At 41.5% G+C, this 116,343-nt stretch overlaps 4 protein-coding genes across 6 annotated transcripts; 1 reads left to right on the top strand and 3 right to left on the bottom strand.

Moving 5' to 3' along the window:
- Nucleotides 1-23,652: 23,652 nt before the first annotated feature.
- LOC112222575 (odorant receptor 131-2-like) lies at nucleotides 23,653-24,665 on the bottom strand. Its single transcript, XM_024385319.2, has one exon. The coding sequence runs from the start codon at nucleotides 24,663-24,665 to the stop codon at nucleotides 23,670-23,672; it is 996 nt and encodes a 331-aa protein (XP_024241087.1). The 3' UTR covers nucleotides 23,653-23,669.
- Nucleotides 24,666-27,370: 2,705 nt separating this feature from the next.
- On the bottom strand, nucleotides 27,371-67,293 carry matn4 (matrilin 4). Of its 2 annotated transcripts, XM_024444314.2 has the most exons (13): nucleotides 66,988-67,293; nucleotides 57,017-57,148; nucleotides 56,597-56,772; nucleotides 55,961-56,351; nucleotides 53,936-54,058; nucleotides 53,057-53,179; nucleotides 41,792-41,914; nucleotides 41,567-41,689; nucleotides 40,486-40,602; nucleotides 31,337-31,741; nucleotides 30,848-31,000; nucleotides 30,528-30,632; nucleotides 27,371-28,713 (listed from the first exon to the last, which is right to left on the bottom strand). In XM_024444314.2, exons 2-13 carry the CDS (start codon nucleotides 57,087-57,089, stop codon nucleotides 28,655-28,657), a joined length of 1,971 nt encoding a protein of 656 aa, XP_024300082.1. In that variant the 5' UTR covers nucleotides 57,090-57,148; nucleotides 66,988-67,293; the 3' UTR covers nucleotides 27,371-28,654. The 2 variants fall into 2 exon arrangements, with proteins under 2 accessions (XP_024300082.1, XP_024300092.1); XM_024444324.2 differs by lacking the exon at nucleotides 40,486-40,602.
- Nucleotides 65,047-91,559, top strand: rbpjl (recombination signal binding protein for immunoglobulin kappa J region-like). Of its 2 annotated transcripts, none has more exons than XM_024444349.2 (12): nucleotides 65,047-65,305; nucleotides 66,920-67,037; nucleotides 70,591-70,725; nucleotides 71,079-71,149; nucleotides 71,259-71,374; nucleotides 78,941-79,115; nucleotides 79,594-79,731; nucleotides 80,071-80,183; nucleotides 81,284-81,424; nucleotides 81,819-81,974; nucleotides 82,330-82,433; nucleotides 90,934-91,559. In XM_024444349.2, exons 1-12 carry the CDS (start codon nucleotides 65,257-65,259, stop codon nucleotides 91,205-91,207), a joined length of 1,590 nt encoding a protein of 529 aa, XP_024300117.1. In that variant the 5' UTR covers nucleotides 65,047-65,256; the 3' UTR covers nucleotides 91,208-91,559. The 2 variants fall into 2 exon arrangements, with proteins under 2 accessions (XP_024300117.1, XP_024300110.1); XM_024444342.2 differs by having other exon boundaries at nucleotides 70,588-70,725.
- Nucleotides 91,560-109,030: 17,471 nt separating this feature from the next.
- LOC112266676 (cytochrome c oxidase subunit 6C-1) lies at nucleotides 109,031-112,561 on the bottom strand. The gene is made up of 4 exons (XM_024444361.2): nucleotides 112,344-112,561; nucleotides 111,305-111,419; nucleotides 110,943-111,074; nucleotides 109,031-109,132 (listed from the first exon to the last, which is right to left on the bottom strand). The coding sequence occupies exons 2-3, from the start codon at nucleotides 111,407-111,409 to the stop codon at nucleotides 110,949-110,951; spliced, it is 231 nt and encodes a 76-aa protein (XP_024300129.1). The 5' UTR covers nucleotides 111,410-111,419; nucleotides 112,344-112,561; the 3' UTR covers nucleotides 109,031-109,132; nucleotides 110,943-110,948.
- Between the last annotated feature and the right edge of the window lie 3,782 nt (nucleotides 112,562-116,343).

Raw genomic sequence — 116,343 nt, 5'->3', positions numbered from 1 at the left:
TGCATTCGGAAAGTATTTCAGACCCCTTGACTTTTCCCACATTGTGTTACATTACAGCCTTACTCAAATAGATTACATGTCCCCCCCATCAATGTACACACAATACCCCATAATGACAAAGAAAACTTTTTTAGAAATGTTTGCAAATGTATAATAAAAATCCATTTACATAATGACTCAGACCCTTTACTCAGTACTTTTTTGAAGCACCTTTGGTGGTAGCGCCTTTGGCAGCCTCAAGTCTTCTTGGGTATGATGCTACAAGTTTGGCACACCTTGTATTTGTTGAGTTTCTCCCATTCTTCTCTGAAAATCCTGTCAAGCTCTGTCAGGTTGGATGGGAGCGTCGCTGCACAGCTATTTTCAGGTCTCTCGAGATGTTTGAGGGGGGTCAAGTCCGGGCTCTGGCTAGGCCACTCAAGGATATTAGTCTCCCAACCCCTGCCGCTGAAAAATATCCCCACAGCATGATGCTGCCATCACCATGATTCACTGATGCCAGGTTTCCTCTTTGGCATTCAGGCCAAAGAGTTCAATCTTGGTTTTATCAGCCGAGAGAATCTTGTTTCTCATGGTCTGAGTCCTTTAGGTACCTTTTGGCAAACTCCAATCGGGCGGGCTGTCTTGGTGGTTCCAAACTTCTTCCATTTAAGAATGATGGAGGCCACTGTGTTCTTGGGGACCTTCAATGCGGCAGACATTTTTTGGTACCCTTCCCCGGATCTGTGCCTCGACACAATCCTGTCTCGTAGCTCTACGTACAATTCCTTCTACCTCATGGCTTGGTTTTTGCTCTGACATGCATTGTCAACTGTGGGACCTTATATAGAAAGGTGTGTTCCTTTCCAAACCATGTCCAATCAATTGAATTTACCACAGGTGGTCTCCAATCAAGTTGTAGAAACATCTCAAGGATGATCAATGGAACCAAGATGCACAGGAGCTCAATTTCAAGTCCCACAGCAAATGGTCTGAATACTTACGTAAATAAGGAATATTCTGTTTTTTATTTTTAATACCATTTTCAAAATGTCTAAAAGAACCTGTTTTCGCTTTGTCATTATGGGGCATTGTGTGTAGATTGACGAGGAAATTTATTTAATCCATTCTAGAATAAGGCTGTAACATAACAAAATGTGGAAAAGGGGAAGGGTTCTGAATACTTCCGAATGCACTGCATGGTCTCACATGCCCAAGTTTTATGAACAGTGGCAAGAAAAAAGTATGTGAACCCTTTGGAAATACCTGGATTTCTGCATAAATTGGTCATAAAATTTGATCTGATCTTCTTCTAGGTCACAACAATAGACAAACAGTCTGGTTAAACTAAATAACATGCGAATAAGTATACGTTTTCATGTCTTTATTGAACACACCGTGTAAACATTCACAATGCAGGGTGGGAAAAGTATGTGAAAACTTGGATTTAATAACTGGTTGACCCTCGTTTGGCAGCAATAACCTCAAACATTTTCTGTACTTGCGGCTCAGACCTGCACAACGGTCACAAGGAATTTTGGACCGTTCCTCTTTACAAAACAGTTTCAGTTCAGCAATATTCTTGGGATGTCTGGTGTGAACTGCTCTCTTGAGGTCATGCCACAGCATCTCAAGCGGGTTGAGGTCAGGACTCTGACTCTGACTTCTGTTGAGCTTCAATTGGCGGACAGCCTAACATTCTCCTGCAAAATTTATTGGAAAAATGTATTCCCAAGTTTATCGTTGTCCAGGCCCCGAGGCAGCAAAGCAGCCCCAAACCATGATGCTCCCTCCACTATACTTTACAGTTGGGATGAGGTTTTGATATTGGCATGCGGTGACTTTTTTCTCCCCACATAGTGTCGTATGTTCCTTCCAAATAACTCAACTGTAGTTTCATCTGGCCACAGAATAGCCAGTTGCGCTGTGGAACATCCAGGTGCACTTTCGCAAACTTCAGACGTGCAGCAATGTTTTTATGGACAGCAGTGGCTTCTTTCATGGTGTACTCCCATAAACACCATTCTTGTTTAGTGTTTTGCGTATCATAGACTCATCAACAGAGATGTTAGCATGTTCCAGAGATTTCTGTAAGTCTTTAGCTGACACTCTAGGATTCTTCTTAACCTCATTGAGCATTCTGCACTGTGCTCTTGCAGTCATCTTTGCAGGATGGCCACTCCTAGGGAGAGTAGCAACAGTGCTGAACTTTCTCCATTTATAGACTCGGGAGCTATAACAAGTATCTCTGCTTTGTCTGAGTTTAAAAGTAGAACATTTTCAGCCATCCACTTCCTTATGTCTGAAACACATGCTTCTAGCGAGGGCAATTTTTGGGCTTCACATGTTTCATCGAAATGTACAGCGGTTTGTCATCCGCATAGCCGTGAAAGTTAACATTGTGTTTCTGAATGACATCACCAAGAGCTAAAATATATAGTGAAAACAATAGTGGTCCTAAAACAGAACCTTGAGGAACACCGGAATTTGCAGTTGATTTGTCAGAGGACAAACCATCCAGAGACAAACTGATATCTTTCCGACAGATAAGATCTAAACTAGGCCAGAACCGTGTAGACCAATTTGGGTTTCCAATCTCTCCAAAAGAATGTGGTGATCGATGGTATCAAAAGCAAATCAAATCAAATTTTATTTGTCACATACACATGGTTAGCAGATGTTAATGAGAGTGTAGCGAAATGCTTGTGCTTCTAGTTCCGACAATGCAGTAATAACCAACAAGTAATCTAACTAACAATTCCAAAACTACTGTCTTATACACAGTGTAAGGGGATAAAGAATATGTACATAAAGATATATGAATGAGTGATGGTACAGAGCAGCATAGGCAAGATACAGTAGATGGTATCGAGTACAGTATATACATATGAGATGAGTATGTAAACAAAGTGGCATAGTTAAAGTGGCTAGTGATACATGTATTACATAAGGATGCAGTAGATGATATAGAGTACAGTATATACGTATGCATATGTGATGAATAATGTAGGGTATGTAACATTATATTAGGTAGCATTGTTTAAAGTGGCTAGTGATATATTTTACATCAATTCCCATCAATTCCCATTATTAAAGTGGCTGGAGTTGAGTCAGTGTCAGTGTCAGTGTGTTGGCAGCAGCCACTCAATGTTAGTGGTGGCTGTTTAACAGTCTGATGGCCTTGAGATTGAAAAACAGCTTCTGTCTCTCTGTCCCAGCTTTGATGCACCTGTACTGACCTCGCCTTCTGGATGATAGCGGGGTGAACAGGCAGTGGCTCGGGTGGTTGTTGTCCTTGATGATCTTCATGGCCTTCCTGTAACATCGGGTGGTGTAGGTGTCCTGGAGGGCAGGTAGTTTGCCCCCGGTGATGCGTTGTGCAGACCTCACTACCCTCTGGAGAGCCTTACGGTTGTGGGCGGAGCAGTTGCCGTACCAGGCGGTGATGCAGCCCGCCAGGATGCTCTCGATTGTGCATCTGTAGAAGTTTGTGAGTGCTTTTGGTGACAAGCCGAATTTCTTCAGCCTCCTGAGGTTGAAGAGGCGCTGCTGCGCCTTCTTCACGGTGCTGTCTATGTGAGTGGACCAATTCAGTTTGTCTGTGATGTGTATGCCGAGGAACTTAAAACTTGCTACCCTCTCCACTACTGTTCCATCGATGTGGATAGGGGGGTGTTCCCTCTGCTGTTTCCTGAAGTCCACAATCATCTCCTTAGTTTTGTTGACATTGAGTGTGAGGTTATTTTCCTGACACCACACTCCGAGGGCCCTCACCTCCTCCCTGTAGGCCGTCTCGTCGTTGTTGGTAATCAAGCCTACCACTGTTGTGTCGTCCGCAAACTTGATGATTGAGTTGGAGGCGTGCGTGGCCACGCAGTCGTGGGTGAACAGGGAGTACAGGAGAGGGCTCAGAACGCACCCTTGTGGGGCCCCAGTGTTGAGGATCAGCGGGGTGGAGATGTTGTTGCCTACCCTCACCACCTGGGGGCGGCCCGTCAGGAAGTCCAGTACCCAGTTGCACAGGGCGGGGTCGAGACCGAGGGTCTCGAGCTTGATGACGAGCTTGGAGGGTACTATGGTGTTGAATGCTGAGCTGTAGTCGATGAACAGCATTCTCACATAGGTATTCCTCTTGTCCAGATGGGTTAGGGCAGTGTGGTTGAGATTGCATCGTCTGTGGACCTATTTGGGCGGTAAGCAAATTGGAGTGGGTCTAGGGTGGAGGTGATATGGTCCTTGACTAGTCTCTCAAAGCACTTCATGATGACGGAAGTGAGTGCTACGGGGCGGTAGTCGTTTAGCTCAGTTACCTTAGCTTTCTTGGGAACAGGAACAATGGTGGCCCTCTTGAAGCATGTGGGAACAGCAGACTGGTATAGGGATTGATTGAATATGTCCGTAAACACACCGGCCAGCTGGTCTGCGCATGCTCTGAGGGCGCGGCTGGGGATGCCGTCTGGGCCTGCAGCCTTGCGAGGGTTAACACGTTTAAATGTCTTACTCACCTCGGCTGCAGTGAAGGAGAGTCCGCATGTTTTCGTTGCAGGCCGTGTCAGTGGCACTGTATTGTCCTCAAAGCGGGCAAAAAGTTATTTAGTCTGCCTGGGAGCAAGACATCCTGGTCCGTGACTGGGCTGGTTTTCTTCTTGTAGTCCGTGATTGACTGTAGACCCTGCCACATACCTCTTGTGTCTGAGCCGTTGAATTGAGATTCTACTTTGTCTCTGTACTGACGCTTAGCTTGTTTGATAGCCTTGCGGAGGGAATAGCTGCACTGTTTGTATTCGGTCATGTTACCAGTCACCTTGCCCTGATTAAAAGCAGTGGTTTGCGCTTTCAGTTTCACGCGAATGCTGCCATCAATCCACGGTTTCTGGTTAGGGAATGTTTTAATCGATGCTATGGGAACGACATCTTCAACGCACGTTCTAATGAACTCGCACACCGAATCAGCATATTCATCAATGTTGTTATCTGACGCAATACGAAACATCTCCCAGTCCACGTGATGGAAGCAGTCTTGGAGTGTGGAATCAGCTTGGTCAGACCAGCGTTGAACAGACCTCAGCGTGGGAGCTTCTTTTTTTAGTTTCTGTCTGTAGGCAGGGATCAACAAAATGGAGTCGTGGTCAGCTTTTCCGAAAGGAGGGCGGGGCAGGGCCTTATATGCGTCGCGGAAGTTAGAGTAACAATGATTTTCCACCCCTGGTTGCGCAATCGATATGCTGATAAAATTTAGGGAGTCTTGTTTTCAGATTAGCCTTGTTAAAATCCCCAGCTACAATGAATACAGCCTCCGGATAAATGGATTCCAGTTTGCAAAGAGTCAAATAAAGTTCGTTCAGAGCCATAGATGTGTCTGCTTGGGGGGGATATATACGGCTGTGATTATAATCGAAGAGAATTCTCTTGGTAGATAATGTGGTCGACATTTGATTGTGAGGAATTCTAAATCAGGTGAACAGAAGGATTTGAGTTCCTGTATGTTTCTTTCATCACACCATGTCTCGTTAGCCATAAGGCATACGCCCCCGCCCCTCTTCCTACCAGAAAGATGTTTGTTTCTGTCGGCGCGATGCGTGGAGAAACCCGCTGGCTGCACCGCCTCCGATAGCGTCTCTCCAGTGAGCCATGTTTCCGTGAAGCAAAGAACGTTACAGTCTCTGATGTCTCTCTGGAATGCTACCCTTGCTCAGATTTCATCAACCTTGTTGTCAAGAGACTGGACATTGGCGAGAAGAATGCTAGGGAGTGGTGCACGATGTGCCCGTCTCCGGAGTCTGACCAGAAGACCGCCTCGTTTCCCTCTTTTACGGAGTCGTTTTTTTGGGTCGCCGCATGGGATCCATTCCATTGTCCTGGTTGAAAGGCAGAACACAGGATCCGCTTCGTGAAAATCATATTCTTGGTCGTACTGATGGTGAGTTGACGCTGCTCTTCTGTTCAGTAGTTCTTCTCGACTGTATGTAATGAAACCTAAGATGACCTGGGGTACTAATGTAAGAAATAAAAGAAATAAAACGTAAAAATAAAAAAAAACTGCAAAAACTGCATAGTTTCCTAGGAACGCGAAGCGAGGCGGCCTCTGTCGGCGCCGGAAGCACTAAGGTCTAGGAGCACGAGGACAGATGCAGAGCCTCGGTCTGATGCCATTAAAAGGTCATTTACCACCTTCACAAGTGCAGTCTCAGTGCTATGATGGGGTCTAAAACCAGACTGAAGCGTTTCGTATACATTGTTTGTCTTCAGGAAGGCAGTGAGTTGGCGCGCAACAGCTTTTTCAAACATTTTTGAGAGGAATCGGAGATTCGATATAGGCCGATAGTTTTTTATATTTTCTGGGTAAAGGTTTGACTTTTTCAAGAGAGGCTTCAGTGAGTTTGGTACACATCCAGTGGATAGAGAGCAGTTTATTACAGTTGAAGTCGGAAGTTTACATACACCTCAGCCAAATGCGTTTAAACTCAGTTTCACAATTCCTGACATTTGATCCAAGTAAATATTCCCTGTCTTAGGTCAGTTATGATCACCACTTTATTTTAAGAATGTGAGATGTCAGAATAGAGAGAATTATTTATTTCAGCTTTTATTTCTTTCATCACATTCCCAGTCGGTCAGAAGTTCACACTCAATTAGTATTTGGTAGCATTGCCTTTAATTTTTTTTACTTGGGTCAAATGTTTTGGCATGCCTTCCACAAGCTTCCCACAATAAGTTTGGTGAATTTTGGCCCATTCCTCTTGACAGAGGTGGTGTAACTGAGTCAGGTTTGTAGGCCTCCTTGCTCGCACACATTTTTTCAGTTCTGCCCACAAATGTTCTATTGGATTGAGGTCAGGGCTTTGTGATGGCCACTCCAATACCTTGACTTTGATGTCCTTAAGCTATTTTGCCACAAATTTGGAAGTATGCTTGGGGTCATTGTCCATTTGGAAGACCGATTCGCAACCAAGCTTTAACTTCCTGACTGATGTCTTGAGATGTTGCTTCAATATATACACATCATTTTTTTCCCTCATGGTGCCATCTATTTTGTGAAGTGCACCAGTCCCTCTTGCAGCAAAGCACCGCCACAACATGATGCTGCCACCCCCTGCTTCACGGTTGGGATGGGATTCTTTGGCTTGCAAGCCTCCCCCATTTTCCTCCAAACATAACGATGGTCATTATGGCCAAACATTTCTATTTTTGTTTCATCAGACCAGAGGACATTTCTCCAAAAAGTACGATCTTTGTCCATGTGCAGTCGCTAAGTCTGGCTTTTTTTATGGCAGTTTTGGAGCAGTGTCTTCTTACTTGCTGAGCAGCCTTTCAGGTTATGTCGATATAGGACTCGTTTTACTGTGGATATAGATACTTTTGTGCCTGTTTCCTCCAGCATCTTCACAATGTCCTTTGCTGTTGTTCTGGGATTGGTTTGCACTGTTCATACCTGAGCGGTATGACGGCTGTGTGGTCCCATGGTGTTTCTACTTGCATACTATTGTTTGTACAGATGAATGTGGTACCTTCAGGCATTTGGAAATTGCTCCCAAGGATGATCCAGACTTGTGGAGATCTACAATTTTTTTTCTGAGGTCTTGGCTGATTTCTTTTGATTTTCCCATGATGTCAAGCAAAGAGGCACTGATTTTGAAGGTAGGCCTCGAAATACATCCACAGATACACCCCCAATTGACTCAAATTATGTCAATTAGCCTATCAGAAGCTTCTAAAGCCGTGACATAATTTTATGGATTTTTCCAAGCTGTTTGCCAAAACTATAGTTTGTTTAACAAGAAATTTGTGGAGTGGTTGAAAAACGAGTTTTACCAGTTATGCATTAGGGGGCGCTATTAAACATTTTGGATGAAAAACAAGATTTTAAACAAGATATTTTGTCATGAAAAGATGCTCGACTATGCATATAATTGACAGCTTTGGAAAGAAAACACACTGATGTTACAGGCGAAACCCAGATAAAAATCCAACCAGGAAGTGCCGCATTTTTTGAAACCGCCTCATGCCAATGACTGTGAATGAGCTTACGTTTTCCACGTTTCCCCCAAGGTGTCTACAGCATTGTGACGCCTTTTTAGGCATTTCCATTGAAGAATGGCTGTAAGGGACCATATATAGCATGTGGTCACATGGTGTCTCCCGCAGAAAATCTTGCGTAAAATACTGAGGTAGCCATTTTTCCAATCGCTTCTTATGAGAAACCAATTGCCTCGACGGATATATTATCAAATATATATGTTAAAAACACCTTGAGGATGGATCCTAAACAACATTTGCCGTGTTTCTGTCGATATTATGGAGCAAATTTTGAAAAAAGTTTGGTGTTATAGTTGCAGCATTTTCCGGTCGATTTCTCAGCCAAGCATGATGAAGAAACGGGAGCTATTTCGCCTACAAAAGTAATCTTTTTGGAAAAAAGGAACATTTGCTATCTAACTGGGAGTCTCCTGAGTGAAAGCATCTGAAGTTCTTCAAAGGTAAATGATTTAATTTGGTTGCTTTTCTTATTTCCGTGAAAATGTTGCCTGCTGCCAGCAGAGCCTAGCATAGCATTATGCCATGATAAACTTACACAAATGCTTGTCTAGCGTTGGCTGTAACGCATATTTTGAAAATCTGAGATGACAGTGTTGTTAACAAAAGGCTAAGCTTGTGTTTGAATATATTTATTTCATTTGCGATTTTTTGCGTATTTATGTCCGCTGCGTTATGCTAATGTGTTTGAGGCTATGATTATGCTCCCGGATACGGGTTTGCTCGTCGCAAGAGGTTTTAATGACGCCAACCTAAGTGTATGTAAACTTCCGACTTCAACTGTATGTTCAACATAGGAGGGCCAAGCACAGGAAGCAGCTCTTTAGAAGTTTAGTTGGAATAGGGTCCAGTATGCAGCTTGAAGGTTTAGAGGCCATGATTATTGTCAACATTGTGTCAAGAGATATAGTACTAAAACACTTGTGTCTCCCTTGATCGTAGGTCCTGGCAGAGTTGTGCAGACTCAGGACAACTGAGCTTTGAAGGAATACGCAGATTTAAAGACGAGTCCATAATTTGCTATCTAATGATCATGATCTTTTCCTCAAAGAACTTCATGAATTTATCACTGCTGAATAACACATGTGCCTAGTGAATTATCCTTGGAACTAATAAGCATATGAACTCACCAGCAGCACATAAACACCACAATTGTAGCTGTCTCTTTGCTCGGTGTGTGGTATTGTTGTTGCCTGCCAGGGAACATTGCTGAACACAAGATTGTGTGCCGGTTCTGTGAGTTCGTTCCTCAAACCAGTATCTGTTTGGGTAGGAAAACATAAATGGTTTATACATAGGCTATGACATGCTCTCCTCACAACATTCATGCACCTGCATAGTGTCGCGTAACACATGAATGGCTAGTCATGATTGAGACGGCATGCTTGAACAGAAATCAATAATGCTTCATAATTATCTCTTCATAGACTACAACATTTATAACATGAACACATAGGCTAATTAAGTCATGAATATGCAACTGGACTATAAAATTAACAATAGTGTCAACATTGACAGGTCAACTTAACATTATGAATAGTATGCCGGACATTGGAGAAATGGTTGAAGAATCTTTTTGCCAGACCATACAATAGATGTACCCAGTGGTGGAAAAAGTACCCAATTGTCATACTTGACTACAAGTAAAGATGCATTAATAGAAAATTACTGAAGTAAAAGTGATAGTCACCCAGTAAAATACTACTTGAGTAAATGTCTAAAAGTGTTTGGTTTTAAATATACTTAAGTAGCAAAAGCAAATGTAATAGGCAAAATATAAGTAACAAACATAAAAGTTTAAGGGTAAATCAATTGAAATTCCTTAGATGAAGCAAACCAGAAGGAAAGATTCTTGTTTTTTGAATTTACAGATAGCCAGAAGCACATTCAAACACTCAGACATATTTACAAACAAAGCATGTGTGTAGTGAGTCCCCCAGATCAGAGGCAGTAGGGATGACCAGCAGGCATGTCCTCTTGATAAGTGCATGAATGTTAACATTTCTGTCCTGCTAAGAGCTCAAAATTGAACCACTACTTTTGGGTGTCAAAGAAAATGTATGGAGTAAAAACGACAGGATTTTCTTCAGGAATGTATAAAGTAAAATTAAAAGTTGTCAAAATATAAATAGTAAAGTAATGTACAAATACGCCAAAAAACGACTTTCAAGTATTTTTGCACAACTGGCTAATCAAATCAAATCAAATTTTTATTTGTCACATACACATGGTTAGCAGATGTTAATGCGAGTGTAGCGTTCCAAAAAAACTACTGTCTTATACACAGTGTAAGGGGATAAAGAATATGTACATAAGGATATATGAATGAGTGATGGTACAGAGCAGCATAGGCAAGATACAGTAGATGATATCGAGTACAGTATATACATATGAGATAAGTATGTAAACCAAGTGGCATAGTTAAAGTGGCTAGTGATACATGTATTACATAAGGATGCAGTCGATGATATAGAGTACAGTATCAACGTATGCATATGAGATGAACAATGTAGGGTAAGTAACATTATATAAGGTAGCATTGTTTAAAGTGGCTAGTGATATATTTACATAATTTCCCATCAATTCCCATGATTAAAGTGGCTGGAGTAGAGTCAGTGTCATTGACAGTGTGTTGGCAGTAGCCACTCAATGTTAGTGGTGGCTGTTTAACAGTCTGATGGCCTTGAGATAGAAGCTGTTTTTCAGTCTCTCGGTCCCAGCTTTGATGCACCTGTACTGACCTCGCCTTCTGGATGACAGCGGGGTGAACAGGCAGTGGCTCGGGTGGTTGATGTCCTTGATGATCTTTATGGCCTTCCTGTAGCATCGGGTGTAGGTGTCCTGGAGGGCAGGTAGTTTGCTAAATGGTCTATCTTGTGCAGTTTACCAAGAGTATCCAGTGGTAGTTTGTCACGTTGCAAGCTCCAATCAAGCAACTGTGCTGCTCCAGACTGGTCTACAGGAAGAGGAAGGAAGATACATTTATATGGTGTTGCAGGCCATCTTTTGTCAGGAAGGTGGCAGCTCTCCACACATTGACCCCTCTAGCCTCTTATTTAGAACCATGACACAAAAACAACTGCAGACATGCATTTACCTTTGACAAGGTGCTCTCGCGCATCACCACCGTATCCCCATGCAGGATACTCCCTGCCAGAAGGTGATCCACAATAAAAATATCCCTCTCCACTTGAAGGTCAACCCTCTTCAGATGGAGGTAGAAGTCATTTACCTTAAGCAGAATGGCATATGGTTGGTCAAAGTTGACCTGATTCCCAGGCAATACAGTCTAAATGTACTTTTTACCAACTGCACCCATGGAAATGTCACACAATTCAACCAAAACATGTAGACGACCTGAACATACCTCCCCACTTAGCCACTCATGTGGCTTCAACGTAAGGAAGTCATGGAGGTGCAGGATGGCAATGGATCCCTCCAACAAAATCCTTGCGGTTGCCCTGTCCACGCTATCCAACGACATTGCCCACAGTTTCTTCACCTATACAGATTATGGTAATAAAAATGGTGTCCAAACTGCCTGACTCTACAGATGTGATCAACATGCAGTAGGAAAACATGCAGAATGTAACCAAAACAGTCACATTCCACTTACTCTATTCTCTAATTCGTCGTCCCTGCTGGGGTGTTTCTCAGACAGAGACTGTTGGAATTGGTCACCCTATTGAATAATGGTGACAGTTTGGGACAGGCCTGCATATACATAAAACCCACGAGGATCACATGGCTTAGTAAAATTGTCAACATTTTTGGGACATACCCAAATAAGATCAAATCTGGTGATCAACGGTTGATTGTTCTTCCTGGCGTTTGGCAGTTGTCTGCAAATGCTCCTTGGTGGCACACTTATGGCCATAGCGTTTTGCGCCCAGATGCCTTGTCCTTTATTGGCATAGGACTGTCCACACTTCCGCCAATGGCCAGTACAGCTGCCAGTCGGAAGCTCTGCAGATTTTGTTGTGAGGATACAGAATCAGTAAAGACATGGGTAAATGCCAGAAGGTCCAGACTATATATTATTGGGGTAGGCTGGTAAATAAAGAAATATATACAGTGCATTCGGAAAGTATTCTGACCCCTTCCCCTTTTCCACATTTTGTTACGTTACAGTCTTATAACAAAAATATATATATAATTAAATCCTCAATCTACACACAATACACCATAATGACAAAGCGAAAAAAACGGGTTCTTAGACATTCCTGAAAATGAATAAAAATACATAAACCTTATTTACATAAGTATTCAGACCCTTTTCTATGAGACTTGAAATTCAGCTCAAGTGCATTTCCATTGATAATCCTTGATGTTTCTACAACTTGATTGGAGTCCACCTGTGGTAAATTCAATTGATTGGACATGATTTGGAAAGGCACACATATACACACAGCTGAAGTCAGAATCTTACATACACCTTAGCCAAATATCCTCTGTCAGGAGGAATGGGCCAAAATTCACCCAACTTATTGCGAGAAGCTTGTGGAAGGCTACCCAAAACGTTTTCCCCAAATTAAACAATTTAAAGGCAATTGGTGCCAAATAGTAATTGTGTGTACGTAAACTTCTGACCCACTGGGAATGTGATGAAAGAAATAAAAAACAGAACAATAATTCTCTATTATTCTGACATTTCACATTCTTAAAATAAAGTGGTGATCCTAACTGACCTAAGACATGGCATTTTTACTAGGATTAAATGTGAGGAATTGTGAAAAACTATTTAAATATATTTGGCTGAAGTGTATGTAAACTTCCGACTTCAACTGTAGGTATATGCATACAATCAGAGGTAAAGTGGCTGAGCAGCAGGATACAAAATAAATAAAATAGTAGCAGCAACGTATGGTGCGTTTGTTAGGAGAGAGTAAACTGCTCTGTCTGAACCACGCATGAAAAAATGAATCTACAGTACCAGTCAAAAGTTTGGACACCAACTCATTCAAGGGTTTTTCTTTTCACTATTTTATACATTGTAGAATAAATAGTGAAGACATCAAAATTATGAAATAACACATATGGAATCACGTAGTAACCAAAAAAGTTTAACAAATCAAAATATATTTGAGATTCTTCAAAGTAGCCAGCCTTTGTTTGCCTTGATGACAGCTTTGGACACTCTTGGCATTCTCTCAGCCAGCTTCACTTGGAATGCTAATCCATGCTTATGCAGTACCAGCCAAACTTCACAGAGTCTGTTTCTGTCATGCACTTGACTTTGGTGCAGGGTATCTGATGTCCATAGCCTCTGTTGCAAAGCTCCCTGGTCTTTAAAAAAATATACCTTCGTCTAGCTGTGTTCTGTCCAGGTTGTGCTTGTACAGGCAGACCATCTATGGGAGGAAGGATGTAAGCGTTGCTCAGCAGCTGAAACCTGGTCCCGACTAAGACTGAACGCTCCTTGGTGACAACACCAGGCTCCAGAGCATTGAAGCTGTAAAAGAGGAAATAACAATAGTTGAAGACATTACAACCTTGCATAACATCAATTCACCTCCCAAGTTTAGATAATAAGAATAACCCCATACAATGCAATAAATTATGTTCACCTGAAGTGCTGTTACTGCTGCTTGATGAGGCCGACGCACCAGTCAGGGCAAACTTGCAAACTTGTGTGGCCTGTGATCAGAAAGTGAAGGTCCAGACTGGTGGAGCTTGTGCATGGTCCGCCAGGTACGATACCAGAGCACAAACTTGTTCTTGTTTGGCCACTACAGTTATCACAATTCAGGTCCACATGTTTCCCCAACTCCGTAGTTGGTGAAGAAATGGTGTGTGTACTTGATGAATGCGCTGCTGCCTTTGTTGGATGACATGACTTCATCAATCAAGTAGTTGGCTTGTTGTGGTATTCCTTTACAGCAGACACAAACACGCCACACTTGCGAGGAGTTAAAAAGTAGATGGGACCTGGCTGCATAGAAGGACAGTGCACCTGCAAACAACATTAAGACAATTCATTTTAATTTGTCTCACCCCTGTCAGTCTGTCTTTACACAGCTCAGTGAAAGCCATTTGCCTGCTTCCCATATATTTCTTAATCAGTATAAAAGGAGGAAAAGTTTCTTACGGGTTTAACAAAATCAAAGCTGACTGGTGGAGGAGAGTCAGGCTTGTTCTACTGTTGCTGAAAGACAAATTCCAGATGCATTATTATAGCCGTAATAACTGTCAGACACACCTAGCTGACTTGATGGGTCATGTAGTCATCTGGCGAAGTGGAGTCTTGTTTAGACATAGCTAGCTAGCAAGCTCGCTAAACAATAAACCATAATCCCAAGCCATGGCATACTAGCAATAAACCAATTTTGTCATAGCTAGCTAAAGTTAACCAAATAGGTTCAATGATAGCTAGCTAACTAGCTATAACTTGCAATGAAAACAACTTTCTGACAAATGTAGAAACGTATAATATCTGAAACTATAGCTAGACTCTTACCCATATACAGTGGCTTGCGAAAGTATTCACCCCCTTGGCATTTTCCTATTTTGTTGCCTTACCTGGAATTAAAATATACTTTTTGTGGGTTTGTATCATTTGATTTACACAACACTTTGATGATCGAGAATATTTTCTCTTGTGAAGAAAACAAGAAATAAGACAAAGAAAACTGAACTTGAGCATGCATAACTATTCACCACCCCAAAGTCAATCATTTGTAGAGCCACCTTCTGCAGCAATTACAGCTGCAAATCTCTTGGGGTATGTCTCTAAAAGCTTGGCACATCTAGCCACTGGGATTTTTTGTCCATTTTTCAAGGCAAAACCGCTCCAGCTTCTTCAAATTGAATGGGTTCTACTGGTGTACAGCAACCTTTAAGTCATACCACAGGTTCTCAATTTGATTGAGGTCTGGACATTGACTTGGCCATTCCAAGACATTTAAATGTTTCCCCTTAAACCACTTGAGTGTTGCTTTAGCAGTATGCTTAGGGTCATTATCCTGCTGGAAGGTGAACCTCCGTCCCAGCCTCAAATCTCTGGAACACTGAAAAAGCTTTCCCTCAAGAATTTCCCTGTATTTAGCACCATCCATCATTCCTACCATTCTGACAAGTTTCTCAGTCCCTGCCAATGATGTTCTCGGGGTGATGCGAGGTGTTGGGTTTGCGCCAGACATAGCGTTTTTCTTGATGGCCAAAAACCTACATTTGAGTCTCATCTGACCAGAGACCCTCCTTCCATATGTTTGGAGAGTCTCCCACATGCCTTTTGGTGAACACCAAATGTGTTTGCTCATTTTCTTCTTTAAGCAATGGCTTTTCTTCTGGCCACTCTTCCATAAAGCCAAGCTGTGTACGGCTTAAAGTAGTCCTAAAGACAGATACTCCAATCTCTGCTGTGGCAGAGCAGAGATGCCCTCCTTGCCTGGTCCGGGAGAGCTCCTTGGTCTTCATGATGCCGCTTGCTTGGTGGTGTTGCATACTCTGGGGCCTTTCAGAACAGGTATATATACAGTGGGGAGAACAAGTATTTGATACACTGCCAAATTTGCAGGTTCCTACTTACAAAGCATGTAGAGGTCTGTCATTTTTTATCATAGTTACACTTCAACTGTGAAAGACAAATCCAGAAAATCACATTGTATGATTTTTAAGTAAGTAATTAGCATTTTATTGCATGACATAAGTATTTGATACATCAGAAAAGCAGAACTTAATATTTGGTACAGAAACCTTTGTTTGCAATTACAGAGATCATACCTTTCCGGTTGTTCTTGACCAGGTCTGCACACACTGCAGCAGGGATTTTGGCCCACTCCTCCATACAGACCTTCTCCAGATCCTTCAGGGTTCGGGGCTGTCGCTGTGCAATACGGACTTTCAGCTCCCTCCAAAGATTTTCTATTGGGTTCAGGTCTGGAGACTGGCTAGGCGACTCCAGGACCTTGAGATGCTTCTTACGGAGCCACTCCTTAGTTGCCCTGGCTATGTGTTTCGGGTCGTTGTCATGCTGGAAGACCCAGCCACGACCCATCTTCAATGCTCTTACTGAGGGAAGGAGGTTGTTGGCCAAGATCTCGCGATACCTGGCCCCATCCATTTTCCCCTCAATACGGTGCAGTCGTCCTGTCCCCTTTGCAGAAAAGCATCCCCAAAGAATGATGTTTCCACCTCCATGCTTCACGGTTGGGATGGTGTTCTTGGGGTTGTACTCATCCTTCTTCTTCCTCCAAACATAGCGAGTGGAGTTTAGACCAAAAAGCTCTATTTGTCTCATCAGACCACATGACCTTCTCCCATTCCTCCTCTGGATCATCCAGATGGTCATTGGTAAAATTCAGACGGGCCTGGACATGCGCTGGCTTGAGCAGGGGGACCTTGCATGCGCTGCAGGATTTTAATCCATGACGGCGTAGTGTGTTACTAATGGTTTTCTTTGAGACTGTGGTCCCAACTCTCTTCAGATCATTGACAGGGTCCTGCAGTGTAGTTCTGGGCTGATCCCTCACCTTCCTCATGATCATTGATGCCCCACGAGGTGAGATCTTGCATGGAGCCCCAGACCGAGGGTGATTGACCGTCATCTTGAACTTCTTTCATTTTCTAATAATTGCGCCAACAGTTGTTGCCTTCTCACCAAGCTGCTTGCCTATTGTCCTGTAGCCCATCCCAGCCTTGTGCAGGTCTACAATTTTATCCCTGATGTCCTTACACAGCTCTCTGGTCTTGGCCATTGTGGAGAGGTTGGAGTCTGTTTGATTGAGTGTGTGGACAGGTGTCTTTTATACAGGTAACGAGTTCAAACAGGTGCAGTTAATACAGGTAATGAGTGGAGAACAGGAGGGCTTCTTAAAGAAAAACTAACAGGTCTGTGAGAGCTGGAATTTTACTGGTTGGTAGGTGATCAAATACTTATGTCATGCAATAAAATGCAAATGAATTACTTAAAAAATCATACAATGTGATTTTCTGGATTTTTGTTTTAGATTCCGTCTCACAAAGTTGAAGTGTACCTATGATAAAAATTACTGACCTCTACATGCTTTGTAAGTAGGAAAACCTGCCAAATCAATAGTGTATCAAATACTTGTTCTCCCCACTGTATACTGAGATCATGTGACAGATCATGTTATACTTAGATTGCATACAGGTGGACTTTATTTAACTAATTATGTGACTTCTGAAGGTAATTGGCTGCACCAGATCCTATTTAGGAGCTTCATAGTAAAGGGGTTGAATACATATGCACATTTTTATTTTTTTATTTTAGCATTTTTTGAAACAAGTTTTTTTTCGTCACTTCACCATTTCGACTATTTTGTGTATGTCCCTGGCATGAAATCCAAATATAAATCCATTTAAATTACAGGTTGTAATGCAAAAAAATAGGAAAAACGCCAAGGGGGATGAATACTTTTGCAAGGCACTGTACATGGATGAATGCTTCCCGGCAGACTGCAACCCCTTTCATTAGTCCTGTGTCATTCCATTTTTATTGTTTTGCTTGCTTGGCCCACTGTGTCAAAGTCACTCTGGTTGAGAGCAGTAGCAACGCATTTGCAGTTCTCCATGGCTAACATTATATCTTTAGAAAATACTGCAGTAGAAAGGATTATCTACACATAACGAGCAGCTCCATTTTATAGACAGATGCTTCACAGCAGACCAATCCGAAACTCTTCTCTCGGAATATCCAGCCCATTCATTATCTCAGCCAATCATGGCTATCGGGAAGGTTCCTGACTTTTTCTGTGGCTAAACCAACCAGGCTAGGAATTTAACGACTTTATTCGTATTTACAGATGGCATACAAGTTTGTTATGTAAGCACATGAAAGTTCACATGTTCCAGAAGGCAATTCTGCCAAAAATGTTTTTTTGATAAACAATAATAAATGTTCAAATGCCTAGTTTCCTGAAACGAGTCACAATTTGACAAGCACTTGATAATGCCTTGAATTTCCCAGCGGCAAATACATCATTCACAAGTCATAGGCTAATATTGTCACCATCAGACTATTTTTTATTTAATCTCGTCTTTACATATACTAAATAATATACAGTGCATTCGGAAAGTATTCAGACAGCCTTACTGTTACACCAAAAAATTACATTACAGCCTTATTCTAAAATGTATTAAAGCTTTAAAAACATTTATCTACATACAATACCCCATAATGACAAAGCAAAAAACGTTTTTTTAGAAATATTCAGACCCTTTACTCAGTACTTTGTTGAAGCACCTTTGGAAGCGATTTCAGCCACAAGTCGTCTTGGGTATGACACTACAACCTTGGCACAACTGTATTTGGGCAGTTTCTCCCATTCTTCTCTGCAGATCCTCTCAAGCTCTGTCAGGTTGGATGGAGAGCTTCGCTGCACAGCTATTTTCAGGTTTCTCCAGAGATGTTAGAAAAGTTTCATGTCCGGGCTCTGGCTGGGCCACTCAAGGACATTCAGAGCCACTCCTGCATTGCCTTGGCTGTGTGCTTAGGGTTGTTGTCCTGTTGGAAGGTGAACCTTCTCCCCAGTCTGAGGTCCTGAGTGCTCTGGAGCAGGTTATCATCAAGGATCGCTGTACTTTTCTCTGTTCATCTTTCCCTCAATCCTGACTAGTCTCCCAGTCCCTGCCGCTGAAAAACATTCCCACAGCATAATGCTGCCACCACCATGTTTCACCGTAGGCATGGTGGCAAGTTTCCTCCAGACATGACACTTGCCATTCAGGCCAAATATTTCAATCTTGGTTTCATCCGATCAGAGAATCTTGTTTCATAGCTTTGTTTTTGCTCTGACATGGTCTGTCAACTGTGGGACCGTATAGAAAGGTGTGTGTGCCTTTCCAAATCATGTCCAATCAGTTGAATTTACCACAGCTGGACTCCAATCAGGGTGTAGAAACATCTCAAGGATGATCAATGTAAACAGGATTCACCTGAGTTCAATTTCGAATCTCAGAGCGCAGGGTCTGAATACTTACGTAAATAAGGCATTTCTGTTTTTTATTTGTAATAAATTCACAAATTCACAATTCACAAATTGTTGTTATTGGGTATTGTGTGTAGATTGATGAGAATTTTTATTTATTTAATAATTTTAGAATAAGGCTGTAATGTAACAAATTGTGGAAAGAGTGAAGGGGTCTGAACACTTTCCGAATGCACTGTATGTGTGAAATTTGTTTGGATTTAAAATGGACCATTATCATGCACCTGTCTCCAGGCACAGGAATAAAATGTAATCTATGCACTTAAATATCGACTGGAGGAAGCTATTCCTTTACTTAATTTGCATTGCCCTCCTGTTGTAAAGAGATGCATTGTACTTAATATTAGGAATGTTGAGAAATAAATATAATAGGCCTAGCATATAGAAAGCCGATGGGACCTCTTTTTAATGGAGGCCATCACTCTGTTTTCTCACAATCTTTTATTTAAGCTTTATTTAACTAGTCAAGTCAGTTATGAACAAATTCTTATTTACAATGATGGCCTACCCTGGCCAAGCCCTACCTAGATGACTCTGGGCCAATTGTGCGCTGCCCTATGGGACTCCCAATCACGGCCGGTTGTGAAACAGCCAGGAATCGAACTAGGCTTGTAGTGTCGCCTCTAGCACTGAGATGCAGTGTCTTAGACCGCTGTGCCATATCCTATAGAAATTTTGCGCAACATGGGCTCTCATGAAGTGTTTGATTTAGATTTCCGAAACATTTGCATTGATATCAGAGTGATTAGAGGGACAGTGGAGTGCTGAGTACCAGGCAGTTAGCAAGTTTGGTAGGCTACTAATGACCATCCTCTGCATCAGCGCTTGGAGAAGCCTAATTACCTTGGCTGCCATCATGACTCGTGACCGCTGGTGTGGTGGTCATACGGTCACCCTAACAGCCCTACCCATAACATAATGCAGCCACCACTAAGCTTGAAAATATGGAGAGTGATACTCAGTAATGTGTTCTATTGGATTTGCTCCATACATTGTGCTTTGTATTCAGGATAAAATGTTAATTGCTTAGCCAAAGTTTTGACAGTATTACTTTAGTACCTTGTTGCAAATAGGATGCATGTTTTTGAATATTTTTATTCTGTACGGGCTTCCTTTTCACTCTGTCAATTAGGTTAGTATTGTGTAATAACTAATACTGTTAATCCATCCTCAGCTTTCTCCTATCACAGCCATTAATAACAGGCTATAAGTAACATAAAACAATCCCCATCAAAAACCTGTCAATTTACGGCTGTCCGCATCTGCGTTGGAAGGTCGCCGAGCGACAGTGGTGTTTTTGTCAGACCATGAGATATCCTGAAAATCAGCCTTCTTACGAAAACGTCTGTAGCGTTCGAATCCTTTGGGCTACAAAATAATATGACCCCACGTTGGAAACATGATAATGGTTGGTCTACGACACCAAACAGTGCCACTGGACTCTCTGAATTTAAACCATACAAATGAATGGAAGTATGGAGGTAGTTTTGTGCCAACAAAAATATATACACTGCTCAAAAAATAAAGGGAACACTAAAATAACACATCCTAGATCTGAATGAATGAAATATACTTATTAAATACTTTTTTCTTTACATAGTTGAATGTGCTGACAACAAAATCACACAAAAATTATCAATGGAAATAAAATTTATCAACCAATGGAGGTCTGTATTTGGAGTCACACTCAAAATTAAAGTGGAAAACCACACTACAGGCTGATCCAACTTTGATGTAATGTCCTTAAAACTAGTCAAAATGAGGCTCAGTAGTGTGTGTGGCATCCACGTGCCTGTATGACCTCCCTACAACGCCTGGGCATGCTCCTGATGAGGTGGCGGATGGTCTCCTGAGGGATCTCCTCCCAGACCTGGACTAAAGCATCCGCCAACTCCTGGACAGTCTGTGGTGCAACTTGCCGGGGTGATGGAGCGAGACATGATGTCCCAGATGTGCTTAATTGGATTCAGGTCTGGGGAACGGGCGGGCCAGTCCATAGCATCAATGCCTTCCTCTTGCAGGAACTGCTGACACACTCCAGCCACATGAGGTCTAGCATTAGGAGGAACCCAGGGCCAACCGCACCAGCATATGATCTCACAAGGGGTCTGAGGATCTCATCTCAGTACCTAATGGCAGTCAGGCTACCTCTGGCGAGCACATGGAGGGCTGTGCGGCCCCCCAAAGAAATGCCACCCCACACCATTAATTTTTTTATTTGACCTTTATTTAACTAGGCAAATATAACAAATTCTTATTTTCAATGACAGCCTAGGAACAGTGGGTTAACTGCCTGTTCAGGGGCAGAATGACAGATTTGTACCTTGTCAACTCGGGGGTTTGAACTTGCAACCTTCCGATTACTAGTCCAACGCTCTAACCACTAGGCTACCCTGCCACCCACCGCCAAACTGGTCATGCTGGAGGATGTTGCAGGCAGCAGAACGTTCTCCACGGCGTCTCCAGACTGTCACGTCTGTCACATGTGCTCAGTGTGAACCTGCTTTCATCTGTGAAGAGCACAGGGTGCCAGTGGCAAATTTGCCAATCTTGGTGTTCTCTGGCAAATGCCAAACGTCCTGCACGGTGTTGGGCTGTAAAGCACAACCCCCACCTGTGGACGTCGGGCCTTCATACTACCACCCTCATGGAGTCTGTTTCTGACCGTTTGAGCAGACACATGCACATTTGTGGCCTGCTGGAGGTAATTTTGCAGGGCTCTGGTAGTGCTCCTCCTGCTCCTCCTTGCACAAAGGCGGAGGTAGCGGTCCTGCTGCTGGGTTGTTGCCCTCCTACAGCCTCCTCCACGTCTCCTGATGTACTGGCCTGTCTCCTGGTAGCACCTCCATGCTCTGGACACTACGCTGACAGACACAGCAAACCTTCTTGCCACAGCTCGTATTGATGTGCCATCCTGGATGAGCTGCACTACCTGAGCCACTTGTGTGGGTTGTAGACTCCGTCTCATTCTACCACTAGAGTGAAAGCACCGCCAGCATTCAAAAGTGACCAAAACATCAGCCAGGAAGCATATGAACTGAGAAGTGGTCTGGTCACCACCTGCAGAACCACTCCTTTATGTCTTGCTAAACGCCTATAATTTCCACCTGTTGTCTATTCCATTTGCACAACAGCATGTGAAATGTATTGTCAATCAGTGTTGCTTCCTAAGTGGACAGTTTGATTTCACAGAAGCGTGATTGACTTGGAGTTACATTGTGTTGTTTAAGTGTTCCCTTTATTTTTTTGAGCAGTGTCTTTTCCTGAGCTTTCTTGTATCTCCTAGACATAGGACATGCATTTTAAAACATTATGATTTATTTTGTGAATGTGTTATTCAGTACATTTCTATGGGCTGTAGTAGTAAAGGCCAAATAAAATATTTTATCAAATAACTTTTACATATTTTTGTACACCAAAGGGGTCCTAAAATTCCAAATCAAATAGCTAAATGATCCATGGTATGGCCACCTTAAAACAATTCCATATTTTAGCTTAGTAGAATTTTTACCCATCTACCAATAGGTGCCCTTGGCGAGGCATTGGAAAAGCTCTCTGGTCTTTGTGGTTGAACCTGTGCTTGAAATTCACTGCTTGACTGTGGAACCTTACAATTATCTGTATGTGATGGGTACAAAGATGGTGTAGTCATTCAACAATCCTATTAAACACTATTATTCCATGTCCATGCTTTTTATGTGACTTGTAAAGAATTTTTTTATTCCTGAACTTATTTAGGCTTGCCGTAACATAAGAATACTTATTGACTCAATATATTTCAGCTTTTTATTTTTTACATTTTTATTTTTTTATCAGTGACACAATCAAAACATTTTTAAAGCCATTTTAAATTCAGAATAACACAACAAAATGTGGAAGAAAAAGTCAAGGGGTGTGAACTTTCTGAAGGCACTGGTGTGTATACATACATACATGCTGAGTGTACAAAACATAAGGACACCTTCCTAATGTTGAGTTGCAGCCCCCCTTTTGCCCTCAGAACAGTCTCGATTCGTCAGGGCATAGACTCTATAAGGTGTCAAAAGCATTCTACAGGGATGCCTGCCAATGTTGACTCCAATGCTTCCCACAGTTGTCAAATTGGCTGGATGTCATTTGGGTGGTGGACCATTCTTAATACACACAGGAAACTGTTAAGCATTAAGAACCTAGCAGCATTGCAGTTCTTGACACAAAAAGGTATGCCTGGCACTTACTACCATACCCTGTTCAAAGGCACTTAAATCTTTTGTCGTGCCCATTCACCCTCTGAATGGCACACAGACAATCCATGTCTCAATTGTCTCAAAGCTGACAAATTCTTCTTTAACCGGTTTCCTCCCTTTATCTACAATGAAGGGGATTTAACAAGTGACATCAATAAGGGATCATAGCTTTCATCTGGATTCACCTGGTCAGTCTCATGAAAAGAGCAGGTGTCCTTTAATGTTTTTACACTCAGTGGATAGATAGATATTGAATTACACATTTTTTCTTCCACATTTTCATTACAATTCAGCTTGCTGCCATAATTATTTGGTGAAGAACAATAAAACCCTTTATCTCTCTATATATATCTATATATAGGTGGATGATATATATATATATATACACACACACATATATATATCATGAGAAAATGAATTTAGTTATACACCTTTCAAAATAAACCACTGAAAATATAGAGTATATACACATGGAGAAGAATTATCCTGCTATGTGATCTATAAAGACCTTTTCCCTTGGCTGGTGGTGTTTGAAAGGGACACATTTTGAGGATAAATGCTCATTCACCCGACACATCAGGTACCTCTTCAGATACTTACAAAAGGTCTGATCTCTAAGCCCATAAACTATTGGACTAATAAGCCTGGGCAAAATATGAACAATTACATAGCTAGTAAACCGGATCTCCAGCGCATGTGTGGAAAATATATATAGCATCAGGCTGTCAATCAAAGGGCCTATGTAGGTGAACATGCACATTAACAACTGTACAGCATGAAGCAAGATGGTGTTGCGAGCCTTCCTGGCATCCGCATTAGCTGCCTTGGCAGTGAACATGATCCTGAAATACGTATAGAAAATAATGAACCAAACAACAGTCAGATACACAGCGTGGGAAATGTTTTTCTTCTCTATCAGGTACGGGTTGCGGAAAAGTGAGTCTCGGCTACAGAATATTTTGGAGTGGAAGAACTGAAGTGGTTCTGTGGCCAAGAGAATGAAAAGGTCAGGCAAAATTGGAATGGCGGCCATGATCCAAATGATGCCAATGAGAATGTAGGTCCTGCGCACTGTACATATCTGCGAATGGCGCAGCGGTATACATATAGCTATATAGCGCTCTAAGGCCATGGTAGCCAGGTTCACAGGAGTATTCAGAGTGGTAAAAATGGCGATCATCAAAAGAAAGCAGCAAAAATACACATTGATTGTGAACAGGATGTAGCTTATGACATGCAGGAAGACAGCAATGGTCAATTGGATCATGTCATTGATCACCAGGTGGATGAAGAGGATGTAGCGAGGGTTGACATTGAAGGTCTCGTGTTTCAAGAAGGTGTGGACAAATGTGCCATTGATGTAGTTGATGGAGATCCACAGTGCCACCACAATAATGTTCTTTGTCAAAGCCGTGACAAACGTGTCTCTGACGTTGAGAGAGACGTGTGTGACGTTGCCATCGACTGAGAAATTCATCGCTCAATAGTTGCAACCTGTAATGCAGTAGATTAGCAATATTTGGGCTGAAATATAAGGTAAATCAGAGAGCGCTTTGTCATTTACATCCTCAAAAGTTCAGATATTTACCTCATCATCCATGAGTTTTATCATACTGCTGCTATTTCTAAATCTTGCTGTAATAATGACTTGGTTAGGTACAGTAATGTACCATCTACTCACCTTTCTAGATGTCCTCTAATCTCAAGATCAACCTGACATAATATGTGAGTCTTCATCTCTGGCATGAGTTTATATAGTATAATTTGAGTCCTGGGACTAACTTCTGACAAGGAGGGTCATTCCCTTAACACGGGCCATATTGCTCACACATACAGCTTTGCCACATGAGGGTGTTGGAAAAAAAACATGATTACATGATATGGTTTAAGTGATGTTTAACTCATAATCTAATGTAACACCTTTTTCCCACTTACTTTGGCTGTCATCGATTGCCCAAGACAGATTCTTTTGATATTTTCTAGCTAAATACATTCCTTTAATTGTTTTGTTTTCTGCTGCTTGGGATTTGATAAATGGTTTGATTTAATATTTGTCATTCTCACATTCAATTTCAAATCAGCATCCCTTTGAAAATAATCGGATCCCCAATGGACACATTAGAATAGATCATTCACAGCTTGTGCATAATCAAGGGAAGGCTACAAAGCCCACGCCCAAATACATTTTCATATATTCATGCTTATTGACATAGCCTAAACAAATACACTGTATATATTCAATCTCCAATCTCCACAGTTGGATCTGTGGAGAGCCTATGCCTCTCTTGCTCAGATTTCTGGCTCACAGCCTATGAGTACATTAGATGTACATTATGTACTTATTGACCTCTGAAGAAGTCGAAGTGGGTTTAAGTTGACTCCAAATGCCACTTTAACACTATGGTTTAAACAGGTGTTATCCCTTTTACCACCAAAGTTAATCAAAATCACAATTTACATATGTTGAACATTTTGTTACATTTATTTCACCAGTTTCTTGTGGTTCCTGAATGGGGAAACATCACTGTTAATGTGTTAGTTGCTAAAGGGTGGTAACTCAAATATGAACTGCTGTAATAAAATTGCCAAAGTTGTATATCATCAGTGCTTTAGACTCCGAATACCACTGTGCAAGTCTGTTTACCAACTTAAAGACATTTTGATACTGTAGACCATGCACTGCTTTTATAAAGGTTACACAATATTCAGCTATGTACAACTGCTATTATTTTGTTCAACTGTCTTTCCATACATTGCTGGCATTGTTTACCGAGTGCTTAATTGCAACATGCATGTTTGCCTATGGGTTCTCTTTTCCTATTTCATTTTAAAGAGTGGAATATATTCTGTCCACTCATCTATGATTTATCACTTGATGTGATTATTAAAATGTATTTTTCATCCAAAATTAACCAAAACAAACTCAACCATGATGCACTTAACACCCGGTGAGTATACACTGTTACACTGTTTAGCATTGAAGGTGTAGTGGGCCCCACTTCAGGACCCACAGGAGGGTCATAGGTAGGCTGATATGTGCCTGGGCTTGTGCCATCATGGCCATTGAGGCCAAAATAAATTATTTGATTGGCTGAACATTGTGCTCTTCAGCTCAAATTTCTGTAATCAAACCCAGTAAACCAACACATAAAGCATGGTATGAAGAGCAGCTGAATCAATACAGGTGTCTCAGGAAGTGGTTTTACTTTTAGACAGCTATATGGTATGTGCCAACACTTCCTTGTCTGAGCTCCTCTGCTTCTTCCGTTCACTTGGCAATGTTACACCAGACTGAGAACTTTTTAAAGGCCAATTGTTGTTGAAAAGCAGTTGCATATGTTTTTCCACAGCTCCTTGTGAGAGTTGAAGGCCAGACTACCTATTGGGACAATTAACATGTCTTTTACCAAGGCTTGGGGGACCAGCTGACATTTCACATTCTCCAGTCTTGGCTGGGAGTTGGCAAACATGGCAATGGCAAGGGGAGCTCCGTCCCATTAGCCTAATTAGAAGCTACTGACAAAGGTCACCCAGGGCGGGACACTTGTGGAACGACAACATGGCATCCCAGGGACTGATTAGAACATCTATGGAGATAAGAACTGAAGCTCATCACCATAAAGTATGTCTCTGTTTGCAAACAATAATGAAGCAAGATCCCACTACACATTACTTGTCAATTTAGTCCCTCAGGGGTACACGCAACAACACTTCTCAGCCCAATTACAGGGTGACTGCTCTCTGGTTGCAATGATTCTACGAGCCGGTTCAGAGTTATGAAGAAACAACACCGAGAACAGTTCAGTCTTTATTACCATCTGTGCCAGAATAGAGTCTTCAACCATTACAGAAAAAGGTTATTAGAAAAAATACAGAAAGTACAGGTAACCAAATATAGGAGTATAAATCTTTCCCATCACATGGTCGTTTAATACAAGACTAAAAAAAGAAACAAAAAGGCCCTCTTGTTCATTTACGTCGCTCAGTGATATTCTCTCGGTCTCAAGAAAATGCAGTAAAATGCTTCAAAGATAGGGCAAATCAGTTCAACTGTAAAAGCTCACTCCATTTAAAATAAATTATAAACAGGGTGGTTCGAGCCCTGAACGCTGATTGGCTGACAGCTGTGGTATATCATACCATTTACCATGGGTATGACAAAACATGTAGTTTTACTTCTCTAATTACATTGGCAACCAGTTCATAATAGCAGTAAGGCACCTCGTGGGTTTGTGATATATGGCCAATATACCACGGCTAAGGGCTGTGTCCAGGCACCCCGCGTTGTGTCATGCGTAAGAACATATACCACACCTCCTCGGGGCTTATTTGCTTAAGTAAACCACAGCAAAAGTTGGGCGTAAACTTCCCTTTCTTTGTGGTGGTATTTTGATTTCACATAATATACCAGTATATTCATGACCTCATTCAACTGCATACATAGTTACAAAGTAAGACAATCAATGTGATCTTAATTACTCATTTAGGATGTATTTTTGGAGCTCAAATTCATACAGAACTTTCCCATCCTCTTGACAGTAATGTTTTGCTGTGATCTAGGTAATTTTGTGATGCTTGGTTTCACTTTTGTGAATCCAGGAACCCTCATTTTGTATTCTTTACGACTCTCCTATCATTTATTCCTCTAAAAATATTGGATTATATGACTTTCTATGAGAAAATGCGTCCGAATTTGAAGTGGTAATAATACTTATTAATTATTTTTCCCCCAGTTATTTACTGCTGGTATCAAACTTGCTATAATAAACACATTACATTAACAAACCATATAAAACATATTAAGGATAAATGGAGCACAAATAAAAACCGTCTGGTGTGAGAATGGAAAAATACTGTGTATTTAAGATGCACTATGGAGACATCGCCCCGGCATTTCCTGGTTGCTAAAATTCTAATAGTTTGCCTAATTTAAGTTCATAGTGACATTATAGTGTAGAGCATCATTGTACCATGTAATCCGTTGTGAAATATATTTTCCATAACCAATAATATTTTATTTTCAGCTGTTTGAAGATGTACAAAAATGAAAGTAAAAAGACACAAACAAAACTTTAAAACGGGAAGCATAGAACCGATCTACCAGCTTCTTAGACTTTCAATGACAGATCTATAACTCATATTTCTATGTGAATTTGGTTGGGTGCCCAAAAAGTTACATATTGGAGCTTTAAGTTATAAGCAATGGCTGTACTTTCTAGTTGCCTGTGCTTATGTCTACATTAAGTATGGATGTGCTTGATATGACTCAAGTCCATTGCATGTCCACATTCATGCACTGAAATAAGATATTCCACATAAAATAATAAAATATTGTTTTGGGTCATTTACATCATGGAAAGTCGACATTGATAGGACTTGTGTTTTTACTGTTACATTCTTGACAGGGAAATGATTCTATGCTCAAAGCATCTCCTTATTCTTGTTGGGTTACTTGAATGACATCCCTCATTTTCGTGACAGCAGCTGGTTCTCCATGTCCTCCAATTGTGCAGTCATACCCGCCAGTATAAATGGGTTAAGGAAATAAACACATTGTTCAATTTTATTGTCAAATGGCCTGTATGAAAAAAGTTGGGCTGAGTTTAATGATATTGTGGTGGGTAGTAGTAGAATGGGATGGCATTATCGGATTGATGTTGGGCTGAATCCTAACTTGAAAAGTGTGCACAAGATTTGGACTTTGGTATAAATTATGCATTGATGTCAATGGAAGATCTCTGCAACAACTTGAGTTACAAACACACACACACACACACACACACACACACACACACACACACACACACACACTAGGATTTGGGCCTACAGTATATCACTTATATGAATATTTATAAAGTATCTAAGGTAATGCTAAAAAATATATATACAAGTCAAATATATAAGTCAAAAGTTTGCACACTTACTCATTCAAGGGTTTTTCTTGATATTTACTATTTCCTACATTGTAGAATAATAGTGAAGACATAAAAAATATGAAATAACACATATGGAATCATGTAGTAACCAAAAAAGTGTTCAACGAATCCAAATATATTTTATATTTGAGATTCTTCAAGGCTGCCTTGATGACGGCTTAGCACACTCTTGGGAACTGGGAACTTGGAAAAATACGAGAACTTGGGAAAAATACAAGGTCAAATCATGATGTCAGTGATCTTCAGCTCAGAAAGTCGGGGCTCTAGAAACAGGCCCGAGTTCCTGAGTTGGAATTCCGAGTTCAATGACCGTTCAAAACTATTTTTCCCAGTCATAGCTTGTTTTTTTCCTCCAGAGTTCCCAATTGTTTTGAACGCAGCAATAATCCCAACCCATACTGATTGTCATAGCTATCCACCATGCATGAATCTGCAGTTAGCTAAAGTTAACCAACAAGGCTCAGTGTTAGCTAGCTCGCTAACATTAGGCTATAACTAGCAAGGCAAATTGCTTTCTGAGATACTAATGTTACTACACAGATCAAACACATAACGTTAGCTAGCTAGCTAACCGTACACTTTAATTCGCAATGAAAACAACTTTGACAAAATTATAAACATATCTGAATGTTGCTAGCTAGATTATCTTACCCGTATGCATGGATGAATGCTTCTCCCTCTCTGTCACGGATGCCATGGTTGCCCTTAGTTTGAAGATGGAATCCAGAGACAGGTGTTTTATAAAAACAGCCTTCTGTGTGTTCTCTTTTTGACTTCCTCCACATTTTTGCAATCAAATGCCAGAATTCTTTCCATCTCCTTAGCTATCATACTCTGCTTCCACCGGGTATTTCACTGATTTCAAAACTCAGTCAACTTCTTCCGTGACAACAACACTGTTGATCTCCATTTCAGAAGACTCTATAATGTCTGGTTCATTGAAAATGTTTTTACGTAAATCAGGGATTTTCTCATGTTCTGATTCATTTTCAGTCAGAGAGAGTCAGCATGGCACGATTGTCCTCCAGAAAGTGGAGGGCATTGGCAACACTTTGGCACTTCTTCATGATATCTTTCACAAAAAGCCACGGTAGAAAGGATTACCTGCACATGCTATATGGCAGACAAATTTTAACAATTGTATTCGTATTTACAGATGGCATACAAGTTTGTTATTAAGGCACATGAAAGTTCACATTTTCCGGATGGCATTTCTGCCAAAAACGCATTTTGATCAAAAATAAATGTTTCAGTTAAAATAGTTATCCTGTGAAGTTATGACGTGCGACACGCCTATTTTCCTGAAACGAGTCACATATACAGTAATTGGTCATGCTACAACAGGGAAAAGACAAGCTACAAAGTGCACCTTTAATGAACAAGTGCAGTATATAGAAGGATATGTTTTGTTTTCAGCTGCTCCAGAGTGGACATTGTTGCTTGCTGGAACTCAACCAGACTCTCACAGGCACATGGGTCTTTCACCTCAATCTCTCCCTGGCTCTCCTCTGAAACACACACAATTTTTTTTACTATCTTTGTGGGGTCCACAACAGACAGACAGACAGACAGACAGACAGACAGACAGACAGACAGACAGACAGACAGACAGACAGACAGACAGACAGACAGACAGACATTGCCTGACTGTAGATTGTGTTCTAAAATAACATGTTCTAATGTGTTGTGATTTGTGATTAGCTTTGATCATAGAATACAGTACCTGCACAGACATTGAGCTTGAGGTTCTCGGCTATCTGGTTGATGAAAGTGAAGTCAGTGGTATAGAAGAAGTGCTTGTCTAGTGGCTCTGAGGCAATCTCACGCAGCTCATCCTCCATGGCCTTCCCAACACCAACAGCATACATGGTGATACCTGACAAGGAGGACAACACACTATGTCACAAAAATGTTGGATGAAGTCCTAAATTGTATTTAATTGCAAGAACTGTTTTGTTGAAACAGCCAGTAACACACCAAAGTAGCGAATGACAGCCGATTTGGACACATTTATTGTCTGTAAGTAGTACGTATTACGCTTTAAAGAAAAAGTTTAACTGTTTTCATGTATGAACCAATTGATTCCATATTTCCTAATCATGTTATATGAGCTCTTATCAAAGCAAGATATTCTAATTTTAATGCAATCTTTGTCATTCCCTTGTTTTATGTAAACATTACTGCAGGCGCTTTATAAGTTTATGTCACTGACCTTCTTCTTTGGCCTTCTTGGCCCACTCAGTGATGTCGTCCTGAGAGCGGCCGTCAGTGAAGACCAGGCCCACGCGAGGGATGTTCTTGCGGGCACCCTCGGCCTCCGAGAAGCTGTTCTCCATCATGTGCTTGAGGGCCAGGCCCGTCATGGTGCCCTTCTCCATGTACTCCACGTTCATCACCGCCTTCTTGATGTCATCCGTCTTCTCGTACATTTTGAGGGCGAACTCTGTGCGCACGTGGCTGGAGTACTGCACTAGGCCCACTCGAGTCCCATGGGCGGACACATCCAGGGAGTCCACCACCTGGTTGACAAACTGCTTGACCAGCTCAAAGTTCTGGGGACGCACGCTCTTGGAGCCATCGATGAGGAGGACCAGGTCAATGTTGGCCGATCTGCAGGCTGGGTGGGACATTGGGGTAATCAGGGCCCTTTTCATACAGTAACATGCCCCTTTCATTTACCATGCATGGATTGTAGGTCTTCCATAAAGCACTGTGGGATGTGCAGTTATTATTATGCATTTTACCAGATCGGCATTGTAAAAGAGAATTTGTTCTCAATGACTTACCTGGCTAAATATTTTTATTTTGCAAGAGCTGGATTTATTTGTAGGTTATGTTATTTCAGTTGCAAGGCTCAAGCCACACCCACCTGACAATACAGCTCAGTTCAGCTTTCATTTGATTTTGTTTGAGAAGTGGATTATCGATTTGTCAAGTAATTGTCATGTCACCGATTGAACTGACAATATTCATACGATTACCTGTGCAAACCACATTTTCTCTTGGGCTTTACTATCGTGGAGAAGTGTGTAACTATGTCTCAAAAGGATGGGGGTATTGTCAGAAATCGTAGACATGGGGGTTCTATTTTTACAAAGCTAGCGCAATGATAAATCTTAGCGCTGGCGGTATGGCTATAGGTCCAGGGGTGTATCAAAAATATTTGAGCTATTATCACAGGGAATTGAGTGCAATAGTTGGCAGTGGCGCGAAAGGGTTGGGTTTAACTCATTATAGGTGTGAAGAGGGCTTAAAACTCACAGGGCAATCAATGCTGTTCACTGCTTAATACGGCATGCCGTTGTCTCAAGTTCTGTAGGTTACTGATGGTCTTTGTGTTGTCTTAATTCGGCCGGGGGCACGGAATAGTCTCTTCGTAGTCCATTGTGGATTGATATAGTTTAATAAATAGCAGCATACCACCCTGCATCCCACTGCTGGCTTGCCTCTGAAGCTAAGCAGGGTGGATCTGGGCCAGTCCCTGGATGGAAGACCAGATGCTGCTGGATCTGGTGTTGGAGGACTAGTACGGGGCACTCTTCCCTCCGGTCTAAGGAAATCCCAATTCCCAAGAGCAGTGAAGGGGACATTGCCCTGTGTAGTGTGCTGACTTTCAGATGTGACATTAAACAGGTGTCCCTGACTCTTTGTGATCATTTAAAAATCCCATGGTACTTATTGTAAGATTAGTGGTGTTAACCCTGGTGTCATGTCTAAATTCCCAACCTGGTCCAATTCCATCATGGCCACCTAATCATCCCCCTCATTCCAAATCGGCATATATCACTTCTAAACTGATGTGTGATGAGTGTTCTGGCACAAAAATGGTTGCTGTGCATCACCCAGGTGGGTGCTATACATTGGTACATTGGTTTCCCTCTACTATGCAAAGTGCTTTGAGTACCTCAGTTGGCAGAAAATAGCTATATTAATTATTACAATAACCAGTAACAGCAACAGTGAAAAACATGGTTTTATATGATTGAATATGTTTGGCGTGTATTTGGTAACCGGACAAGAGCCGCTCTTTGGAAATGGGGATGGATACAAGCCGACTGGAGTAGCCTATGCACTGCAGGTATGCCTATGTGAAATGTGAATAATGCAAAAGCCTCAAGAGTAAACCATTTGAGAAACCTTTTATGGATAGGCTACTTGGCTAATGCATGTCCAGGATTAAAAAAAAGACACCAGGCGCATTGCTATTGAACCAGCTTTCGTTATAGTAGGTTAGCATATAGGGGCTTGCTTTTTAATCAAACAAAATGTAAAACAAGCAATTGTTAGACATGTACACATATACAGGTTTAAAATAGCATTTGGCACTGATGAACGCCTAATTTGGAACGCAGTGGCTGTACAGTAACATGCTATACATAACGTCAGACCTCAGGCTATGCGCTTCACAGCGCTCTATGGGTTTTGAATGGAAGCCATTCTGAACATAATTACAGTGCGCTAACAAGATGTTGCCCAATCCCTCCCGCTAATTGGGTAACTTTTGCTAATGTTTTGTTGACTCAGTGACAGAAATGCTATAAATGAAGAGGACTCGCCACGTTCAAAAGGGTTTATGCTGATTGAACTTTCTAGTTTTTCATTTTTTTTCACTTAATATACTTTGCCATATCCCTTGAAGTATGGTGGGCGGCTAGTCTAGCCAGCAATAAAGGCATTCAAGCAAAAAAACAACACTGTCAGAAATAAGTAAATGATGTTGTCACATCGTTGTTCAGTGATGACAGTAATCCGTCTGAAGGTCATAATCCATTTCTTAATGTATTTGATGATGTGTTTTGAATATCTTGGTAAAATAGTGTTATTCTATCATTTATGTATTCAAATAACTACCGTTTTCTTAAACTGAACATTACTAATGTTGTGTGAGATAGAACCTTCCCACTGGTTGAATCAACATTGAATAAAAATATTCCAAAACATGCATCCTGAACTTTATGTCCTGAATACTAAGTGTTATGTTTGGGGCAAATCCAATACAACACATTACCGAGTACCACTCTTCATATTTAAAGTTGCTTACTTTACCACATTCTTTTCAGTATATTTTAGTGTTTTGTAGCAAACAGGATGCACGTTTTGGAATATTTTTGTTCTGTACAGGCTTCCTTCTTTTCACTCTGTCAATTACGTAAGTATTGTGGAGTAACTACAATGTTGTTGATCCATGTTCAGTTCTCTCCCATCACAGCCATAAAATCTGTAACTGTTTAAAAATCCCCATTGGCCTCATGGTGAAATCCCTGAGCAGTTTTCCTACCTTTCCTACCAACTGAGTTAGGAAGACTCCTGTAACTTTGTAGTTAATGGGTGTATTGATCCCATATCCAAAGTGTAATTAATAACTTCACCATGCTCAAAGGGATATTCCATGTCTGCTTTTTTTCATTTTCACCAATAGGTGAAATGAGTTATTTAAAACTTAATTATTCAGTCAATATAATAATAAACATACAATAACAGTCTAAGGTTTGGAAACACCTACTCATTCAAAAGGTTTTTCTTTATTTGGACTATTTTCTACATTGTAGATTAATAGTGAAGACATCAAAACTATGAAATAACACATATGGAATCATGTAGTAATTAAAAAAGTGCTAAACAAGTTTACATACACCTTAGCCAAATATATGTAAACTCAGTTTTTCACCATTCCTGACATTTAATCCTAGTAAATATTCCCTGATTTAGGTCAATTAGGATCACCACTTTATTTTAAGAATGTGAAATGTCAGAATAATAGTAGAGAATGATTTATTTCAGCTTTAATTTATTTCATCACATTCCAAGTGGGTCAGAAGTTCACATACACTCAATTACTATTTGGCAGCATTTCTTTTAAATTGTTTAACTTGGGTCAAACGCTTCCACAAGCTTCCCACAATAAGTTGGGTGAATTTTGGCATTCCTCCTGACAGAGCTGGTGTAACTCAGGTCAGGTTTGTAGGCCTCCTTGCTCGCACACGCTTTTTTCAGTTCTTTAGCTAAATAGCCCAGAATTGTAGCCTACTCCCGACCATCACGTTGTACAGCGCCATATTTTCTGTTCCATCCTAACGGAAACCCAGAGCAAAATTTCTTAATCAGTCCCATATACTATGTTTTTACAAAACAATTTTTTTCTTCTTCTTGTACAGCCACTATTGAAGGCTGTCAAATGCTTCTCAAAGATGCCCTCTGGTGGTCAAACTAGCACTAACTAGCATTCATGTTACCAGTGGGTGGCACTTAAATAACGTGCCATAGAATTATGCGGCACCACGCAAGCTTTGCTGCAGTACGCTGCAACTTTTAAAGGACGAACCACTGTAGTCATCCTTTGCCTTGATGACAGCTTTGCACACTCTTGGCATTCTCTCAACCAGCTTCATGAGGAATGCTTTTCCAACAGTCTTGAAGGAGTTCCCACATATGCTGAGCACTTGTCTGATTATCCTTCACTCTGCGGTCCAACTCATCCCAAACCTCAGGTGTGTTTTGGGTCATTGTCCTGTTTAAAAATAAATGATAGTCCAACTAAGCACAAACCAGATGAGATGGCGTATCGCTGCAGAATGCTGTGGTAGTCATGCTGGTTATGTGTGCCTTGGAGTCTAAATAAATCACTGACAGTGTCAACAGCAAAACACCCCCACACCATCACACTCCTCCTCCATGCATCACAGTGGGAACCACACATGCGGAGATCCTCCGTTCACTGACTCTGCGTCTCACAATGACACGGCGGTTGGAACCAGAAATCTCTCATTTGTACTTATCCGACCAAAGTACAGCTTTCCACCAGTCTAATGTCCATTGATTGTGTTTCTTGGCCCAAGCAAGTCTCTTCTTCTTATTGGTGTCCATTAGTAGTGGGTTTTTTGCAGCAAAATCGACCATGAAGGCCTGATTCATGCCGTCTCCTCTGAACAGTTGATGTTGTTACTTGAACTCTGTGAAGCATTTATTTGGGCTGCAATCTGAGGTACAGTTAACTCTAATGAACTTGTCCTCTGCAGCAGAGGTAACTCTGGGTCTGTCACGACTTCCGCCAAAGTCGGTTCCCCTCCTTGTTCGGGCGGTGTTCAGGGGTCGACGTCGCTGGTCTTCTGCCATCGCTGATCCACCTTTCATTTTCCATTTGTTTTGTCTTGTTTTCCCACACACCTGGTTTACATTCCCTCATTACATGACGGGTATATAACCCTCTGTTTCCCCCATGTCTGTGTGGAATTGTTTGTTGTAAAGTGTATGTGTATTATAGACTGGTTTGCGACGGGTTATTTCAACCTATATTTTGTTTTTCTGGGTGCAGTCGGTTTTGCCTCATTAAACTGCTCCGGTTATTACCCAGTTCTGCTCTCCTGCGCATGACTTCTCAGCAGCCAGTTACGCACCTCTTACAGGGTCTTCCTTTCCTGTGGCGGTCCTCAAGAGATCCAGTTTCATCATAGCGCTTGATGTTTTTTTGTGACTGCACTCAAAGTTCTTGAAATGTTCCAGATTGACTGACCTTCATGTCTTAAAGTAATGATGGACTGTCATTTCTCTTTGCTTATTTGAGTTGTTCTTGCCATAATATGGACTTGGTTTTTTACCACAACGGATTGGCTCAAACGCATTAAGAAAGAAATTCCACAAATTAACTTTAACAAGGCACACCTGTTAACCTCTCTGGGATATGTGGGACGCTAGCTAAATGCAGAGCACCAAATTTAAATAAATTACTGAAATGAATCAGTTGCTATCTGAGCAGCTAACCGATTGCTGCAGCTGTACATAGTCTATCGGTAAATAGCCCACCCATTTTTACCTACCTCATCCCCATACTGTTTTTATTTATTTACTTTTCTGCTCTTTTGCACACCAATATCTCTACCTGTACATGACCATCTGATCATTTATCACTCCAGTGTTAATCTGCAAAATTGTAATCATTCGCCTACCTCCTCATGCCTTTTGCACACAATGTATATAGACTCTTTTTTTTCTACTGTGTTATTTATTGACTTGTTAATTGTTTACTCCATGTGTAACTCTGTGTTGTCTGTTCACACTGCTATGCTTTATCTTGGCCAGGTCGCAGTTGCAAATGAGAACTTGTTCTCAACTAGCCTACCTGGTTAAATAAAGGTGAAATAAAATTAAAATAAAAAATTAATCAAACTTTCATTAAAATCACACATGCAAGATTAAAGCAAATTAAAGCTACACTTGTTGTGAATCCAGCCAACATGTCAGATTTCAAAAAGGCTTTTCGGTGAAAGCAAACAATGCTATTATCTGAGGATAGCACCTCCGTAAACAAAGAAAGAAACCATATTTCATCCTTGCAGGCGCGACACAAAACGCAGAAATAAAAATATAATTAATGCCTTACCTTTGACGAGCTTCTTTTGTTGGCACTCCAATATGACCTATAAACATCACAAATGGTCCTTTTGTTTGCATAATTCCGTCGATATATATCCAAAATGTCCATTTATTTGGCGCGTTTGATAGAGAAAAACACCGTTTCCAACTTGCACAACGTGACTACAAAATATCTCAAAAGTTACCTGTACTTTGCCAAAACATTTCAAACTACTTTTCTAATACAACTGTAGGTATTTTTTAACGTAAATTATCGATAAAATTGAAGACGGGATGATCTGTGTTCAATACAGGAAGAAAACAAACTGTAGCATGCTTTCTGGTCACGCTCCTCCATCTAACAGTACACTTCAAGTGACCCTCGTTCAAGGATGGCCGTACTTCTTCATTACACAAAGGAATAACCTCAACCAATTTCTAAAGACTGTTGACATCCAGTGGAAGCGATAGGAACTGCAAGAAGGTCCCTTAGAAATCTGGATTCCCATTGAAAACCTATTGAAAAGAGAGTGACCCCAAAACAAAACAAAATCTGAATGGTTTTGTCCTCGGGGTTTCGCCTGCTAAATAAGTTCTGTTCTACTCACAGACATGATTCAAACAGTTTCAGAAACTTCAGAGTGTTTTGTCTACTAATTATATGCATAGCTTATCTTCTAGGGATGAGTAGCAGGCAGTTGAATTTGGGCATGCATTTCATCCGGACGTGAAAATACTGCCCCGTCACCAAGAAGTTAATTGAAATGCATTCCAGGTGACTCCCTCATGAAGCTGGTTGAGAGAATGCCAAGAGTGGGCAAAGCTGTCATCAAGGTGGCTACTTTTAAGAATGTCAAATATAAAACATTTTTATTTGTTTAACACTTTTTTGGTTACTACATGATTCTATGTATGTTATTTCTTAGTTTGATGTCTTCACTATTATTCTACAATGTAGAAAACAGTAAAAATAAAGAAAAAGCCTTGAATGAGTAGGTGTCCAAACTTTTGACTGGTACTGTTAAAAGGCCATATGGTTTAAAAACATTTGTATCATTTCAAAGAAGAAACAATTACATTTGACATTCAACTGAATGTCTGAAATCCCACTGAAATATATAGATTCCATAGATTTACTCTCATTATACTATTGTTAATGTGCTATAATACAGTCAAAATTTGAAGGATTATTTAAAATTCAAAACGAGTTGAGTATTTTACTCCATTATGCAGCTGTTACATTTACAGAACTTTATTTTTGACCTTTTATCAATTTTGACGACCTTTGTTAATTTCATTTCTGGAGCACGTTAGATACTGTATCCAAGACATTACAGAGAGTCAACTGAATAGAAGTAGTTGTATAGAGCTATTGCATCCAGGGGTGTATTCATTATGCCAATTTGGTTGCAATACATCTCTTAAATGGAAGCAAATGGAATGAAACCGGACCTAGCTGAATTTGTCCAATAGAAACTCTTGTTTTAGTACACAACTGTTTGAACTAATGATTAAACCTCTGGTGAACCACATGAGATGTACACTCTTCGGAAAAAAAGGTGCTAAGTAGAACCCTTTGCAGAGAGTTCTACGAAGAACCCTTTTATCTTTGAAGGGTTCTTCCTAGAACCCTCTATGAACACTTCCACCAGTCTTATTAGCCTTTAACATTCAACTCTCTTAGTGATGAGTCATTCGCGAATGAACACTGTTTTTGAACAGATCTTTTTGGTGAACGTCGGGAACCGACTCGCATCTGTGAAAGAGCTGTTCATTTGGTTCGCTGATTTGCATACTGCTACTACTGCTTTTTGAGCTCCAGACAACGACTTTCTGTAGATAAGTTCTGTGAAGATGGTAATTCCTCACTGCAGAAACAATAGGCAGTGAGAAGAGAGCCTTATTATGGTCCATGCAACATTTTTGCAAGCTATCTAATTTCACCAGGTAAAATGTATTTGAACACAGATTTCATGATCTGACATGATAGGCAACCTTTTAGGCTTTACACTACAAATGAGTTATTTTTCATGGTTTTTCATACATTTTTAAGCACTACTGAATGACGAGCCGTTTGGGAGCCAAATGAATGCCTCATTTAGGTGAGCAGAGCCAAAAGATCCGGCTTATGGAAAATATTTTGAATGCCCATCAATACTCTTTATGACAATATCTTACATATATCATAAGGTATTTATTTGAGGGCCTTGTTATACCCTAACAGTGGTCAAACTCCTGGTTTAAAACTCCTGGTTTACAACTCACATTACGCTGGCATGTAAAGTGATGAGTAATTCTTATTGGAATCCAGCCAGAGTCAGGATATCCAATAATTGGAACTTTCAATCACCCACAACATGCATTCAGAATGACTGCCAGGGTAGGAAAGACTATCTAAAGCATCTAAACTGGTACAACCATCTAAGTACATCCATCAACCATCTAAGTGCAATACATCAAACTCCTAACAGGTTGGATTAGTTTAGAAAAATGTATGTTATTTATCTTTGTGTAGCATATGATTAAATCAACCAACCAATGTACACTACCATTTAAACTTTTGAACACCCAGAGGCCCATGGGGCGACGCATAATTGGCCCAGCGTCGTCTGGGTTAGGGGAGGGTTTGGCCGGCAGGGACATTCTTGTGTCATCGCGCACCGGCGCACTGCACGCCGACACAATGGTGCGGCTGGCTTCCCGGGTTGGATGGGCATTGTGTTAAGAAGCAGTGCGGCTTGGTTGGGTTGTGTTTCGGAGAACAACCTTCATCTCTCCCGAGTCCGTACGGGAGTTGCAGCGATCAGACAAGACTGTAACCACTACCAATTGGATACCACAAAATTAGGGAGAAAAAAGGGGTGAACAAAAAAAAAAGTTCTAGGTAGAACCCTTTGCCTTAAAAAGAACCCTTGTCTTCCAAAAAGGGTTCTTCAGATGAGGAGAAAGAACCATTTTGGAAGTGAGGGTGTTAACATTATTGTATTTAGTGGGTGTGTGAAGTATACTTACTTCGGCAGCCCTTGCCATCCTCTGCCAGTAGCTGTCCCTCAGGGCAGATGCAGTAGTAGGAGTCTGGTGTACTGATACACTGATGCTCACAGCCATGCTCCACTGTGTTACACAGGTCTGTGGAGGGACAAACACACACGGACACTCTGACAAACTGGGGTGCAGTGGACGAGAAGTGTGTGGTGTCATAGGTCCGGTCCAAGAACGATGGAACGCCGTGATGGACAGCACAAGGATGCCGTTATTGGTACCATTCTAAAAAGCTGATGCTAACAACGTGCACATTTTATACAATGTCTAATGTGGTTACTAAAATCCAATTTGGATATATTTGGCTGTTTTTGCAGCATAATATTTAGATATTGTCCTTTTCGGGTGTAGAAAAATGTTTGCTAAATGCGAATTCCATTTGTAAAAGCTGAAAGCATAGATAGCCAGTAATTGCATTCTGGTTACCAATGCAGTTAAAAAGTAACTAGATAGCATAAAAGCAAGATATGGTTTTTGATTGTGACCAACAGCATAGGTGTTTCTATAATAAACAGACCTTCGTTCAAATAGTATTTGTATTGTTTTGAATACTTTAGCTGCTTTCGAATGAGCTGACTTGGAGCACTTGAACTGACATAGTCCCAAAAGTGCAAATGTCACCCACCTGGCATTCCAATCATGCTCAAAGAAAAAGCATACTATTTGAACTCAGATCAGAAATATGAACAAAGTCTGTTTTGTTAAACGGTAGTGTACATTGGTTGGTTGATTTAATCATATGCTACACAAAGGACCAAAAATAAGACCTTTAATCTTCAAAACCTTTTTTCAAGTGTATGTTAATGCTGGGTCTCAAGCTTGATAAACACGGAATAGTACATACTTTAGGTTTATTGCGCTTGCAATGTTCACCGCAAATCTCACCCAGCAGCTGCCTCAAATATTCTGCCCCTAGCTACAGTAAATACATTCTACTGTTGGGCCTGATGGTGGCCTCACTAACTTGTGCAGGTAATCTTGTCATTGTTGAGCTTAAAGCCAGCTACTGTAAATACATTCTACTGTTGGGCTTGATGATGGCCTCACTAACTTGTGCAGGTCTTCTTGTCATCGTGGAGCTTAAAGCCAGCGCTGCAGTCACAGATGAAGGCTCCAGGGGAGGCGATACAGATCTGCTCACAGTCATGCTTCCCCTCAGCACACAGGTCTATCACTGGGTCATACAAACAGAGACACTGATTATTGCTTGAAAGGAAGGTTGTAGTTTCATATCTGGGCTTCCTCAATGGTTTGGCCTGATGATGGCTTCACTAACTTGTGCAGGTAATCTTGTCATCGTTGAGGGTGTAGCCAGTCTTGCAGTTGCAGGTGAAGGTGCCCAGAGAGGTGATACAGATCTGCTCACAGTCATGCTTCCCCTCAGCACACAGGTCTATCACTGTATTATAAAAAACAGAAACACTGATTACTGCTTGAAGGGAAGGTTGTGGTTAATGCCCAGAGTTCTATTGTTTGAGACCTTCTATACCAACTTGGGCTCTCAAGTATTCCTAAGGAAGACACGATCATTCATCTTGGGGATTTTATTGCCAGTCGGCCAGGACCACAACATTTGGAGAGGAATGATTGGGAAAGAAGGTGTCAGCAAACCAACTCAAATGGAGTTATTCCCCTAACCAAATGTGTAGAACATGATCTTATCACCAACACATTCTTCCATCAGAAAAAAACAAATATCCTGGATTTATCCCCACTCTGGCATATCATTGACCATGTCATTGTCTGAGGCAAGGAACTCTTCAAACCGAAGTACAACCGTTGAGACAGAGATCCTCAACCAAACCCTTCAGCGAATCATAAAGGAAGACCTAGGAAAACCACTTAGGAAGGAGCAGGTACAAAATGCCAGGTAAGAAATAGCAAGGCCACATACCTGAGCCTAAGTGCTCTTTCTTACACCACATACATGCCCTGCTTCTGAAGATGTGGCACAAGTAGAGAATTCCCACAGAACTCAGATTGTTACCATCTTTAAAAAGGGGGACAGGAATATTTGTGGGAACTACATAGGCATCGATGTTGTATCTTCCTACTGTCCACCACTGGGAAAATACTTAAATCACATACTGGCCAACTGACTCCTACCCCTCCCAGAATCACAACGAGGCTTTTTCCCATCCAGAGGCACAACGGACATGATTTCCATAACACAATAACTGCAAGAGAAAAAGCAAACACTTTACTTTACTTTTTTATAGATCTTACAAAAGGATTTGACTATATAAAATATCAGCTGCCCTGAAAAGCTCACCAGGGTACTGTGACTTCTGCATGACAACTTCTGCATGTCGTCAACACTGATCCTTTACAGTGGTGCTAAAATGGAACCCTTCAAGATGGAAACTGGGATGAAACGGCTGCATCACTGCCCCACCCTTTTTGCAATCTTCATTGCTGCCATCCTTCACTTCACATGTAAAATCTGTCTCAGGAAGTCCCAATCCTGTAAAAACATACAGCAGATTCTTCAACCTAATTAAAGTCAAGGCAAACAGCAAATTCACTTCTATTATGGAGCTCAAGTTAAGTGTTATTAGTCGTACAGGATACACATGGTATACACCGTCCACTGACAATACAACAAAATTAAGAAATAACATATTAGAATACGAACAAAGTAAACGGCTCAGTAGAATATTATTTTTTTGCATAAAACGGAAGGCACAATTGGGATTAAAGGGATTTTAAAAAATTGTGCAGCATTGCTTGTAGATAAACTGTCTCTGAGCCTGTTGGTATCAGACCTCATGCTCCGATACTGTCTGCACAGCGATAAGAGAGTGAACAGCTCATTGCTGGGATGTGTGGTCCTTGATGATGGGGGGGGGGGCTTCCTTAGCCACCTTAGGAAGTAGAGATGCTCATGCGCCCTCTTACAAGAGTGTTGGACACAGATGAACTTAAAACTGCTGACTCTGTACTGCAGTCCCGTTGATGTGGATTGGGGCATCATTTGTTTTGCTGACATTGAGGGAGAGGTTGTTGTCCTGGCACCACAATGATAGTTCAATTACCTCCTCCTTATAGGCTCACTTGTCATTGGTTATCAGGCCTACAACCGTGGTGTCGTCAGCCAACTTGATGATGGAGTTGGTGTCAGCCTGGGGTCTGCCCGTCAGGAAGTCAAGGATCCAGTTCCAGAGGGTGGTGTCCAGACCCAGGGCTCTGAGCTTGGTGTTGAGCTTGGAGGGAACAATAGTGGTGAATGATGAACTGTGGTCAATGAAAAGCATTCTCACATAGGTGTTATGGCCGTGTGAATAGCGATGGAAATGGCATCTTTTCTGGTTCTGTTGGAGAGGTAGGCAAATTGGAGTGGGTCTGTTTGTACATGATCCAGCAATAAAGACTGCTTCCGTGCAAGAGGATTTTTGTTGGCTAATGATCTTGTACAGTTTGCCTTGGTGTTTGCTTGTGGCGGTATGTACACAGGTGTGATAACACGTGAATTCCCTCTGCATTTAGTGGGGTCGGCATTTTAGCATCAGGAACTCCAGGTTCGGAGAACGGAAGCTCGAGATATTTTCAACTTTGTTTTACCAGGAATTGTTGATGAAGAAACATACCTCTCCCCCTACTCTTACCAGAAGCCGCAGTTCAAACGATAAAGAAAATGGAAAAGCCATCTGGTTGAATAGCAGTCGAGTGTATCGTCTGTAAGCCAGGTCTCTGTAGAAACACATCCTTCTGTGATTGAAGCCTTGCTCTGAGTTCAAATTATTTTCCAGCGATTGGACATTGGCCATCAGGATACTTGGAAAAGGAGGCTGTGTAGCCCGTCCGACTAGCTTGGAGACCCCTTTCCTTCCTCTTCTTCATCCCCGGTGTTGCCTTTGGTCATCTTGTTTAACAGCAACATGTAAGTCCGCTGTGCAGTGAACAAAGGAGCAAACAAATGATATATATTTTTTTTAAAGCCATAAAAAAAGCAAAGTCGAGCAGGAACCGGGAAGACGCGCACCCTCCTCAGAGCCGCCATATGTCTCCATGACAATACGCACATGACAAAGCAATGCCTGCCCACTTTAGAAGACTTTGCAAAGACGTACACACTCCTGGGTCTGGCCCTGAACAACAACAAAAAAGACACAAATCATCCACTAAGCCCCACCAGACAATACAACACTGGTGACAACAATACTTCTTGACAATACCAGACCACAAAGGTCACAACAATATATGTTGACAATACCACCCTTGTAAATGTGGATCACTTTCGAGACCTTGCCAACTTTCTCTCCTCCAAAGCTGACATAGACGCGAAAATACACCACCTCCTAAAGTGTGTCAGTGGAGCCTTTGACAGACATGGGAAATTTGTCTTTGATGATTGTGATATCTAAACTAAAGTCCTCATTTACCATTTACAAAAGCCGTAGTTCTCTACACCCTACTGTATGGGGAAACCTGCACCAACTCCTGAAACTGCTCTTGTACTCCCAGTTTAGACTATGGAATGGATGCATTAATAGTTACTTTTCTTGAAGTTATATTTAAGGCATGCAGATATACAGAAAGGATCAATTCAGATGTTTTCAGCTACAGTTGTGGTCTGTACCACCACCAAGGACCCTTCTCAGATGATGTAGAGTCTCTGAGAAAACTGTGGGAGACCCCACTAAACCAGGATAATTTTTCCTCACAAGAATCTGACTTTCTGGGCCAGAGATATTGAAACTGTAATTTCTTATTTAATCTTTATTAGGACAGGGATTCAATGCTGGGAGTCAGTAAAAAGGTCCTCCAACAACAATTTGAAATGCCTTAGAGCAGGTATTCCTAAACTGGGGTACCGTGTAATGCCGTTGAGGGTATGGCAAATTAAAATGTGATCCATAAAAAGAAAAAAAATCTTCACATTTTCAAACAGCACATTTATGTTTTCCAACGGGGATATACATTTGGGTGAGTTTTTTCTCTCGCCTGAGTAGCCTTGTTTCACTTCCAAAAATAAAATTAAACCATCTTGTGTTCAGCGAATAACAACACAATGTCAAATACAGGTAGGAGCATATTGTCACATTTTTTTTAATCAAGAGACGAGCTTAGTTTTCTTTTACTGCCCATAATTTTCACTTGTCTGACCGCTTGCATGATGACGAGTTTCTCACACAACTGGACTATTTTGGGTGATGTTTTTTCTCGCCTGAAGGATTTGAATTTAGGATTACAGGGACTCTCCGCAACTATGTTAAATGTGCGTGACAAAATTTGAGGCTATGATTAAGAAGTTGGAGCTCTTTTCTGTCTGCATTAACAAGGACAACACAGGTCTTTCCACCCTGTATGATTTTTTTGTGTGCAAATTAACTCAAGCTTATGGACAATGTCAAATGTGATATAGCGAAGCACCTGAGTGAGTTGGGTGCGCAATTATGCAGGTACTTTCCCGAAACGTACGACACAAACAACTGGATTGGATATACCACGGTATTTGTATGCAGGGACTCGTTCGATTATAGAACCATCCCATGAGTAAAGATTTAATCCATCGGAGACAACTTGAAAACAACATGTATTTAGTTTTATATCCGTAAGGGCTTCCTGCACATCTGCAAAATTGGACTGTAGCCTTGTCACAGCCAGGTCAGCAGCTGGGGCAATTGTGTACATAATAGTATCATCTGTATTTTTTTACAGATCGACCAATAGCATTTATATGAACAGTGAAAAGAACAGGTCCTAGTATCGACCCCTGCGCAACAGCTTATGTATCTTAAGAAATGTGGACTGTCAATCACGATGGCCTGAGTTCTGTCACTAACATAGTCATTCAATCATGAACAGAGCTCAAGCCTATTGAGGGACAACTTATTTCAATAAAATAGCATGATGAACAGTATCAACAGATTTTGACAGGTCCACAAACACATTTTAAATCATTGACAAGATCAAAAAAGGTGGTTGCTATAATAGTGCTATGCGGTTTACATTCAAAATACATTTCTCAGATAAAAAAAGATCAAAGTTGTACATTTACCAAGCCACAGATTCTGAACATATTACTGAAGATAAACAGACTATTTAATCATACAAACATACTTAGAGTATGGAATAAACATATTTATAGGTACTTTTGTCATAATTATCCTTTAAAGTTATGCAAAAACACAGAAAAAGCATATTTCCATATTGTTGGTCAAACATGGACATAAGCTACCAAAAACCTTTCTCCCCTCTAATTACTGACGTTGTAGATCCTCTCAAACTACTCAGAAAGACACTTCTGAACAACAAGCACTTTACCTTGTGAGGATCTGACATTTTGGGCCAGAGATATTCGAACTAAAGTGTAAATGCAGTCAGTCTATTTTTTTTTTAGGTAGATGAAGAACGATTAAAGAAGGATTTTTCAGTCTTGAGACATGGATTGTGTATGTGTGCCATTCAAAGGGTGAATGGGCAAGACAAAATATAAAAATGCCTTTGAACGGGGTATGGTAGTAGGTGCCAGGGGGCACCGGTTTGTGTCAAGAACTGCAATGCTGCTGGGTTTTTCATGCTCAACAGTTTCCGTGTATATCAAGAATGTTCCATCACCAAAGGACATCCAGCCAACTTGACACAACTGTGGGAAGCATTGGAGTCAACATGGGCCAGCATCCCTGTGGAACTCTTTCAACAGCTCATTCCCCCTCAGGAGACTGAAAAGATTTGGCATTGGTCCTCAGATCCTCTACAGCTGCGAGAGCATCCTGACTGGTTGCATCACTGCCTGGTATGGCAACTGCTCAGCCTCTGACCGCAAGGCACTACAGAGGGTAGTGCGTACGGCCCAGTACATCACTGGGGCCAAGCTTCCTGCCATCCAGGATCTCTATACCAGGCAGTGTCAGAGGAAGGCCCTAAAAATTGTCAAAAACTCCACCCCCGTAGTCATAGACTTTTCTCTCTGCTACTGCACGGCAATCGGTACCTGAGCGACAAGTCTAGGTCCAAAAGACTTCTTAAAAGCTTCTACCCCCAAGCCATAAAACTCCTGAACAGCTAATCAAACACCAACCCGACTATTTACATTGACCCCACCCCCCCCTTACACTACTGCTACTCTCTGTTTATCATCAATGCATAGTCATTATAACTCTACATGTACATACTGTATTACTACAACTAACCGGTGCCCCCGCACACTGACTCTGTACTGGTACCCCCTGTATATTGCCTCGCTATTGTTATACTACTGCTGCTCTTTAATTACTTGTTACTTTATTTTTAACTTTAACCAACAATGCAGTTTAGAAAAATAAGTGTAAGTAAATATTTCACTGTAAGGTCTACTACACCTGTTGTAGTAGGTGCATGTGACAAATACAATTGTATATCATTAATTATCCTTATGACACATATATACACATACAGTTGAATGAACCAGACTGTGGAGGTCTACAATTTTTTTCTGAGGTCTTGGCTGATTTCTTTTGATTTTCCCATGATGTCAATCAAAGAGGCACTGAGTTTGAAGGTAGGCATTGAAATACATCCACAGGTACACTTCCAATTGACTCAAATGATGTCAATTAGCCTATCAGAAGCTTCTAAAGCCATGATATAATTTTCTGGAATTTTCCAATCTGTTTAAAGGCACAGTCAACTTGGTGTATGTAAACTTCTGACCCACTGGAATTGTGATACAGTGAATTATAAGTGAAATAATCTGTCTGTAAACAATTGTTGGAAAAATTACTTGTGTCATGCACAAAGTAGATGTTCTAATTGACTTGCCAAAATGACTAAGTGTATGTTATCTTCGACTTCAACTGTACATTTAGAAAGATTATAAGTCATTTCAAGGCTTATTCATACTGTTTTGTTGAATAGGAAATACATCATAAATTATTTCATATTTTTAAAAAAAATAATATTTTTACTGTGTACTTGAGCTTGTGTCCTCAAACGTGACTATACCTCAGCAATTTATTAAATTTTTTACCCGAAAGGTGAGATTTTAACCTTTCTTGGAGTATGCAGCATTACTAGTTATCAGTGGTGGAAGAAATACTCAAGTGTCATACTTGAGGTAAAGTAAAGATACCTTAATAGGAAATGACTCAGGTGAAAGTTACCCAGTAAAATACTACTTGGGTAAATGTCTAAAAGTATTTGGTTTTAAGTATGAAAAGTAAAAGTATAAGTATAAATAATTTCAAATTCCTTATGTTAAGCAAACCTGACGACACCGTTTTCTTGTTTTTTATTTATATACGGATTGCCAGGGGCGCACTCCATAACTCGGACACCATTTACAAACCAAGCATTTGTGTTTAGTGAGTCCGCCAGATCAGAGGCAGTAGGGATGACCAGTGTATGAATTGGACCATTTTCCTGTCAAATTATCAGTACTTTTGGGTGTCAGGGAAAATGTATGGAGTAAAAAGTACATTATTTTATTTAGAAATGTAGTGAAGTAAAAGTAAAAGTTGCCACAAATATAAATAGTAAAGTAAAAAAGAGAGACCCCAAACTACATAAGAAAAATTACTTTAAAGTGCTACTTAAGTACTTTATACCACTGCTAGTTATCCTTTATGGCCCTTTCATGATAAACAATTACTTTTGGGGATTACTTAGTGTGTCCCAGTTATGTGGCCGGGGAAAGCCACTGTTTTGAGTGTCAGCCACGTCCCACAACCCGCAATGTTGGCGGCAGCAAGCTAGGCTACAGGGCTACGACCACACCTGAGGTCACTCTGCCTCGTTAGGCTGCAATGCACCTGGGGAAATTTAAGTGGCTGCTTTAGTTTAGCACAGGGCCTGAATGCCAGAGGCTGAGCTCTATGGACATTTGTTTGAAGCCCTGGACATTGTGTTCTCCACAGGAAGAAGTGACCGGTCTACAAGTGAAGCTGGTAAGCTGGGTAGCAGCCCGGCAGTTAAGGCTATCACTAGGTTCAGTTAAGTGGGAGAGTTTTGTTTTTTGTTAATGTTTGAGAACCAGATTTGTGAACCTTTTATTTTGAATAAATATGCTAGCCTAGGTTAAGCTGTGTCCCTGTCATTGTTCCTCCTCATTGCCTTCCTACCAGTCACCTACCAGCCACGCCTATTGAGTCATTCCAGTAGATTACATTTTCAATTACATTTAGGGTGTATTGAACCAACATGGATTAACTTTTAAACTGGGTTAAATCAAGGTTTATCTATTTCTTGTTGCACCAAATTTTAAACAAATCGTAGTTAAATTAAATCCTTCCTCTAATCTAAGTTTACACCTAGATTAATTTTAAGCCTGTTGCTCAATTAATTAAAAAAATTATATAAACTTAGATTGCCGATTCATTCTAAACTGCCACTTGAGGGGTTTAACTGATCAAATGGCAGCATATCTACTGTGAAGAGACTAAAACGACAGAGTTCCTCAGAGAATAATTAGAAACAGGTTGAATCCTGTAGTGTTTTATGATAATTAACTCATTATTAGTAGGCTATTTACGTGCCCATTTTGTGCAACAATTGAATTGGAGTTTATGATATGCCCAGCCTTGGTATGAATGATGTTATGCAACATGCTATAACGGGCCTGATAATGGTAACATTGTAGTGAAGTAGCATTAACATTAGTTTTAATGTGCATTATAGGCATTGATATTTACCAGTTATTTATGCTTACTAAATATTGTTGGGACAAGTTCTCTGTCGTCATCATAGGGGTTATGGAGAGGGGCAAACTTGCTTGGGAATCATCTCGCATGTCTTCTGGGCGATAGGATTAATTCCCTTGGACGTAGGCCCTCCTCCGGCTCCAGTTTGAAATAGCCCCCCCCCCTCTCCTCTGCCGCATCCTTTTTGGCTTCCGCTTTTAATTTATAAACTAGCGAGCTAAAGTTAGCTAACAAATTCGTTTTCTGTCTAGTACTGGCAAATAATGGATTTTATTTCAAATCAGCCAACCCCTGAGAACCTTTCACGATGGAGTTGCAGTAGTTCTAACATTACATTGTTATTGTTTTATCAAGAAACAGCAACTTTGTGGCCTCATTTGTTTCAACTCACAAAATACCTCATATTGGTGTAACATGTCACTAATCATAGTTTAAAACCGTTATTTATAGATTTACTGATCCAGATTTACAATTAAGTGGTGCAACACAGCTCTGATTAATTATAATCCTAGATTTACAAAACCTAGATTACTTCTAATCGATGTTGGTGCAACCCATTCTTAATTACATTTAACTGGTTTAAGGTACTTGCTGAGACCTGCAGATAGACAACATCACCATAATCCACCACTGATGTAAAAGTGCTTTGAATAAGATCCTTTCTGACTGACATTGAAAAACAAGATTAGTTCCTAAAATAAAAACACATTTCAATTTCAGTTTCTTCAGCATATCAATGTGCTGTTTAAAATTCAGCTTTCATCTAACCAAATCCCAAGAAATGTATAGGAGGTGACCCTATTAATTTGCTGGCCTTTTAGAGTTAAACTCTTCAAGTGACTCCTATCTACTTTCAGAGAAGAGAAAATCATATATTTAGTTTGCGTTAAGCACCAGTTTCAATTCGGAAAGTTGATTTTGAACAGCATCAAAAGCCAACTATCCTGAAAAGCCTTCTCAATATTACATGTGCTAGAATAAATAGTGTCATCAGCATACAGATGGAGATTTGCAAAGTCAACAGTCTTCCATATATAAGTTATATACAGTGTAAAAAGGATCAGACCTAAAATTGAGCCCTGGGGAACTCCTTCCGTAAGCCTTCGAAACGCAGATTTCATTCCCTGCTGTGCTAAACACTGTTCTGCCACAAAAGTAGTGTTAGAACCAATCCAATTCTTCAACACTTAAACCAAAATGTTTTTGTCTACACAACAGCAGGGCAAGGTCAGTGTCGAAAGCCTTTGATAATTCAGTAAAAAGTGAAAGTGATGTTTCTTGTCCTGAGCATCTAGAATATCACCTATAACTTTAGTTACCGCAGTAATGGTACTATGCTTGGCTCTAAAACTGATTGGAATTGAGAACTTATAAAGAAAGTCTTTTCAACTGTCAGTTCACCAGGTTGTCCAAAACCTTTTCCAGTGCAGACAGTTTTGATATGGGACGATAGTTATCCAACTGGGACGGATCTCCAACCTTATGTAAACGTGCGTTCCAGACTTTTGGAATCGTATTATTCACCAATGAAAGATGTTAATATATGAGTGAGAGGGGCAGCAATTTTTTTTAAAATAAGGGTTCAATTCTAGCTACTTAATATCAATAGATTTGAGTGCCTTTACAACTTCTGAAAACTCAATCTCGGTATAATGAAATGGATGAACCGTAGGCCGGCAGGCGGCAGTTTCATTCACAGCCTCATTCGAGATGTTAGGATGGAGTTCATTATCAAATAAATGCCCAGCCTTAGCAAAATGCTTGTAAAAAATATCAAGCAGTTGATTCTTGTCTGTCACTTAATGGTTTTCCATAATTTTGTCAGGTTGTTGAGGTTTGCCTTGGTAGATTCGTAATAGAAGTTAGATTTCCATTTCCGTATTAACAAGGTGTACTTCTTTCTCAGTGCCCTGAATAACTGCCATTCAGCCTGGGAGTTACCCTTTTTGGCTTTAGCCCATTTGTGTATTTTGTTTTTGGATCAAATCAGATAATTCCTCTGTAAACAAGGGATTGTTACCCAGTACTTTTTGAGAGGGGCATGTTTATCACAGATACTAGAAAACATGGAATGAAAATAGGAGAATGCCTCCTCTGTCTGGCAAAAACAGCAATCCTATCCCAGTTGCATGCGTAAAGTTCATGCAGGAATGCCTGCTTACAGAACTGCTTAAAATGTTGTTTGACCATGTACCGAGGGGGCAGTTTAGGGATTTTAGGGTCTCTAATGCAAGCAACTGCATAATAATCTCTTAAATCATTAGGGAAAATGCCAACGGCCAAGTACTTATGTGAATTGTTATTTAGAATAACATCAATAAGTGTTGACTTGGAGATGCATTTTGGATTGGGTCTTGTGACTGCATTTATCAATTAGGTAAAATGCAATGTTTTGCACAGTCCTCTTGTGGCCTCTGAGTTTGGAGAGAACCAGTCCCAGTTTAAAATCGCCCATGAGAACCATTTCTCCCCCCACAACCACGCTGTAGTTTAGCCAGAGAATCCAGAGATTCTTCTTTTGCATATGGAGGTCTATAACATCCTATTAAATCTAAGCTCACAGCTTTCTTTCTCAGCAAGGTGCATTTTTTTGCATTGCAACACAGAAAAGCTGTAGCCAGGAACATTGACTTATGGTTCTCTAGAGCCTGAGCTGAATCAAGACATCTCCTAACTTTCAGTCCTCACTCGGTTGTAAACACATAAATTGCATCCTACAGTACCTAGTGAAAGCTGATGAAATGTCTAATATCTTCTCTGAGTGCTTTAAGTGTGTGTGTGAGAGAGAGTGTGTGCATGTGTGTGTGGGCGGGGGCCAGCCTGTGTGTGAATGCATGTATGTATATTTTGGTCTATATATTTCCATCGGGATGTTGCTTTTAGTGTATTGTATTGTTTGGCCTGCCGATGGCGTCGCTAACTTGTGCAGGTCTTCTTGTCGTCGTTGAGCGTGTAGCCGGTGTTGCAGCCGCAGGTGAAGGTTCCAGGGGAGGGGATACAGATCTGCTCACAGTCATGCTTCCCCCCAGCACACAGGTCTATGGCTGTATCATACAAAGAGACAAAAATCACAGTTGCTGTTAAGTCAGTAACTGCTGAAACTTAACTTGACCTATCCTACATGCTCACGATTTCTGACTCATTTCCCATTGATATATACAAGAACCAGACCCAGTTACAGCTTACCCAGTTACATGCACTTGACTGACATATATACTGAGTATACAAAATATTAAGAACACCTGCTCTTTCCATGACATAGCTTTTACCTGGTCAGTCTATGATACCTTATTGATGTCACTTGTTAAATCCACTTCAAACATTGAAGCTGAAGGGGAGGAGACAGGTTAAAGAAGGATTTTTAAGTCTTGAGACAATTGAGACATGGATTGACTATGTGTGCCATTCAAAGGGTGAATGGGCAAGAGAAAATATTTAAGTGCCATTGAACAGGGTATGGTAGGTGCCAGGCGCACTGGTTTGTGTCAAGAACTGCAATGCTGCTGGGATGCTCAACAGTTTCCCGTGTGTATGAAGAATGGTCCACCACCCAAAGGACATCCAGCCAACTTGACTCAACTGTGAGAAGCATTGGAGTCAACATAGGCCAGAATCCCTGTGGATCACTTTTGACACCTTGTAGAGTCTATGCCCCCAAGAATGTAGGCTGTTCTGAGGGCAAAAGTGTGTGTGTGTGGGAGGAGTGCAACTCAATATTAGGTATATTCAGTGTATAGCTCATTAATAATAATACAAAATGATTAAGTTGGCTCATTTCTAGCCCCATTGACAGCCTATACCTTTACAGGTCTTGCCATCCTCGTTGAGAGTGTACCCTGGCAGACACAGGCAGTGGAAAGAACGAGGGGAGCTCTCACAGAGGTGCTCACAGCCATGGTCAGACTCCAGGCACAGATCCATCCCTGGAACCCCAGCAGACAAGCAACAATTCAACCTTTAATCACTCTCATCATATTGGCATTAGGAAATGCCAAGTTCCCAAAAGCTAGTGATGCTCTTGTGAGAATTAGATGCTTGATATTGTGCTGCCAAGGATACAACTAATAGCAAGAGCTAAAAATCCCACAGAGCCTTATTCTGACTCGAGTATATTTTTTATTTAATTTATTTAACCTTAACAGACTTACCTAGTTAAATAAAGAACAACTTATTTACAATGACGGCCTACCCCAGCCAAACCCTAACAACGCTGGGTCAATTGTGCGCCGCCCTATGGGACTCCCAATCACGGCCAGTTGTGATACAGCCTGGATTCGAACCAGGGTCTGTAGTGACACCTCTAGCACTGAGATGCAATGCCTTAGACTGCTGCGCCACTCGGGAACATTTTACAAGCTTTGAAAGTCTCAAGCACGAATACAAACCTTTGTGGACACTGGCAATCTTGACACACTTCAGCAACAGTAAAGTGGGATTTGTAAAGTGGGATACTACGGTTGGAACAATAACTTTGATTTATCATGGAAACTGAGTAATGTTGATAATTGCTTATTGTGCATATCGCTGAACATACACAGTACCATTCAAAAGTTTGGTCACACCTACTCATTCAAGTTTTATTTTATTTTTTACTATTTTCTACATTATAGAATAATAGTGAAGACATCAAAACAACACATGGAATCATGCAGTAATATCTATTTTTTTAAACAAATCAAAATATATTTTATATTTCAGATTCTTCAAAGTAGCCACCCTTTGCGACAGCATTGCACACTCTTGGCATTTTCTCAACCAGCTTCAGGAGGTAGTCACCTGGAATGCATTTAAATTAACAGGTGTGCCTTGTGGAATTTCTTTCCATCTTAATGCGTTTGAGCCAATCAGATGTGTTGTGACAAGGTAGGGGTGGTATACAGTCTTTTACCAAATAGGGCTACGTCTATATTATTGCAAGAACAGCTCACCTCATATTGCAGCCCAAATTAATTCTTCAGAGTTCAAGTAAAAGACACCGCGTGAATCAGGCCTTCATGGTCGAATTGCTGCAATAAAACCACTACTAAAGGACACCAAGAAGAAGAAGAGACTTGTTTGGGCCAAGAAACACGAGCAATGGAAAATTTGTCCTTTGATCTGATGAGTCCAAATTTGAGATTTTTGGTTCCAACCACCGTGTCTTTGTGAGATGCAGAGTAGGTGAACGGATGATCTCCGCATATGTGGTTCCCACCGTGAAGCATGGAGGAGAAGGTGTGATGGTGTGGGGGTGCTTTGCTGGTGACACTGTCAGTGATTTATTTAGAATTCAAGGCACACTTAACCAGCATGGCTACCACAGCATTCTGCAGCGACACGTCATTCCATCTGGTTTGGACTTAGTCCCACTATCATTTGTTTTTCAACAGGACAATGACCCAACACCCCTCCAGGCTGTGTAAGGGCTATTTGACCAAGACGGAGAGTGATGGAGTGTTGCATCAGATGACCTGGCCTCCACAATCACCTGACCTCAACCCAATTTAGATGGTTTGGGATGAGTTTGACTGTTGAGTGAAGGAAAAGCAGCCAACAAATGCCCAGCATGTGGGAGAGCCTTCAAGACTGTTGGAAAAGCATTCCTCATGAAGCTGGTTGAGAGAATGCCAAGAGTGTGCAAAGCTGTCATCAAGGTAAAGGGTGGCTGCTTTGAAGAATCTATTCTTCAAATCTAAAATATATTTTGATTTATTTCACAGTATTGATTTTTTCACAATTTTTCTACAATGTAGAAAACAGTAAAAAATAAAGAAAAACCCTTGAATGAGTAGGTGTGTCCAAACTTTGACAATAATTCGATAATATCGCTTATCGACCCAACCCACCGCAGAGCTTGTCCTGGAACTGCAGGCCAAACTGGTAGATCAGGTCAAAAGACTCCACCAGGAAGACATGGTCCTCAATGGGCGGCGACGCCATAGCACGCAGCGAGGTCAAATCCGCCCGAGCAACGCCCACAGCATAGATCTCGATTCCCTTGTCTCGAGCCTCGGCTGCTACCTCCACCACGCGGTCCTGGGGCCGCCCGTCCGTTACGATGACGGCCACATTGGGCACCTTGGGTCGGTCGCCCTCGGCTGCCGTGAAGGCATGGTTCATGACGTACTTGATGGCCAGGCCCGTCATGGTGCCCTGCGCCAGGGGGACGATCTCATTGATGCCTTTCACCATGCCCTGCAGCTTGCCATGGGTCTTGAGAGAGAATTCATTCTGGACCTAGAGTCATAGAAATATGCAAAGCATCAGTCACCTCTTCATATGCAGGGTTTGCATGTCTAGCTATCTCTATTTAGGTGCAACTGAGTCTTCACCAGTGGCATTTAGCCTTTACAAGAACTACAACTGGAAAGGGAAGCCAAGCTAAGAATTCATCAAGAATGATCTTCCCTTTCCAAGCGTAGTTCTTCACTAATGTGTATAAACAAAAGGATAAATTGTGAAGTTGATAAGAGGTTGTGGACCTGGCTGGAGTACTGCACCACGCCCACTCGGGTGGCATTCGCCTCCATGTCCAGCGTGTGGATGATGTCAATCATAAACTTGCGCATGGTCTCAAACTCGTGGGGCCGCACACTTCGAGAGCTGTCAATAATGAATATGAGGTCCACTGGGCCAGACTTGCACTTCTGCTCCGGTCCTGGTTTAGGCGAAGTGAGAATGTGTGAAGCCAGAGTGGGAAATCATGAATATCACATTAGCTACGGCATAAGCAGACAATTAAACAGTAGTTTTGTATTAATTTAATTAACTTCCTTGCAACGCCAGTTCTCATTATTATGTATTCTTGGAATAAAATATAAAATGCAAGAAGCAATTGAATGTGGGCTGAACTGCAATCCATTCATGGTCTTTTTATTACTTCACAGTTGGACTCGGCTAACCTTCTTTAGGCCTAGCCACAGCCATGGTGGCCAAGGCTAGCAGGACAGACACACAGACACACAGCTGTCTCATGTTTAGGGTGCTGGTCTGGGAGCCGGACCTCTCGGGGCTGAGTTTAGGCAGGCTTCACACTGCACCGCAACGAGAGAACACAGAACAAAACAGGTCATCGAGAGTACTTTACCACCAGCACATTCCTGCGATAAAAAAGTTGACACCAATCAGATGGCGGAGGTACAGAGGAGTAATTCCTATCCTAATAGACGGCTGCACACAGGACTAATGTGTGAAAGGCATGCTGTCAATTCAAAACAAGCATTATAAAAGAAACTTCTCTTCTTCAGTCCTGAGAGAGGTGTCCAGGTGAAATTTATCGTTATCGCTCAGATAATTGTACCTTGAATAGGAGTCATTCATTGGCCTCATTTTGGTCAATTTGTGAATGCCCAATGGGAACAACTTCCTCAGACAGCGTAGACAGACATCACATCAAAGACAACTGTGCCATGTGCTTTTCCTACTTGGCAGTGAAGTTTGAGTGAAGGAAACATTAAACCAATGCCAATTGACATGAGCCGGCAAGCTCTCTGATATGAAAATGGATGTCAAAGCCAACAGACTAAATTCATAGATAGCAAGAGAGCGATATAAAGAAAGGAGGGATACAGCAGAATAAAGTGAGATGGAAAGTAATCAGGTTTCCATCCTACTCTAATTTTTTCAAATGTCAACAAAACAAAAAGACGCTAGACAAGGTGGGATCTTTTTGTGTCGGTAAAATGAATTATTTGAGAAATGTTGGTGGAAACGCTTTTATGCACAAATATTGATTTTAACCATCATATCGAGTAAACTTGATGATATGTTGTGTGGTCCTCCCACTACGACTTGTCGAGAAAGCATGCAGTTTATTTGGCTACAGATGAGGTGCTGAATATTTGCAAGAAATGTAGAATGTTTACACAAAAATCTGTCACCAATTAACAGTCGTGAAGAGGACCCGACAGAGTACGACAAAGCCTATTCCCCCTCAGGAGACTGAAAAGATTTAGCATGGGTCCTCAAATCCTCAAAAAGTTCTACAGCTGCACCATCGAGAGCATGGTTGCATCACTGCCTTGTATGGCAACTGCTCGGCCTCCGACCACAAGGCTCTACAGAGGGTAGTCCACAGACCCACTCCAAAAGGCTTTCGGAGCCATCATTGACTCAGTGGGTTTTGTCCAACATGTCTCTGGACCTACTCACTGTCACAGTCATACTCTGGACCTAGTTTTGTCCCATGGAATAAATGTTGTGGATCTTAATGTTTTTCCTCATAATCCTGGACTATCGGACCACCATTTTATTACGTTTGCAATTGCAACAAATAATCTGCTCAGACCCCAACCAAGGAACATCCAAAGTCGTGCTATAAATTCACAGACAACACAAAGATTCCTTGATGTCCTTCCAGACTCCCTCTGTCTACCCAAGGACGCCAGAGGACAAAAATCAGTTAACCACCTAACTGAGGAACTCAATTTAACCTTGCACAATACCCTAGATGCAGTTGCACCCCTAAAAACTAAAAACATTTCTCATAAGAAACTAGCTCCCTGGTATACAGAAAATACCCGAGCTCTGAAGCAAGCTTCCAGAAAATTGGAACGGAAATGGTGCCACACCAAACTGGAAGTCTTCCGACTAGCTTGGAAAGACAGTACCGTGCAGTATCGAAGAGCCCTTACTGCTGCTCGGTCATCCTATTTTTCCAACTTAATTGAGGAAAATAAGAACAATCTGAAATTCCCTTTTGATACTGTCGCAAAGCTAACTAAAAAGCAGCATTCCCCAAAGAGAGGATGGCTTTCACTTCAGCAGTAATAAATTCATGAACTTCTTTGAGGAAAAGATCATGATCATTAGAAAGCAAATTACGGACTCCTCTTTAAATCTGCGTATTCCTTCAAAGCTCAGTTGTCCTGAGTCTGCACAACTCTGCCAGGACCTAGGATCAAGAGAGACACTCAAGTGTTTTAGTACTATATCTCTTGACACAATGATGAAAATAATCATGGCCTCTAAACCTTCAAGCTGCATACTGGACCCTATTCCAACTAAACTACTGAAAGAGCTGCTTCCTGTGCTTGGCCCTCCTATGTTGAACATAATAAACGGCTCTCTATCCACCGGATGTGTACCAAACTCACTAAAAGTGGCAGTAATAAAGCCTCTCTTGAAAAAGCCAAACCTTGACCCAGAAAATATTTTAAAAACTAATCGGCCTATATCGAATCTTCCATTCCTCTCAAAAATGTTAGAAAAGGCTGTTGCACAGCAACTCACTGCCTTCCTGAAGACAAACAATGTATACGAAATGCTTCAGTCTGGTTTTAGATCCCATCATAGCACTGAGACTGCACTTGTGAAGGTGGTAAATTACCTTTTAATCACATCAGACCGAGGCTCTGCATCTGTCCTCGCGCTCCTAGACCTTAGTGCTGCTTTTGATACCATCGATCACCACATTCTTTTGGAGAGTTTGGAAACCCAAATTGGTCTACAACGGACAAGTTCTGGCCTGGTTTAGATCTTATCTGTCGGAAAGATATCAGTTTGTCTCTGTGAATGGTTTGTCCTCTGACAAATCAACTGTAAATTTCGGTGTTCCTCAAGGTTCCGTTTTAGGACCACTATTGTTTTCACTATATATTTTACCTCTTGGGGATGTCATTCGAAAACATAATGTTAACTTTCACTGCTATGCGGATGACACACAGCTGTACATTTCAATGAAACATAGTGAAGCCCCAAAATTGCCCTCGCTAGAAGAATGTGTTTCAGACATAAGGAAGTGGATGGCTGCAAACTTTATACTTTTAAACTCGGACAAAACAGAGATGCTTGTTCTAGGTCCCAAGAAACAAAGAGATCTTCTGTTGAATCTGACAATCAATCTTAATGGTTGTAGAGTCATCTCAAATAAAACTGTGAAGGACCTCGGCGTTACTCTGGACCCTGATCTCTCTTTTGAAGAACATATCAAGACTGTTTCAAGGACAGCTTTTTTCCATCTACGTAACATTGCAAAAATCTGAAACTTTCTGTCCAAAAATGATGCAGAAAAATTAATCCATGCTTTTGTCACTTCTAGGTTAGACTACTACAATGCTCTACTTTCCAGCTACCCGGATAAAGCACTAAATAAACTTCAGTTAGTGATAAATACGGCTGCTAGAATCCTGACTAGAACCAAAATATTTGATCATATTACTCCAGTGCTAGCCTGATTTAAAGGTTTTATTGCTAACCTACAAAGCATTACATGGGCTTGCTCCTACCTATCTCTCTGATTTGGTCCTGCCGTACATACCTACACGTACGCTACGGTCACAAGACGCAGGCCTCCTAATTGTCCCTAGAATTTCTAAGCAAACAGCTGGAGGCAGGGCTTTCTCCTATAGAGCTCCATTTTTATGGAATGGTCTGCCTACCCATGTGAGAGACGCAAACTCGGTCCCAACCTTTAAGTCTTTACTGAAGACTCTCTTCAGTGGGTCATATGATTGAGTGTAGTCTGGCCCAGGAGTGTGGAGGTGAACGGAAAGGCTCTGGAGCAACGAACCGCCCTTGCGGTCTCTGCCTGGCCGGTTCACCTCTTTCCACTGGGATTCTCTGCCTCTAACCCTATTACAGGGGCTGAGTCACTGGCTTACTAGGGCTCTTTTATACCATCCCTAGGAGGGGTGCGTCACTTGAGTGGGTTGAGTCACTGATGTGATCTTCCTGTCTGGGTTGGCGCCCCCCCTTGGGTTGTGCCGTGGCGGAGATCTTTGTGGGCTATGCTCAGCCTTGTCTCAGGATGGTAAGTTGGTGGTTGAAGATATCCCTCTAGTGGTGTGGGGGCTGTGCTTTGGCAAAGTGGGTGGGATTATATCCTTCCTGTTTGGCCCTGTCCAGGGGTGTCATCGGATGGGGCCACCGGATGGTGTCTCCTGACCCTCCTGTCTCAGCCTCCAGCATTTATGCTGCAGTAGTTTATGTGTCGGGGTGCTAGTTAAGGTCAGTTTGTTATATCTGGAGTACTTCTCCTGTCCCATCCGGTGTCCTGTGTGAATTTAAGTATGCTCTCTCTAATTCTCTCTTTCTTTCTCTCTCTCTCGGAGGACCTGAGCCCTAGGACCATGCCTCAGGACTACCTGACATGATGACTCCTTGCTGTCCCCAGTCCACCTGGCCGTGCTGCTGTTCCAGTTTCAACTGTTCTGCCTGTGATTATTATTATTTGACCATGCTGGTCATTTATGAACATTTGAACATCTTGGCCATGTTCTGTTATAATCTCCACCCGGCACAGACAGAAGAGGACTGGCCACCCCACATAGCCTGGTTCCTCTCTAGGTTTCTTCCTAGGGTTTGGCCTTTCTAGAGAGTTTTTCCTTGCCACCGTGCTTCTACACCTGCATTGCTTGTTGTTTGGGGTTTTAGGCTGGGTTTCTGTACTGCACTTTGAGATATCAGCTGATGTACGAAGGGCTATATAAATAAAAGGGATTTAGTGCATATGGCCCAGTACATCAATTGGGCCAAGCATCCTGCCATCCAGGATCTCTATACCAAGCGGTGTCAGAGGAAGGCCCTAAAAATTGTCACTGACTCCAGCCAACCTAGTCATAGACTGTTCTCTCTGCTACCGCACGGCAAGCGGTACCGGAGAGCCAAGTCTAGGTCCAAAAGGCTTCTTAACAGCTTCTACCCCGAAGCCATAAGACTCCTGACCAGCTAATCACATGGTGATCAGCTAATCAAATCAAAAAATGTTTTTTTTTTCAAAAACAAGGACATTTCTAAGTGACCCCAAACTTTTGAACAGTAGTGTACATATTATCTTGACGAACCCCCTGTAAATAGCCTCTCTTCTGTTATTTTCTGATGCTCTTTAATTATTTGTTATTTTTCTAATTTTTACTTGACTGCATTGTTGGTTTAGTAAGCATTTCACTGTATGGTCTACACCTGTATTTGGCGCATGTGACAAATAAAATTTGATTTGATTTAGTTCGAGCAAATTAAGGGGTAGACAGAGGTTTATTAAGACAGACACGAAGATGGAGAGATCAGGACCTCGCTAAGAGCCCATATCCAGCTGAGAGAGACCCTTATGCATTGTGATCTTGATCCAGTGATCCAGTGCAGAACTCTAGAAGTGTGTTTCAGTAGCCTCCTTCTGTAAGTGCATGTGTGCAGGTACAAAGATGCCGAAGTGTGCCCCACTACTACCTAACTAACACAGCAGTGCCCATACTACCAGGCCCCCTATTCTCACAGGTCACACCACAACAAATACACTGTAATTATGCATTAAGAAAAACATTCAGTGCACTTTATTATTCCCCTGTTAATCCACTGCACTGAATGGACTGATACAGTGTCTATATGGGTGGTGGAATTCTACATTATATAATGGTATAAGTTGTGAATTGCATATAGTATAATATGTAATTGGATGTTAAATACTGGAGCAGTAATCAAGCAATTATAGCACAATTGACAAAAGAAAAATACCTAGCCTACTATACTGAATGAAAATATGAACGCAACTTGGAACAATTGCAAAGATTTTACTGAGTTACAGTTCATATGAAGAAATCAATCAATTGAAATGAATTAATTAGGCCCGGATCTATGGATTTCATATGACTGGGAATACAGATATGCATCTGTTTAAAAAAAATGTACCTCATAATGGGCTTCAGGATTTCATCATGGTATTTTTGTGCGTTCAAATTGCTATCGAAAAAATGCAATTGTGTGTGTTGTCTGTAGCTTATACCTATCCGTACCATAACCCCACCACCACCATTGGGCACTCTGGTTCACAACGTTGACATCAGCAAACCACTCGCCGACACGACGCCATGCACATGGTCTGCAGGTGTGAGGCCGGTTGGATGTACTGACAAACTCTCTACAATGACGTTGGAGGCGGTTTATGACAGAGAAATGAACATTAAATTATCTGGCAACAGCTCTGGTGGACATTCCTGCAGTCAGCATGCAAATTGCAAGCTCCCTCAATTTGAGACATCCGTGGCATTGTGTTATGTGATAAAACTGCAGATTTGAGATTGTCCATTTATTGTCCCCAGCACAAGGTGCACCTGTGTAATGATCATGCTGTTTATTCAGCTTCTTGATATGCCACACCTGTCAGGTGGATGGATTATCTTGGAAAAAGAGAAATTCTCACTAACAGGGATGTAAACATATTTGTGCACAACATTTGAGAGAAATAAACTTTTGTGCGTATAGAAAGTGTTGTGTTTGTATTTTTGTTCAGTGTAGGTATGAAAATGAACAGATTGCATACGATTCTTCATCACATGGAAGTAGCTAAAGTAGTATGGAAGAAGATATGTACAGTTGAAGTCGGAAGTTTACGTACACCTCAGCCAAATACATTTAAACTCAGTTTTTCACAATTCCACAAGCTTCACACTGTAAATTGGGTGAATATTGGCCCATTCCTCCTGACAAAGCTGATGTAACTGAGTCAGGTTTTGTAGGCCTCCTTGCTCGCAGGGGCTTTTTCAGTTCTGCCCACAAATTTTCTACAGGATTTCCTCCTAACATAACGATGGTCATTTTGGCCAAACAGTTCTATTTTTGTTTCATCAGACCAGAGGACATTTCTCCAAAAAGTAGATCTTTGTCCCCATGTGCAGTTGCAAAAGGTAGTCTGGCTTTTTATGGCGGTTTTGGAGCAGTGACTTCTTCCTTCCTGAGCGGCTTTACAGGTTATGTCGATATAGGACTTGTTTTACTGTGGATATAGAAACTGTTGTACCTGTTTCCTCGCATTGTCACAAGGTCCTTTGCTGTTGTTCTGGGATTGATTTGCACTTTTCACACCAAAGCACGTTCATCTCTAGGAGACAGAACGCGTCTCCTTCCTGAGCGGTATGATGGCTGCGTGGTCCCATGGTGTTTATACTTGCGAACTATTGTTTGTACAGATGAACGTGGTACCTTCAGGCGTTTGGAAATTGTTTCCAAGGATGAACCAGATTTTTTCTGAGGTCTTGGCTTATTTCTTTTGATTTTTCCATGATGCCAAGCAAAGAGGCACTGAGTTTGAAGGTAAGCCTTGAATACATCCACAGGTACACCTCCAATTGACTCAAATTATGTCTATTAACCTATCAGAAGCTTCTAAAGGCCATGATATTGTTTTCTGGACTTTTCCAAGCTGTTTAAAGGCACAGTCAACTTAGTGTATGTAAAATTCTGATCCACTGGGACTGTGATACAGTGAATTATAAGTTAAATAATCTGTCTGTAAACAATTGTTGAAAAAATGACTTGTGTCATGCACAAAGTAGATGTCCTTAACCGACTTGCCAAAACTACAGTTTGTTATCAAGACATTTGTGGAGTAATTGTAAAGTGAGTTTGAATGACTCCAATCTAAGTGTATGTAAACTTCTGACATCAACTGTACATTCTTTCTGCAGCTTTCTACAGCTCTTCTGTGAAACTTTTCAAAAACCATGTGGCATATGTTGCTGACGAGCCCAAAATAACAGGCTTAGATGTCAGTGCTCACCCTTGGGGAGCAATGCCACTAATGCAACTTCCATACTTCCCTTACACCGGCCCCCATATGCCCTGAGTTCACAGTAAACTATCAGTTCTACTGTGTGGGTTGAGGCTCCCTGGAAGTGCACATTACTTTTATTCTGGTTTCCAACTTGATATAAAACACAGGTGTCTTATTCTCTGCCATTTATTTTCAGAGACACACCACTCAACTCTTAATGCAATTTTAAAAGCTACTGCATAGCTGTTAGACAAGCACTCGCTGTCTGGTTGGACGTCACTCTTGTCTTTGGGCAACCTCTTGCTATCTCCTGCAGTGTTTGTGGAAGCAAGAGGGGTGTGAGAACCCTGTACCTGAGAAACAGGTGACTATCTCGCAATACAAACAAACGGAGACACAGACACACTGCCACTGGAATAAGAGATCCGGAATGGAGAAAGGGGTGGGGGTAACAGTAACACACTACCATTAGCGCTAACACACAGTATCCATATTAGTGAGTCACAGTGAATTCACAGGCAGAGCTGTATTGAATGGAGCAGAGTGGCTTCTCCGAGGAAGTAAAGCACAGTAGCAGCAGAACCCCTGTTGTTGGGACATGCATGGTGTAGCTACAAAAGGACTTCCTCTATTCAGGTTTAGCACTGCTACCAGACCATGCAGAGCCTCGCCGGAGAGGCAGAAACTGGGGAAGAGAGGCGAGAAGGTAAGTGAACCAGCTCCAGAATAAGCCACATAGAAGGAGGAATGGATAAGCCAGATGGGTTGCCCAAAAAATAAAACAAATGAAGGTCATTGTTTGCGTTTTCCCTGTAATCATCAAGATCAGGATTTGTGAGGACTGAGCTATCCCTAGATCTGTGCCTAAGAGCAACGTCTACCTGGGGCTAGGGGAGATGAGAGGGGGGAAATAAGGAGGGGGATATGGAGGGAGAGAGTGGGCATGCTGCGAGTAAGCTGTAGGCCCACATTTCTCTATGGGATATCTGTTTATGCTCTACATAGAAAAATCTGCTTAACCTGAAGGATGTCCAAGAGATTAAGTCCTGACAGTTAAAACATTCTTCACAGTTTGAGTTTGACAGGGAGCTCAGGCACAAGGGGGAGGCTGATAGAAAGCAAAGGAGGAAGTGACAAGGTAGAGGGGAGAGAGAGGTGGGAGTGGAATGGGGAGAGAGGGAGGGAGAGGCTGGGAAAGTGAGCGACACCTTCGGGAATGAGTGAAGAGAGCAGTTATGTGGCTGATAGGGAGTTGAGTGACAGCTTGAGCCCATATTCAGATTAAGACACAGCAGCTTCTTGTTCTTTCTCGATTGGAAGCAGATGTGGACTTTGCTACTGTTAGCAGTTTCTCCTGCCTCCTAACCTCCTCACCTCCAGGCAGCCACTGTGCACCAAGCAAATACAGCCAGTCAGCACCCTCCACATAGTCTCACTCTACAGTACACAATGTTGAGTTGGTTACCAGATGGTAAAGAAGGCATTTTTTGAGATGTTGGTTTGTTGTATATTATCCTGTTTGATGGTCGTTTTGAAATATTGCATTCCTACTAAATAATATAGTGTAAGCCAAGTGTTGTTTAAGGTATATGTTTCAATTTAATAATAGCATTTCATCAAATTAGATTGGCAAATACAGATTTTTCTAATTCCTCAACATCCCCAGGAACTCTCCAAAAGACAACCATCTAGTCCAGCATAAACAGATATAGTCTACCAACAACTACTGCTACTATTTCTACTAACTATAAAACATGTCATATCAATTAAGTCCTTGACTTTCATAATACACTCTTAGAAAAAAGGGTTCCAAAGGGGTTCTTCAGCTGTCTCATAGGAGAACCCTTTTGGGTTCCAAGTAGAACTACTTTGCGTTCCAAGTAGAACCTTCTGTGGAAAGGGTTCTACCTGGAACAGAAAGGGTTCTTCAAAGGTGTGGGGGACAGCCAAAGAACCACCTTAGGTTCTATATAGCACATTTTTTTCTAAGAGTGTATGGCTCTGTATAAATGAGCTACACCTCAGGTCTAGACTGCATTTTGGCAACTCTTATTACTACCCTATGGTGGCAAAATCAGAAACGACATTAGAACACCTAAAAAAAAAATCCCACAGCGGCACTAATGAAGGATCAGACAGGCATTTCCTCACTGGGTCATGTTGCCTGGTTAACCAAACTATTTATAAGCCTAATAGATGAGTATCAAAACAAAACACGTTTGTTTTCTTATTTTAAATATACACTGACCTATAGAGACGGAGTCAGACTCAGTGAATACTGACAAATGACACAAATGCACTCTCTCCATTACATTTTCAGCATCATTGCAGATAACGGATTCCTTGGACACCCCCCACACGTACCAACCCTGGGATTCGCTAACTCACCAGGCGACGGTGCTGGGTAGGACAGAACCTCGGCCGTCGGAATGGAACAGGTACTGCGGTAAATGCGACTTCCACACACACAAAACTCCCGCTGTGACTCACAAAATGTCTGTGCAAAAGCAGTGGTATCCAAGCCTCTTCAAAGTCACCAAGCAGGGAAAAATGGGATCGTCCTTTTATGTTGTGCTATTGTTAAGCCTGGTCTCAACAATTATTTTGTCAAAAAATGAAGGAGCGGAGGCTCGTGCAGGTATTAAAAACCAGGGAATGAGAGTTGAAATGTAGACCCCACCCACCTTTGAAATAGGAACAGCTGGGGACGCATGCCAGGACTGGGATGCTCTTGTGCCTTTTGTACAGTGTAGAATAGGCTACAATAAATTCGAGCTTATTACGTTAGTAAATAAAAGTCGGGTACATTTAGCCAGTGTTGGAAAAAGTACCAAATTGACATAAAGATACGTTAATAGAAAATGACCCAAGTAAAAGTGAATTTAACCCAGTAAAATACTACTTTTGATTTAAAATATACTTAAGTATCAAAAGTAAACGTAATTGATAAAATGTACTGAAATAACAAAAGTAAAAGTATAAATAAGTGCTTTTAGGTGTCAGGGAAAATGCATGGAGTAAAAAGTACATTATTTTCTTTATGAATGTAGTGAAAAGTAAAAGTAGTCAAAAAAAAAAGTAAAGTAAAGTACAGATACCAAACAAAACTTCTTAAGTAGTACTTGAAAGTATTTTTACTTAAGTACTTTACACCACTGCATTTAGCATTAATAAAATGTGTAGCATTTATGGCAAGTTGTAATAATAGGCTACCCACTGTGCTTTTTCTAATCAACAACTTAACAATAACAACAATAAAATTACTTTTGCATAGATTTGGCTTAGTTTGTGTAACTGCTGGGGTGTAATTAAGTCCTTATGTGAGCATGGTGGGAAATACCAGTACGTCTGTGCTCCTGACACTGTGGAGAATGTCTCATTTTAAACCCCTGACACAGTGAAACCAGGGTCAAATAAGAGCCCCGGTCACCTCTTATAGGGGTTATCCGCTGTTGAAACAATAACAAAGCATACCCCCACTGTTTCGGTAAAAAGCTGAAGGATGAGGCTGGAGAAAAGTAACCACTCAAATTCATATATATGGATGCCAAAACTGACCATCTATGATATCAAAAGTATAATTTTCACCATGTTTTGAGGCTATACAGTGTTTACATTTACTTTTATTTTGGATTCTGATTACCGAATGACAGTTATGTATAGGTTTTATAGGTTATATTAATAGAATCAATGGGTACAAATGATTAATGAATGTCCAAAAATGGATATCGCAACTGCAGATTGGCCGTTTTAAAGTCTATACGAAGGGGGAAATGACAGTGAAGTTATAGTGTCAATTCTATGAGACATTTTAACATCAATAGCTATGTCTATAGAAACTGAAGCCAGCATATAAAACTGAACATATTCCACTGGTACATAAAGTCAGTGGGAAAACTTGGGTGTTTTTAATTGTATTGTTGTGATGTGTTTGGCTTATGGGTTTGCCAGTGATTGACAGTTGTTATCCAGTGTGTTCATGTCCCAATTGTATTATACTGATCTGCTATCTAAGCACTCATCTTAGATTTTCTCACAGTGTCTTTGATTGTCTAGTTTGACCTCTGGGAATTTACGAGGAACTCTTTCACTTAGGTCGTCTGCACAATAGCCTCAGCAAGAGTGTGTCAGTACCAATTATGCGTCCTCCATCTTCACAACCGGTATCCTTGGTTTATTTTCCCTCTTATCCGTCTCTATGTCCACCCTACCACTCGTATCAGATAACCTTTTCAACACACCAAATTATAAGGGCACACTCTATGGCCCTAACCCTGTGGTTAATAAGAAAAATAAAAATCTCTCTCTCTCTCTCTCTGAATATTTTTATTTTATTGTTTATTTAACCCTTATTTTACCAGGTAAATTAACTGAGAACACATACTCATTCACAGCAACGACCTGGGGAATAGTTACAGAATAGAGGAGGGGGAATGAATGAGCCAATTGGAAGCTGGCGATGATTATTGAAAAGAGAATTCTCAAATCTTTGTTCAGAGAGCTGTGCAGTGCTATTTAGTTAGTCTTTGTTCTGATGGCAGCATGTTGTTAATTAGTTAATTAAGCAAGAACATTTTGGAAATGTTGTAAAAATAAGTGTTTTCTATCTCGTCACCTTATGGGTGAAGGAAGATTTAATGTGTCTTTCATAAGAACAGAATATATTGCAGATGATTTCTATTCTGGTTAGAGACAGTTTGCTCTGTTCTGTGAATGGAGTAGTACACAGCGTTGTACGAGCTCTTCAGTTTCTTGGCAATTTCTCGCATGGAATAGCCTTCATTTCTCAGAACAAGAATAGACTGAAAGACTTTGTTTCTGGACATTTTGAGCCTGTAATCGAACCCACAAATGCTGACGCTCCAGATACTCAACTAGTCTAAAGAAGGACAGTTTTATTGCTTCTTTAATCAGGACAACAGTTTTCAGTTGTGCTAACATAATTGCAAAAGGGTTTTCTTATGATCAATTAGCCTTTTAAAATGACAAAATGGATTAGCTAACACAAACGTGCCATTGGAACACAGGAGTGAGGGTTGCTGATAATGGGCCTCTGTACGCCTATCTAGATATTCCAGTAAAAATCAGCCGTTTCCAGCTACAATAGTTATTTACGACATTAACAATGTCTACACTGTATTTCTGATCAACTTCATGTTATTTTAATGGACAAAAAAAAGGCTTTTCTTTCAAAAACAAGGACATTTCTAAGTGATCCCAAACTTTTGAACGGTACTGTACATATTACCTCGACTAACAGATGCCCCCGCACATTGACTCTGTACCGGTACCCCCTGTATATATCCTTACTATTGTAATTTTACTGCTGCTCTTTAATTATTTGTTACTGTTATTTTGTATTTTTTCTTAACACTTAATTTTTTCTTAACTGCATTTTTGGTTAAGGGCTTGTAAGTAAGCATTTCACGGTTGTATTCGGCGCATGTGACAAATAAAATGTTATTTGATTTGATCACTCCATGGACTGTGTAGTGAAAGGAATGCAATTATGTCTGTTAGCAAGAGGATTGTGTGTGTGTGTGTGTGTGTGTGTGTGTGTGTGTGTGTGTGTGTGTGTGTGTGTGTGTGTGTGTGTGTGTGTGTGTGTGTGTGCGTGCGTGCGTGCAAGAGAGAGAGTAAGAGAAAGTGAGAGCTTTTACTGTATCCCGTAGTCTAGTAGAGAAGAGGTTTCCTGCCACTGCATTGTTCAGGAATTAAAACATCCACTTTCTCTCTTCTACCCGTATGCACACCTAACATCATAGTGGAAACTATCTTCAGCATTTTGTTGTATACATTGTAACCTTCTTCCTTTGCCAGGTAACTGTATTACTCCTTTGGGAATATGCTTAATAGCATAGTGGGTTCAGAATATCTCGGAGTGAAGGCATGTCAATTAAAGGGATAGTGTAACTATATGTCACTCTTCTAAAAGAGGAACAACAATGGAGAGTTTGTCTCTTTTTAATTGATTTTCTATTCATTCAGCAGATTGGACCAAAGTTTCTCTCCACTGCCCAGAGTGACCAGGGAGTCAGTGAGGCAGTATCTGCAGTTTCCCCCTGACCAATCTGTGCGAATACTCCATGCAAAGGTCGCCCAGAAATCATACGGCAACGAGAAACGGTAAGTCGACAAGGCCCAATAGACTTAACATGGTCATGTCATCATCACACATGTGTAATGGAGTTAAGAATGTAATGTAACCTCACTCCACAGCTAGATTGAAATGTCACCAATGGAGCAATCCGCACGTTGAAAAGCGGGTGGTCACGTGTGTTTTACGAGGTAGAGGACCCTTGTTCAAGCTCAGTCAGAGGAATGTTCAGGGAGGCAGCGCTATATGCTAAGCTAGCACACTGATGTCGGTGATACATGCAGGGAGTTTATTGGGTTAGATTGTCGGCAAACTAGCCTTAGCCAGATTGCAGTTGCTTTTTGTATGGTATGAAGGAATATTGTGTGTCTACATACAATAGGTTCTTCTGCCCTCCTCCTTGTGTTTACATCAGTGGCTCAGGATGGAAACTGAAACAAGACGTTTTGAATGGTGAGCCCGAGGATACATGTTCCCCCACACATTTGGCATTTATTTATCCAGTAAAGCAATTAAAGTACTGTACTACATGATCTGATTTAAGCTCTGTAATCCTACCCAGCCACTGGTGCAGGGGACTCCTGCTACAGACTCTATGGTTATATGGGCCTGGATAGCTCCTGTGTGACCCAGGCAGACACCTCCAAACTAGCCTTCGAGGACCAGCCTGATGCCAGGGTGAGAGGGGGAATCGAAATCAAAATATATCAAGGTGAAAGGGGTCTCCCATTTTATGACAAACACATGGCCTCCTGTGTTTCCAGCCAAACCTCAAGACTGACCGCTATACAGGGCTGGGGAGTAACTGATTACATGTAATCTGATTACAAAAACCCTGTAACTGTAATCAGTACATAATTGGATTTGTTTAAAAAATGTTTGGTTACTACATGATTCCATATGTGTTATTTCATCGTTTTGAAGTCTTCATTATTATTATACAATGTAGAAAATAGTATAAATAAATGAAAAACCTAAAGGAATCAAATCAAATTTTATTTGTCACATACACATGGTTAGCAGATGTTAATGCGAGTGTAGCGAAATGCTTGTGCTTCTAGTTCCGACAATGCAGTAATAACCAACAAGTAATCTAGCTAACAATTCCAAAACTACTACCTTCTAGTAGTAGGGGATAAAGAATATGTACATAAAGATATATGAATGAGTGATGGTACAGAGCGGCATAGGCAAGATACAGTAGATGGTATTGAGTACAGAATATACATATGAGATGAGTATGTAAACAAAGTGGCATAGTTAAAGTGGCTAGTGATACATGTATTACATAAAGATGCAGTAGATGATATAGAGTACAGTATATACGTATACATATGAGATGAATAATGTAGGGTATGTAAACATTATATTAGGTAGCATTGTTTAAAGTGTCTAGTGATATATTTTACATCATTTCCCATCAATTCCCATTATTAAAGTGGCTGGAGTTGAGTCAGTGTGTTGGCAGCAGCCACTCAATGTTAGTGGTGGCTGTTTAACAGTCTGATGGCCTTGAGATAGAAGCTGTTTTTCAGTCTCTCTGTCCCAGCTTTGATGCACCTGTACTGACCTCGCCTTCTGGATGATAGCGGGGTGAACAGGCAGTGGTTCGTGTGGTTGTTGTCCTTGATGATCTTTATGGCCTTCCTGTGACATCGGGTGGTGTAGGTGTCCTGGAGGGCAGGTAGTTTGCCCCCGGTGATGCGTTGTGCAGACCTCACTACCCTCTGGAGAGCCTTACGGTTGTGGGCGGAGCAGTTGCCGTACCAGGCAGTAATACAGCCCAACAGGATGCTCTCGATTGTGCATCTGTAGAAGTTTGTGAGTGCTTTTGGTGACAAGCCAAATTTCTTCAGCCTCCTGAGGTTGAAGAGGCGCTGCTGCGCCTTCTTCACGATGCTGTCTGTGTGGGTGGACCAATTCAGTTTGTCTGTGATGTGTACACCGAGGAACTTAAAACTTACTACCCTCTCCACTACTGTTCCATCGATGTGGATAGGGGGTGTTCCCTCTGCTGTTTCCTGAAGTCCACAATCATCTCCTTAGTTTTGTTGATGTTGAGTGTGAGGTTATTTTCCTGACACCACACTCCGAGGGCCTTCACCTCCTCCCTGTAGGCCGTCTCGTCGTTGTTGGTAATCAAGCCTACCACTGTTGTGTCGTCCGCAAACTTGATGATTGAGTTGGAGGCGTGCGTGGCCACGCAGTCGTGGGTGAACAGGGAGTACAGGGGAGGGCTCAGAACGCACCCTTGTGGGGCCCCAGTGTTGAGGATCAGCGGGGTGGAGATGTTGTTGCCTACCCTCACCACCTGGGGGCCAGTCCAGTACCCAGTTGCACAGGGCGGGGTCGAGACCCAGGGTCTCAAGCTTGATGACGAGCTTGGAGGGCACTATGGTGTTAAATGCCGAGCTGTAGTCGATGAACAGCATTCTCACATAGGTATTCCTCTTGTCCAGATGGGTTAGGGCAGTGTGCAGTGTGGTTGAAATTGCATCGTCTGTGGACCTATTTGGGCGGTAAGCAAATTGGAGTGGGTCTAGGGTGTCAGGTAGGGTGGAGGTGATATGGTCCTTGACTAGTCTCTCAAAGCACTTCATGATGAAGGAAGTGAGTGCTACGGGGCGGTAGTCGTTTAGCTCAGTTACCTTAGCTTTCTTGGGAACAGGAACAATGGTAGCCCTCTTGAAGCATGTGGGAACAACAGACTGGGATAGGGATTGATTGAATATGTCCGTAAACACACCAGCCAGCTGGTCTGCGCATGCTCTGAGGGCGCGGCTGGGGATGCCGTCTGGGCCTGCAGCCTTGTGAGGGTTGACACGTTTAAATGTTTTCCTCACGTCGGCTGCAGTGAAGGAGAGTCCGCATGTTTTGGTTGCGGGCCGTGTCAGTGGCACTGTATTGTCCTCAAAGCGGGCAAAAAAGTTATTTAGTCTGCCTGGGAGCAAGACATCTTGGTAGGTGTGTCCAAACTTTTGACTGGTACTGGTGTGTATATACAGTTGAAGTCTGAAGTTTACATACACTTATGTTGGAGTCATTAAAACTTGTTTTTGAACCACTCCACAAATTTCTTGTTAACAAACTATACTTTTGGCAAGTTGGTTAGGACATCTACTTTGTGCATGACACAAGTCATTTTTCCAACAATTGTTTACAGACAGATTATTTCACTTATAATTCACTGTATCACAATCCCAGTGGGTCAGACGTTTACATACACTAAGTTGACTGCATTTTAAACAGCTTGGAAAATTCCTGAAAACGATAATGGGAAAATCAAAAATCAGCCAAGACATCAGAAAAAAATGTGTAGATCTCCACAAGTCTGGTTCATCCTTGGGAGCAATTTCCAAATGCCTGAAGGTGCCACATTAATCTGTACAAACAATAGTGCGCAAGTATAAACACCATGGGACCACGCAGCCGTCATACCGCTCAGGAAGGAGACGCGTTCTGTCTCCTAGAGATGAACGTACTTTGGTGCGAAAAGTGCAAATCAATCCCAGAACAACAGCAAAGGACCTTGTGAAGATGCTGTAGGAAACAGGTACAAAAGTATATTTTTCCACAGTAAAATGAGTCCTATATCAACACAAACTGAAAGGCCAAATCAAATCAAATGTATTTATATAGCCCTTCATACATCAGCTGATATCTCAAAGTGCTGTACAGAAACCCAGCCTAAAACCCCAAACAGCAAGCAATGCAGGTGTAGAAGCACGGTGGCTAGGAAAAACTCCCTAGAAAACTCAGGAAGGAAGATGTCACTGCTCCAAAACCGCCATAAAAAAAACAGACTACCGTTTGCAACTGCACATGGGGACAAAGATCTACTTTTTGGAGAAATGTCCTCTGGTCTGATGAAACAAAAATAGAACTGTTTGGTCATAATGACCATCGTTATGTTTGGAGGGAAAAGGGGGAGGCTTGCAACCCGAAGAACAACTTCCCAACTGTGAAGCACGGGGGTGGCAGCATCATGTTGTGGGGGTGATATGCTGCAGGAGGGACTGGTGCACTTCACAAAATAGATGGCATCATGAGGAAGGAAAATTATGTGGATATATTGAAGCAACATCTCAAGACATCAGTCAGGAAGTTAAAGTTTGGTTGCAAATGGGTCTTCCAAATGGACCATGACCCCAAGAATACTTCTAAAGTTGTGGCAAAATGGTTTAAGGACAACAAAAGCAAGGTATTGGAGTGGCCATCACAAAGCCCTGACCTCAATCCCATAGAAAATGTGTGGGCAGAACCGAAAAAGCGTGTGCGAGCAAGGAGGCCTACAAACCTGACTCAGTTACACCAGCTATGTCAAGAGGAATGGGCCAAAATTCACCCAATTTATTGTTGGAAGTTTGTGGAAGGCTACTTGAAACCTTTGACCCAAGTTAAACCATTTAAAGGTAATGCTGCCAAATACTAATTGAGTCTATGTAAACTTCTGACCCACTGGGAATGTGATGAAAGAAATAAAAGCTGAAATAAATCATTCTCTCTACTATTATTCTGACATTTCACATTCTTAAAATAAAGTGGTGATCCTAGCTGAGCTAAAACAGGGATTTTTTACTAGGATTAAATGTCAGGAATTGTGAAACACCTCAACCAAATTTATTTAAACTCAGTTTATGTAAACTTCCGACTTCAACTCTGTGTGTGTGTGTGTGTGTGTGTGTGTGTGTGTGTATATATATAGATATAGATATGAGTGAGAGAGAAATTATTTAAAAATCTCTCTCTCTCTCTCTCTCTCTCTCTCTCTCTATATATATATATATATATATATACACACTTCAGTTCAAAAGTTTGGGGTCCCTTAGAAATGTCGTTGATTTTGAAAGGAAAGCAGATTTTTTTGTCCATTATAACAACATAAAATTGATCAGAAATAGGGTGTAGATGTTGACTGTTTTTTATGGAATATCTACTTAGGCGTACAGAGGCCCGTTATCAGCAACCATCACTCCTGTGTTCCAATGGCACGTTGTGTTAGCTAATCCAAGTTCATCATTTTGAAAGGATAATTAGGCTAATCATTAGAAACCCCTTTTGCAATTATGTTAACACAACTGAAAACTGTTGATTTAAAGAAGCAATAAAACTTGAGTATCTGGAGCATCAGCATTTGTGAGTTCGATTACAGGCTCAAAATGGCCAGAAACAAATAACTTTCTTCTGAAACTCGTCAGTCTATTCTTGTTCTGAGAAATTATGGCTATTCCATGCTAGAAATTGTCAAGAAACTAAAGATCTCGTACAGCGCTGTGTACTACTCCCTTCACAGAACAGCGCAAACTGTCTCTAACCAGAATAGAAAGAGGAGAGGGAGGCCCCCGTGCACATCAGAGCAAAAGGACAAGTATATTAGAGTGTCTAGTTTGAGAAACAGACACCTCACAAGTCCTCAACTGGCAGCTTCATTAAATAGTACCCGCAGAACACCAATCTCAACGTCAACAGTGAAGAGGTGACTCCAGGATGCAGAGTTCCTCTGTCCAGTGTCTGGACATCTTAATATTTTATTTTATTGGCGAGTCTGAGATATGGCTTTTTCTTTGCAACTCTGTCTACAAGGCCAGCATCCCGGAGTCGCCTATTCACTGTTCACAGCTAGACTCTCTTACCCTACATGGATGGACGCTTCTCCCGCTCTGTCATGGATGCCATGGGTGCCCTTAGTTAGAAGACGTGTTTTATACAACAGTGTTTTATACAACAGCCTTCTGTGTGTTCTCTTTTCGAATCAATCTGCATATTTGCAATCAAACACCAGAATTTTCTCCATCTCCTTAGGTATCATACTCTAATTCCACCAGCCATTCCAATGATTTCAACTTGGTCCTCCAGAAAGTGGAGAGCAACTCTTATGCAGTTCTACTATGTGATATCTTTCAAAAAAGATGCGTTAGAAAGAATTACCTACACATACTGACCAGCTCATATTATAGACAGAAGCAGGCTACATGGCAGACCAATCTGAACTCATCTCTCAGCATGTCCAGCCCACTCATTACCTCAGTCAATCATGGCTAGTGGGAGGTTTCTGTCTTTTTCCATGGCTAAACTAATTAGGCTCATAATTTATTAAATATATTCATATTTACAGATGGCATACACATTTGTTATTAAGTCACATGAAAGTTCACATGTTCCAGGAGGCATTTCTGCAAAAAAAAAGTTTACATTCAAATGGCGCTCCTGTGAAGTAGTGACACATGGTATACGCCTAGTTTACTGAAACTAGTCACATATGGACAGTACCAAAACAAATGGTCTAATGATTCTGTCTCTTCACAGAAAAATCTGCAGAGCTAGGATGGTTGTATCTCCCATATATATATATAACATTCTATTGGTTGCAAGAATGTTGTATAATCATTTAAATTGAAAAACTCTAAGTTTTGAATCTGGCGTCGTTTTATGTATCAGTTTATAAACTATGTGCCATGTAATTGGTACATTGAAAATATCTTCCCAACTATTTTGCAATGTGTATGCTGTTTCTTTTTGGTCCTTAAATTAAACTGGTATACTTTTTTATTTATCACAATTTTCTTTAACAAATGTTGGTCTTTAATGCAGAGATGACAGACAAATTCCTAACTTTCTCCCCCTTCCACTTTCCTCTTCCATTTTTGCAGTAATGCTGCAATTAGTTTTGGATAGAGCAGACACTTCCATAGATTTTTGTTAGCTTTGTGTGACATAACTCCACCAGTCCTATTTATGATATCATTTACAAATATTATACAGTTTTTAAAAATGTATTCCCAAAATATGTTTTATCAATTAGTATATTTGAGTTTAACCATAATATTTGTTTCAATATTTGTTCCATCTTTTCTGGTTGATTAAACTAAAATTGCAACTGACTTTCTGTTGCTTGTTTTAAATATAGCGATATTTTGGAAATTATTTCAAAGTGAGAGGTTGAAATCTGAATAAAGGGAAAAAGTCAATTCATGAGCACAGGGAGAGCCATTCTTACTAATCTACTAGAGAACCATTTTGCATTTAAGTATAGATTTTGTATTACTGAAGCCTTTAGTGAGAGGTCTAATGTTTTAATATTTAATCATTTCTGCCCTCCGAATTCATATTCATTATATGAATAGCTCTGTTTAATTTTGTCTAGCTTGCCGTTCCAAATAAAATTGAATATTTTTTGCTCATATAATAAAAAATGTAAAAATGTTTTTAGTTGTACGCAGGGCCATAAGCAAAGAGCTAAAATAGGATATGAGTTAATCAGGGTGATTTTTTTTACAAATAGATAGCTATTTTCCTTACATGGTAGAAAGATCAAATTTATTTTTGCTAACTTTATATTTCTTTCTTCTGGGATATGAATACAGAGTATGTCCACTTCACCATCAGAACATTTAAATGGTAAACTACACGATAATGTGAAATTTCTATTTTTTTTGTGATCCAATGCGTAATATAGTACACTTATTATAATTGTATTGTAATCCAGAGAGGTTAGAACAATTATCTAAATCCTCTATGAGGCTGTGGAGGGATCCAAATTGTGGATTTAAAAGAAAACATGAATCATCAGCGTACAATGACACCTTTTCTATTTAAGCCCTGGATTTTTAGCCCCTTGATATTATTGTTGGATCTGATTTTAATAGCTAACATTTCAATGGCTATAATATGATATGCCAGTAGTGGACAACCTTGTTTTACTCCTCTTGACAATACTTTCCTAGAAGTAGCCATTATTTACTATTTTTCACCTAGGGTTACTTATATAACTTTAACCCATTGTATTCAAGGCATTTATATATACATTCCAGTCATACTTTATCAAAAGCCTTTTCAAAGTCAGCTTCTTAGACTTGCTTTCCATGACAGATCTATAGACACATTTCTATATGAATTTGATTGGGTCACCCAAAAAGTTACATATTGCAGCTTTAAACACTCTCAAAATCATAGACAGAGCTATGGATGCAAGGACTGACTATCCATGATATAATAATTATAGTTTTAACCATGTTTTGGTTATATAGTGTTTCATTACATTTATTTTGTTTACAAACATTGGAGTAAAACAAGCTTGTGTTCTATTTTGGGTTCTGATGGGCTACAACAGTTGAAGTAAGTAACCTACCCTGCCGCTATATTGACCCAGACAAGGTTTCATAACACTTTATTACAAGAGACTATTGACAGAACAAACGCAGCGTATGAGGCACTTCTGAATGTTTGCTTTCTCTTTTATAACAGATGTTTGCCTGCGCCAAGTCCCTGTATATCTCTGACACAGACAAAAGGAAGCACTTTCGCCTGGTCCTCAAGCTCTTCCTTGGTAACGGGCAGGAGATTGGCTCCTTCCTCAGTAAGCTGATCAAAGTTATCTCCAAACCGTCCCAGAAGAGGCAGTCTATGAAGAACGCTGACTGTGAGTGAAAGGTGATCCTAAGGTGCCACAATCCCCAGGGTCACGGTGGGACTAGAGTGGAGGTGCAGGTTGCCACTCCCTAATTAGGCCAGACATGTGTCTTTATGATCCAGGAGCACACACTAAGAGTCCAGTTGTGTTGACATAGTGGTCTCCTACCCCTTGCGAGATCCAAAGGAAAGGCGCCAGAGAGGTTTGACAGCTGAGTTCAAAAGTGGGCTGACATAGTGTGCACTGTGTGCGAAAGGAAATACCTGCAATTGTCATGCTGCATCAGTCATTAATGAGAAAGTTGTATGCTTATTTATGGACTTATTTGTGGTGTGTATTTATGTATTTAAGGTAGGGAAATGTGTCATGTGCACAACATGTGAAAATGAAATATATTTGTCATGCTGCATACTACGGCTATGTGTGTGTTTGTGTGCGCATTCGTGTGTACACACGTCTGCATGTTTGCGTGTGTGTACATTTGCAGTGTGTATTTCCACGGGGTCGAGGGTGGCTCTATTCAACCGCTTGCGGTCCCAAACGGTCAGCACACGTTACCTGGCCGTAGAACGAGGGGCCTTTGTAGCCAGTGCCAGACAGTGGACTGCATTTACAGTCACTCTAGGTATGAACAGTTGTCTGAACCACTGTCTCTCAGTCCTCCATCTACACACTCTCTCTCTCTCTCTTTACTGCTGTGGGCAGAATGACTTGTCAGAGCCCTTATGAAAGGAAGAAGTAAATCTTCTAGCTGGTTGTAATGCTGGGACAAAATTTGTTTTCCATCTGCTAAGACATTCCAAGATGGATTTTCAACCTTTCTCTGATTGGAATCAGATCCCAAAAACTAAGATCAAGCTCACCCCAGAAGTAGACTCCATAGGCTCATCTGTTTTTCATGTTTTCATCCTACTGCTATTCATTCACTTACATTGTTTTAACTTGTCTGTGTGTCTGTGCGCAGTGGAGGACCAGCATGCTGACTCGGAGGAGTTCACGGTGTGTGAGGGATTCATCTGCTATGGCTGTGTGGTTCAGCTGGTCTGCACTGACTCCGGGGTGGCCCTGCCCCCCATGGTAAACACACACATGCAATATAATCGGATATCACCTCAATGGTACCATTATGCTGGAGACCTTGATAGCTGCAGTAGGCTGAAGTCTGACCACCTTAATTCCACTGTATTCCATAATTGGGGTATATAATAACGTGTTATAGTTTTTCCAGATGTTATATGGTTTGCTGTACAGCAGAATTCTATTGTTATTGTCTTACTCATATTCATAGGATGGGATTATTTTCAACCCTTCATGGCAATTCACTGATCAGACCCCTTTCACGTACCCCCAAATTGGCGTTTGAATAATACAGCTGATGGTTTAGAGTAACATTCACCTACATTGTACACATATACATGTTATTTGAGGCAATTTGCTGACATTTTTTTTTTGCAGAGGCTTGTATATTTTCCTATTTAAACTCTAGAGTGCTCTCCACCACATTTACTGTGTTTGCTTACAGTTTGGTTCAGCTCAGGCCTTTGGAGGGAGCTGAAATAGTGCTAGCCCACAGTCATGCTGAGACTGCAACCCCAGTGATGCTCTCTCTGGTACACTCAGACAAAATGGTTCCAAATAGGTTCTTCGGCTGTCCACATAGTTCTCCTTTGAAGAACCCTTTTTGGTTCCAGGTGAACCCTCTGTGGAAAGGGTTTTACATGGAACCCAAAAGGGTTCTACCTGGAACCAAAGAGATTCTACCAGGAACCAAAAAGGGTTCTTCAAAGGGTTCGCCGATGTGGACAGCCGAACAACCTATTTAGGTTATTTTTTTGTCTAAGCGTGTAGCTCAGGACCAGCCAGGAGTTACCTATAATGGGAAGATGATACATTGGCTTTCCCTGACAGGAAGACACAATCTTATTCAGGGGCCTCCTCCAGACATAACATCATCTAAGCCATGTTATTAACAAAGCTATCATGTCGTACATAGATTTAATAGAGGTCCAGTTGATTTTAAAAGAGATTAAGAATATAGATTCCATTAGATTCCTATCATACTAGTACCTGTATTTCTTATTGTCGATGTTTATTTTTTTTAATAGAGAGGAGGCCAACGATGTGTCAAAAGGATGATGGATTCCATTAGATCCTTGTTGTTTTTGGATTCCCTCCAGGTGATCCGCAAGGTGAACAAGCAGCACGCCATCCTAGATGTGGACGAGCCCGTCTCCCAGCTTCACAAGTGTGCCTTTCAGTTCAAGGACAACAGCCAGATGTATCTCTGTCTGTCTAACGAGAGAATCATACAGTACCAGGTTAATATGACCCTATTCACACGATTGTGCTGACCCAAACCTGCGCTTGCTCTGATATTTTCTCTTCTCATTATGCTTTTCAACACGGTCCCTGCAATAGTGGGTGGTATTGGGTAATGGCTTTTCTCGGTTTGACTCAGTAGTGTAAGAAGCCCTCATGAGAGGTAAAATGTCACTTGTGGGACATGATGATACATGTCCATGCTATAACACTCGCAATCATTATTTAGCCCAGAATTAGGTCACATACCTAAATTAGTAGCTAAGGGATAGTGTCACTGAACCTATTCCTCTGGCCCTGGGTTAACGAGCAGTGAGACAGTTGTGGAATGTGGGGGGGTTCAATGGGAATGGGCCATGGAGGAGTTAACTTTTTTAACTTGGGTCTTCCCAGGTCTCATCCAGTCTGAGGGAGCAGAGCAGAGAGGTGCTGAACGATGGATCATGTTGGACCATCATCGGTACAGAGGCAGTGGAGTATACGTTCTGTGAGGGCCTGGCCTGCGTTCAGGGCGCCATCAGCCCAATACCTGTCATCACAGGACTGGAGGTGTGGTCTTAACACTACTGAAGCTGACAAAAAAATCCATTGAGGAACAAGGAACTGCAGTGATTCAAATCAGCCTTGTTTTCTGTTCCTGTCAGTACGACAAATTGTGTGTTTTTTTAATGTAAATTGCACACAGTAACATTTAAGAGATGTGGATGGGGGAAAATGAGTACTGTAAGAGTACTGTACAATACAGTACCTAAATAATACAGTACTAAAACTACTATTGGTAGACTCCCCTTGTAGGTATATCATTCCAGTTTACAGAATAAGAAGTGTGTGTGTGAGGGTAGTAAAAGAAGTATAATGTTGATATGATGGTTTGATTGAATTAATGTTGAATGTGTCCTTTTAGGTGAATGGTGGAGGACACGTAGCCATGCTAGAAGTAAATGGAGAAAACTTTGGCCCCCATCTGAAAGTTTGGTTTGGGAATGTGGAGGCAGAAACTATGTTCAGGTACATTTTAAATCTCACAAGTAACTGTTCTTGTTCTATAATCAAGTAACTGCAATGCCTCAACCAGACCAGTGTGGTGTCCTTACAAAGGAGGACACATATAAAATGCACAGTGCAAACTTGTTGTTTCAATTTATCTATGTACTTGTTGTAGTTATCAGGGTTATAGGCTTAATGGCCCTCTGATCTACTTTAGTTTGTCTTGCTTAGTTGATTTTTATGGCCACTTCCAGGTGAACGTAGACTGTTCCTGAGGATTACAAGCACGCCAAAGAACACTTGGAGAGGCCCCAGTCATATTTAAAACTTCCGCTCTCATGAATTTTACCACATGAACTCCAGGTGGTACATGGTACAGCACAAGTATACAGGACTTTGAGTTACATTTAAACAAGGCCGTTAGAACTTGGTTTGTAATAAAACATTTCTGAAATGTACATTTGGAGGACATTTTCCCTCGGGCTTGGCCATAGGATTACAATGCAGTCCCAGAAGCTTGACCCAAATATGAAAGTAGCCATTTTGTGATGTACATTGGTATTCAGGTGAACAGAAGGGTCTTTAAAGGGGCAGTGCGGTTAAAACATTTTTCCCCATTTCCACACTATGAGGTCAAAATTACACTCTGAAATTGTGAACGTGCCTTTTTTTTGCTTAAGAGCTGTTTGGAAAAAAAAGGCCAGGAACTTTAGTTCATCTTTGATTTGCATTTCTCCCACTGCCGGTCCCGCACGATCAAATTGGTACTCCTCATGTTGACATGCGAGGTAGAGAGGTAGGTAGTTAGGCATGGCCAAAAGCATTTAAGGATTGTACGGTAGTTGTTGGCTACAAGGCAGCAATTGTTTGTTTGCACTTCCACTTGTTTGTCTTCCATCAGAACAATCACTTTGTCTGGTTTGGCATATGCACAGCAAACTTCAACAAGTTAGCTAGCTAACTACACTTACACCAGCCAGTGAATTTGCAGCTGTCATCGTCCATCAAGGTTCTGGGACTCAGCTAGCTAACGTTAGCTTGTAGGAAGATAGTCAGTTAGGTAACGTGATTAACACCGATTCGTACACATTTGCGCAACCGCTGCATTTAAACGAGACTGCAATGAAAACTAATGTAGCGACTGCATTGGCATCAAAATGCGGTGTGAATTATGTTTCTATTCAAGCATTGATTGACATGGTAATGGACCAATAATATTGGAGTAAAGTTGAAAAAACTGACCCCTCTGACGCTGTATGTTAAACTGTGATGTGTCACAACGTAATAAATTGTGACGTGTCACAACGTAATGTACGGCATGCATCATGAAACTCATTCTGTGCCATACAGCCTCTTTCCACCAAGTGTAACAAGCACGATGTACAAAAGTGTGTTAGCTATTGTTAGCAAGCTAACTTATACTATAATACTAGGATACTGACGAGACATTTAGCTATATTAGCGATTCTGACATTGCTTCATTATGTAGAGGTACTTAAGTAAATGAACGTCATGTCATTATCCTACGGTCGAAGCTAGCTAGCTACCTTGCTAACTGGATCCCTATAGAAAGTGTAGGCTGGAAATGTTACAGTTTACATTGTGGGTGGCAACCTGACGGTCATTGCCGCCATTCCCAAACGCTTTGCCAGATTTGAACATTTATAAAATAAAAATGTGCCTAATTTAATACAACCGTTAATAGAATGTGGTTGTGATAAACAGAGGGCTTTCTGTTTTTGTCCTGCAAATGTGGCTCTAATTTTTTAATGGTTGGAGCTATAAGCTTATTATGACCCCATTCCTGTGAAACCTAAGATTCTTAGGAACACAAGCTGTGTAGGACTTGTTAGAGAAGAGAGTGGACAGGACCAGGCATAATCAGACTGGGGGGGAAAAGCACTGCAATAATATTCTACACAGAACATCATACACAATTATTGCCAGGTGATTTTCTTATCATTTTCCAATATCTTTCTGAATCATTTCTGTCACTTCAAACCATACTTCCTTTAGATTGAAATACTGTCAAAGTACTTTCAGACTGATTTGTAATAACAGGCCTTCATAGAGCTAAATAACTTTTTAAACTTTGGCAATTGATGGGGTAACTACTTAAAAATAGTTATTGCTATGTCACCACATTCTATACTGACCAAAAATATCAGCGCAACATGTAAAGTGTTGGTCCATTGTTTCATGAGCTGAAACAAAATATGCCACAAAAGCTTATTTCTCTCAAATGTTGTGCACAAATATGTTTACATCCTTGTTAGTGAGCATTTCTCCTTTGCCAAGATAGTCCATCCACCTGACTGAATATCAAGAAGATGATTAATTAAACAGCATGATAATTACACAGGTGTACCTTGTGCTGGGGTAAACACAAGGCAACTCTAAAATGTGCAGTTTTGTCATAGCACATTGCTGCAGATGTCTCAAGTTTTGAGGGAGCATGCATTTGCTGACTGCAGGAATGTCCACCAGAGCTGTTGCCAGAGAATTTAATGTTAATTACTCTACCATAAGCCACCTCCAACTTTGTTTTAGAGAATTTGGCAGTACGTCCAACCAGCCTCACAACCGCAGACCAAGTGTAAACACGCCAGCCCAGGACCTCCACATCCGGCTTCTTCACCTGCAGGATCATCTGAGAGCCACCTGGACAGCTGATGAAACTGGCTTTGCACAACCAAAGAATTTCTGCACAAACTGTCAGAAACCGTTTCAGGGAAGCTCATCTACGTGCCAGTCCTCCCCTGGGTCTTGACCTGATTGCAGTTCTGCATCATAACTGACATCAGTGGGCAAATGCTGACCTTCGATGGCCACTGGCTGGAGAAGTGTGCTCTTCACGGATGAATCCCGGTTTCAACTGTACCGGGCAGATGGCAGACAGTGTGTTTGGCGTCGTGTGGTCGAGCAGTTTGCTGATGTCAACGTTGCGAACAGAGTGCACCATGGTGGTGGTTGGGTTATGGTATGGGCAGGCATAAGCTACGGACAATGAACACATTTGTATTTTGTCGACGGCAATTTGAATGCACAGAGATACCGTGATGAGATCTTGAGGCCAATTGTCGTGCCATTCATGCGCTGCAATCACCTCAACCACCTTGGTCTTATGGGTCAAGCCAAATGAATTCAGCCTCCTGAGGTTGAAGAGGCACTGTTGCATCTTCTTCACCACACTGTCTGTGTGGGGGACCATTTCAGATTGTCAGTGATGTATATGCCGAGGAAATTATTGTATGTTGCATTTATATTTTTGTTAATTGTATAATTAAAGGCAAGGTGTAAGAGGGCAGTGAATATTCAGTTTCAATTTAGCAAAATGATGGTATGGATATGAAAGTGGGTCAGATGTATTGTAGCTCATAGTTTGTTTGTCTGTCCCCCTGGTCCTGTGTGGCTCAGCTTGTAGAGCAAGGCGCTTGCAATGCCAGGCTTGTGGGTTTGATTCCTACAGGGGACCAGTATGAAAAAGTATGACAATGTATGCCCACACTACTGTAAATTGCTCTGGATAAGAGTGTCTGCTAATTGACTCAAATGTAAATGTCTATTTATTTCTGCAGACAAGCTCCCAAACCCATCCAGGATGGGTTCCCTTAGAATCTTGGAACTCCTGGTGGATGAAAAAAACTGGAGTGGCCCCATTCCATTGACAATTTCTACTAAGTCTGTCGAAGGGCATGGCTTAGCCAATACATGTACTAAAAATAGTCATATATCTATATAGCCCCATGGTCTGCTATGGGGACAAAAGTTATATACAGTACCAGTCACATGTTTGGACACACCACCTCATTCAATGGTTTTTCTTAATTTGTATTATTTTCTACATTGTAGAATAATAGTGAAGACTTCAAAATGATCAAATAACACATATGCAATCATGTAGTAACCAACAAAACAGTTAAAAAAATATTTTTATTTTATTTATTTGAGACTCTTCAAAGTAGCCCCCCTTTGTCTTGATGACAGCTTTGCACACTCTTGGCATTTTCTCAACCAGCTTCACGAGGTAGGTAGTCACCTGGAATACATTTCAATTAACAGGTGTGCTGTGTTAAAAGTACATTTGTGGATTTTTTTTCCTGGGTTACATCATTGCTGCAGGGAGGTATTAAAAAAAAATCCACAAATGTACTTTTAACACAGCACACCTGTTAATTGAAATGTATTCCAGGTGACTACCTCATGAAGCTGGTTGAGAAAATGCCAAGAGTGTGCAAAGCTGTCATCAAGACAAAGGGTGGCTACTTTGAAGAATCTCAAATAAAAAATATATTTTTTTAACTGTTTTGTTAGTTACTAGATGGATCCAGGGAAGGTGAGAGCATGATAGATTTAGCCCTAGCCTACGTCCAGAGTGTTTCCTGTGATTTGTCAACTTCTATTGCAGCTTTATCCGGGATTACAGCACCCTGGCTTCTCCCGTCTGCACTCACCTCTCCCAAGGTACCATTCACATGGTCCCCAGCTGCTGACTGGGAATTCCGGGACCTCAAGCACCGCTTCACCACTGCTCCTTTCTTGGTTCATCCTGACCCAGTTCGTGGTGGAGGCCGATGCTTCGGATGTTGGAGTGGGGGCTGTCCTGTCCCAGCGTTCTGCCCTTGACCTCAAGTTACATCCCTGCGCCTTCTACTCCCATCACCTTAAAGCAACGGAGAGGAACTACAATGTGGGGAATCGTGAGCTTCTCGCTGTGAAGATGGCGTTGGAGGGGGCGGAACATCTGTTATTGTGTGGACGGACCACAAGAACTTGGAATATCAAGCTCGGTGGGCCCTGATTTTCACCCGGTTTAACTTCACCTTCTCCTACCGACTAGGATCCAAGAACATCAAGCCAGATGTGCTGTCACGGCGCTTTTTGGACCTCGAGACCATCCTTTCCACTTCATGTCTGGCGACGTCACTCTTCTGGGGAATAGGGATGCAGGTCTGTGAGGTGCAGCGTTCCCAGCCGAACCCCGGGGGGGGGGGGGTTGTTTGTGCCTGATGCTGTCCGCTCCTGTGTCCTGGAGTGGACCCACTCTGCCACCTGGGTTACCATCGGACCATGGTTATTGTGCGACAACACTTTTGGTGGCCTACCATGGTCCTGGATATCTCTGCGTTCGTCGCCGCCTATACGGTCTGTGCACAGAACAATACTCCTCGGCAAGCTCTGGCTGGTCTTCTTCAACCACTGCTTGTCCCTCAGTATCCCTGGTTTCACATATCCCTGGACTTCATCATGGGTCTTCCCCCGCCATCCTGACAGTAGTGGACCGGTTTCCCAAAGCTGCCCACTTCATTCCTCTCCCAAGGCTACCCTCTGCCAAAGAGACGGCCCAGCTCATGTTGCAGCACGTCTTCCAGATCCATGGACTCCTGGTGGACATGGTCTTCAACCGGGGCCCTCAGTTCTCATCCCGGTTCTGGAAGGCATTCTGCACGCTCATTGGGTCGTCGGCCAGCCTGTCCTCCGGGTTCCACCCGCAGTCCAACGGCCAGTTGGAACGAGCCAATCAAGACCTGGAAACGACTTTTCGCTGCCTTGTCTCCGCCAACCCCACCACCTGGAGCCAGCAACTCGTGTGGGTTGAATACCCCTGCAACGCCCTCCCCTGCTCTGCTACTAGGATCTTGCCTTTCGAGTGTTCCCTCGGGTATCAGCTCCTGCTCTTCTCTGAGCAAGAGGAAGAGGTCGGCATACCCTCGGCCCAGATGTTTGTCCGCCGCTGTCACCGTACCTGGAAGAGAGCCCGGTCGGTTCTTAAGACCACCTCCAGGTATCGATGACAAGCGGACCGCCACCGGACCCCGGGTCCCTGGTATCATCTCGGGCAGAGGGTATGGCTGTCCACTCGTGACCTGCCCCTCCGGGTGGAGTCCCGCAAACTTTCCCCTTGCTTTATCGGCCTTTCCCCGTCTCCAAGATCACTAGCCCCTCTGCTGTTCATCTTCTGTTGCGCCGTACCCTCCATATTAATCACACTTTTCATGTGTCTAAGATTAAACCTGTCTCACAGCCCTTTGTTTCCTGTTTCCATGAAATAAACTTTGATGATACTGAATATTAATATTATTATAGTCTGCCCCGTAGATAATCATGGCATTTTGCAATGAGTAGACAGCAGACAGGGTATACTGTAGGCCAGGATGGTCCCCCATGCAAATAGGCTGTTCTGGGCCTGCATCTTCTGGTGACCTAATGCATCTTCTGGTGACCTATTGAAGACAATGCATCTTAATTTGTTGTATCATTGTTGTACTATGTATGCCTTTTGTTTGGATGGCATGGCAAAGTAGCCTACACACCTGTAGAAGTTCGTTGCTTTCAGGGTCCAGCTCCAACTGACAGGTTGAATACCATGCACCTTTGTTGTTTTTTGAAGGGGTAAGGGGGTGCGCTCTAGATGATTCTATCAGCCAATCAGGGCTGTATGTAAATATATTAACATTTGTGTCCACACAGTCGGACAGAGCATTTCAGTGGCCCAAGAAGGTTCAGGGAAACAAATTCAAAAAAATATATTTGGGATTTATATTCAAAAATTTAACACACACAGTCATTTATTAGACCTAAAGTGAAAATAAAAACATGGCAAACATTCTCATGTAAAAAAGGAGGTACAGTATTTCAGATGAAGATTCATTTTTATCCTCCACAAAATATGTTCTTTAATTAATCCAATGGATAGGCACATGGTTGCACAATGGAGTTCAAGTGGCTTGAGTACCATTGGAATTGCTTGGCTCAGCTGTCCAACTCTTCAGCCTGTTGTAATGGTGTGCGGAATGTTCCACTGCAGCATCAGGTGTCTCTGAGGTTTTAGGTCATTTGACCAAATCCAAGCATTTGTTCTGATATCATCACCACCCTTAAACCTCACCCAAAACGCTGATATATCATTTGCTAGGGTCTTGCCAAAAGGTTCTGCAAGTATCCTCACCACCGCAAGATCAGTGTTTGTATAACATTGTAATCCACAGTATGCTCTTCGTACCAAGGCTGCAGGAAATGTGTGGGAGAAACATAATCTTCCACTGCCATGTAAATGAAGCTGGATTCATCATTTTTAAATGAAGAGCTTAAAATCAAACACTATTAGTCAGAGATTTTGCGACTTGAATCATGACTTGGAAAAAACACTTGACTTGGACTTGAGCATCTATGACTCAGGACTTAACTTGGACTTGAGCTGTATGACTCGGGACTTAACTTGGACTTGAGCTGTATGACTCGGGACTTGACTTGGACTTGAGCTGTATGACTCGGGACTTAACTTTGACTTGAGCTGTATGACTCAAGAGACTCGAGACTTGGATTTCCCCCTCTCAAAAGAGCAGCACCACCTTCCTCTCCTGTTAAATTATGTTATTACACCGTGAACATACATTTGTGGCAATGACGTTACGCAAAGCGGAGAATCTTAATGGGTTATATGGGAAATGACTGTTATATTCTGTTCTGATCTGCCTAGCACCGCTGCTGTCCTATATTTTCAACGCTTGTCACTTGAAAATATGCACTCTTGAGCAAGAGTTTCTGTGAATGTTTATTCTCAGCCAACCACAGACCCCTCAACACGCATGTAGTGGGCGTGGGGAAAGCAACAACACTTGATTCTAATTGGAAATGTCACAATATCAGTCAAACTGTAGCTGTACTATCAACACTAACTGTAAATCATAATTTGGATGGCCTTTCTATTGGTAATGGCCTTTCTATTGGTAATGTTGATTCAACAACCATTTATCTCATGATCTATGAAGTTTATTATGTAGGCGTATGTAGTGTACTAGTAGGCCGAGTGCAAGGGAAACAGAAAATATAACCTGAATTTAAAAATTGCATTGATATTGGTATAAAACACTTAACCATTGACTTGAGGACTCAAAACCCAAAATTAGGGACGTGACTTGACTTGAGCTCTGGAACTTGGGACTTGACTTGAGACTTGCCCATTGTTACTTGGGACTTGACTTGAGACTTGCCCATTGTTACTTGGGACTTGACTCGAGATCCGAAGGGTAAGACTCGAGACTTGTTTAGGACTTGCTAAATTGTGACTTGGTCCCATCTCTGCTATTATTTGTCTCAAAACTGAAAATGTTTGCCCAAGCTTCCTGGAGAACCCATGGCGATTAAGGCCGGGATTCAATCCAATTAAGGACTTGAATACAGCGCTAAACTTTTAAAGACAATTTCAATTGCAACAATGTGCGCATTCCCAGTGGGTCCTGTGGATGTCAGCTCGAGCTGAAATCGCTGCAGTCCATTGTTTCTCTGTCTTTGAATCCTGGCCTAAACCTAATCTAGTATTGGTGAGTCCATAAGCAGTCTAATCCTTCAAAAGAAGCATGTTTTGATTAACAAGTTGAATCCAAAAAACATTCAGATTTTCTTCTAAACAACTCTGCTTTAATTCTAACTTAAACCACAACTTATTTAGCAATAAGCAATCAGGCCTGGAATCTACAGCAAGAGCTGCCCGACTCACCTCTCTATTGTGTCACTGCAGGTCACCAAAGTCCATGCTGTGTGTGGTTCCAGACGTGTCCGTGTTCAGTGGGGAGTGGAGATGGCTGCGGCACCCCATCACCGTACCTCTGTCCCTCATCCGTCTGGACGGTCTGATCTACAGGAGCACCTTCAGCTTCACCTACACCCCTGAACACAACACCCCCCCGCAGGCCAGAGGGGCACTGCAAAATGCCCCAGAGTCTGACACTCTCATAGACTTCATCCACCAAGAGTTCACACGCACCAACTTCCACTTGTTCATGCAGAACTAGCTAGTAGGGCTGGGCTGCATATGATTCTTTACCCTTCTCCTGAGGTGTGCACTCATTCACTCCCCCTCCTGCATTTAAAAGCATTGGATCGGAGCAAGCATGGCTGGGGGAAGTTTCCGCCATATTCCTGACAGCAGCTCATTCCTTTTTCTTCTTCTTTTTTTAGAGTGCTTTTTATGTCCCTCAGGAATGATGTATGTACATGTTGCTAAACACTCAATTGAACAGTTGGATCACATACATAAATAGTGCTCCCGAGGCTCTCGAGTGGCGCGGCTGTCTAAGGCACTGCATCTCAGTGTTAGAGGTGTCACTACAGACCCTTGTTCAATTCCAGGCTGTATCACAACCGGCTGTGATTGGGAGTCCCATAGGGCGGCGCACAATGTGCCCAGCGTCATCTGGGTTAGGGTTTAGCTGGGGTAGGCTGTCATTGTAAATAAGAATTTGTTCTTAACTGACTTGCCTAGTTAAGGATAAATAAATACATCTATGCAGTAAAGTTACTAAAGTTATTTGTTTTCTCTGTAAATCCCCATTTTGGCATGTCCCAAGTCATGTACGTCCAACTTCTAGGAAGAATTTAACCCACTTAACCCCAAGATTTCACCAAGTTTTCACTATCATTTTGAAGCCCTAGTTATTTTGTTGCTTTGGGAAAGAAATTTCAAACAATTTTTTACTTGTATAATGTGGTTAGTAATTAATGTACATGTGTCCCTCAGGTGAGATGGTTCTACTCTTTTTGGACATTTTCTGGTACACGTCAACCCTGTTACCCATAGATAGAAATGTATTAAAAAGTAATAATTTTTGTTAAGGTTGTATAAAATTGCAACCCCCCCCTGCACACAAAAAGCTCCCATTCCCCCTGTCACAAGGGGAGATATTGCTGATTTAAGATTAAATCCCACAACCCTTTTACGGTCAACCCTGTAGCTGTAATATACATTTTATAGTAATCTTTCTTTAAATGTAACCTTTTGACAAGGAAAGCATGTTTATTATGACATAATAGGACATCTACTTTGTGCATGACAGTGCTCTTTATGACAGTGTTAAAATTAGGTGAAATAAATAGTTATTTTTGACAAATTACACTACCCAAAAGGCACTCTATTTGTGAAATGACACAGCAGTACTTACTGCATCTTCATTACAATGGTATTCTCTTCACATCTTCGGTAAGGACAGGAGAGGCCTGTGTTCAAACAACTGTGACATGTTGCCTAAAATATGTACAGCTGGGGTTGGAAGTTAACATACAACCTAGCCAAATACATTTAAACTCAGTTTTTCACAATTCCTGATAATTAATCCTAGTAAAAATGTATTCCCTGTCTTAGGTCAGTTACGATCACAACTTTATTTTAAGAATGTGAAATGTCAGAATAATAGTAGAGATAATTATTTATTTAAGCTTTTATTTCTTTCATCACATTCCCAGTGGGTCAGACGTTTACATACACTCAATTAGTATTTGGTAGCATTGCCTTTAAATTGATTCACTTGGGTCAAACGTTTCAGGTAGCCTTCCACAAGCTTCCCACAATAAGTTGGGTGAATATTCCTCCTGATAAAGCTGGTGTAACTAAGTCAGGTTTGTAGGCCTCCTTGCTCGCACACACTTTTTCGGTTCTGCCCACAAATGTTCTATAGGATTTAGGTCAGGGTCACTCCAATACCTTAACTTTGTTGTCCTTAAGCCGTTTTGCCATAACTTTGGAAGTATGCTTGGGATCATTGTCCATTTGGAAGACCCATTTGCGACCAAGCTTTAACTTCCTGACTTATGTCTTGAGATGTTGCTTCAATATATCCACACAATTCTCCTGCCTCATGATGTCATCTATTTTGTGAAGTGCACATGTCCCTTTTGCAGCAAAGCACCCCCACAACATGATGCTGCCACCCCTGTGCTTCACGGTTGGGACGGTGTTCTTCGGCTTGCAAGCCTCCCCCTTTTTCCTCCAAACATAACGATGGTCATTATGGCCAACAGTTCTATTTTTGTTTCATCAGTCCAGAGGACATTTCTCCAAAAAGTACGATCTTTGTCCCCATGTGCAGTTGCAAACCGTAGTCTGGCTTTTTTTATGGCCGTTTTGGAGCAGTGGCTTCTTCCTTCCTGAGCGGCCTTTCAGGTTATGTTGATATAGGGCTCGTTCTACTGTGGATATAGATACTTTTGTACCTGCTTGATTTTCACACCAATTCACCTCTATGAGACGGAACGCGTCTCCTTCCTGAGCGGTATGACGGCTGCGTGGTCCCATGGTGTTTATACTTGCGTACTATTGTTTGTACAGATGAACGTGGTACTTTCAGGCATTTGGAAATTGCTCCCAAGGATGAACCAGACTTGTGGAGATCTACGTTTTTTTTCTGAGGTCTTGGCTGATTTTTTTTCTTCTTTCTTTCCATGATGTCAAGCAAAGAGGTACTGAGTTTAAAGGTAGGCCTTGAAATACATCCACAGGTACATCTCTAATTGAGTCAAATTATGTCAATTATCCTATCAGAAGCTTCTAAAGCCATGACATCATTTTCTGGAATTTTCCAAGCTATTTAAAGGCACAGTCAACTTAGTGTATGTAAGCTTCTGACCCACTGGAATTGTGATACAGTGAATTATAAGTGTAATAATCTGCCTGCAAACAATTGTTGGAAAAATTACTTGTGTCATGCACGAAGTAGATGTCCTAACCGACTTGCTAAAACTATAGTTTGTTAACAAGACATTTGTGGAGTTGTTGAAAAACTAGTTTTAATGATTCCAACCTAAGTGTATGTAAACCTCTGACTTCAACTGTAGATAATGAATGCGTACATAAGCATGCATGTCTCAGTTAAGCTCGGAGAGAAACACATTTTTTGGCAACATACCTTTTTTTGGCAAGTATGATTTCCCAAAGCGTTTTTTAATAACATGCCATGATGAGGCCATGGTGTGTTAATCTATAATCCAGAGGATGCCTGCCATATTTGTTCATCTCAACATGAATAATTTATCGCTCCATTTATTCAAAGTAGTGGATGGCAGCGACAACACTCAGTCAGTGGGCCAATTACGAGGCTCTGAGATTTCAGACTACATTATAGGTCCTCATTGGCTAGTTGTCTTCTTGCTGCTGTAGTGCAGCTTCCCTGAGAGCTAAAGGCTGATTTGTATCACTTAACCTGGGAAAACCAGGCAGGCCTGAGAACGAGAACAATGCAGCCTTGTGTCACACACTAACCAGGCAGTGTGTGTCAATTCTGTGCAAATCATCTATGATGTGATGTGTTCAGTGATATTGATACTACCAGAACATTTTTCGTAGTTTGTATTCACAAAAACTGTAAAACCACTGTTGCAAGGATCTGCAGAAGAGTTTAAATGTGAAGGTTTTGCTAACCTTGTGAATGCAAACAAATTATAAAACAGGGAAATGTAGCCTACACGCAATAGCTGGCTGGGCCGGAAAGTTTTCCTCTAGTGGATTTTTATTCCTTCATTACTACTGATATGTGATTGAGGTAGAAATATTAGATGTAAATTATAACCTTTAAATGATTCCAGTGCTTCAGACATTTTTTACACGTGGCTTTATTAAGCTGCACTTTTACTGGACCTTTAAAGGTAGTAACTCTTTAAACGTAATGGGATAGTTCAGCGAAATGATGTGCTCAGATATTTGTTTCCTTACCTCGTAAGCAGTCTGTGAACTTGTCTAATTAGTGACTGCAATCCACACTTTGGTTTTGACAGAGAAGTCACTGCCAAGAAACGCTAATGTTCGGGTGAAAAACGTTATTTTACTCAGCCTAGAGTTTGTCTGGAGTTACACATCACACTATTCCAACAGTTTCACTGTTTTGGAATAAAATGTTTAATATATTTAAACATCCTTTGTATTGCATGCTTATTGATGTGATCTAGGAGACAATGTCTACCAATGGCATGCCCATCTTTTTGTGAGAAATTACACTGGTCACGCAAAACATTTTCTAAAGTATTTGTAAAGTATAAATAGCCCACACTCGATTAGGCCACGCAAGACTGTCAAGGGTGGGTGTAGCTGGTGTATGGAAGTCAGGTCGCAGGAGAGCAGAGATGAGTGAACACGAAGCACTTTACTGAGGCAAATAGTAAGACCAGAATGCAACAGAGTCACCAAAACCAAATGCCCAAAACAAGTAAGGCAGCACAAAGTACCACAAACAAAGTACAAAGTACAGGCTGCCACAACACACAGGTATACATAAAGCCTGGCGCTAACCAGCCGGAAGCGTGCCAACCTCGACAATAAACAATACCCCACACAGACATGGAGGGAACAGAGGGCTAAATACGCATAGGTAATGATGATGAAATGTAAACCAGTTGTGCAGGAAAACAAGACAAAATAATGGAAAATGAAAAGTGGAGCTGCGATGGCTAGAAGACCGGTGATGTCGACCACCGAACGCCGCCCGAACAAGGAGAGGGACCGACTTCGGTAGAAGTTGTGACAAAGACTTAACTAATTATTTAATAAATTGTTTATAAGGGCCAATATTAAACATTGTATGAATGGAGTAATGAATAACAAATGAACTGATTGTCTGGAGGGAAGAGAGACGTGCCTTTCTTCCTTTCGTCATTAACAAGACAAACATGCGTGAGAGGAGGCCAACTGGCTGTGGTCCCCCTAAATGTTTAATGTGTTGAAGAATTAAGAACTACTCAAACCCGCAACATGAAAGGGCCCATTCTTGCACTTGGGTCTTTCTATAAACTAGGGTACCAGTGAGGATTTCCTACACTGGACAACTTGTTACAACTGTTGATAAGTCATTGATAATAATCAAGACAATTTTTTTTCATGTCGTTCCATTAGGATGTAAGGGGGAATCATAGCTATTTTCAATAAAAATGTATTTAAAACCTACGTTTAACCCTTTAAATTGTGTGACATAAAACAGTACTTTTCTGTCCTTGCATTTATGGCAGTGTAAGTTGTTGTTATATCATATATTAAGCATTAATCAGTTAAATTAGACATTGAACATGAACCCTGTAAGAATCCTGGATCTAGCTGTCTGAGAGTTTTTTTCTATTGCGATCTCAGAAAATGTAACTACACTGCTCAAAAAAATAAAGGGAACACTAAAATAACACATCCTAGATCTGAATGAATGAAATATTCGTATTAAATACTTTTTTCTTTAAATAGTTGAATGTGCTGACAATAAAATCACACAAAAATTATCAATGGAAATCAAATTTATCAACCCATTGAGGTCTGGATTTCACACTCAAAATTAATGTGGAAAACCACACTACAGGCTGATCCAACTTTGATGTAATGTCCTTAAAACTAGTCAAAATGAGGCTCAGTAGTGTGTGTGGCCTCCATGTGCCTGTATGACCTCCCTACAACGCCTGGGCATGCTCCTGATGAGGTGGCGGATAGTCCAAGTACAAGTACAAGTCTCCTGAGGGATCTCCTCCCAGACCTGGACTAAAGCATCCGCCAACTCCTGGACATTCTGTGGTGCAACGTGGCGTTGGTGGATGGAGCGAGACATGATGTCCCAGATGTGCTCAATTGGATTCAGGTCTGGGGAACGGGCAGGCCAGTCCATTAGCATCAATGCCTTCCTCTTGCAGGACCTGCTGACACACTCCAGCCACATGAGGTCTAGCATTGTCATGCATTAGGAGGAACCCAGGGCCAACCGCACCAGCATATGGTCTCACAAGGGGTCTGAGGATCTCATCTCGGTACCTAATGGCAGTCAGGCTACCTCTGGCGAGCACATGGAGGGCTGTGCGTCCCCCCAAAGAAATGCCACCCCACACCATGACTGACCCACCGCCAAACCGGTCATGCTGGAGGATGTTGCAGGCAGCAGAACGTTCTCCACGGCGTCTCCAGACTGTCACGTCTGTCAGATGTGCTCAGTGTGAACCTGCTTTCATCTGTGAAGAGCACAGGGCACTAGTGGCGAATTTGCCAATCTTGGTGTTCTCTGGCAAATGCCAAACGTCCTGCACGGTGTTGGGCTGTAAGCACAACCCCCACCTGTGGACGTCGGGCCCTCATACCACCCTCATGGAGTCTGTTTCTGACCATTTGAGCAGACACATGCAGATTTGTGGCCTGCTGGAGGTAATTTTGCAGGGCTCTGGCAGTGCTCCTCCTGCTCCTCCTTGCACAAAGGCAGAGGTAGCGGTCCTGCTGCTGGGTTGTTGCCCTCCTACGGCCTCCTCCACGTCTCCTGATGTACTGACCTGTCTCCTGGTAGCGCCTCCGTGCTCTGGACACTACGCTGACAGACACAGCTAACCTTCTTGCCACAGCTCGCATTGATGTGCCATCCTGGATGAGCTGCACTACCTGAGCCACTTGTGTGGGTTGTAGACTCCGTCTCATGCTACCACTAGAGTGAAAGCACCACCAGCATTCAAAAGTGACCAAAACATCAGCCAGGAAGCATATGAACTGAGAAGTGGTCTGGTCACCACCTGCAGAACCACTCCTTTATTGGGGGTGTCTTGCTAATTGCCTATAATTTCCACCTGTTGTCTATTCCATTTGCACAACAGCATGTGAAATGTATTGTCAATCACTGTTGCTTCCTAAGTAGACAGTTTGATTTCACAGAAGTGTGATTGACTTGGAGTTACATTGTGTTGTTTAAGTGTTCCCTCTATTTTTTTGAGCAGTGTATAATATAGTGTAACTATAATATTCATGTCTCCTTATGTTATGCGGTGAAAACAGTTTTTATGGGCACATAAATCCAAAATAATAAATGTGATAGCAAAAGGGATTGCTTCTAACCAAAAGAGTCACCTTACCTTGATGGTTAAAACCTAAATCAATACTGCCATTAAACGTGGTTCTTCAATAATTATGTATAATTCTAATGGATGCACATTTGGTGTCCAGCTGATTAGTTACGCCGTGATTTCCACACATCCTCATCTGATCCAGGAAGGAATTTTCCGAATGACAGTCAAGTGACAAACAGCTGTTGTGATACCGCATGTAATGCATCAACAGCCCATGGTGCTGGAACAAAGGTGTTTGTGACGAATGTCCAGAATATTTTGGTGTCTCATTCGTTATACCAGTGAGGACAGTTGTGCCTGGATCCACGTTGGATCTAATATCCATAGTGAATTGCGGTTGATCATCTGTTGTAGGGGCTTGTTAGATTTAGCAGAGAAAGCATCAAGGTAATGTGCTCATGTTTTCATATGTTTTTGTATCGGTGGAGTTACAGGTTAATCTGCATATATTCACAACTATTGACCTTACCTACTGACCACACACCTACTTACCAACACTACTGATGAGTACTGACCACAACTACACAACTACTGATCATACAACAGCTGAACTACACAACTAATGACCACAACCACAACTATTTACATCAACTACTGACCACAACCACACACTACTCACCATAACTACTAACCACAACCACACAACTACTGACCACACAACTACTGATGCACACAACTATTGACCGCAACCACAGAACTGATGACCACAACCCCAAAACTACTGACCACAACATCAAAACTACTGCCAACAACTACTGACTACAACTACTGACCATAACCACAATTACTGAACACAACTACTAAACCACAAATACTTACTACAACTACTGACCACAACTCCGATCACAAACACACAATTACTGACCACAACTACTGACCACAACCACACAACTACGGACCACAAAACTACTGACCACACAACTATTGAACCACACAACTAATGACCACAACCATACAACTGCTGACCACAACTACCGACCACAGCTAATGAACTAAACCAAACAACAAATTAATACAATTACTAAACCACGACTACTTACCACAACCACAAATCTATTGACCACAACTACTGACCGCCACTGAACACAACTACTGACCGCCACTGAACACAACTACTGACCACAAACACACAACTACTGACCACAACTAATGAACTACACAGTGCTGTGGAAGCTATGTTTATTGCCAGCAGCATACCACCCTGCATCCCACTGCTGGCTTGCTTCTGAAGCTTAGCAAGGTTGGTCCCGGTCAGTCCCTGGACGGGAGACTAGATGCTGCTGGAAGTGGTGTTGGAGGGCCAGTAGGAGACACCCTTCCTCTGGTCTAAATATATATCCCAATTCCCCAGGGCAGTGATCGGGGACATTGCCCTGTGTATGGTGCCGGCCTTCAGATGGGACGTTAAATGGGTGTCATCACTCTCTGTGGTCACTAAAGATCCCATGGCACTTATTGTAAGAGTAGGGGTGTTAACCCCGGTGTCCTGGCTAAATTCTCAATCTGGCCCTCATACCATCACCTGAATGAATGAGCCAATTGTAATCATCCCCAGCTTACAATTGGCTCATTCATGTCCTCTCCCCTTTAACTATTCCCCAGGTTGTTACTGTAATTAAGAATGTGTTCTCAGTCAACTTACTGGGTTAAATAAAAAATCTAAATTTACACTCTTGTCCGGGACAATATTGTGTTCCAATGTGCTAATTGAGGTCCAATGCGCCAATTGTTTGCTTGCGGAGGATTACAGGAGTGAGGATGCTATCCTTAGCAAGCAAAAGTCAATTCTGCGTGAACTTATGGGGAAAACGGACTGGCGGACTGCAATAGCATCGAATAGTCACCGGGATATGCAACTGTTCAGGGAAGTCCGGAACCAATACACGCAGTCAGTCAGGAAAGCTAAGGCCAGCTTCTTCAGGCAGAAGTTTGCATCCTGTAGCTCCAACTCCAAAAGGTTCTGGGACACTGTGAAGTCCATGGAGAACAAGAGCACCTCCTCCCAGCTGCCCACTGCACTGAGGCTAGGTAACACGGTCACCACCGATAAATCCATGATTATCGAAAACTTCAATAAGCATTTCTCAACGGCTGGCCATGCCTTCCGCCTGGCTACTCCAACCTCGGCCAACAGCTCCGCCCCCGGCAGCTCCTCGCCCAAGCCTCTCCAGGTTCTCCTTTACCCAAATCCAGATAGCAGATGTTCTGAAAGAGCTGCAAAACCTGGACCCGTACAAATCAGCTGGGCTTGACAATCTGGACCCCCTATTTCTGAAACTTTCCGCCGCCATTGTCGCAACCCCTATTACCAGCCTGTTCAACCTCTCTTTCATATCGTCTGAGATCCCCAAGGATTGGAAAGCTGCCGCAGTCATCCCCCTCTTCAAAGGGGGAGACACCCTGGACCCAAACTGTTACAGACCTATATCCATCCTGCCCTGCCTATCTAAGGTCTTCGAAAGCCAAGTCAACAAACAGGTCACTGACCATCTCGAATCCCACCGTACCTTCTCCGCTGTGCAATCTGGTTTCCGAGCCGGTCACGGGTGCACCTCATCCACACTCAAGGTACTAAACGATATCATAACCGCCATCGATAAAAGACAGTACTGTGCAGCTGTCTTCATTGACCTTGCCAAGGCTTTCGACTCTGTCAATCACCATATTCTTATCGGCAGACTCAGTAGCCTCGGTTTTTCGGGTGACTGCCTTGCCTGGTTCACCAATTACTTTGCAGACAGAGTTCAGTGTGTCAAATCGGAGGGCATGCTGTCCGGTCCTCTGGCAGTCTCTATGGGGGTGCCACAGGGTTCAATTCTCGGGCCGACTCTTTTCTCTGTATATATCAATGATGTTGCTCTTGCTGCGGGCGATTCCCTGATCCACCTCTACGCAGACGACACCATTCTATATACTTTCGGCCCGTCATTGGACACTGTGCTATCTAACCTCAAACAAGCTTCAATGCCATACAACACTCCTTCCGTGGCCTCCAACTGCTCTTAAACGCTAGTAAAACCAAATGCATGCTTTTCAACCGATCGCTGCCTGCACCCGCATGCCCGACTAGCATCACCACCCTGGATGGTTCCGACCTTGAATATGTGGACATCTATAAGTACCTAGGTGTCTGGCTAGACTGCAAACTCTCCTTCCAGACTCATATCAAACATCTCCAATCGAAAATCAAATCAAGAGTCGGCTTTCTATTCCGCAACAAAGCCTCCTTCACTCACGCCGCCAAGCTTACCCTAGTAAAACTGACTATCCTACCGATCCTCGACTTCGGCGATGTCATCTACAAAATGGCTTCCAACACTCTACTCAGCAAACTGGATGCAGTCTATCACAGTGCCATCCGTTTTGTCACTAAAGGACCTTATACCACCCACCACTGCGACCTGTATGCTCTAGTCGGCTGGCCCTCGTTACATATTCGTCGCCAGACCCACTGGCTCCAGGTCATCTACAAGTCCATGCTAGGTAAAGCTCCGCCTTATCTCAGTTCACTGGTCACGATGGCAACACCCATCCGTAGCACGCGCTCCAGCAGGTGTATCTTACTGATCATCCCTAAAGCCAACACCTCATTTGGCCGCCTTTCGTTCCAGTACTCTGCTGCCTGTGACTGGAACGAATTGCAAAAATCGCTGAAGTTGGAGACTTTTATCTCCCTCACCAACTTCAAACATCAGCTATCTGAGCAGCTAACCGATCGCTGCTGCTGTACATAGTCTATTGGTAAATAGCCCACCCATTTTCACCTACCTCATCCCCATACTGTTTTTATTTATTTACTTTTCTGCTCTTTTGCACACCAATATCTCTACCTGTACATGACCATCTGATCATTCATCACTCCAGTGTTAATCTGCAAAATTGTAATTATTCGCCTACCTCCTCATGCCTTTTGCACACATTGTATATAGACTCCCCCCTTTGTTTTCTACTGTGTTATTGACTTGTTAATTGTTTATTCCATGTGTAACTCTGTGTTGTCTGCTCACACTGCTATGCTTTATCTTGGCCAGGTCGCAGTTGCAAATGAGAACTTGTTCTCAGGTAAAATAAAAAAATTAAAATAAAAAACGCAAACTGGAATGTTCTCAACTCCTGTGGCTGGACGTTGCTTGAGCTTGATGGATGTATCCCCTTCTTGTCATCTGTCCCTATCCGGGTGGCCTGTGCTACCTGGAACTTATCTGCCAAGGAAGTCGGCTCCATCTGCTTCTCCTCCTCCATCTTCTAGTGGAGTAGACGGAGAACAGTAAGAGGATTGTTCCAATCAGTGCTGGTCCCATGTCACAAGTCGTGGAAACCGAAGGCAGTGGCATCCTGCTAAATGGAGTAGAGTGTCTGAGAGAGGTCTGGAGCAAATCGACATGAATAATAACTTTGCTGCCCTGGTGCCTAATCTACCAGTGCCTTCTTTACTTGGACTGCTTGTGTCTGCGACAGCTGTGCTGACCCTAACAGCGACTTTGTCTTTGAGTTTGGCTCCTTTCCCTCTCTCTGGGTCTGACGGGGCTCTGCCTGCTGTGGGAGGACTGGACCTATCGCTGGGAGCTGCGGGCGTACGCTATCCTGCTTCTTGTGGGCCCGAGAAAGGTTCCACAAATTGTGTGAGCTGCAAACGGCAACTAGTGCCTGCAACCTGGTTCAGGTTATCAGTCAACCTACCAGGGTAGTTACAAACAGCACAGGAATGAAATCATCAACATGTATTGATCACATCTTTACTAATGCTGCAGAAATTTGCTTTAAAACAGTATCCAAATCCGTAGGACGTAGTGATCACAATATAGCAGGCATATCTAGGAAAACCTAAGTTCCAAAGGCTGGGCCTAATGTAGTGTACAAGAGGTAATACAAAGTTTTGTAGTGACTTCTATGTTGTTGATGTAAAGAATATTTGTTGTTCTGTGGTGTGTATTGATGAGCAACCAGATGCTGCACTTGACATTGCTTATTCCAGTTACTAATAAGCATGCACCCATTAAGAAAATGACTGTAAAAACTGCTAAATCCCTGTGAATGGATGAGGAATTTAAAAATGGTATGGTTGAGCGGCAAAAGGAATGGTAAATAAGTCTGACTGCACAACAGATTGGCAAGCATACTGCAAATTGAGAAATGATGTGACTAAACGGAATAGAAATAATAAACTATACTATGAAACAGAGACATTTTATAAAGATTGATAGTAAAAAGCTTTGGAGCACCTTAAAATGTTGGGCAAAAAGGAAAACTCAGATCCAAAATGAATTGAATCAGGTGGCTCATTCATCCCAAAACTCACTGAAATCACATATTACTTTAATAATTTTTGATTAGCAAACTACGGCATGACATGCCAGCAGAAAATGCTGGCACAACAAATCCATGTATAACTGATCAAATTATGAAAGTGTAATTTTGAATTCCGTAAAGTGAGTGTGGAAGAGGTGAATTTTTATTGGTCTATCTACAATGACAAGCCACCGGAGTCTGACAACTTGGATGGAAGATTACTGAGGATAATGGCGGATGATATTGCCACTCCTATTTGCCATATCTTCAATCTAAGCCTACTAGAAAGTGTGTGCCCTCAGGCCTGGAGGGAAGCAAAAGTCATTCCGCTACCTAAGAATAGTAAAAAGACACCTTTACTGGCTCAAGTAGCCAACTAATCAGCCTGTCACCAACCCTTAGTAAACTTTTAGAGAAAAAAACTGTTTGACCAGATACAATGCTATTTTACTGTACACAAATGGACAACAGGCAATATGAACAGTCTCAACGAAACAATTGCCTTGTGTGTGGTGATAAAGTATGTACTGACGTTTAAATTCATATGTTCCTTTCCCCCTTCTGAGAATGAATTGCATTATGTGAAAGTTTTGAAACTAAGTCATTTTCTATTAGGTTGAGACTTAGTATCAAAAGGGAGGTTATGCAATGGAAAATTACAGAATTAGTCATGCTCTCCTGTGTTTTACTGCTTAAAGAATACTCTTTTGTTATATGCTAGTGTTTTTTCTAACCTGATACAAACTTGTCTTGGTGTGACTTAGTCATAAGACTGGGCTTACAGCTAAAAGCCGTTTGGGTGCAACCGTATCATGTGACATCCCGTGGGATTACTATCTACAGGAAGTTACATGTATGGAAACTTGCAGAAAGGGGTACAATATAGTGTTTGATGTTGTGGATGCAGTTAGAGGGTTGAGCCCTCGGGCTATCAACCTTGTGCTATCTTAAAGTCTGCACAAGCAACTAATACCTTTTACACACTATCTGCTGACTGCCATGTACACAGAAAGGGGTTGTATTTTCACTATTAAAGCAGAGACCCGGCTATGTTTGTTAAGCTGTTAAGCCCTTCTTGGTTATGGTTGATTGCTTCATTTTTGCTAATCTTATAAAATTGTTGTTTGAAAGAATCTGCAGTCTCTCTCTTCCTATAGAATTTCTCAGACACCAATCAGCCTGTCACCAACCCTTAGTAAACTTTTTGAAAAAAATGTTGTTTGACCAGATACAATGTTATTTTACTGTAAACAAATTAACAACAGGCTTTTAGCATGCTTATAGTGTAACGGATGTGAAACGGCTAGCTAGTTAGCGGTGGTGCTCGCTAAATAGCGTTTCAATCGGTGATGTCACTTGCTCTGAGACCTTGAAGTAGTGGTTCCCCTTGCTCTGCAAGGGCCGCGTCTTTTGTGGAGCGATGGGTAACGATGCTTCATGGGTGAATGTTGTTGATGTGTGCAGAGGGTCCCTGGTTCGAGCCCGGGTATGGGCGAGGGGACGGACTAAAGTTATACTGTTACATAGGGAAGGACATTCAACAAGCACGGCACTTACACAAATGACTTATGATTGACTGTTTTGTTAGACATTTGTGCGGCTTTTGACATTATCGATCATAGTTTGCTGATGAAAAAACTTACACTACCGTTCAAAAGTATGGGGTCACTTGGAAAATGTCCTTGTTTTTTAAAGAAAAGCAACATTTTTGTCCATTAAAATAACATCAAATTGATCAGAAATACAGTGTAGACATTGCTAATGTTGTAAATGACTATTGTAGCTAGAAACGGCTGATTTTTTATGGAATATCTACATAGGAGTACAGAGGCCCGTTATCAGCAACCATCACTCCTGTGTTCCAATGGCACGTTGTGTTAGAAATTAATCATTTTAAAAGGCTAATTGATCATTAGAAAACCCTTTTGCAAGTATGTTAGCACAACTGAAAACTGTTGTCCTGATTAAAGAAGCAATAAAACTGGCCTTCTTTAAACTAGTTGAGTATCTGGAGCATCAGCATTTGTGGGTTCGATTACAGGCTCAAAATGGCCTGAAACTCATCAGTCTATTCTTGTTCTGAGAAATGAAGGCCATTCATTGCGAGAAATTGCCAAGAAACTGAAGATCTCGTACAGCGCTGTGTACTACTCCCTTCACAGAACAGCTCTAACCAGAATAGAAAGAGGAGTGGGAGGCCCCGGTGCACAACTGAGCCAGAGGACAAGTACATTAGTGTCACAAGTCCTCAACTGGCAGCTTCATTAAATAGTACCCACTAAACACCAGTCTCAATGTCAACAGTGAAGAGGCGACTCCGGGATGCTGGCCTTCTAGGCAGAGTTCCTCTGTCCAGTGTCTGGACATCTTAATATTTTTATTTTATTGGTGAGTCTGAGACACCTTGTGCTGGGGACAATAAAGGGCCACTCTATGTGTAGTTGTCACTCAATACAATGCCACAGATGTCTCAAGTTGAGGGAGCGTGCAATTGGCATGCTGACTGCAGGAATGTCTACCAGAGCTGTTGCCAGAGAATTAAATGTTAATTTCTCTACCATAAGCCACCTTCAATGTCATTTTAGAGAATTTTTTAGTAGGTTCAACCAGCCTCACAACCACAAACCACATGTATGGCGTCGTGTGGGCGAGCAGTTTGCTGATGTGCCCCATGATGGTGGTGGGGATATAGTATTAGCAGGCATAAGCTACAGACAACAAACACAATTTCATTTTATCGATGGCAGGTTGAATGCACAAAAATACTGTGGTGAGATCCTGGGGCCCATTGTGAGGTCCATTTTTTAAATTAACTGTATTCCCAGTCATGTGAAATCCATAGATTAGGGCCTAATGTATTTATTTCAAATGACTCATATGAACTGCAACTCAGTAAAAACAATGACATTGTTGCATGTTGCGTTTATATCACTGAAGTATCAAATTAACGGTGGCCAATATTGAGAGATATCGTGAGGCAACCCTCACATATCTGAAATTACATGGTCAATTGATGTTTACTGATCATGAAAAGCATGCAGTTACTTGCTGTATAACTCTAATTGAGCTAAATGTGTGTTATGGTTTTCCATTGAATAATCGGAAATGTGTAGTTCTGACAATGCTCTTCTAGATGTGATGATATTACAACCAAATAATTCACATTTATTGAAAGATGCACTATGTAGAAATCGCTTAATTTCCTGGTTGCTAAAATTCTAATAGTTCGCCTAATTTCAGTTTGTGACCAAATCAGCAGATAATCATACCACCTAAACGCTGTGAAATATACTTTCCATAACCAAAAATATAGGTTTTTTTTCAGCTGTTTTAAACTGGTGTACAAAACAGAAAGCAAAAGAGGCAAAAACGAAATGTAACAACAGAAAGAATAGAAATATCGCATATAGATCAGAACTACCTCTCCTTAGACTTGCTTTCAATAAGTGACAGATCTATAACTTATTTATAAATATGTGAATATGGTGGTGTCGCCCAAAAGGTTACATAGTGCAGCTTTAACAATCCCTTAAAGGAATGGTTCATCCGTTTTGAATGTTATACTGTTGTTGTGCATCTCCGAGTGATGTTCTATCGAATCGCTGGGTCATTGCATGTTTTCATGTATATCTGAAGTATTGGCGTTCAAGCAGGTAGACATCCGGCCTGTATGAAGCAGCGGCGTGATAAAGTCGCTCACACTACCCTGGAAGTTAATAGGAATGCGGATTTTAGATCCTAAAACGCATTATCATACATGTCAGAATTCAATAATAGCCATGTCATAAATCGTTGATCATATTTTTGCGACATTCCTACCTCGAGGAATTTCTAATTTAACAGTGTGTCTAGCACGTTTCCTATTTGCCTGCCTCTTTAGGCCAAGGTGCATTGCATGGTGCCGTTGCCAGCGATATTATAGAAAGGAATCCAGACTGTCAACCTAATCGCGTTCACGTAGTCATGCAGTTGCTAAATTAATCGTCACGCAATCCCATCTCAAAGTCAGTGTATATGTCGCGAAACGTCCCTATTTTCCCTCGAACGTATGTAAATGTCACGATTCCAGAGCTATACAGTACTACAGATAGCAAGTTAATTATCCCACATCCCGGAAAATATTTATAATGTTGTACTTCTTGTTGACGAAATTCGGGCTAATGTTGTTTTTTTGATCTAGCGCCCAAAAGACTCCCATTCGGAACTTGGAGAGCACGTTTCATTAACGTAGAATGGGAAACGTTTCCCATCTCCTCAAAAGTATATCTGCAGTTGCGAATGTTAGAGTGCAACTCGAGTGACATTGATCTGCAGGTTGAACATGGTGAGATTGTAGACCCCTACATTGATAGTGCAGTTTGTTTATTAAGCTATTTTAGAGCCAACTAGCTATGTTACATGCTGATATTGTCTTTGGTGTTGTGTGTGGCAGCCCTTGCTTGCTAGCTAGCAAGCCAGCCCACAGAGAGCTTTGTATTGTCGATTTGAGTTGCAACTGATTTCCACAACGATTTTCCATGTTGCTACCAACCTTACAGCCAAAATTAAACATTTGTTCACAAAAAAAGATTCTCACGGGTTATTTGACACTGTAAATTAAAGGACGTTTTTTCCCCTTTAAATGGCATTTCCCCTTTAAATGATTGTATTGGAGCTGGGTGTCACCTCACACACACCAGGCAAATCTAACGCTCAGCACCTTGTGACATTTTAATGATATAACGACCTATAGAAATTCCCCATCACACAACTGGTTTCCATCCAATTGGCGACAGACTTTCATGTGAATATTATAAAACCAATGTAAAGAAAATGTGCATTTTCCCACCAGACTTGTGGTTAAAAAGCAGTGCGTGATGACGAATTGCACACATGTACTTTCACTTACGTTTTCATGTACGAAATTTAAAAAAAGTTCAATGTGTTTCCATCGCATTTTCAACTCGACCTCTGGTTGTCGTCACAAAAACTGTTGCATTAAATAGCAAATAGGCCTACTCTGATTTTGGCACTTGTGCTCTAGCCAACAGTTTACAGATACATTGTGGTTAGGCTAGTCTACATGAGATTATCATAGATAAGAGCAGACTACTTGTGAAAACTGCAGTCAAGCATCGATAAGGTCTCCACAATAAGAACCTCGATATTTATTGGAAAGGGGCATCAGGCTCACCACCCTGGGAAGTTATTCATATATTTAATCTATAGCCTAATAATAAACAGCATGGTTTCCCTGAGGCTTAGTGTGAGGACCACACACACATTATCGCATGACTACAAGTTTAACTTCGATATCATGTTTCTCAATGTTTGTGCATAAAGGCGTTTCCACCAGCATTTCTCACATAATTGTTTTTACCCAACACAAAAACATCCCACCATGTCAAACAATCAAATTCTGTTACCATTTAAAAAATTAAAGTTCTAGTTTCCATCACAGCTGTCATGATTGTTTTATTATGGTACAACTTTTACTCGCATGACTTCAACTGAAATGTAATATTTTAAATGCCGATTCTGTTGCTAAACATTTTTTTGCTAAATCTTTCTGATTGCTTCGGTTTGGTTCGTAAAATGGTTTCCATTGCAAGACGTAATGAACACACTCCCGGTATTCTTTGGGAATGAAAGCATTGTTGCATTCTTATTAATCAAAAATGTTTCAAAACAGTTTATCACAATAACACAGATGAATCATAATGAGGCACTGGCACCAATAGAGAATCATTTATTCACGAGAATATAAACGCAGTGTTGGATGAGTAAATCACAGAGCTGGAACATCAGACCAGGAATGCACAATGGGACATCAGCTGTAATACAGAAAGGGACAGATCATAACACTGCTAGAATCCTGACTAGAACCAAAAAATGTCATCATATTACTCCAGTGCTAGCCTCCCTACACTGGCTTCCTGTCAAAGCAAGGGCTGATTTCAAGGTTTTACTGCTAACCTACAAAGCATTACATGGGCTTGCTCCTACCGATCTCTCTGATTTGGTCCTGCCGTACATACCTACACGTACGCTACGGTCACAAGACGCAGGCCTCCTAATTGTCCCTAGAATTTCTAAGAAAACAGCTGGAGGCAGGGCTTTCTCCTATAGAGCTCCATTTTTAAGGAACGGTCTGCCTACCCATGTCAGAGAAGCAAACTCGGTCTCAACCTTTAAGTCTTTGCTGAAGACTCATCTCTTCAGTGGGTCATATGATTGAGTGTAGTCTGGCCCAGGAGTGGGAAGGTGAACGGAAAGGCTCTAGAGCAACGAACCGCCCTTGCTGTGTCTGCCTGGCCGGTTCCCCTCTTTCCACTGGGATTCTCTGCCTCTAACCCTATTACAGGGGCTGAGTCACTGGCTTACTGGGGCTCTCTCATGCCGTCCCTGGAAGGGGTGCGTCACCTGAGTGGGTTGATTCACTGATGTGGTCATCCTGTCTGGGTTGGCGCCCCCCCTTGGGTTGTGCCATGGCGGAGATCTTTGTGGGCTATACTCAGCCTTGTCTCAGGATGGTAAGTTGGTGGTTGAAGATATCCCTCTAGTGGTGGTGGGGGCTGTGCTTTGGCAAAGTGGGTGGGGTTATATCCTTCCTGTTTGGCCCTGTCCGGGGGTGTCCTCGGATGGGGCCACAGTGTCTCCTGACCCCTGCGGTCTCAGCCTCCAGTATTTATGCTGCAGTAGTTTATGTGTCGGGGGGCTAGGGTCAGTTTGTTATATCTGGAGTACTTCTCCTGTCCTATTCGGTGTCCTGTGTGAATCTAAGTGTGCGTTCTCTCCTCCTCTCTTTCTTTCTCTCTCTCGGAGGACCTGAGCCCTAGGACCATGCCCCAGGACTACCTGACATGATGACTCCTTGCTGTCCCCAGTCCACCTGGCCGTGCTGCTGCTCCAGTTTCAACTGTTCTGCCTTATTATTATTATTATTATTATTATTATTATTATTATTATTCGACCATGCTGGTCATTTATGAACATTTGAACATCTTGGCCATGTTCTGTTATAATCTCCACCGGCACAGCCAGAAGAGGACTGGCCACCCCACATAGCCTGGTTCCTCTCTAGGTTTCTTCCTAGGTTTTGGCCTTTCTAGGGAGTTTTTCCTAGCCACCATGCTTCTACACCTGCATTGCTTGCTGTTTGGGGTTTTAGGCTGGGTTTCTGTACAGCACTTTGAGATATCAGCTGATGTACGAAGGGCTATATAAATAAATTTGATTTGATTTGAACAATGCAGTATTGCAGCTATAACATTGACACATTATTATAAAACCATCCACTCATGGTCCAAGAGCACTGCAGCATTCTTTTATCCTCCTTGTTAAGGTTAGCACCAAAAACATTTGGCTCAACAAATCGTTGAGACCTTGTTTATCAAATTCAAGGGCTTATTCAGTAGGCAACAATGTTCTGAAACATTTTAGAAACATTTGCACACTTACAGGACAAGTTGAACATTTTGACAAATGTTCTGATTTGTGCCTACAGAACACAACCGAGGTGTGCCAAAGTGGGGCTGGCTGGGACAAAAGCCTGCACCCACTGCAGCCCTCCAGGACAAGGAGTGAAGAACACTGGCCTAATAGATAGATGAAATGATGCCTCATTGGTTGCAAAATACTCACAGGGGTTTATTCGCCAGTTGGCCTGACACTTTCAAAAACGCCAGCGTCCCTCATGTTGTTGAACTCCTTTGTGGTGTCATATTGTTTGTAGAAATCGGCATAGGCCTGTTTCCTGGGCTCTGTTACACCATACTGAGAAGACAAAGACAATATTACCTCATCAGAAGGAAGTATTTACTTATGAATACAAAAACATGCCTGTTGCTGATGATATCCATTCAATGTGACAAATGCCATGATGGACTTTAACCATTCCATTTCAAACTTCTCTCCCCAGGGCTTTTCCTACATAGAAAATGTTAAGGTGGCCACCTTGCTGAAATCCCGGGCCACCTTAAACAAAAACATGATTGTCAGATGACCTTGAAAGCTGCTGCAGCCACCAATGACAGAGCGAAGGCAATGGGCAAATGGAACCGCAGACGCTTCCCAAGGAGTCCTCGCATTGCAGGCTTAGCCAGAGACATTGTGGAATTCCTGGAGTTCAGAAGAAAAATGGCACAATTTAATTGGGTTCATGTACAACAATCCTGCTTTCAGAAATGTCCTTATATCAAGAAATATATTGGTTGTACTTAAGGTCACACTTAAGTTGATTGTAATGAATTTGCTGTGAGGTGAAAATTAAATCAGGCATTTAGCTGCGTGACCAACATCCAAGTCACATTTGGATCAATCCCAAGTGGTAGCTAGCAGATTCCCCTTCAAAAGAAAGGACACCAATCGGATTGGCAATTCAGAAAAACATGGTTGAATATCTCCATCTGAAGCTGGTGATGCTATTGACATTGGCCAATGTGATCCATATATATTGCATGTAAAATGCCTCTATTTAGAAATAGCTAGCCATACTTTTTCTAATGGGCTATATCAGTCTAGCCAATGTGTGTGCTGGTACAGAATCAAGTGCTACCTTCGTTAACTACTGGCAGCTAGTTATGTCAATAGTTGACTTACTTACCTACCTACCTACCTACCTAACTCAGTGTCACAATTTCAGAGAACCATTAAAACTATCAATGTCATGACTCAAATGTAAAATGTAATGCTAACAAGCTCCTTAGCTTAGCTAGCTAACGTAGGTCCTTCTACCCTGGCCATCGGGTAGATGAGCGCTGTCGGCCGCTAATCTTTGTAAAGAAAAGAAAGTCAACATAATTAACTAAATGTTAGCTGTAATTGGCTAGATATATATACACGTGTATTCTGACAGTAAAACTACTATACACCCACAACATTGAACAGATAGGTTAGCAAACTTAGTTTGTTGCTAACGGGTAATGTCGACAATTACAAATTGACCATGTAATGGAGAGAATCATAACATTTAAACAACTAAGTATATATTGTCTGTACATGTTTCATAGAAAGCATTTGGTTTCACATTTACTAAATACTTACAAGAAGCACTCACGACCTTCACCAAAATGTGTTTGTGCACCGCTGATGCGTTGATCTTTCGGATTTATGCGGATGGAATATTTATTCTTCTTTACATTTGTATTGGCAGATCGCAACCAACTGAAAGGCGCATACACCGCCACTTACTGTACTGGAGGTCGGTCGGTTTCCCTATTCATATTCATAGATATGGTAGTGAGAGGAAGCCCACGGGCAGTGGGAGAAGATGGAACCGGAAGATGGATTTTGGCCTACATTCTGCAAATGTTCTCATTGATGAAACGTTTGATCTGTTCCCAAAACAGACATATGCGGATGTATGCTAGAACGGGCCAATAGGCTACTCGTGCTTGGCTCTGCCCACCTCCTTGCTTGTCCTGCCCACTATGACTAATCTGTTCCCATTGGAAACGACATGCTATCTAGGTTTAGTTATGAAAATCTTTGACGTTGTGGCACAAAAGGGAAAGGGGAAAGGGGACGGGTGATGGAAGGAATTGGTCTTGCAGAGGGATTATCTTGGTTTTTACTAGAAACATTAATGGAAACAAAAATTAGCTTTTTGGTCTTAATTTAAAGGTTAGGGTTAGGCATATGGTTAGCAGTGTGGTTAAATTTAAGGTTAAGGCTAGGTATAAAATAACATTTGAGGAAGATTGTAGAAATATGCAGTGTTTATGACTTTGTGGCTGTGGTAACTAGTGAAGACCGACAATCTTGCAGAAAGAATACTACGTGGAAAATCCAGGGCTCGAGAAATATCCATCGATGGAAGTATCAGCGCACAAGAATGATCATCAGAGATGCCCTAATGATTCCTGCTTATATTCTTTATGGTACAATAAACTGACATACAATTTTAAAAAACATGAAATATATCAGTATTCCTGATGATGACATTGCTCTTGCACCCTGTTTTTTACTGGCATCAATGACTCAAGGTGTATAGACCATAGAGGTATAATATTAATTGGAGACTGTGTCCAAGATATCCGACCTTGTTTTCAAGGTAATTTACTGACATTTGCATAGGCCGATTCATGAACCTTCTAAATCCGGGTTTCATCCTGTTTATACCGTCCAACATCCCATGAGCGAGCAGCACGATTAGCTATGTAATCATTACGCCATCCAAAAACATGGCAGATATTGGATGAATATAAGATCTTAATATCGTCGGTGTGAGTGATGAAAAAAAAAATCATTGCCTCCGTGACAATTATTTGAATATTTCAACGGATGTTTTGTGCACAAAGCAGATGTCTTATTAGGAATTTTAAAACTTGACTTCTCTATGTGGCCGTTTATGGAAATTGAAGCAAAACTGTAAGTGCAGTCTAAACCGTGCTTCTAGACTGGAAACCTGGCCCCTTGGTATAGACCAGCCCCCCAGTGTCTGGTCTGGAGAGTGAAATCATGAGCTCTTGCTGCTAGCGGTGCTAAAAGCCCTGTTCAGCCCTAGAAAATATATGTAAATTACTATCGTCAGAATGTCCAACCCCCCAAAATTACACGCATTTTGGGCAATTAAAAAAATATATGATCAAGTTCGATCCACACAGTGAATAATTTAAAAGTTCGCTACAAATAGAGATATTTTTTAAAATAGTGATCCATTCTGGCTACTATATTTAGTCACACAGGAAAAAATAAAAATAAATGTCACACAGGACCACGGGCTTTCGCCCTCATGCACGCTTTTTGCACGTGTCGCTCAGGCAGGGTGAAAATAACTACATCGACCATGATCCTTTACTAGTTACGGCCACTTTCACCATGATCCTTAGCGATGTTTTTGGTGCCATTCAACCCCATTCAGCAATATGGCACGTTTCAAATTCAAATACTTCCAGCATCATGCGCCATCAGCGCTATAACTAACTACTGGTTTTAATGTCTATCAGAGGAGGCTGTTGAGGTGAGGGACAGCATATAATTATGGCTGAGATGGAGTAAATGGAATGGCATCAACCACATGGAAATCACATGTTTGATATTTCAGATACCATTTCATTAACTCCATTCAAGCAATTATTATGAGCCGTCCTCCCCTCAGTAGCCTCCACTGATGCCTATGGTATAGATAGTGGAGACTAGTTGAACAATGAGTGGTGATTATTTTTGTAGACTGAGTCAAGTACTGTAAATCTTCAACGTGAAGTTCCATCCTTAAATTACATTTCATAGATTAATTCAGACACTACACTGGTGGCAGCGAAGGTACCCAGCTAGCACATAACATTCTGAGCTTGGTGAGAGCGTGGTTATCCTATAGTTATGTTGCATATAACCTTCCCACAATGTTCTGGGAATGGTGCAGGATACCCAGCTAGCACATACTGAGAACCATATGTACTTCAGCATCAGGTTTCCTCATGGTTCTATTTAAAGTAATGTTCTCATTGTTCAGGGAATGTTAAGAAACCATGTTCTTTTGTGGGAATTTCAGTACTTCAGTATAACAAAACAACAAAACCCTGCAAGCTCCTGCACATCATCTCTTTGTTAACAGGGATTGTGTCAATTTAAAACTTGGACAGGACCGTTTACAAAATTGTCCATTTAAATAAATGTTTCCAATTTATTAATTACTACCTTTAGCTAAGATTAGATAGTTAATCCAGAGATTCTAACCTTTGCCTTGATTCGTCAGTCTTGTCTAGATCATTATGACATTTATAGTTCTTTATGATAGCCACATTAGCAGCTATAATTAGCATTTCATTTTTTGGGAGGGTAAATACAGGCAAATATATTGATAAAACTCACCTTGTCCTAGAGACTTGTATCAAAAGGTCATGCCAGGGTAAGCCTACATGAAACACAGCCCTTTTTTTAAAAAGTGTTTCTAAAATCCCTTGTGGAAAAATGAATGGTGGAAAAACGATTGGAACCATTTCCCTGCTAGACCGCTAGGTTTTATGGGTATTAAGACTCATACTGTGGTACTCTATAGGGCCTGGCTTTTTGTGCGAGTTCTACTCCGCATTTCAATCAACCCAACCTGAGAACGAACTGGCCTGATAATTCCTGGCTGTTCCTGCCCCAGTCCACCTGGTCATGCTGCTGATCCCATGCTGTTGTTCTGACTGCAGCTGGGCCCCTGCCCTGACTTTACTGGGCATGCTACCTTGCTGAAAAGTCATCCGACTTTAGAATCTTCAAGTGTTGCGAGTTTTTTGTCGGACATCATCTGTTGTCATTCATCCAGCATGGATGACTCCTATTGACAAAGTATTGGCTCCATCGAAATTCTCGGACGCAAAATGCCAATGTGCCATTGGCTTAACAGTGCTGTCACAATGCATATGATGTAGGCCTATGCATTTGTAGGCCAATTAGCTAGCGCATTTGGTTCCTTGGAGATTATGGGAACAGATGTTTTTGGTTTTCCATTGGTTCTGGGAACGAAGCCATGTGTTTCCTGACCGGTAAAACTGAACATTTTAAAAATATTCTGAGAACAGAAGTGAAAATTTAGCCTGATCTGGGAAGGTACATTTTTAGATTGCAGGGGGGTTCTGATAACATTTCACTATGGTTCCCTGAAAGTTGTCCATGAAGGTTTTATTAACGTTCTGAGAATTAAAATTATAGGTTATTTGAAGGTAATTAAACAATGTTCAGAGGACATCCTCCAAATGTTATGAGTGTTTTCAATGACATTTAAAGGTTATTTGGAGGTTTTTTAATAACTTTCACTGAATGTTTCAATAAGACTTTTAATAACTGTGGTATCCTATGGAACGCCGTTTGGGTCTTTGTGTGTCAAATAACACTATTTGACGCATCAAATAAGACTATTTGACGTGTCAAATAATATGTAAACTATATGCAAATGTTGGCCAATCACTATATGAAAAACTTCTCATTCATCATCAACAACAAACGACTAAGTCATGTCGAACCTTGAAAACATGAGAGACTGCTTTTTAAGTTTTGCCAGCTAAGTGCAACCACCTTTACAACCACCCCAGGAGGATCGTGTGGTTCAAAGGTA

The sequence above is a fragment of the Oncorhynchus tshawytscha genome, linkage group LG02 (genome assembly GCF_018296145.1).
Source record: "Oncorhynchus tshawytscha isolate Ot180627B linkage group LG02, Otsh_v2.0, whole genome shotgun sequence".
Classification (NCBI taxonomy): domain Eukaryota; kingdom Metazoa; phylum Chordata; class Actinopteri; order Salmoniformes; family Salmonidae; genus Oncorhynchus; species Oncorhynchus tshawytscha.
This window is presented reverse-complemented; position numbering and strand designations above follow the sequence as displayed.

Excerpts from the sequence above, each read along its gene's own strand:
- LOC112222575 (XM_024385319.2), bottom strand. The coding sequence starts at position 24,665 with ATGAATTTCTCAGTCGATGGCAACGTCACACACGTCTCTCTCAACGTC.
- LOC112266676 (XM_024444361.2), bottom strand. The coding sequence starts at position 111,409 with ATGTCTCTGGCTAAGCCTGCAATGCGAGGACTCCTTGGGAAGCGTCTG. Across the intron at positions 111,075-111,304 it reads TGGCTGCAGCAGCTTTCAAG|TATGGTGTAACAGAGCCCAG; the intron begins GTCATCTGACAA and ends TTGTCTTCTCAG.
- matn4 (XM_024444314.2), bottom strand. The coding sequence starts at position 57,089 with ATGAGACAGCTGTGTGTCTGTGTGTCTGTCCTGCTAGCCTTGGCCACC. Across the intron at positions 41,915-53,056 it reads CGACAAGAAGACCTGCACAA|TGATAGACCTGTGTGCTGAG; the intron begins GTTAGCGACGCC and ends TTTATAATACAG. Across the intron at positions 31,001-31,336 it reads CAAGAAGGCCAAAGAAGAAG|GTATCACCATGTATGCTGTT; the intron begins GTCAGTGACATA and ends CCTCCTTGTCAG.
- rbpjl (XM_024444342.2), top strand. The coding sequence starts at position 65,257 with ATGCAGAGCCTCGCCGGAGAGGCAGAAACTGGGGAAGAGAGGCGAGAA. Across the intron at positions 71,150-71,258 it reads GAAACAAGACGTTTTGAATG|CCACTGGTGCAGGGGACTCC; the intron begins GTGAGCCCGAGG and ends AATCCTACCCAG. Across the intron at positions 80,184-81,283 it reads GGGTGGCCCTGCCCCCCATG|GTGATCCGCAAGGTGAACAA; the intron begins GTAAACACACAC and ends GATTCCCTCCAG.